The following is a 144,179-nucleotide window of genomic DNA, read 5'->3' on the forward strand; positions in this document are numbered from 1 at the left end:
AGGTAGTAGGATAACAAGAGCAATTACTAGAGGGGACTGTATTGTACAATACAGACAAAGCAAATTTGGGCAAGCAGTCTTCTCAGTTAGAGCCACTCAATACTGGAACAGCTTACCAATCGAGTTAAGAGCGAGCACAAATTATCAGACTGTTAAATATAAATTGAAGACATGGCTGAAAGCAAATCAAACCTGTTATCATTGATAATCACATATATTTCTATCTACTGTTTGTGATGTTATATGTATGTACGTTTATGTGTATATATGTGTGTATTTTAATAGCTTCTTCTGTGTATAATGTTTTACTTAGCTATTGACACTGCCTCCAACCCTACAACAATAACCTGCCTAGGGACTACAGATGGAAATTAGCTTTACAGCTAACTCTGGTACATTTACATTGATGTGGAAACAAAAATGTTGATTAATGTACATTGTCCCTGTTAAATAAAAATAAAAAAAAATAAAAAACACAAATTGTCTTATTGTCTTCCAGAGAGTACTATTGTTTTAATAATGTGCTAGTAGAAAGTTAAAAATGGTCATTTAATAGGTGTGCCAATACAAAATAAAACTACAGGGCTGTGCATCTACAATTTTCACACAATAATTAAGACAAATGACAAAAAATGGTCAGATAAAGCTAAAAAAGATCTTAGAATAGTCATTTTTATGTTTGCAGACAGAATGTTTGTCCGTATGATCCCAAGAACATTATGCACACAGTAAAGTATGAATGTATGACATAATTAAATAAATAAATAATTTCACATTTTTTTATTTATTTTTATTGATTTTTATTGATGTATTTTTGGCATAGCTGTACTATCTGATTTAGTTTTTTACAAAAATTTTATTTAAATTTGTATTATATAAAAATGTAAAGATAGTTCCTGACAATTCCAAAAATTAACATTAATAATTTATTTAGTGTTAGTTGTAAAAAAAACAAATATGTTATTACATTGTTTTACAATGTATTAAAGGCAATTGTTTCTTTTTTATTATTTGTTTTATTTTATTTGTTTATTTATTTATTCATTTATTTAATTTTTTTTTTTTGGGGGGAGGTGGTGTCTTTTTATGGTTAAACTGTCCGATTTTGTTTGTATTATACTCTGCTTGAATTTATCCCAATACGATGTTTCATCATGTCCCTTACAGACAGTTAATTCCCCAACCCCCCAGTACAATTTGCAGAGAAGCAACCACATAGCATGATTTTATTTTATGTTTCATTTGAATTTCTTTTCTTTTTGTCTGGTTAGAAAATAGGATGGACTATTCTAAAAATACCACTGTATTAATTCACTTCTGAGGGTTTAAAGAACAATTTCACACAAGCAAGTCCACTAAAATATTACAACAGACAGTAGTCCAACGCTGACAAAAAAAAGTTCCCTCAAAGGAGCTGAACAGAAAATCAGATGAAAAAGAAAAGAAGGCACTCTCTGAGTGATTTGGCACGAGTTAGCTGCACCAGTGCTGCTGGCACTGAGTTAATAAGCGTTGTGTGGGCCTGGGGAGAGAACCATGACTGATTCCAGCAGAAGTCCCAGTCCAACACGGCTCTCCAGATGAGTTCTGTACAGCCCGAACACCAGAGACCACTCCTCATCCTCCACTGGAGCCACCACACCTGTTGTTTTCAGGCACCTTGCAAAAATATGGAGAAAATAGGCATGGTGGGGTTCAGTGGTGGAAAATTATGTGAAAGAAGTATTGCAGACTGGTGTTATGTTGTCTAAAATGCTCAGGAATAAAGATTTCCTGAGGGAGATGATGCTCAGGATTTAATGTAGGTAAGTGGCTCAGAGCGGTATTCCTCAACTTTGATTCTCATGGGCTTCTATCTTGCACAAGTTGGTGTTTTCCCTGTATAAACACATCTGATTCAACACATCCGCTAAATTACTGTGCTCTTTCTGGGGTGCGCTGGTTGCTATAAAGTAGAAAAAAATTTAAATGTAGGGTCACTACACTTCAGGACTGCTTTTGAACTGAATATTTGTAGAGGCCCAGTGTTCTGTGTGGTCATCACTGGCAGTGATAATATTAATATAATTATTACTTGTTCTGATGATACCCAGTGCTTCCAAACCTTTGTTTATTCCATATAGTGGAAACACATGCTGCATTATTTTATTTTATTTATTTATTTATTTTTAATTAAGAAGGTTCCATTATATTATTTACCACCTGTATATTTAATTAATGGTTTTGTCACTAATTAAAATTGACTCATGTTGCACTGCTGTGAACCACAGAATGAGCACAGTGCAAAATAGTAGAGATTTAAATGCCTTGGCCATCCGCTCGACATAACCATTTCTGCTGACCAATACCTAACCAAACTGGTATGGTTCAGTGGGTGAAATGCAGTTTAATAGGGTAGGTCAGAACACACTTCTTAAAGATATCATCCTTGGCAGAAGCTAGCCAAATTACAATGTTTATATTTTCTCCCTTTTTAGTGCGTATGCTCGATTGTGTCATGCTTCCTCTCCAACAATGCCGATCCCTGCTCTGATTGAGGAGAATGAAGCTAACCCACGCCCCCTGGTTGGCTAAACTGTGCCCATAGTCACTGGGGATCCACTAATGAGATTTTCTTATATGTTTCTAGATCCTACTATCCTTTTTTCAGTCAAAAATTAAAATCTATATCAAATATAGAATATGAAAGAACCTAATTATGAAAAAGTTAAAGCATATATATTTATCTGAGACCTTTTGTTGTATTGCTTTAAAGCCATTTGGTTTATTCATGATTTTAGTTGGAAAATGCTGTAAAAAATAAAATTTATGTTCTTAATGTTTTCTCATTTTCAGGTTGAGGCTTTACCAACACAAATTGCCCTATCGTCTTTCGGAGAGAGGAGTATTAGCAAACTGTGTATTAGCAAACTGTAGCAATGACTGCTTCTTGAACACCAATGAGGGACTCATTCATCGGCTTCTCAGTGAGCCTTGCCTCATCAGCTCCTAACCACAGATGGTGCCATCACCATCAACACTAATATTACGCTCCAGCTCTGCCTGGCATGGACAGCTCACAGTTCAGAATCTGAAAGGAAAAAAATGGGTCATTTGAAATGAGGGCTGATAAACAATGGATGTGTTTGCCATAGTGCTAAAAAGTGGAGCTGTGAATGTGTAATTAGTAAACATGATGTTTAGAAAAGAAGGAAAATTTGGTCAACAACTGATTACCGAATAGCTCATAGATAATTGACTAATGAAGACAGTTCTTCACAGACATAGTAAATAATCCAAAACATAAGCAAATGTATAAAATGATTTCACTGCTGTCTTAGTGTCCTAATGCGGGCTTTAAAAAAAACAGATGGAATAAAGATTACAACTAAATTACAAACTACTAATAAGTACTCCTTAAATGTGGCCAAATGTTGTAGTGTTAAAGCATAATTGTGTAAATTTTGGCCACTAAAAGGTTTAAAACATGTTTTTTGCTATAATACTGTTATTGTAAGCAACATGGCATTTATATGTATAAGGCATCAGTTCATAGTAGCATGTGATGTTTAATTAAATAATTCAGATTTTTACTAACCTCCAAGATTTCCAAAGGAACATACATTTATTTATTTGTTTGTTTGTTTATTCATTTATTTACTTTATTTAAATGCTGCTTAGTTAACGTTGCTAAAATATGAAACTTCACACTTCTCACTCACTTTCTTAACCACTTATCCAATCAGGGTCACTTGGGGGTGGAGCCTATCCCAGACTTTCAATGGGCGCAAGGCACACAGTAACACCCCAGACAGGGTGCCAGTCCATCGCAGGGCAGACACACACACAGCCATTCACCTATAGGGCTATTCAGTCTCCAATTAACCTGACTGCATGTTTTTAGACTGTGGGAGGAAACCAGAGCTCCTGAAGGAAACCCACTCAGACAAGGGAAGAACATGCAAACTCCACACAGAAAAGACCTGGACTGCCCCGCCTGGGGATCAAACCCAGGACCTTCTTGCTGTGAGGCGACAGTGCTACCCACCGAGCCACCGTGCCGCCCTATTTTACATAACTGCTCAATAAAATTATTTGATTGATACACAATGACTTAATTTAGGTGGAGGCCCAATACTAGGTAGCAAATTAAAATATACTGAATATATTGTCATATTATAGTAAAGTACCTCATGTACTGGCAGCACATGTGTTTCTACAAGTAAACAGGTAATAAGGATCAAGTGATGCTATCGTAATTGGTCAATGATGGAAAAGGACCATTGAAAACGTTCAAAAGGTGGAAATTCCTGAGCATCCTGCTCAAAACCTGGGGCAATTAAAAGCAGCCTATGTGTCATGTTTGAAAGCATATATATATATATACATGTATGTATATGTGTGTATATATATACAGTATATATATATATATATATATATATATATATATATATATGCATGAATGTACCTATGTACGTAGATTAATATAAGATGTCCATCATTGACTTACTATTATAGCGTCACTTGTTAATTACCAGTTTACCTGTTTTAAAATTTTTATTTATTTATTTATTTAATTTATTTTTGAAATGCATTGAAGGCATTTAATAAGAAAACAAAAGCATATGATTACAAAAATCAATAACAAAATTAAATAATTAAAATATTAATTATCATTAAGAGATACCTGTACAAATGACTGCTGTATTTTATTTATTTTATTTATTTTTTTCCTTTTGCCTGCTGCACCCCCTTTTTTTTTTATTTTTTGGTTTGTAAAGAACACCTCTTCAGAGCATTCTGATCTAACGTGAGCCTTCAGATTTACGAGCTGCCTTTTTTAGTAACCCAGATCTTTGCATATTTATCAGGATGGCAGCAGTCTAATTAGATGCACAAACTTCCTGTTTTAGCCACCCTGAGAGAATCCTCTGCTGCTGTTAATTGTCTTTTAGCTCTCGGCTGAACTGAATCTGGCAGTTTTATCAATAGTGTAATCAATTAAATGAACAAATTGCTTTACTCAAAAGAGTAAAATGAGATACACACCTACATCTGTATGTGAAAATTGCTTTGATTTATTTGTCATTCGTGCATTTATGCATTCATTAAGCAACCTTTTTATCTTAATTTGGGTCACTGCAGGTCTTAAACTTATTTAGAGTGCAAGGATGACAGTCTAATACATATTATTTTACATTTACTGTGATATACATTGCTTATCATGATCAGAGTTATGATGGGTATTGCGCATATCCCAGAAGGGTTGGTGCTGTCTCTTAGGGCCAATGCAGAAAAGCCAATCCATGAAAGTCAATGTAATAACACTTTTAAAAAAAAAGTGTCGGTACACTTGGAAGGGGGTGTGGTTATTTTACTAACTGTTTATATATACAAACTTTTTGAATAATGTAGAAGGATAAATTGATAAACTACTCATGGGGGATCAAACTGGCAACATTATCCACAGCCTAATTTTGAAGCATTTAAGCCATTTCATTGTTTCACTAAGTGGGTAGCACTGCCGCCTCACAGCAAGAAGATCCTGAGTTCAATCCCCAGGTGGGGCGGTCCGGGTCCTTTCTGTGTGGAGTTTGCATGTTCTCCCAGTGTCTTTGTGGGTTTCCTTCAGGAGCTCTGGTTTCCTCCCACAGTCCAAAAACATGCAGTCAGTTTAATTGGAGACACTGAATTGCCCTACAGGTGAATGAGTGTGCGATAGACTGGTGCCCCGTCCAGGGTGTTACTGTGCCTTGTGCCCATTGAAAAGCTAAATGGTTAAGAAAGTGAGTGAGAAACTTTTACTGTTTAGAAAAGAAAATATAGACTTAATACAACAACTTTAAAAATTATTTACCTAGAATTAACTTTGGCTTTTATCTGACAGTGTTGTTATTGCAGCCAGCGTTGTGTACAGCAGGTCCAACTAGATAATGCAATAGAATTCAGGCACACATTAATTAGCTAAGCGTGACCCAAGAGAGCTCGGCTAGATTTGCTATTACTCTGAAAAACACAGGAACATTGAACCACAAATTATACAATGCGTGATAAATGAACTAATGCCTTCCTGATTAAATGTCTAAAATGCAATCTACTTTTCTTTCTTACCAAATTACCAATTTGTCAGACCAATTGAATCCCATAAATGTCCTATTTTATTTTTTGCTGAATATAAGTTTACATCCACTTTCATCTGACAATGATATTCACTTTCCTGTAGAGACCTGCTAATTCGACTTTAAAGATTTGAATTGATTAATTAAATTTATCTAGGCCAGGGTCACCGTGGATTAGATAATTTTATTTATTTATTAGGTTTTTAGCGTCATGTTTTACACACTTTGGTTACATTCATGGCAGGAACGGTAGTTACTCAATACACAAGATTCATCAGTTCACAAGTTTAATGTCAAACACAGTTATGGACAATTCTGTATCTCCAATTCACCTCACTTGCACGTCTTTGTACTGTGGGAGGAATCCGGAACTACCGGAGAAAACCCACACAGACACGGGGAGAACATGCAAACTCCACACAGAAAGGACTTAGACCTCTCCACTTGGAAATCGAACCCAGGACCTTCTTGCTGTGACACAACAGTGCTACCCACTGAGCAACTGTGCCACCCCTTAGATCATGGAAGATGATGGAAATCCAAGGGTACCACCAAAAAGTCTCTATCTTGAAGATGGTCAAGTAAGGGGTCACCACAGTGGATCATTCATGTTTATTTTGTCCTTTCCTGAACATCCCCTTCAGTTACCCCAACCACCTGCATGTCCTCCCTTACCGCATCTGTTAAACTAGTCTTTGGCCTTACTCTCCTCCTAATGCCTAATGGTTCAGTCCTCAGCACCCCTCTCCCTATAGAACTATCATCCCTCCTCTGCACATGTCTAACCATTAAAAAAATAAACAATACTTAAATAAAATAAAAATGAAAGTACATTTTTAAATAAAAAATGATAAAAAAAAAAAAAAGAGGAATATTAACTATGCAACATTAATGGTAGCAAAAGTGTTTATTTTAATATGTATTATAGATTAAATACACCGACCAGGCATAACTGACCACTGACAGGTGAAGTGAATAACACTGATTATCTCTTCATCATGGCACCTGTTAGTGGGTGGGCTATATTAGACAGCAAGTGAACATTTCATCCTCAAAGTTGATGTGTTAGAAGCAGGAAAAATAGGCAAGTGTAGGGATTTGAGTGAGTTTGACAAGGGCCAAATTGTGATGGCTAGATGACTGGGTCAGAGCATCTCCAAACTACAGCTCCTGTGGGGTGTTCCCGGTCTGCAGTGGTCAGTATCTATAAAAAGTGGTCCAAGGAAGGAACAGTGGTAAACCGGCGACAGGGTCATGAGTGGCCCAGGCTCATTGATGCACGTGGGGAGCGAAGGCTGGCCCGTGTGGTCCGATCCAACAGATGAGCTACTGTAGCTCAAATTGCTGAAGAAGTTATTGCTGGTTCTGATAGAAAGGTGTCAGAATACACAGCATTGCGGTTTGTTGCATATGGGGCAGCAAAGGGGGGAGCAACACAATATTAGGATGTTATTATGTTATTATATTATGTTATGCCTGATCGGTGTATTTTATAGTGTATGAAATCAACATTTTCTGGGCTTTATGATTGTGATCCTGTCTGACAGAAAATAATATTGTCACTGAGCAAGCATTAAGCTCAGTTACCTCTAACATTTGCATTTATTGAGTTGTTGATCTAATTAGCAGCTTATTGAATAATGTTTATTCATCAGAGTTGTTGTAATGAGATAAATCTCTATCAGTGCATGTGCATTAATCAGACACTTTTTAATGACTTACAAATAAAACAAATACATCTCATTAAGTGCTTGCTGCGCTAGGCTCAAGTGTTATTTTAAACTACAGTTTAAATCAGATTATGTTTAAAATGCTACACTGTTGGGTTAATGTAAAACACTGGGTGCAAAGACATGTACACACCCTGAACAGGGAAACTATCCATTTCTGATGCAAATGTGACCTCGGCTAACTGGTCAAGGTGTCCACATAAGGGATGAATGGTGATCTGGAGCTGTGCTGCACTGGTACCTGACAGATCTGCCTCACCACTGAGCCACTTTGGGCTTTTCTTTAAAAATAATTATTTTCATATAGCGTTTACAGACCTGATACATATAATATAATATTATATACATTATATACATATAATGTAATATAATTCGGTATAAAAGGAGCATCTTATAAATACTAGTTTATAGAATAGAAAATGCTTTTATTTGTCATATATACAGTGTATCACAAAAGTGAGTACACCCCTCACATTTCTGCAAATATTTTATTATATCTTTTCATGAGACAACACTATAGACATGAAACTTGGATATAAGTTAGAGTAGTCAGTGTACAACTTGTATAGCAGTGTAGATTTACTGTCTTCTGAAAATAACTCAACACACAGCCATTAATGTCTAAATGGCTGGCAACATAAGTGAGTACACCCCACAGTGAACATGTCCAAATTGTGCCCAAAGTGTCAATATTTTATGTGACCACCATTATTATCCAGCACTGCCTTAACCCTCCTGGGCATGGAATTCACCAGAGCTGCACAGGTTGCTACTGGAATCCTCTTCCACTCCTCCATGATGACATCACGGAGCTGGTGGATGTTAGACACCTTGAACTCCTCCACCTTCCACTTGAGGATGCGCCACAGGTGCTCAATTGGGTTTAGTCCATCACCTTTACCTTCAGCTTCCTTAGCAAGGCAGTTGTCATCTTGGAGGTTGTGTTTGGGGTCGTTATCCTTTTGGAAAACTGCCATGAGGCCCAGTTTTCGAAGGGAGGGGATCATGCTCTGTTTCAGAATGTCACAGTACATGTTGGAATTCATGTTTCCCTCAATGAACTGCAGCTCCCCAGTGCCTGCAGCACTCATGCAGCCCAAGACCATGATGCTACCACCACCATGCTTGACTGTAGGCAAGATACAGTTGTCTTGGTACTTCTCACCAGGGCGCCGCCACACATGCTGGACACCATCTGAGCCAAACAAGTTTATCTTGGTCTCGTCAGACCACAGGGCATTCCAGTAATCCATGTTCTTGGACTGCTTGTCTTCAGTAAACTGATTGCTGGCTTTCTTGTGCGTCAGCTTCCTTCTGGGATGACGACCATGCAGACCGAGTTGATGCAGTGTGCGGCGTATGGTCTGAGCACTGACAGGCTGACCTCCCACGTCTTCAACCTCTGCAGCAATGCTGGCAGCACTCATGTGTCTATTTTTTAAAGCCAACCTCTGGATATGACGCCGAACACGTGGACTCAACTTCTTCGTTCGACCCTGGAGAAGCCTGTTCCGAGTGGAACCTGTCCTGGAAAACCGCTGTATGACCTTGGCCACCATGCTGTAGCTCAGTTTTAGGGTGTTAGCAATCTTCTTATAGCCTAGGCCATCTTTGTGGAGAGCAACAATTCTATTTCTCACATCCTCAGAGAGTTCTTTGCCATCAGGTGCCATGTTGAATATCCAGTGGCCAGTATGAGAGAATTGTACCCAAAACACCAAATTTAACAGCCCTGCTCCCCATTTACACCTGGGACCTTGACACATGACACCAGGGAGGGACAACGACACATTTGGGCACAATTTGGACATGTTCACTGTAGGGTGTACTCACTTATGTTGCCAGCTATTTAGACATTAATGGCTGTGTGTTGAGTTATTTTAAGAAGACAGTAAATCTACACTGCTATACAAGCTGTACACTGAATACTCTAAGTTATATCCAAGTTTCATGTCTATAGTGTTGTCCCATGAAAAGATATAATGAAATATTTGCAGAAATGTGAGGGGTGTACTCACTTTTGTGATACACTGTACATATACAAGTGTACAGCACAACTAAGCACACAGCACAACTAAGCACCCCTGCAGCAGAGAGGGTTAAGGCCTAACAGTGGCTGCATGGCAGAGCTTGGATTCAAACTCTTAACCTTTAAGTTGATAGCCCAAAGCCCTGCCCACTAGGCTGCCACTGTCCCTGTCCCTAGTCTTTCATTATTAAGGATAGATCAAGCCAAGCCACATCAAAACAGCACAAATGAATAATCCAAAAGTTAAAGAACAACATTCATCAATGTGTAATTACAATGCTTTCTGTGTTTTACCCTCTACAGTTCATAATATCAATACAATATTTAAAAACTCAGGTAAAAAAAAAACACTGAATGACAATGGAATTATGAAAATAATAGACATGTTTTTCTACATCTTGGTCAAAAAATAAATAGTTCAAAGTTCAAAAGCTAGGGACTGTCATGATATGAAGGTGTATCAGTGTCCTTAATAAACATAACTTGCACATCTGTGAGGTTACTGTCTACCGTCTGCATGTAAGAAACTGTATAACCAGAGGGCGGCACGGTGGCTCAGTGGGTAGCACTGGCGCCTCACAGCATGAAGGTCCTGGGTGTTACTGTGTGCCTTGCGCCCATTGAAAAGCTGGGATAGGCTCCAGCATTCTCCTGCGACCCTAATTGGATAAGCGGTTAAGAAAGTGAGTGAGAGTTTGTAAGTGAGTGTATAACCAGAAAGTGCAGGTGCAAGTCTGGTATGACTGCAGTCCAGTCAAGATATGACAACTAAGGCCTGAGTACTGAAGACGTTCATCATTAAAGAATTCATTTTATTAAATTTTTTTTAACTAAATACATTTCTTTCTTTAAAAAAAAAAAAACTCTAAAATACTCCTTAAATACTGTACATGTGAATCAGAATTTACAAATCTTTGCAATTCCCATTTAAATGATCTAGAATTGAGGTTTGTACAAAATAACTTTCACTCTTTAAATTTTATTTAAAGGTTTATCAAAGGTTGGCACGACATCTGTTTAAATCCAGCTGAATGAGATGTGTCTTTACATATCAGGGTGTGAAACTTTTTATAACTCACTTTTATTTTCCTTTACACTTTTTTTTACCATTCTTTTCCACCAAAACCCCCCTTAGTACAAAGTAAGCCAGCTTGCCGAAGCAGCAGCCAACGATTATAGCGATGTGTTTATGTGTGTGTGTGTGTGTGTGTGTGTGTGTGTGTGTGTGTTTGCAATCACAGCCTCTCATATGTGTGGCTTCACACTGTGCCAGTTGCACGTTAGAGATGTGAAAATTTACTGCAAATTAGACAACAGCAGTAAATTCATTTTTATTCGGATTAGTGTCAGCATGCATTACAGTTCCACCTGTAAACATTTTGCCCAAGACGGCGTTGACAGGCTGTGATTATTATTTGGCAGATTGCACTATTAAGTCATTAACATGTCACCCCATGTTAGAGATAATACATGGGGTTTGCTGCTGCATGATCATCAGCTCAAACCTGGTTTAGAGCATCCAGAAAGCTGAGAAATACTTAAGGAATTAAGCTGCGAGATATATTATTATTGTTATTATTATTATTATTATTATTATTATTAATTATTATTATTATTATTATTACAATTATTGTATTATTATTATTATTATTATTATCATTGTTTTTATTATTATTATTATAATAATTATTATTATTATCATCATTGTTTTTATTATTATTAATAATTAATATTATTATTATTTTTTTTTTTTTTTACATATTGTGGGGAAACAATTAATTATGTATTCATGTTATTGGTATTTATTAGGGCTGTCAAACGATTAAATTTTTTTATCGCGATTAATCTCAGAATTGCATATAGTTAATCGCGATTAATCGCATTTAAAAAAAAAAGAAGAAAACAAGGATTTTTAAGTGAAATGTTACAATTAAAATGGTGAACACATTTTATGCTAAATGTACTTATGTTAAAAACTGCTGGGACAAGAGAAAACTGTAAGGTTGTTTTATTCACTCACATACTAGGCAGTAATACTATCCAGCAGAGACCCTTGACTTCGTATAAATGTCAGATTGTAGGTTAGAATTTCTCCATCAGCAAACATTGTAGATCAGCGGTGCTTTAGGTGGGATAAGGCGTAGTTATTGTAACAGACTTTTCTGTGGTTGTATTGTGACAATGGTTTGATGGACGTTTCTACACGGAGTGTGTTTTGACCCTTTGGGGCTTCCATAGTTCATGGAATAGCATGCTTGGCTAGCGTGCTTGACTCTAGCTGTCCGCTATTTGGTACCGTAACAGAAGGAGTTAATAAAGTGTTAAATGCTCCCGACAATTTGTGAATATACAGTGTATTTATTTCTTTATTAAGCAAGTGCATCACTACGACGCTCGGTTACATTATGTTAACAAACCGCAAATGAAAAACGGTGGCAAGCCTCAACATGAACTACGGATGACTCGCAGGGCCAAATAGAATTTGCGTTAACGGCACTATTTCTTTAAATCGCGTTAAATTGAGATTGCGTTAATGCATTATTATCGCGTTAACTTCGACAGCCCTAGTATTTATATATGTTTATGTTAATTTCTTATGCTGCATATAATAAAAAAAGATTGTGTGTAGGTGTTAGTGTCTCAGGTATTTCAGGTTTGAACTCAAACGCTATTATTTTTATTTATTTATTTACTTGTTTATTTATTATTATTATTATTATTATTATTATTATTATTTATAGGTTTGAACTCGCTGTAATTTTTATTTATTTATTTTTATTTTATTATTATTATTATTATTATTATTATTTATCTATTTATTTATTTTATTTTATTTTTTGCATGGCTGACATTATTTTCAATATCTTCATGAGTTTTCTCTAGGTTGTCTATTTTTTCTAAATATATTCCAGTAGAACTGGTGACTACAAGTTATCCCTAGTGGTGAAAGAATGAATAAATAAGTTTCAACCCCCAAAATTTCTTTAGGCAGTCATGAGACTTCTAAGGCAACTCTCCAAAGGGTCACCAGTAAGTTTAACTTGATAAAAATCTTTCAATTTTACCAACAGCTTACATGAGAAATGTGCCACAGAGGTGCAACAGTTGGTGTGGGTTCTGTAAAGCTCCAGCATTCTGGAAACGTGGGTTTAAGCCTCACCTTATTACTGCTTGTTTAGTTTGAAGATCAGTAGGTCATCAATGCACCTGCACTGTGCCTCTTCTTATTGTTGCTGCCTTTGTTTTGTTGTGTAAATGTTTTTATATATTCTGATGGGTCTAGTGCAAGCAATCGACCACATTAACAACACTAACTACCAGGTACTGGTTTCTGGCATGGAGGCTGGCACTGCCCGCAGTCAGTCAGATTCTCCACAATCCTTTGGAAATGTGTTTGGCAGACCAGTTTGGGGTTGAGTCCACATTGGTCTTTTTTGTTCACCAGCTTCCTTAAATTAATCCGGTTTGTGGTGTCTTAATAAGCACTCTGAACACCTATAAACCTGCCAAGCCCTCTCATAGCTCCTTAAGTAGTCTTGGACCAAACCTAGACATGTGGAGACACATTTTCTTCTTCTGCACTAGTCCTTTGATGCTGTTTAATTTAAATGGCACAGTTCTAGCTTTTTTCTTCTACAGAGTAGGGGTACAGAGGACTAATGTGTCCATCCCTAATCCTGATCAGACGTGCTTGACTCAGACTCCAGAGCCGTGCCCACTGGTACTGTATGGGATTGCTGATAAAGGCTAATTCCAGCTTGGCACGGGTAGGGCACATGGAGTGCTCTTGTACTCATCCTGATTGGGACCTAATGTAGATGCTTTCAATGCTGAAGAGCATGCCAGCAACAACAGAGAATAGCCTTAAATCAGTAAGCTTACACACACACACACACACACACACACACCGACACAGTCCATTGCTTTCATACCAATATGCATGTGCAGAGGCTTCCAGTGCGCCTCTTGAGAGATTGAAGAAAACAATATTGTTTTAGTCAGGATTTGAGGCTAATCCCATTTATGCCGTATCAACACCCACAGTATTATCTTTTAAAATGTATTAAATTCAAATTGGCTGCAATAAAGACAACAAAGTGTGCTTTTAAATCATATTATTTAAATCGTGCTATTTCCATGTTGTTAAATGTTTCTTTTTTCCATCCGTCATAAGCTGGTTCTCAACTAATGGTGCATAAGCAGTATATATATATATATATATATATACCAATCAGGCATAACATTATGACCACCATCCTAATATTGTGTTGGTCCCCCTTTTGCGGTCAAAACAGCCCTGCAGCTGCAATGCACTGTGTATTCTGATACCTTTGTATTAGAACCAGCTTTAAGCTCGTCTGTTGGATCAGACCACACGGGCCAATCTTCGCTCCCCACGTGCATCAATGAACCTGTTACCACTGTTCCTTCCTTGGACCACTTTTGATAAATACTGACCACTGCAGACCGGGAACACCCCACATGAGCTGCAGTTTTGGAGATGCTTTGACCCAGTCGTCTAGCCATCACAATCTGGCCCTTGTCAAAACTCACTCAAATCCTCACACTTGCCCATTTTTCCTGCTTCTGACACAACAACTCTGAGGATAAAATGTTCACTTGCTGCCGAATATATCCCATCCACTAACAGGTGCCGTGATGAAGAGATAATCAGTGTTTTTCACTTCACCTGTCACTGGTCATAATATGCCTGGTCAGTGTATATTTTATGGCAGTGGTGGCTCAGTGGTTAAGGTACTGGTCCCTTGGGCAAGATTCTTAACCCTTAATTGCTCAGAATTGTAAGTAGCTTTGGATAAAAGTGTCTGCCTAATGCCATAAATGAATGAATAATGTCATTGTGGTGCAGTACCTACTGTTGGTGCCAAACTAATTCAATTTCTAGAGAGCCACCCGAAAGGTAGCACTGTTGCCTCAAAGGTTTGATTTCTTTGAGTGTGGAGTTTGCATATTCTCCCTGTGCCTTTGTGGGTTTTCTTCGGGCACGCTGATTTCCTCCCACAGTCCAAAGACATGCAGTCAGGTTAACTGGAGATACTAAACTCCCCATAGGTGTGAATCTCTGTGTGTGTGTGTGTGTGTGTGTGTGTGTGTTTTGCCCTGGCAAACTGTCTGGGATGTTACCTGTCTTTCGCCCAGTGAATTGGACGCACCAAGACCCAGAATAGGATGGAGCAGTGGTAACAGACAATGAATGAATGAATGACTGAATGAATGATTCACTTTCTACTACATGGGCAGAGCTTTCTAGATAGTTCTACAGTAAAGTTTGTAACTCTGTGACAAATGGAATTCTAGAACTTTTAGCACCAACACATTCAAAATAGAAGTGGATTTACATATGTTTTAAATACACTTTGTACCAGAGATGGGGACTGGAGTCACACACAGCGACTTCAGACTCGACTCAGACTCGTTTTAAACGACTCGGACTCGACTCGTGACTGCGAAAAATGACTTGTAGACAACAAAAGTCAGCATGTGTTAACATTAGTTACGTGTGACAATTTTATATATATATATATATATATATATATATATATATATATATATATATATACTGTATATATATAGTATATATATATATATACATATATATATATATACAGTATATACGTATATATATATATGATCCGACATCATTCTGATCATGTCATTTTCTGCTTTCTAATAACGCTTCAGCCGTCTTAACCCGCAACGCATTCAATGGGTAAATGTTACAGCCAGCTTCCGGCATAGTGATGAAGCGTAGCTTCCTACTCCCTCCTTTGGAATGGAATCTCTCTTAAAATAGTGGAATACCCTACGTAGAGCACAGGAACAGCTGGTGTAAATGGAACGCTCCTACAGAATTGGCGCTAATGGTGGAAAGACCACTTTCTGATCCAATCAGACCTTCTGATTAAAATTTTTAGTAAGAAATGCTGTTATTTGCATTTGTTCAGTTTGCAGCGTCACACAGATGATGTGTCAGTGAAACGCTTGATTGTCTTTCTAACAAGTTTGTGTTTTACTTCACAACCGGAAAAGTTTGGAGGTTTTTAATTATAAGCACATATTTACAAAATAACAGATTATATTCCTAATGGGACAATACACGGTTATAAATGTAATAGCATCTGTAAGATCAAAAGCTAAGGTAAGCAGTGGTTATGATTTTTTTGCTGTGTTTTGGATTTTGGCTGCTGTGCTGTGATTTATCGTGCGCTTTAGTTTTGCAATAAAAACAAAACGTATCAGTTTAAGCTTTTAAAGCTTTTTATTATTATTATTGTTTATTTCTATGCTACATTTCCAATATATGTTTTGTGTATATTATATTGACTCGTGACTTGACTCGGACTCTAGCCTAAAGACTCGTGACTTGACTCAGACTCGTATTTTGTGACTTGTGAACATCTCTGCTTTGTACTATTTACACAGTATAACTATTGAATACAAAAATCTGATACATTTTAGTCATTGTATCTGTATACTTTTATATTTCTCAGCTGAAAGCTGAACCACTTTATCTGTTCGAAACATAAAGAATCTTGAGAGGGGAACACTTGAGTAACCTTGAGTGTAGATGTGTCACCATAAACATCTATTTATCATACAAATTCAGGATGAACTCGAGCCTTGACACCTTACATATGTTAAGTAGACACATTGATGTGACCTGGTATCGCAAAGCAACATCAGATTTCAGAAGCTTCCCGCTGTGTGTGCGCTTTAGTTCATTCTGGTGTATGGTGCAGTTCCCCTTTGAGGCAGAAGACTCAGTGACAGGTGAAGGCAGTCAAACACAGCATGTCACTGTGTTCCCCAGACTCCCCATACCTGTCATGGTGAGTTTTACACTAGGCTTCTGAAAGCTGAAGCCTTTTGTTCAACTTCCCATCTTTTGTCTTCTCCTCCCCATTTTTCTTTCTTTATTTTTCTTTTGTCAAAAAGTAAATACAGAGAAGATTTACAGTGAGCCTAAACAATGTGATCCTGGAGCAGAAGTTGTACAGAGTTTGGGACAGATCAGTGAAGCATCCTTTGAGGGTTTGACTTTTAGATCCCTGCTGTGTTAGGGGACCTATTGGACTAGCTTTTTCAGGCTCCGTGTGGTTCCTCCATGCTGGGTAGCGCCATTCAGCTCACTAGTGCAACTCCTCTCATCTGTTTGGTGCTAATTAACTGGCCGTTGCTACTGTGATCTCGCCTGATCACACACCGACAGGAACTCACCACACAAATAACAAACATTTGTTAATTTGTTTTATAATAAAATAATAAAAACAAATAGCAGGCATTTGTTAGAGAACTTCAAATAATGTAAATAAAATAGTTATATAATTAAACCTAGCCACCCAAAAGTTATTATTATTACTTTTTATTATTTATATGTAATTATGACACAGTTAAGCAAAATGATGTTGCATAAAAAAGTCATTCAAAAGAGATGAATAAATTGAAATTATGTGTAATTTTCTAAGCATGAATTTAAAGGTACAAATAAAAATACAAAAATGCTGGGACCACAGAAAGTAAAACAGAAAATTATCTAGACTATTTAATTCTTTTAATACTGTTATAAACTGTAGATGGTGACATCCCTGTAATTGTGCATTGAGAAACAGTTTTCTTAAACTGTTGTACTATTAACAAATTAATTTATTATCCAAAATGTATTTATTTATTAGGGATAAATCCTCATTCATTGTGAATGAGTAAGCCTTCTATACACCGATGAGGCATAACATTATGACCACTGACAGGTGTATTGGTAAAATTTTATATTTCATTAACTTTCATGAACTTAAATTCTTAAAAACAAAAATAAAAAAAAACCTTATCTCTTTATCACAGCACCTGTTAGTAGGTGGGATATATTAGACAACAAGTGAACATTTTATCCTCAAAGTTGATGTGTTAGAAGCAGGAAAAATAAACAAGCGTAAGGATTTGAGTGAGTTTGACAAGGGCCAAATTGTGATGGCTAGATGACTGGGTCAGAGCATCTCCAAAACTGCAGCTCTTGTGGGGTGTTCCCAGTCTGCAGTGGTCAGTATCTATCAAAAGTGGTCCAAGAAAGGAACAGTGTTAAACTGGCGACAGGGTCATGGGCGGCCAAGGCTCATTAATGCACGTCGGGAGCGAAGGCTGGCCCGCGTGGTCTGATCCAACAGACGAGCTACTGTAGCTCAAATTGCTGAAGAAGTTAATGCTGGTTCTGATAGAAAGGTGTCAGAGTACACAGTGCATCATAGTTGCAGGGCTGTTTAGGCAGCAAAAGGGGACCAACACAATATTAATAATGGTCATAATGTTATGCCTGATCGGTGTATTTTAAAACTAGACATATGAAAAGCACCAATTTGTTCAATTCACAAACTTCCCAGTTTAATATACCCATGTCCCATTTTTGTTAGAATTACTTAAAACAATGTATATTAAAAAAAAAAAATACTTATTTATACCAGGGTAAATTCAGAGCAGTCTATCTACACTGAAATAAAAAATAATAATAAAATAAAAAAATAAATAAATAAACATAGTAAGCAGACAGTAACCAGAGGTAATGTTCAGAGGAAGGGCCCCAGGATCCATGTTGCTCTATAACCACTTATGAATAAACATTTATATTCATTCAAAGGCTATATTTTTATTATAAGCAAATGCACTTACAGCATAATTAGTAACAGACTGACAGCCAGTCCACCTTCTTTAAAAAAGAACATAATACTAGCTGTATCACCATCTAGTCCCCTACTAAGGGAAATGCATAAATGCATTCTAGGTCATGTAGGATTTTCACATTTCCTGTTAGTTTGGATCTAGTGCCATGCCTGGGTATTGTGGCAGTGTATGAGTGTATAAGTGTATAATGGAGGGGCATGGATGTAGGTTGCTTAATGTTTTTGACAGTGCATAGCCCCATTCTAACTTTTTTCAGATAAAACTATTAATTTACAAAGGTATTTTTTTTCCCTGAGTTACCAAGGTCATACCTTCTGACCGCTGACCTCAGCTGTCAGTGCTGAACTGTGTTGTGATCTGTCAGACACTTCAAACACATCTACTACTGCAGCATCTTCCTTACTTACCCTGCTGCTGTAAAAACACACACACACACACACACACAAACAGAGAGAGAGAGAGAGAGAGAGAGAGAGAGAGAGAGAGAGAGAGAGAGAGAGAGAGAGAGAGAGAAGAAAAGTAAAGGCATTGACCTTCCTGATCTGTGACAGTGGTGCAATCCCAGGAGTAGTTCAAGCATCTTCTGATATTTGAAAAAGTGACGTTTTATATATTTATTTATTTGTTTATTTATTATTAGTTCTTTTGTTTAGTTTTTACCCTTTTATATAATTTTTCTCTTTGTATTTCTCTTAATGCAAGATGGTGTTATCAGAAAAAGTTGGGACAGCATGGAAAATGTAAATAATAAAAAAAAAAAAAACACAGTTTCTTACATTTACTTTTACTGACTTTTATTTGATTGCAGACAGGATGAACCTGAGATATTTCTTAATTTATTTGCTAAACACCCATTCCTGCATTTTAGGCCTGCAACACATTCCAAAAAAGTTGGGACAGTAAAGCATTTACCACTTTGTAATGTTGCCATTCCTTTTCATCACACTTAAAATACGTTTTGGCACCGAGGATACCAAATGATTTAGTGTTTCAGTTTTTATTTTGTCCTGTTTTTTCCAAAAAAGACCTGGAATGCTGATTCATCTGACCACACATTTCCACTGTGTGATGGTCCATCCTAGATGTCTCCAAGCCCAGAGAAGTCGACGCTGCTTCTGGACATGGTTAACATAAGGCTTCTTTTTTGCACAGTAAAGTTTTAAGTGGCATTCGTGCATGTAACTCTGTATTGTAGTGCTTGACAAAAGTTTGCCAAAGTAATCCCTCACCCATGTGGTTATATCAGCTATTGTTGAGTGGCGGTTCTCGATGCAGTGCCGTCTGAGGGATCAAAGATCACAGGCGTTCAGCTTAAGCTTGCGCCCTTGGCCTTTACGCGCTAAAATTCCTCCTGATTCCTTGAATGGTTTAATGATATTATGTACTGTAGAGGGAGAAATATGCAAATCCCTTCCAATCTTTCTTTGAGTTACATTGTTTTTAAACATTTCAATAATTTTCATATAATAATTTCATTTGTTGACAAACTGGAGATCCTCTGATTATCTTTGCTCATCAAAGACTCAGCCTTTCCTGGATGCTGCTTTTGTACCAAACCATGATTACAATCACCTGTTTGGAATCACATCATTATTTAATTTTTTCACCTCATTACTAGCCCTAAATTGCCCCCGTCCCAACTTTTTGTGGAATGTGTTGCAGATCTGAAATGCAGGAATGGAGGTTTATTAATAAACGAAATGAAGTTGAGCAGATAAAACATGAAATATCTTGGGTTCAAACTGTCTGCAATCAAATAAAAGTCAAAGTAAATGTAAGAAACTCTGCATTTTTTTTTTTTTATTATTTTCATTTTCCATACTGTCCCAACTTTTTCTCTTTTGGGGTTGTAAATTTCTATAAGTCTATAATCACTGAGCTACCACATAACAGTAACTAAAGGAAACAAAGATTAATTCACTTTGTGTTTAACTTTAAACAGTTCAAGATGTATGAATAGAAAACCCAGCGTTTTTATTTTCCTTTCTCCTTTTACTGCACTCACCGCTCTGGCAGAGAAAGGTGTCAACTCAGAGAAATAGTGGCATTATTGTACTGTTTCTCTTCAAGTGCCAGTTTTACCACCCGTTTCTCTTCCAGCTTGTTTCTGATGCATTTACAAGCTTTGAGCTTACGCAGGTGGAGTGCTGCTCACTGAAGCGTTCAGCTGTCCTTTTGTTTCCTACCCAAGTAAACACAGGCTGGTGGAGGGCATGCCAAGCCCCCATCTCCCTCTCCTTCTCTCTTTGCTGTCGTCTCATTATCTACTTAACTTCTTATCAATCAATCCATACAATGATTTAATGTCAGTAACCAGTACTTTATGCAAGTTGACCCTTTTTATAAACATGTAATTTCAGTCAGATTTAGGTTATTATTTATTTTGACTAACTCATTAATCCTGGCATGGGTGTGGTGGGTTCGGTGCCACCGGAAAACTAAGGAACAGGACAGAAACACATCTTGGATGGGGCACAAATCTCACAGGACTCCATATCCTCATCAGAATCAGAATCTTTATCAGAATCTTTATTTTCGTATTTCGTAAGTATTACTTTTGGTGCAGGTGTCAACATATATACATCTAATTAAAAACATCTAATTAAATAATAGAAAGTTGTACTATATATAAACATTGAATAAAAAAAATATAGCAGCAACAACAACAGTATAGCATTCGATTAAGTGTGTAATACAGATGTACGTGCATGTATCAGCTCATTGTTGAATAATTTTAGTGAAGCCAATTCACCTTCTGCATGTTTTTGAGCAATATGAGATGTATCAAGAGGCAGCCCACACAAAGATGGGTGGAACATGATAAACATTTTTACAGTTGCTGGTGTCTTTTTTGTACTTATGAGGAAAAACTAAACTGTCACCTTACGCTGAAGAGAAACTTTTTGAATGGTCAGATATAATGCAAGAGTGATCAAAAATAAATAAGCACATGGGGCAATTGAATCCCAAAAACGGGGGTTTTAATTCTCAGCATAAGGTGACAGTTTTGGGTTTCATTCATTTGTTACCCTTGTTTCATGTAGTTTTTAATAGGTGCAGTCAAATTTACTCACTCACTTTCTTAACCACTTATCCAATTAGGGTTGCAGGGTCCCAGCTTTTCAATGGGTGCAAGGCACACAGTAACACCCTGGACGGGGCGCCAGTCCATCACAGGGCAAACACACATACACACACACATTCACCCTAACATAACCCTAACCCAATTAACCTGACTGCATGTATTTGGACTGCGGGAGGAAACCAGAGCTACCGGAGGAAACCCACGCAGACACAGGGAGAACATGCAAATTCCGCACAGCAAGGACCCGGACTGCACCGCCTGGGGATCGAACCCAGGATCTTCTTGCTGTAACGTGGCAGTGCTACCCACCGAGCCACCATGCCGCCCTTCTATTAATACATTTAAAACTAATATTAAAGTGAAGTAAAATGTATTGTATTTTTAACCATAAGAACTAAGTGAGAATATAAGCTTGTCTGTGTGAGCTAAATGTAAGACATTTTTAGATGTACACCTTTGATCTTGCTTTACTTTCATCTCAAAAATCTCTGAATCAATTTAAATATTTCAGTTAAGAAACTCGTTGTCAGTCATTCTGTCACTTCCTCTGAACTCTTTTTAGTTATCACACGTCAAGTACTGTCCCATCTCATGCAGAAATCATACTCTGCTCTCTCACCGCAGACTTCTGCCAGTTTAAAAAGAAGAAAAATGTTTCGCGGTAAGGTTTGACAACTGCTAATTCTCTCCTTAGCTGCTATTCAGCAATCAAAGTTCAGATTAAACGACGCATCTTCTGCACTTTTTTTTTTCCATGACAGTCAGTGTAGGAGAATGAAACATTACAGGAGGGGATGAAAGAGTGAGAGAGAATAAAGAAAGGGTTGGAGGGAGGAAGTGTCGCATACAGACTGCATTTCTTCTTTAATTATAAGATACACAAAACTTCACATGTAAAAAATCTGAAGCAGAAGTCAGAGGCTTCGCACACCATGCATCTTTGGTGACCGTGTTTTTACTACACTGCATTATCCTAAATTAAAAAATAATAATACTAATAATAAGGATGCTTGAATCCAGAAGGACATTGGCATAAAGTGTGCCAGTTCAGGTATTCACTCTGGTAACCTCCTAGTACGGGAGAAGCTGGAAAAACGTTTACTAGTACATTTATGTTAGTAATTATTGAATTACGTACAACAGTAAAATTAGTACAAACCTATTTTCATTTATTGTTTTGCCAATTGTATCTAAGCTACAACCCCACTAAATATGAATGTGAGACACCAAAGCTTGAAGCAGAGTATTTAGTTAAAATAATTTGACTCACTAAAATATGATTAAAATATAATAAAACTTGCATTTATACATGTTCTCTTAGCCCATAAATATTTATAAAAGAAAACATGTATGCGGTAAACAACTGTAATTTTAAATAAGTACATTGTCTCAAATGATAATATTACAAGCTTAAGGAAAACTGCTTCTAACACAAATAATTATTGTAAATATTTACATTTTTAAGATTTAGCAGATGCTTTTTATCCAAAGCTACTTACAATACTGGGACAGGACACAGTCATTGAATTGAGGGTTAAGGGCCTTGCTCAAGGGCCCAACAGCAGCAACCTGGCTGTGGTAAGGCTTGAACCAGCGACATTCTGATTACAAGTCCAGTACCTCAACCACTAGGCTACACAGTCCCTGTCCCTAAACAATAACTATTTAGAGTATGTAACATATGATTGTATTACCTGCATAATAAAATACAAAATATTGTATTTTACAAAACATGACTGCATATTTAAGCTACTTAATTTCTTGCACAGATTTAATATACATTGAACTGACTTTTATTTTTACAAAATCACACTGTCATATTTGCTTTTTATAATTCAGTTATTATGAGCATAATTCACCTGCATTAAAAAAAAGTCAACATATTACAGCATTCTTTCAATAAAAACATAGTAAGATACTGAACTGTCTACAGTTATTGCCTCACATTCGCTCGAGTGTTTGTGTAAGGAGCTAAGAACTGTTGAGACTAGGGGTGGAGTTTGAATTTGTATTTTTTTGAAATACAAATTCAACCATTTTTCATGGCTTGAACAAATACAAGCCAATTTGTCGGAATGTTAGATAGGTTCCAGAGAGTATTGAATATATTACAAGAAAAAAAAGAAAGAAAGAAAGAAAGAAAGCCAGTTTTCAATATGTTACATTAATAAATAATAAATAAGGGTATATTATTATTATTATTATTATTTCATTATTATTGTTGTGATTTATTTTATTTATGTGTTTTTAGCTTTGTGATAATCTGTGATAATTTACACATAATGTATTACAATGGTTATTTGTTTATTTATTTATTTATTTATTTATGTGTTTTTAGCTTTGTGATAATCTGTGATAATTCACACAATGTTTTACAATGGTTATTTGTTTATTTATTTATTTATGCGTTGTTAACTGTGTGATAATCTGTGATAATTCACACATAATGTATTACAACAGTTATTTATTTATTTATTCATTTATTTATTTAATCTTTCATTTATTTATTTTTATTTTTAGAGTGAATCTATAAAAAATCTATTTTCTCATCTTTAGTAACCACTTTATCCTGTGCAGTCTTATCAATTTAGAAAAATAAATAGATAAATAAAAAGTAATAATAATAATTACAATTGCAAATTAACAGAACTAAGAACACTACACAAGACTCTTATTAGAAAAATAGATGCTAGTGATCATTATATATCTTTCAGCAAAAAGATAATCATCACCACATACATTTTAATAACATTACATTTTATTTTCACACTGCAAATCTAGTTTTGTAATAAATACGAAGACTTAAAAGAGTAATATTCTCCTCTGGAAGCTGGTTTACTGTGATATACAGTGCAATATGTATGTAGTTTCTATCTAGTTTTACTTTTTTTTTTTTTTCCAGCATGCTGATAAACTGCATGCTGATTGCATCTCTGGCCTTACAGTGCCACCACCTGGTAATTTGTTGTAATTTATTATTTAGCTGACCTTTTCTTTCTTACCGAAGGTTATGCACAGATTATTGACTCTATTTACTTTGCAAAAGAAGCAATGTGTTCAAACCACTGACTGCTACTTGGCAGAATATGGATGGAGGGAAGAAAGAGACGGATGGAGGACTGAGAAAAACAATAGGCACCACTTTTCCCTTCGTCACCTCTCATTTAAAACACTCAGGGTTTGGATGCCACGGTATCCATCATAATGCAAGTTTAATAATGCAGGGTCCTGGCGAATGTAATCCCACCGTGTTGCTGGAGGCTAAAAGGCCCAAATGAGTATGAGGAGCGGCCTGGGAAGGGGCGCTGAGTGCCCGGTGTTGGCCAAGTGTAAGTGCTAAGCGTGCCAATCGATCGCTGCGGTAGGTTGATGGGCACATGTCGTTTTGATGGATATGACTGTACTGGATGGAAAGGAGGGGTGCGAGTCCAGATTGGTCGACGGTGGACCTGAGAGTATGTCAGCTAAAAAAGCAGAGAGAACGTGAGAGTGGCAGCTGGGGCCAAAACCGTGCAGGGGCGACCGCCGCTGCCGCCGTGATTTATTGTTCCATCTGCTCGCTCAGTTAGGACACACGTACCGACCGCCCCAATCCCCATCCCACACACACACACACACATTTGGGTAAAATGAAAAGGACCTCTGAGATATGTACTGCAGTATTTTTTTTTTTTTATTCCCTCATATCATATATGATGTGGTGAACTATGCTGAATTAATCTAACATATATGTAACAGCAGAAACTATTATTATTATTATTATTATTATTATTATTAATAATAATAACATTTTGCCTCGATTATGGGTCATACATTGGAAAAGCAATAAAAATAAACAAATAAATAAATAAATTATTAATAATAACAATATATGTTTTTTTATTTTAGAAACTATGATTATATTGTACATTTTATACACATGCAACTATATTATAGTTTTTTAACAATTGTGTTTAACTATTGTTATTATTATAACAAATCTTTTTGTTATAAATATTAAATATTATTATACATTTGTTTTTGTAGTATTACTATAGTTATTTTTTATAAGTTTTAATTTTTTATAATATATTACTGTAATTTTATAACCCAGTATTTCATACTAGTAGCTTAAATAAATGTGACTTTTCTATGTTTACAGTATTGTATTTTTAGCCTTCACTTTTTTATGTAAATATCTATTACGAACAAATGGATGGGCACACAGGTAGATAAAAATATACTTTTATAATATAAAAATTCTATATGACATCTAGCAAGAAAAATATATATAATCTATAACATAATATAGAAGTAATTTTAGATCAAATTTTATGTTGTAACATTTTATTGCTTTTTCCTAAAACGGTAAAAAGAAAATATGACTTTCCATAAAAAAAAATAATAATAAGTAAAAATATTGAGACATAAAACCATGAAGTTTATGGCTATTTCCCATAGAATGTGATGAAGTCTGGGAACTGAATTCCCTCTCTCGCTTTAACTCTCTGGTCTGCCACCCCGTTGACCCCTAGCCCTGACCTCTGATTTCAACCCCTTACAAACACTTCCTGTAGTGGGACTAGGCCAGGAGAATGTTCCTGTCTCCTCCTCTATTCTCCCCTCTGATCGTCTTCATACCCCCTGCTTCCCCGGAAAAAAAAAGAAAAAAATGTTGCCTTTGCCCAGCGTATTTCCTAAACTTGGAAAATCCCTTTTCTGCTTATGTTCAATAATGTTTGCTTTAAAACATTATTATTATTATTATTATTATTGTTTTTATCGTTGTTGTTTTTATTAATTTTATTTCATCATCATCATCATCATCATCATCATCATCATCATCATCATCATCATCATTATTATTATTATTACAGAAAAAATCTTTCTGCCTTTACCTGTGATTCATCTTTATTTAAAAAAAGGGAAAAAAAGGTGTGTTTGAACTATGCAGGGGCATAGCAGTTCTTCCACTCTGCATAATTTACAATGTTTTAGAAATAAAAAAGCCTGAGGATCTGAATGACATAGCATAGCAGTATCCATCTTTCAAAAAAAGCCCACATCAATCAAAATGTATGCAACCAAAGATCCATACGGATGCCATCTCCCTCTCCACTCCACCTAATCTAATGATGGAAACATGTTGTGAACTTGTCCGCGGCCTCCGTTTCCGTCCTGCATTAACCCGAGAGGTGGTATTCTTCCGCACGGCCACCCTAACAGAGTAACAAAGCACATTGATTAAGGCTTGGCACTCGCTGGCGAGCCCGATGATCGTCTAATGAGGAGTGATAAGCGTGCCGACGCACAGGCTGCCTGCTGAAGTTGGCAGAGTCGGTTTTAATAAGCCTGCACCTAAAGTGCAGCAGGGGCCTCCTGTGTGTGTGTGGGTGGGTGAGTGTGTGTGTGGGTGTATGATGATTAAGTATGTGTATGTGCACATGTGTAATGATTGAGTGTGTGGATGTGCGTGTGTGAGGGTGAGGCGCTCTGGAGTTGCCCTCCGCCGCTCGGCGCAGAAGGAAGATTCGACGGAGAAGTGCGATCTCCTGTGAGGCAGACGCAATAAAGAGATAGCTGTTTGCGTTTTGGCTAGAGACGCCGACTTGCTACAAATCCTCCGAGTCTTCGGACACGACAGTGAGATTCTCCTCACTCCGCTGGAAGTGTAAGCTCTTATGTAATAGACTATTTGTGCCTAGAATATTGATAAATCAAACATTGAGATATTGCGACTGCAGCACATCAGAAGTGTATTCTGCAAATAATGCAAAGTGAGAACAAAATAAAACAGCACAGATCTGATAAACATTTATTACTGAATATAACTATGGTTATTATTTTTACATTCCCGAGATTACATATTTAAATTGAAATAGTTCTCTACACACTTTGAGGTTAAATCAAAGTGTTGAGAAATGAGTTCAGTAAGAAAATAAACATGACTTGTGTTTAACAGACATACGCTCCTAAAGCTGGGATTTGTCTTGGAGCAGCTCCAGTCCCCATTCACAAAAACAGTGCAGTTTTGGGTGCACTCACTTAATATTCACACAAGCCCAAGGCCTGACTGACAAATGCTCTATGCTACCTGAACCCAGGGTCAAAGGTCACGGTAAAAACACAGAGGAAAAGGCAAAGAAAGAGGAAAATTACATGAAAAATGTTTAAGAATAATATATATATACTGTACATATATATATATATATATATATATATATATATATATATATGTAATGTATATTTTACGCACAACTCTTTTTGCAGGTACTTCACAGTTCACAAATCACAATTGCTCTGATAAGTTCTGAGCAAAAAAAGTCACAACCTCACAACCTTCTGATTATATTACATCACCTTATAGGTACAGCTACTGATTTATTACCCCACATTCCAAACATAATTCACACCCCTTCATATTAAAAATTTGTACTTGTGATTTAAATTGGTATCTAGATTTTATCATAGCGTCGTATATGTATCATATTATCAATGATTAGTATCACATATTTTAACTTCTATTTAATATTATCCCCAGGTGGGGAGGTCCGGGTCCTTTCTGTGTGGAGTTTGCATGTTCTCACCGTGTCTGCAGGGGGTTTCCTCCAGGTGCTCCGGTTTCCCTTCACAGTCCAAAGACATGCAAGTGAGGTAAATTGGAGATACTAAATTGTCCATGACTGTGTTCAATATAACCTTGTGAACTGATGAATCTTGTGTAATGAGTAACTACTGTTCCTGTTATGAATGTAACCAAAGTGTAAAAACATGACGTTAAAATCCTAATAAATAAATAAATCTATTTAATATTACTTATTACTTATATTCTAATTTGTATTATGTATTACATTTTTCTACTTTAAAGAATAAAGAATATTCTAACATTCCAAATTTGATCCCATATTCCATAATTTATTTAATATTTTATATTTAATTAAACAGTTCATATGCTGCATCTTAATGTATATTTTACATTTTATTTTATATTCTATATGTCATTATGTTCAGTGTATAGCAGTCTGTTTAATTCTCCGTTCAGTTCATATCAGTATTTTCATTTCAGAATTCTCTTTAATACCCCACATTTAATATTTAGTTTAATATTTCATATTCCAAACCCCATTCAATATTTAACATAAAAAATCTTGAATTCAATACTATTGAATAGTCCAACAGCCATACTGTTTAATTATTATTGTTATTATTAATATTAATATATTTGTTATATTATTATCATTATTATTATTAATATTATTGTTATTATTATTGTAATTATTATTAACATTATTGTATTATTATTATTAACATTATTGTTATTATTATTATTATTATTTTTATTGTTATTATTATTCTCAGTATTTAGAATTACATGCATACTACTAAACACTATTCTGTTAATAATCCTAATAATAATATAAATTTTAAAGTTCTTATTTTATATTTCAAATCTGTTCATAATGTCGTTAATGCATTTAGTGATATTTTAAGGCCCCAAAATAATACAATAATAATTATTTAAGAACAAAATAAATAAATAAATCAGGGTATTTCTGTACTCTCTCTGATGCAGTGAACAGACAAAACTGTGTTTTGTGTTCGGAATCAGGCCGACGGCTTCAGTAAGAGAGAGTGTGTCCTAAGAGAGCAGGGCAAACGTGTGTGGCGGGATTCAGGCTTTTTGGCAAAGAGATCCCCCTCACTTGATTACGTGTATTCTACAGAGAGACCACTCTCTCTATCTGACTTTTGTTATTCTCCTTCTCTCTTGTTCGCTCACTTGCTTTCTTTATTCTTTTTATTATTATTATTTCTTTTTACTAAGTTAAAAATGCATATTATACTTTTAATATGCCATTTGATTTGCTATAATTAGTTTTTTGTTTTTTTATATATTACTATTATTATTATTATTTTTAACTTTTTCATTTAACTTTTTTTAATCAAACACCCAGATTTGTCACTTCCCAGATGTTGGGTTTGCATTTTTTAAATTAATTTCACATCAGCTCAATCCTTGATGAGAGAAGCCTTCTCTCCACATGTCGGCACACTGGCTTAAACCTGTGGACCTGTATTCCCCAGCTCCTCTTTCTCTCCGTGTCGGAATATAAAAATAGGAGGCCTGTCGTGTCACATTCATTAAGTGTGAAACTCAGAAATTAATAATGTAAAAATGTGCTTTTTAATTAGTCCTGCATCCAGCCCAGAGTGCAAAAATGGAACTTGTCCCTCCCTGTAGACTATTTCTTAATAAAGTATTAGCCGCTGATGTGCTGACTTTGACAGTTATGATGAAATGGGAGGACAGTGTTCATGAACACTTCAACAAATAAATCCAACGTATTCTTTACAGAAGACACCCCGGACATATCGCCAGTCCATTACAGGGCACACACACACATTCACATTTAGGGCACTGTAGGAGCTCCAGTTGGCCTGAATGCATGTCTTTAAAAACTGGAGAACCTGGAGGAAACCCACGTGAACACAGGAAGAACATGCACATAATAATAATAATAATACATTTTATTTATATAGCGCTTTTCAAGATACTCAAAGACGCTTTACATAAGACAAATAATCAAAACAAATACGTACATACACCATACAAATCATAGTAATCCACACAGAAAAGACCAGTAAAGACCAGAAAAGTAGCGTCAGCGCTACCTATTGCATCACGTGCCACCTACGTATAATACATATCTAATACATATAATATATTTATATGTACACCATATTATGATTATAATTAATAATAAAATAATAATTATAATTATAACAATCATTATAATTAGGAAGAAAAAAAAGAATTTATAATATTTATAGTACTTTATTTTAAATAAAATTCATCATTAAACTGGAAACTAAATTACACCATTTAACTCATTTATAAAAGATATTAAAATAAATATCACAAAATTGAACAGGTAAGTGTATTAAATGCATATTTTGTTCATGAATTTTTTGAGACACTTCATCCTGCATCAGGGTTGTCACTGGTCTGGCACCACCTACAATTCCTGGCACGAGGCAGGAACATACCTTGGACAGGGTGCCTTTTAATGCAGCCGACACGTGAGTGCATTTTTAATTACTTGTTAGCACTTACAACTAATCTAAAGCCAAATATATTCTATGTTTGCATGTTTTTGAGAGGTTGGGGAAAATAAAAGACATAGGAAATACACCGATCAGGCATAACATTATGACCACCTCCTTGTTTCTATACACTCACTGTCTATTTTATTAGCTCCACTTACCATATAGAAGCACTTTGTAGTTCTACAACTGTAGCCCATCTGTTTCTCTACATCTCTACATACTTTTTTAGCCTGCTTTCACTCTGTTCTTCAATGGTCAGGACTGTCCCAGGACCACCACAGAGCAGGTATTATTTAGGTGGTGGATGATTCTTAGCACTGCAGTGACCTGGTGGTGGTGTGTTAGTGTGTTGTGCTGGTATGAGTGGATCAGACACAGCAGCGCTGCTGGAGTTTTTAAACACCTCACTGTACCTGCTGGACTAAGAATAGTCCACCAACCAAAAATATCCAGCCAACAGCTCCCTGTGGGCAGCATCCTGTGACCACTGATGAAGGTCTAGAAGAAGACCAACTCAAACAGCAGCAATAGATGAGTGATCGTCTCTGACTTTACATCTACAAGGTGGACCAACTAGGTCGGAGTGTCTAATAGAGTGGACAGTGAGTGGACACGGTATTTAAAAACTCCAGCAGTGCTGCTGTGTCTGATCCACTCATACCAGCACAACACACACTAACACACCACCACCATGTCAGTGTCACTGCAGTGCTGAGAATGATCCACCACCCAAATAACACCTGCTCTGTGGTGGTCCTGGGACAGTCCTGACCATTGAAGAACAGGGTAAAAAGAAATAGATGGTCAGTAATTATAGAACTACAAAGTGCTCCTATATGGTAAGTGGAGCTGATAAAATGAACAGTGGGTAGAAACAAGGAGGTGGTTTTAATGTTATGGTTGATCAGTGTACATGCAAAAATCCAAGGATTGAACCTAGGTCCACAGGACTCACATTGCTGTGAGGCATCCACACAATCAGTTGCATCATTTAAATGTGTGCAGTTAAGAATTTTCACTTTCATGTAGATTAAACTGGCATCCTGTAAGGCTGTATTCTTGAGTTGCACCTAGTTTCAGAGTGGCACTGGAGTTACTGTGACTCTGACAAAGAAGCATTAGTAAAAAAATGAATGTCAAATTCATAATGTCACATCAGCATTGATATTTTTAAGGTTATTAAAGAAGTGCAGAAAGGATTTACAGCTACCCTTAGAAAGGATGTTGTAGTAGGAGTGTGTGTGTGTGTGTTTTCAGTGCACTCAGGGGAGCTGGTTTGGATATGGCTGTGGAAACAGAATGTAGTGTTGGTGTGTGTTGAGGTCCATGCCGAGTTCAGGACCCCCTTGTGTACATCAACTCTCCAACAACTTCTGTACTGAGAACCTGCTACACTGAGGCAGTGCTCAAAAACCTCAAACCTTAAATATTCCAAAACCTTGTCCAAATACCCCTCACCCCACCAAGAGCCTGTAGAACTTATCTGCTAAGAATAAGACTGCAGCTCTGCCATAGCAATCAGCAGTGCCTATCAGGCTACTGAAACCATGGCTGTGAATAAATGATCTGCCTTTTACCCCAAACACTTCATTCTTGACAAAAATCATTTTGAACAGTACTGCAATCCTGTCTTTTTGCCTCACATCTGCTCTTATTTTGGCCTCCTAGCATAAAGCGAAGTGGGTCGTTAGGGCCAAATCACGCGGCACTTCCTAATTTGGAATAATTAAATCTTTCCTCCTGCCCTCAGAATCCCCTTGAAATATTTATGCACAGGTTAGAGTTGGCGGGGTGAACGCGAGGCTATCACACACACTGACATTTCCTGCGCCACAGCTTACAGATGCAGCGGCGCTCACGAGCAGATTAAAACTGACACTAATTATAATCTGACTAGTGTTATATAACTTAGATGCTCAGGTGAATCCCTGGTCTGTTTGCCTGCGTTGACAGATCCTGTCACTTTTGTTTAGAGGCCGAATTGCTGGGAGAAGAAAGGCTATGCCATGCTGCATTCAAGGCCTGCTGCCAAATTGGCTCCAGATTCAGACGTGGCTCCGTCCCTTTTTTATTTAATTGAAGTGCTAATGAGTGGTGGGTATGCGAGTGCCACTCACTCTCTTGCAAAAAAAAAAAAAAAAAAAGACAACAGTAAGAGCTTTGAATATGATCTAAGCCTGAGTTTAAGAAGATAGCAGGTTAACCGCACGAGCTTTGCTCCTTATCCATAATCTCTATTAAAATAAACAACACACAACACTCCCCACCTCCCACTTGCTCACTACAGCAGATTTGCATCTATTTTATTTTTCTCCTCCTGCCACCGAACCACTGGGAACAGTCTGACAAACTGCACTAATGTCCAAAATCTGGAGCCGAATCTGCTGCCCATTAAGGCCTGAAAGTACATGATATTAACCTGGTCAATCTGCCTGCATGACCACACATGCACTCCTGGGGCCAGACTGACTCACATATATAAACCAACAAACAGCAAGATAGATAAATCAGCCACTGTCAAATTCAAAACAAAACCCAGCAAATGATGAAATTTTGTGAATTGTAAATGACTGTAATATACTGTAGCTGCTGGATAAAAACCTTATACATAATTTTAGCACTGGCTCGATACCACTTTTTTATGTCTGATACCGATACTGCAAATTGAGGATCTGCCGATAACAATCCGATACCGTCATTTCTCCTCTCAAACAACTAAGCAGTAATAATACATGTCTCAATGCACCATGGTTAAACTAGCTATCTAAATAACAATGCTCAGACTGTGAAACTAATATTTTAAAGGAATAAATACAGAACCTACAACATCACACTTATGCAAAACTGCTGTTTTTATTTTAACTTTTACACACAGATCATTTAGCAGCATTTTTGGTTTCACTAATGTTTGAGCAATCAGACCAGTAAGAATTGATGCAGAGTTGAGATTTTCAGTTAAAGTTCTGTCACGTTTTTAGATCATTAAACCCTGCTGGATTTTGAAGAGGACATCTGTGGCTAAACGGGAAACGGTGTAGTTTGTTTTATTTCATAACACTAATGAATTAATCGTTGAGGATGTGAGAGATCTCCAAGCCGGGACAAGATAGGCAATTCATCATTTATAAATGCGATTTTTATTGTGTTTTAACAGTGTTTTTGGATGTGGCAGTAGTAGATGATTTTTTAAAAGGCTAAAAATTTAAGTAGATTAGTGTGTTTTAATTTCTGAATGGCTGTTACAGATGAGTTGTAGATCAGTGGCACATGTTAATGATGTCATCAAGATAAAAAAAAGCTGGTAATAAGCGGCACACTGTTGGAACATATTTGCTTTACACACAAACAATGGCCTTATTTACATTAAGTGTTATTTACATTAAGCAACAGTATCTGATCGGATTACACGTTTTTTTTCCTTTCCAATATCCGATCCAGTGATTTGAGCCAATATTAGACAGATACCAGCCCTATATAATTTTGTACACCTCTGATCAAATGCTATAGTGATTTTCTAAGTGTGTTGCATGTTTGCATGTTTTTGAGAGTTTGGGGAAACCTGGAATACACAAATGAATCTCTTAAGAACAAAGGAAGTGAATGTAAACAGTCTTAGAGGCAACCAAGGATTGAACCTAGGTTCCCATGACTCCCAGTTGCACCATTTAAATGTGTTCAGTTAAGAAGTTTGACTTTCATGTAGATTTCAGGCTGGTTCTACACTGGCATCCTGTAAGGCTGTATTATTGTGTTTGCGCCTAGTGTCACCTGACTTACTGTGACTGACAATGATGAAGCATTAGTAAAAAAGAAATAAATAAAGGTGCCCAGGTGGTGCAGCGGGATATTCCGCTAGTACACCAGCGCCGAGTTCTGAAGTCCTCGGTTCAAAACTCTGCGTTGCCACCGGTTGGCTGGGCGCCAGCTAGCGGGCTATTATGGCAGATTTGCATCTATTTTATTTTTCTCCTCCTGCCACCGAACCACTGGGAACAGTCTGACAAACTGCACTAATGTCCAAAATCTGGAGCCGAATCTGCTGCCCATTAAGGCCTGAAAGTACATGATATTAACCTGGTCAATCTGCCTGCATGACCACACATGCACTCCTGGGGCCAGACTGACTCACATATATAAACCAACAAACAGCAAGATAGATAAATCAGCCACTGTCAAATTCAAAACAAAACCCAGCAAATGATGAAATTTTGTGAATTGTAAATGACTGTAATATACTGTAGCTGCTGGATAAAAACCTTATACATAATTTTAGCACTGGCTCGATACCACTTTTTTATGTCTGATACCGATACTGCAAATTGAGGATCTGCCGATAACAATCCGATACCGTCATTTCTCCTCTCAAACAACTAAGCAGTAATAATACATGTCTCAATGCACCATGGTTAAACTAGCTATCTAAATAACAATGCTCAGACTGTGAAACTAATATTTTAAAGGAATAAATACAGAACCTACAACATCACACTTATGCAAAACTGCTGTTTTTATTTTAACTTTTACACACAGATCATTTAGCAGCATTTTTGGTTTCACTAATGTTTGAGCAATCAGACCAGTAAGAATTGATGCAGAGTTGAGATTTTCAGTTAAAGTTCTGTCACGTTTTTAGATCATTAAACCCTGCTGGATTTTGAAGAGGACATCTGTGGCTAAACGGGAAACGGTGTAGTTTGTTTTATTTCATAACACTAATGAATTAATCGTTGAGGATGTGAGAGATCTCCAAGCCGGGACAAGATAGGCAATTCATCATTTATAAATGCGATTTTTATTGTGTTTTAACAGTGTTTTTGGATGTGGCAGTAGTAGATGATTTTTTAAAAGGCTAAAAATTTAAGTAGATTAGTGTGTTTTAATTTCTGAATGGCTGTTACAGATGAGTTGTAGATCAGTGGCACATGTTAATGATGTCATCAAGATAAAAAAAAGCTGGTAATAAGCGGCACACTGTTGGAACATATTTGCTTTACACACAAACAATGGCCTTATTTACATTAAGTGTTATTTACATTAAGCAACAGTATCTGATCGGATTACACGTTTTTTTTCCTTTCCAATATCCGATCCAGTGATTTGAGCCAATATTAGACAGATACCAGCCCTATATAATTTTGTACACCTCTGATCAAATGCTATAGTGATTTTCTAAGTGTGTTGCATGTTTGCATGTTTTTGAGAGTTTGGGGAAACCTGGAATACACAAATGAATCTCTTAAGAACAAAGGAAGTGAATGTAAACAGTCTTAGAGGCAACCAAGGATTGAACCTAGGTTCCCATGACTCCCAGTTGCACCATTTAAATGTGTTCAGTTAAGAAGTTTGACTTTCATGTAGATTTCAGGCTGGTTCTACACTGGCATCCTGTAAGGCTGTATTATTGTGTTTGCGCCTAGTGTCACCTGACTTACTGTGACTGACAATGATGAAGCATTAGTAAAAAAGAAATAAATAAAGGTGCCCAGGTGGTGCAGCGGGATATTCCGCTAGTACACCAGCGCCGAGTTCTGAAGTCCTCGGTTCAAAACTCTGCGTTGCCACCGGTTGGCTGGGCGCCAGCTAGCGGGCTATTATGGCAGTGCCTGCAGGGGGGATGACCGGATTATGTGGGTGGGGTCCTCAAACGCTGTGTAAGTACCCTGATTGGAAGATAGAGAGCCACCTGTGCAGAATGCATGGGTACAAAAGCAGCAATACACCCACCTCAACTGTAATCAGGGATCCCACAGCAGTGGAAGATAAATTGACTACGCTAAATTGGAAGAAAATAAGAGAAAATGCATAAATAAAATAGAAAAATAAATAAATAAATACATGCGGAATTTAAAATGTTACAACATCATTGATATATTTAAGGTTATTAAAAAAGTGCAGAAAGGATTTACAATTACCATTACAAAGGTTGATGTAGTAGGCTCTATGAGTAAGTCTCCAAGTGTGTGTGTGTGTGTGTGTGTGTGTGTGTGTGTCAAATATATTACTGTATATTGTACAAATAAACACCTCTCGTCAAATGCTATGTTGATTTTCTAAGTAGCATACATTACCACTTTATCTACAGGGAACTTTTGTAATGGTACTGGTATTCACCAAATATAGCAAGTTATATAAAATATCATACAACATTTAGTCATATGGTCTGTCTGTGGGTGGAACTGAGAGATACTTACTATAATTACCTGTTGCTGGACAGGTCGCCAGTACATCACAGGGCATCGTGGGCTATTAAAACTTCATATACAGATTGACATGGATCTTTTTTGTTTGTTCTTTGTATGAATCTGAAGTTGCATTCTCTGATTTGGTGTAGCTTAGAAGGTTAAGTGTTTAAAACTATGTTTTGTATATTTCATTTTATTATATAGACTAGAGGGCTCAGATTACACAGTGGTAAATCACGCTAGCCCACACTAGATGAGATCTGGTGTTCTATTCTCAGTTGTGCTATCGGCTGGTTGAGCATCTACACAGGCATGACTGGGTATGTCTGAAACGGTGGCTGAGCAACCCTAACCACTAAGAGGTGCACTCTGGAGTGTAACCTTTGTTTTGCCCAATAAATTGGACCCTCCGTGCAACTGACCAGGATAAAGTGTAGGTAAAAGAGACAATGAATGATATTTTAGATTATATAGTGCAGTGGGTAGCACTGTTGCCTCACAGCTAAAAAAAAGGGCCTGGATTTGATTCCTCAGCCAGGCAGACATGGTCCTTTCTGTGTGAAGTTTGCATATTCTCCCTGTGGGTGCAGTTAGGCCAACTGGAGCTAATAGACATTGCCCTAAGTGTGAGTGTGTGTGAACATGTGTGTTTGCCCTGTAAAGAACTGGTGTTTCCTACCTTTTGTTTGATGTATTGGACCCACTGCGACCCTGATCAGAATAAAGCAGAAATTGAACAAATTAATATTCCTCTAAAGTGTTCTATATACTATCTTTCTTTATGGTTGTCTTGTAAGCCATGGTTATCTTGTAGGTCATGCTTGAGTCATGGACAGTAATTATTAATGGCATCATGTGGCTTTTCTGTCATGTCATATGCTTGGATTTAGCCTGCTTTAGCCCATATTAACCCAGGTCAAAATGCATATGTGAAATTTTGCTACAGTGTGTTGTTTTTTTATAGCAGTTAATGGCAAAATAATGAACATTTCATTTACAGTATGAACATCAACAAAAGTCCAAAGAATACGTGGTGCAAATAAAGTAGTAGTTATAAAGAATAGAAGACTTAAGCCAAAAACACTTAAGGATGGAGATCTATGCACTTTCATTACATTTTAAAATGAGATAATGTGCTTTAGCTTTTGATTTTAAAGGGGAAGCTCTGCTAATAAAGGGTGCAGCAATTAGAGGGAAATTGAGTGCATAAAACAAACACCTCCCTCGATATCAAGGACTTTAATTGCAGTACAATTACTGTGTGTCAAACAAACAACACTGAGGCATACAGAGGCAACTAAAGTAGTGATTATGGTGATGCTCTTAATGCAGATAGTGTAACAGCTTAGCTTATTTGAAAGCAGTAGGGTTGATATGATGGTTGATATAAATCTAGTGAAGCTGTTTTCTGTAATATATTACTTCTGTTGTTTATACTCTCACTGTATAACAGCTTATTTGTAGTTTCATGGATCTTACAATCTTCAAATTTTCTTAGTTTTAATAGAAAAGCCTTTATTATCAAGTAAATTGTTTATAAAATAGGTTTCATTATGTGATTTCATAATTTAGTGTATCTAAAAATATTTATTTATTTATTAGAATTTTAAGGTCATATTTTACACTTGTGTTACATTATTGACAGGGCAGGTAGTTATTGGTTACACATGATTCATGAATTTACACTCACAGGTAATTCTGCATCTCCAATTCACCTAACGTACATGTTTTTGGACTATAGGAGGAATCACACAGAGACACAGGGAGAACACGCAAACTCCAGAGCGGCACGGTGGCTAAGTGGGTTGCACTGTCACCTCACAGCAAGAAGGTCCTGGGTTCGATCCCCAGATGGTGCAGTCCGGGTCCTTTCTGTGTGGGGTTTGCATATGTTATTCCCGTGTCTGCATGGGTTTACTCCGGGTGCTCCGGTTTCCTCCCACAGTCCCAAGACATGCAAGTGAGGTGAATTGGAGATACAAAATTGTCCATGATTGTGTTCGATAAAACCTTGTGAACTGATGAATCTTGTTTAATGAGTAACTATCATTTCTGTCATGAATGTAACCAAAGTGTAAAACATGACGTTAAAATCCTAAAACTCCAGACAGAAAAGTCCTTGGACAGCTCTACCTAGGAATCAAACCCAGGACGTTCTTGCTCTGAGGCAAGTGCTACCCACCGAGCCATTGTGCTGCCCAACATGCAAATCAATTCTTTAAGTATAAGTTTTACAGTACGTAAATGAAGCTGACTCTCAAATAAAGCTTAGCTTAAATTAAATGTTTAGTGGTACAGAAATTACACATTGTATTAAAGTCAGCGGATAAGGTTCTAGGCTTGTACTTGGATGGTCATTGGCTCACACTACAACACTGCCAGGTTGCCAGTGTTGGGCCACTGAACATGGCTCTTAATTCATATTGCTTATTATTCAGTCAGAAATCGTGCTTTAATGCTATAGATCATGTGACTACATTTAGTCTCTTTTAATCCATATTGACTAACATCTTTTTTTGAATTCTTAGATTTTTTTTTTTTTTTTAGTTTTATTACTTTGATAAGGATCATACCACCATTTTGTAATTATTTAAGGGTTTAATTACTTTTTCGTATGATGAGTAGAGCAACTTAAAAAAAATAATAAAATAATAGCAAATTAAATCTTACTGTATAGTTTGGTTTATTCTATCAATGTATGCAAGAAGGGTTAGGTTAGGGTTAAGGGTTAGGGTTAGTAAAATTAGTAAAAATGCAAAATACTTTTAGCAACAAAACACTGTTTACAATAAAATAGAATAAAACTAACTAAATAAATAATAATAAAAAAACTTCAAGCAGTGTTGTCACTGGTAGATTGCGAACTTGAGCCCAGTTGTGTCACAATGTCAAGCAGTGTCTGAAGGTCCTACAAAGCATTATTCATAACTATTCTCTTAAGTGAGCATGGTAACTTTCCTGTGGTGGCAGTCAACCATCTTCTTTATGTTTGTCACCCAATGATCTTGCTACAATATCAAGAAAACATACACTAAAACCTGCAAAAAATAGTGCAACGACATGGACAGTTCATTCAACAGTTAGTCATTATACAGTGGACAGGACTTTGTTAAACCGCTAAGTGGAGCTGATTTTGTGATCTGGTTTTGCATATAATCAAGGCAAAGGGGAACCAGTCTGTAATGATTGGTGGTGGTGAGCGCACACTGTAACGGATGAGAAAAATGGTGGGTTTGTTTGTAACCCATTCCAGTGAGTCTCTAATTGTTGTCCCCAAGAATCTAAAAGACTCAAAGTTGACACAGTGAACTTGTTGAGTTTCAGGGTTATCTTTTATCTTAAAATGTGATCATATTGAAACTCTTGTTCATCAATACACTCACTCACATTTTTAACCGCTTATCCAGTCAGGGTGGCGGGGGGTGCTGGAGCCTATGCCAGCTTTTCAATGACTGCAAGGCACAAAGTAACACCCTGGCGCCAGTCCATCATACGGTAGACACATATACACTCACACACACACATACACACACCCATTCACCTATAGGGCAATTCAGTGTCTCCAATTAACCTGAGTGCATGTTCTTAGACTGTGAGTGGAAACCGGAGCTCCTGGAGGAAACCCTCGCAGACACGGGGACCTGGACCGCCCCGCCTGGGGATTAAACCCAGGATCTTCTTGCTGTGAGGTGACAGTACTACTCACCAAGCCACCGTGCCGCCCTTTATCAATACACTGTTTTAATATTTAGAATTTGTAATGTAGGTGCATTTATTTGAATGAAACAGCCTAATGAAACAGCCTAAACACTGCCACATCACCCCACTGCTGAATTCTCTTCACTGTCTCCCTGTAGATGCCCACATTTAGTTTAAACACTGACCAGCCCCAAGCTACCGTCAAGGTCTAATAAAACCCTGCTCTGTACCACGCAACCTCCGAGCCACTAGTCTTGCCCAACTTGATCCTCCACCCAGAACTCAAGGAAGACAAGCATCAAGGCTCTTCTCTGTACTTGCACCCAAGTGGTGGAGTGAACCTCCTCTGTCTGAACATCAGACATGAGTCTCTCAACGTCTTCAATTAAAAACCCACCTCTTTACTAAGCACTTAAGCTGACGTACTTACTAATGCTCTTATTTACTTATTGCATAAAAAAATACAATACAAACTGTCTTTAATAAATCATTTCTGTCAATCAATTCTGTGTACCTACTGTTAGGCCTTCACTGAGTAATCAGCTGTTATCATCTTCATCTTTTTTTACTTCATCACAGGGCGTAATCCTGCCGTACAATGACAGGGTGAGAGGTCAAGTCAGTGTCCATGTCCACGGTGTTCAAAGGGCAGTGCTGAGTTTTTGTGTGTATTTGTGATGGGTGAGGAGGAGGATTTCAGCTGTTTGTGCTGCACTCTCTTCTCAAACACTCCTGGGACTGCGTGGTGAGCTCATGCAATCAGGCCACTCGAGACCAGCACAGCTGTCAGATAAAAATCAATTGAATTTTAAAGCGCTTTAAAGTAAATATTTAATTCTTGCCTTGGGAACCAATTAAGTGAAGTATGTGAACTTGGAAGCTCTGGTTGAACTGGAGATACACTGGAACCAGCTGGTGAGCCACAGGGATCAAATGAGGGGGGAGCTTACAGAAAAAAAGATGCAAATCTTTGGTGCGAAGGCTCGGTCTCAATTATGTATTGATGTTTTAAAGATGTGCTAAAGTTGGAGTGGCAGTGAGAAATTGGAGCTCAGCCAGTAAGGTGTATAGCACAGCGAGCTGCCTGCTAGCTTCTCAGTGCTGTGTGTTTGTTACTATTTGTTTTGTTGCTGATGTAATTTCCCCAGCCTAGAGAAGGCATGCTGGAGCATGCTCATGGAACATGGTGTGTGTGTGTGTGGGTGTGTGTGTGTGTGTGTGTGTGTGAGTGTGAGAGAGAGATAGAAAGAGAGAGACTCAGGTTATTAATATGCATTCATTATCTGCTGGACCACCGCTTAATCCTGGTCAGGATCACGGTGGGTCCAATTCATTAGGCGACACAGGTTGGATGAACCTGTTGGTGTGTGTGTAAGAGAGAAAGAGAGAGACTCAGGTTATTAATATGCATTCATTATCTGCTTGACCACCGCTTTATCCTGGTCAGGATCACGGTGGGTCCAATTCATTAGGCGACACAGGTTGGATGAACCTGTTGGTGTGTCTGTGTGTCTGTGTCTGTGTGTGTGTGTGTGTGTAAGAGAGAGAGAGACTCAAGTTATCAATATGCATTCATTATCTCCTTTATCATCGCTTAATCCTGGTCAGAATTGCAGTGGGTCCAATTCATTAGGCGAAAGGCAGGAAACACAGGTTGGATGAACCTGTTGGTGTGTGTGTGTGTGTGTGTGTGTGTGTGTGTGTGTGTGTGTGTGTGCGTGTGTGTGTGTGTGTGTGTGAAAAAGAGATAGAGATACTCAAGTTATGAATGTGCATTCATTATCTGCGTGACCACTTCTTAATCCTGATCAGGACTGCAGTGGGTCCAATTCATTAGGCAAAAGGCAAGAAACACAGGTTGGAAGATCCTGTTGGTGTGTGTGTGTGTGTAAGAGAGAGAGAGAGATAGAAAGAGACTCAGGTTATTAATATGCATTCATTATCTGCTTTACCATTGCTTAATCCTGGTCAGGATTGCGGTGGGTCCGATTCATTAGGCGAAAGACAGGAAACATACGTTGGATGAACCTGTTGGTGTGTGTGTGTGTGAAAAAGAGATAGAGATACTCAGGTTATGAATATTTATTCATTGTCTCCTTTACCACCTCTTAAACCTGGTCAGGATCGCAGTGGGTCTGATTCAACACAGGTTGAATTGACAGGTTGCCAGTCCACACAAAAACACACACACACGCTCACATTTAGGAACATTTTAGTAGCTTTATTTGGACTGACAGCATATCTTTGGACTTGTGGACGGAAACCGAAGCACCCGAAGGAAAACTACGTGGACACAAAGGGAACATTAGGGGACCCTGGCCGCCCGCCTGGGGAATCAAACCCAGATCCTTCTTTCTGCAACAGAGCTACCCACTGTGCCACCATGCCACCGAGGAAATGACTATACAAACCCCATTTCCAGACTTTATTAAACTGACTTGTAAATATAAAATAATATTAAATTGTAATACCTGCAACACATAAAAGTTGAGACGAAGGCATGTTTACCACTGTGTTACAGTGTTAATAAAGTACTGTACAGTGGCACCTTGTAACTCGACATCTCCTAAACTCAAAATCTTTGAAACTCAACGCCCTTCATTGAGAAATTTGTACCTTTAAACTCAACATTCCCCTTAAACTCAACGTGTTCAGTTAGGTTTTTTTAAATTAATTTAAAATTAACAATAAACAGCTGCTTTGTTCAGCGCTCGGCTTGAGCGGTGCAGTAAAACGTCATCAAAGTGCGCATATGAGTCAAATCTGCATTTGTGTGGAACAACCATCAGATTCACTCTGAAAGGTCCACATGTATCTGTGTTCAGCTGAATTTTCCTCGTTTCACTTTTAAACTTGTGTTACAGCTCGGGTTCTGAGAAATTATAAGAATCAGCTTATTTTATTGTTTTTACATTATGTGTTATTTTTAGTGTATAAGTGTCACAAACGACCCCATTATTTTACATTAGCCTAAGGGCCTGGGTTTGATCCCCAGGTGGGGTGGTCTGGGTCCTTTCTGTGTGGAATTTGCATGTTCTTCCCATATCTGTGTGGGTTTCCTATGGGAGCTTTGGTTTCCTCCCACAGTCCAAAGACATGCAAGTGAGGTGAATTGGAGATACAAAATTGTCCATGACTGTGTTTGACATTAAACTTGTGAACTGATGAATCTTCTGTAACAAGTAACTACGTGTTCTGTCATGAATGTAACCAAAGTGGGTAAAACATGATGTTAAAATCCTAATAAAAACAAACAAACATTAGCCTAAAATATAAGCAAGTCCACTGGACCATGGCATTAACAGGTTTCCGATACATTCTTATGGGGAAAAAGTACCTTGAAACTCGATGCCTTTTAAACTCCACGCCACTACCAAAACCAACTGACGTTCAGTTTCAAGGTACCACTGTATTCATAAATATAAATACACTAAAAGAGGTTTTTGCTAAATTGTGTTTTCTCTGTAATGATTACAGGGTGAACTTTTTCGTGCGTGAATTAAAAAAAAAAACCTGCATAGGTGTGTGTGTGTGTATGTGTGTGTGTGTGTGTGTGCACACGCACCTGTGGCTGTAAGACATTGCTGCAGGATGTCCAACAGACAAAAGCAGCTTCTGACCAGCTTTTCTTCCTCCTCATACATTTCCTGTGCTCATACCCTGCCCGCTGATACCTGTTTAACATGAGCAGGAAGAGGAAATGATTTCACTGCTACCTGACAGTTCTCTTCCTCAATGGACGGACCAGATGCTTTAGTAAGCATAAACTGCAAATCGGGACTTTCTGTTTGGGTAAAAATATGTGGGCAACTCATTATCACTGTGTGATATCTAGGGCCCTACTAAATTCAAGGGGAAATGTGCTTAATTTTACAGACCTCGTTTTTCAAAAATCACAGATTTCACAGATGTTTTAAGAAAAGTGCCACATTTCATGGCAGTCATTAAAAAACACTTATAAATTAAATGATAGAATCAATGGAAGCTACAATACACAGCACAGCCTACCTTAATAACTTCCTTTCAAAGATGAATATTCTCTTCCATGTTTTGACACAACTTTCACCATCCCTACAGAATCAGTTGGGAGTTTTCCAAACTCAGTTACACAAGTCGTGTTTTTAGCTGCTTTAGACTTCAACATTTTGAACATTTTGTCTAACCGATTGCTAATGTAACTGAGCATCTTTAGAGTTTGTTGAGTTTATAAAAAAAGAAATAAACGGTACACAAACTATCACAGCACAGAGATGATCACATGTGTAGAGAAGCACACTTTTTCTTTGACTATGGAATCCCCAAAGAAACAAAATGTGCTCAATATGTAAACACATACACATCAAACATTGTCTGCACACTACACCATAGAAAAGTCTGTTACACTAACTTAATTACTGTATGATTGCTAGGACCGCTTTATATTGCATATTGCGCCTTGTATTTCATACGCTACGTGAATGAAAAATATTAAATCGCTTAACACAAACCTTAAATTTAGAATTTTACAGCAAATTGCATATTTCACTGGCTGTTTTTCATGGCCGTGAATTAGGTAGGGCCTTATCCTATTCCAAAAACCAATAGCTATGAAATAACACTAATTATTTTTATTTTTTTTAATTTAATTTTTGTTATTGTTACAAATAAAGAATAGTTTCTATTTTATTTATGCATTTTCACCCATTTTCTCCCAATTTAGCATAGTCAATTCGTCTTCTGCTGCTGGGGGATCCCTGATTTGTAGTCCAGGTGGGTATATTGCTGCTCACACCTCCTCCGACCCACGCACAGCCCTTAGCGGAACCCTTTTTCACCTATGCATTCTGCACAGGCGGCTCTCTATCTGCCAATCAGGGTCCTTACACAGCATTTTGAAGACCCCACCCACATAGTCCGGTCATCCCGCCCTAGCAGAACCGTGTCTGCTTCAGGCCCTGCCAATTTTGCCTGCTAGACGGCTCCCAGCCGATCGGTGGCAACACAGATTTTCGAACCGAGTAGTTCAGAATCTCAGGTATATCCCGCTGACCACCTGGGTGCCCAACTGTATGTACATTCTTACCTCAACTGCACATGGCAATTTATCTTAAACAGACTTTTTGTGAGTGAAAATCTAGTAGATCCAGCTAATTTGTTTTAAAGCTAGAGAACATGGCATGAGATACAAGAAAAGAACAGATCTACCATACTTACACAGGATCTTCAAAAAGTTTCCACACTTTTGTATTTTCGTTGGAAATGGTGAGGGCAGGAGGAGTAGTAACTGGTCGTGTCTGAGAGAGACATCTAATTTTCACCTTTTTGGACACTCAGAAAAGCTTTAAGGGTAAGAAGATTTACATGTGATGATGATGTGAAAGCAGCGGTGCATCGGTGGCTATGCACTCAACCAAAAACCTTTTTTTTGCTGATGGCATTAAAAAGTTGGCATGACGCTGGGAAAAATGCATAGGAAGGCGACTATGTAGAAACGTGATGTCATTTGTTTTTGAAATTTTTAATAAAAAGTGTTTAAAAAAGTGCTGAAACGCTTTGAAGAACCCTCACACAATTACTTAACAACAGCATCAGTATGTCTGAGAATGCCTCTTCCTGCTTAAACTGCTTCTTGATCAGCACTTACAGCTGCTGCCAGGACCATTTCCACCTGAGAGGAAAGAAATGTCAGAATTTTAAATCACTTTCTTAAACGACTGTGCCTCTCTTCCTTTCTTCATGTGGTTGTCAGGCCAAACTTTGCATCAGCCACTTTCTGTCTGTTCATAAAAGAGTGAGAGTGAAAGATGGAGCGAGAGAGGGAACAAGGTCTGTGCATAGAGTAGTTTAATGTCAGTGTGAGGAGATGGAGGAGTGTAAGAGGAGATCTCAAAGACATGAAAGCACCTCAGACACCAACTAGACTCTTAACTTACTAAAAGTATATGCATGTACGTGTAGACGCAGCTCTATAAAGAATAATAGAGATAGAGAAGAATCGCTTTGTGGAATCCGGTGTAACTGTCACTGAAACTGCATAAAGGGATCTGATAAATAAAACAGATGAAAAGATGAAGAACTCAACCAAAAAATACAAGAGAGAGAAATATCAAACTGGAAAATGTACATCTGAACTACAATGTCAGGAATATCCACATAGACACAGAAGGTTCTGGAGATCCAAAAGGAAAAACAAAGCATGTAACAGATTTTCCCTGAGCATCATGCATTACTGTTATGAGAAAATCTTAGATCTACTTCACAGTTTACTCCTGCTAACTTATGATTTAGTCAAAAATCTGGTGAGTGAGTCGGTCATGGAAGGCACTTGACATTATTTTGGTGTTAATGAATTAGAATGGCTTTATTTGTAATTTATGCATATACAGACGTACAGTACAACTAAATTATTTCCTCACATAAGCCGGAGTCAGAGCGCAAGGTCAGCTATTGTATGGCGTTCCTGGAACAGAGAGGGTTAAGGGCCTTGCTCAAGGGCCCAACAGTGGCTGCATGGAAGAGACTGGATTCAAACTCTCAACCTTTCAGTTGATAGCCCAAAGCTACCCACTAGGCTACCACTGTCCCATACTAAAATTACTAAATGAACTAAATGAATCAACAGTATGTAACATAAGATGATATGTTAAATTTTTATCATTATTATTATTATTTTGTTTAAAAAATATTAAATTAACTTTTTTTAATTATCTTTTTTTAATTTTGTAACATGAGATGTTATGTTAAACTTTTTATTTATTTTTATTATTTTTTGTTGTAAAAAATAAATCTTTTTTAAATCGTTTTAAAATTTTGTATCATGAGATGTTTTATGTTAAACTTTTTATTTATTTATATTATTTTCTGTTTTCAAAAAATGCTAAATAATTTTTTTAATTATCTTTGTAAAATTTTGTAACAATGACATGTTTTATGTTAAACTTTATTTATTTTCATTTTTTTCTGTTTAAAAATGATTAAATTATCTTTTTTGGTTGTCTTTTTTAGGTTTGTAACATGAGATGTTTTATGTTAAACCTTATTTATTTATTTTTATTATTTTCAGTTTTAGATAATAATGGAAGTCGGGAGAAAAAGCGAGAAAATGCATAAACAAAAATATAAAAAATTGATCCAGACTTTATATCTATAAGAAACTACAAAAAAGACCATAGCTTGGACAGTTCTGATCTTTGTTTGGAGTCTGTTGCAGTTAATAACTGACGCAAGCAGGCAAATCTGTCCACCACTTCTACATCTACTTCTACTTCTGTGTATAAAATATTGCAAATGTCCAACCACCTCGCACATTTACTAGGACTCTGCTCTGTAAGTCCTAAAAGCTATGTATTCATGATATTCAATATCACTTTCATTATATTTTATTATATTATTAAGACTTGTTTAGTTCTTGGATAGCTTAATTATTCAGACTAAGGCAGAAGAAAACTGAAAATTTTGCTGCTAAAGAGAATAAAGTCTGGTCTGTTGGGTAGTGCCTGTGGGTCAGAAGCTTGACAAAGGCAGCACTTTTGCTAGCATTTTAGCTTTAATATTAATTTTGTACTTATTCTAAAAAGCTTTTCCTATTAGAAAAAAAAAAACATTGGAACCAGAGTTGTTAGAGTTACTAACAATTATGTATCGATGTGCTGAGCGATATAATGGGTGATATAATGGGCGATATAATGGGTGATATAATGCTAAAAATGCTGTTTATTTACTGTCACAAATAGAGTGTTACAGCACATGATGGGGAATTTTATTAATTTGACAATCCATTTATTATTTTTATTACACCTTGTAGACAGTGTGAGATCTGTTGAATAGAAAATTAGCATTATCAGGATGTCATTTGGATGAAGAATTTGTAATTTAGCTTGAGGCTAATGATCTTTATCTCTATAAGTGACGCTTTGTTAACAAGATCAACACTCATTATCGTTTCTGGCTTTCGGGAAGAATAACACATGTGAAAACACATCTTGTTGATTATTGCTGTGAGAGTGGATATGTTTATTAATTATGCTTGCACTTTCATTCAATTAAAACTTCTGCCTTGCTGTCAGGCTGAAACTTCCTGATGTTAGAAGGTGTAGTGTTATATTGTTGAAACTATTTAACACCGGTTCACACTGACATATACTAGCTAAACCTTAATGTAAAACTTAAACTAAACAAAGGTCTTCAAAAACTATAACCTCTGTACTCTGTACAATTACTGACTGTTTATTTATTTTTTATTAATTTTAACCACTTTATCATGATCATCATGAAGTCATAATGGGTTCAGAGGCTACACAGACACACTAGGTACAAGTAAGCAATTCACCTTAAACAGAGCAGCTGCCCAATCACTCATCAGCTTACTTATCTAGTTACATCCAAGGGTAAAAGTGCTTGCTTGGCCAAGCCAATCCATATACAGTGGTACCTTAAACCCCACGGCAATTGGTTCTGGGAGTGGTGTCGAGTTTTAAAGGCATAAGGATGTATGGAAAACCTGTTAATGTGTGCCATGGTCCCGTGGAACTGCATATACAGTGTATCACAAAAGTGAGTACACCCCTCACATTTCTGCAGATATTTAAGTATATCTTTTCATGGGACAACACTGACAAAATGACACTTTGACACAATGAAAAGTAGTCTGTGTGCAGCTTATATAACAGTGTAAATTTATTCTTCCCTCAAAATAACTCAATATACAGCCATTAATGTCTAAACCACCGGCAACAAAAGTGAGTACACCCCTAAGAGACTACACCCCTAAATGTCCAAATTGAGCACTGCTTGTCATTTTCCCTCCAAAATGTCATGTGATTTGTTAGTGTTACTAGGTCTCAGGTGTGCATAGGGAGCAGCTGTGTTCAATTTAGTAGTACAGCTCTCACACTCTCTCATACTGGTAACTGAAAGTTCCAACATGGCACCTCATTGCAAATAACTCTCTGAGGATCTTAAAAGACGAATTGTTGCGCTACATGAAGATGGCCAAGACTACAAGAAGATTGCCAACACCCTGACACTGAGCTGCAGCACAGTGGCCAAGATCATCCAGCGTTTTAAAAGAGCAGGATCCACTCAGAACAGACCTCGCGTTGGTTGTCCAAAGAAGCTGAGTGCACATGCTCAGCGTCACATCCAACTGCTGTCTTTGAAAGATAGGCGCAGGAGTGCTGTCAGCATTGCTGCAGAGATTGAAAAGGTGGGGGGTCAGCCTGTCAGTGCTCAGACCATACGCCGCACACTACATCAAATTGGTCTGCATGGCTGTCACCCCAGAAGGAAGCCTCTTCTGAAGTCTCTACACAAGAAAGCCCGCAAACAGTTTGCTGAAGACATGTCAACAAAGGACATGGATTACTGGAACCATGTCCTATGGTCTGATGAGACCAAGATTAATTTGTTTGGTTCAGATGGTCTCAAGCATGTGTGGCGGCAATCAGGTGAGGAGTACAAAGATAAGTGTGTCATGCCTACAGTCAAGCATGGTGGTGGGAATGCCATGGTCTGGGGCTGCATGAGTGCAGCAGGTGTTGGGGAGTTACATTTCATTGAGGGACACATGAACTTCAATATGTACTGTGAAATACTGAAGCAGAGCATGATCCCCTCCCTCCGGAAACTGGGTCGCAGGGCAGTGTTCCAGCATGATAATGACCCCAAACACACCTCTAAGACGACCACTGCTTTATTGAAGAGGCTGAGGGTAAAGGTGATGGACTGGCCAAGCATATCTCCAGACCTAAACCCAATAGAACATCTTTGGGGCATCCTCAAGCGGAAGGTGGAGGAGCGCAAAGTCTCGAATATCCGCCAGCTCCGTGATGTCGTCATGGAGGAGTGGAAAAGCATTCCAGTGGCAACCTGTGAAGCTCTGGTAAACTCCATGCCCAGGAGAGTTAAGGCAGTTCTGGGAAATAATGGTGGCCACACAAAATATTGACACTTCAGGAACTTTCAATAAGGGGTGTACTCACTTTTGTTACCAGTGGTTTAGACATTAATGGCTGTATATTGAGTTATTTTGAGGGAAGAATAAATTTACACTGTTATATAAGCTGCACACAGACTACTTTTCATTGTGTCAAAGTGTCATTTTGTCAGTGTTGTCCCATGAAAAGATATACTTAAATATCTGCAGAAATGTGAGGGGTGTACTCACTTCTGTGATACACTGTATTTTAGACTAATGAAAAATAATGGGCTTGTTTGACACATACACTAAAAATAACACATTATTATAATACAGTGGAATACAATTGAAAAACAGAAACAAAATCAATATAGAATAAAATAAAACTTTTACTTCTTCATTGTTTCCTTACACTTCTTAATTGTGGAGATGCTTAATCTTCAGTAAAGGTGCGTTCACATGAGAAGTGACAAAATAGCTTTGGCACTTTTTTTCCACGTTGAGTTTTGTGGCGTGCACAAAGCTTAACATGACTTACTGTACTAAAACAACAAATGAGGAATTTCCTTAGTGGAGAGAACCTATGAGCAGTAATAATTAGAGAAGTTTAGTGCTCCTGTGCCGTCCTTTTAATACATTAAACCACATAAAGCTTTATTTTTTATTTATTTTATGATAAGTGTTTTAGACTCTTAGAAAAGCTGATTCTCACAATTTCTCAGAACCCTGAGCTATAACACAAGTTTAAAAGTGAAACAGAATGCAAATCCAGCTAAACACAGATACATACTGTATAGACGCTTTCAGAGTGAATTTGATGGTTATTCCACACAAATGCAGATTTGAACATTGAAATTAAGATAAACATTAAGTTTAAGGGTACAAATTTCTCCATGAAGTGCGCCGAGTTTCAAAGATTTGAAGTTTAGGGAACGTCGAGTTACAAGGTAACACTATATATACAAAGGATTTTAGAGAGACTATCAAAACTATGGGTAATAAAAGTCAATTTGTTTATACATTTTTGTTTGTATTATTAAGTATTAATGGTTTTATTTACATACACAAAGTTAAATAAATCGTTTAAACATTTATTCTTTTTTTGTGGAGCTCAGCTGGCACAGTGGTACATTATACTAGCCTGCTGCCGCTGGGATTCAGGGTTCCAAACCCCAGCAGTGCTATCAGCAAGTCGGGAGTCTGCATACAGACATAATTGGCTATGTCTAAGGGGGTGATAGCCAAGGGCCCATAATGGATGGTGTATTCCTGCACTCCACCTAGTAATTCTTGGGAAACAAGACCCATTGCTACCCTGACCAGGATAAAGTGGTTGTAAAATATAAATGAATAAAAGACCTGTTCTTTATTTTTGGCTATTAAACATTATAAAAATATAATTTTATTTTATTATTTTTGTTATAATAATTTACATTGCGATGCGTTCTATTCAAAATCATGACAATTTGCTTTTATGATAAATAGGCTCTTGTGCATGGCAGGCCTAGTTAACTTATATCAGATGGCTGGTTAGAGCCTTATGACAAATTCATTAAACTCCTCCACAGCTCGGCAATAGCAGCCGAGACATCTGATAAATATTCCAGAGCCGTGTATTTTTCCTGCATCCGTAATTATCGACCCACGCTATTTCGCACTGAATCAATTATCACGTTTTGAGGAGCATTTTTTATCCAAAACATTTATTGACATGATCTCCGCAAACTGTGAAACAAACACAACATATCTCTCATCGGAGGATCTGTCAGGCGCTTTGCTTGGGTTTGAAGTCGCACATTAGCGAGCACCCACACACACAAACACACACACACACACACACACACATCATTTGGTCGTGTTGCATCGCATTCTCGCCACAACAGATGTTGGCTCCCACAAGCTCTCATAATTTCTTCCCCTGATGCAGACAGATTGGATGCCTGCTTCTTTTGTTTTCAGCCACCTCATCTGGCTCCAGGCTGTTATCAAAACGAGTCCCTCACCATTTAAGATGATAAAGCCGACACTAACTCCAGTGACATATGGAGCCCTAAACGTCTAAATATTTTCATCTAAATAAACTTAAACTGTCTGGTTGACCAAAATCGTGTGGAATAAACTATAGATTAAACACATGTATGCTTACTGACAAACAAAGCAAATCATGCATGTAAAGACAGAATGCAAATTGCTGTTAAGCCTGTCATCATCAAGCCAGAATTGTTTAGCAACAGAAGCTTGCAGAATGTTAGCTTGTATTAGACAATACTTTGACAAGAACTCACAGACATTCAGTGCTGGATAGTAATAATTGAAGCTTATCACTTTCTTAGTTGCAGATAAACTCAATGAAAAATGTTGGGCCTTAAATGATTGGTTGTTTAAATAGTATAGAACCTTTTTATGTAGATTATTTTATTTACATTGACCCATAAACAATACATTCTGGCACAGTTTTGATGAACATCTGGTAGGTAAGGTTTTAAACAGTGTAAAAAAAATAATCAGTAACCTATTATATGGTATTTGCTTCAATTGCTTTTTTTTTATCTGCCCAATGAGCTACTAACCTAAATTACATGATGCATATGCACAGCATCAGGGCTAAATTCTTGTCAGTTGTAGCTTGGTTATGGTACTAGACTAGTAATCCAAAGGTCACTGGTTCAAGCCCTATCATTGCCAGGTTGTCACTGTTGGGCCCCTGAGCAAGGCCCACAATTGCTTAAACAATACACTGTCTCAGTTCTGTAAGTCACATTAAATAAAATCATCTACTAAATGCAAAAATGTAAATGTAATTAATAAAAAAATGTATTAATAATAAATTGTATTTAACAAAGATTAAATAATTAATCTACATATTTTACATTGTAAACAAGGCAGCTAGTATTTACTGATAATAATGGGTAGTAGGTAACAGTATTGTTAATAGGATATTTGGCACAGTGCTACTGAGATGCAGCATTTTGTAAAAAAACAATTGCTGAAGTATTATTTTAAAGACAGTTTACTGGATTTACATTCAATCATTCACCATCTGTATTACCATTGCTTTATTCTTAACCACACACACACACACACACACACACACACACACACACACACACACCTAGGCACATTTGTTGTATGTCTTTAAACTTGTGGAAGGGAAGGAAACCAAACCACCCATTTGGACACAGGGGGAACATGCAAACTCCACAGAGAAAGGATCAAACCCATAGCTATATATATATAGTTTTTTTTTTTTATTAAACAGGTGATTGTTAAATGCCCTAAACAATAAACAAGTATACATTTAGATTTTCACTTTTCACAAAAGAGCTGTGAACGATCCATCAAAACTGGATTTGGTTCTTTAAAACGAGTAGTTGTATTAACTGAATTTAAGAATTCAGTAATTATTTATCACAGTAGGTCCAGCACTACCTGAAAAAACTGGGCAAAAGGCAATAAAACCCTGCACACCCAAAACAAGCAAAGCACCTCAAACATAGCAAAAATCAATTCCAAGTTACCATGCTACTGTGTGGCATTTTTGCTTTAAAGAACCACTTCTATACTTCCAGTGGACTTCTATTGGTACCTTGAAACTCTACATCAACTGGTCCTGGAACTGGCATCGAGTTTCAAGGTTTTTTTTTTTTTTTCTTTCCATAATGATGTATGGGAGAGCTTTTCTGCTTTTTTGCATTAAGTTTTGGGCACCGCTTGTAAATGCACCTTTACTAAATGGAATTCGGTATTCCAAGATCAAGCATCTTTACTTCTTTATTGTGTCCCTATGCTTCTTAATCGTAAAGGTAAAGTGCAGGTATTATTGTATTTTTACATTGATTTTTAACTGTTTTTCAATTGTATTTCAGCGTTTTTATATAGATTTATTGTACAGTGAGTGAGGAACTTTAGAGCAGTAATATTTAAGAGAAGTTTAGTGTTCCTTTGTCGTTTTTTTAGTACATCAATCCACGTTAAGCTTTATTTTTGTTTTGTTTTTTTTACGATTAGCATTTTATTCTCGGAAAAGGTGATGAGCGCTGAACAAAGCAGCTGTTCACTGTTAATATAAAATTAAATAAATACATTAAAAAAATAGCTGAATGATGTCGAATTTAAGGGAAACGTCGGGTTTAAGAGTACAAATTTCTTCCCGAAGGACATCAAGTTTCAAAGTGTTAACATAATCTCTGTTGTACAAAAACAAATCAACTTGAAGAAATATCAGCTCATGTGAAGAATTTCTGTGTGTGAAAAAAGCTAAATCTGAAGCTAAATATAGACAATGTATCGAATAATCATAATGATAAAGGCACATGGTGCTTCTAACTCTCCAAATATTTTGTTCTGAATGAACAATGAAAAACCGTATTACTTTTAGTCTAGCGGTATTGTAATGTAGTGTTAATTTGTGTTACTTTTCCAGTATCACATGCCAACTGCTGAAACTTGTTCTGTTTACATCTCCACTGGCATATCCAAAAGAGATATGAATAAATAATTAGCCCAGATATGTAAGTATGAAAATTTTTTTTTGCCTTAGAACACCCTGAGGTCTCAAACTTTTGGTATGCAAAGATTTCAGCACACCTTGAGTAAACACTGAGTAACGTGCATAAGAAATGCATTTCTGTCTTGGTACACCCCAAGGCCTCAATTGTACTTGTTATATGCAAATTAAATTCTTTTTTTTTTTTTTTTTTTGTTAAAGCAACATTTCAACATGCATTTTATCCATCCTGACCTTCAACTGAATCCAAACTTAAGAAGCGTGTTGTGTTTCTCCGTCATTCGCCCTCCTGCCCGCCTCTAACGGTGGGTTATCTGGCAGTGGTGGTGTTTGGTTTACTGGGAGCTGGCCTCGGTGTCGACAGACTGTTACCTGTGTGGGGGGTCTCCATTGTGGCTACATTAGCCCATATGGCCTGAGTTAGTTTCCATTGAAGCCGTGGCCTAATTACGAGGCAGCGAGAGAATGTTCGGCAATGACGAGCAGCCCCGCCGCTGTGTTTGCGCCTCATCCAACCCCTACGGTGAGTCGCACCTGTTCCTGCTCTTTAAAAGCCCTTTTTCAGTTTAGCTCTTGGCTACAGCCACCAAATGACCTATCCAGGGGGCAATAACGTCTTTGCTGTTTAGTCCCGTTGTCAAGCTACAGAGTCAGCAGGCGCACCCTGATGCTAGATTGGGCGAGAGAATACAGCTGCTCGGCTTTATAGCTTTTAGCACATGCAAAGGAATTAGTAACCGTAGATCTGGAAAAATTAAATATTACATGAGCTTTGCACAGGAAATAAAGCTTGATCTATACCCAAAAGCATAATTCCTCACCAGTAAAATATAATGTGGAGCAGGGCAGGAGTAAAATGTTTTTATTTTTGTTCTTTTAGCTTTGTTCTTTTAAAGGAATACTTGTTAGCAGTTAACTTCATCTGTACTACAACAGCAATTACATTTCTGTTTATGTGATGCGAGTTCAAATCTGTCACTGTCTGGAAGAAGTTTGGCTTATTTTTCTCTTAACTCTGGATGTGTTTGGAGCATTTAAATAGGTTATCCTGTAAAAACTAAAATTATATATATATATATATATGTGAATAATTGAATTGCACTTACACCGACAAGGCATAACATTATGACAGGTGAAATGAATAACACTGATTATCTCTTCATCACGGCACCTGTTAGTGGCAAGTGAACATTTGATGTGTTAGAAGCAGGAAAAATGAATTTGAGCGAGTTTGACAAGGGCCAAATTGTGATGGCTAGACGACTGGGTTAGAGCATCTCCAAAACTGCAGCATTTGTGGGGTGTTCCCGGTCTGCAGTGGTCAATATCTGTCAAAAGTAGTCCAAGAAAGGAAGTGTTAAACCGGCAACAGGGTCATGGGAGGCCAAGGCTCATTAATGCACGTCGGGAGCGAAGGCTGGCCAGTGTGGTCTTATCCAACAGACGAGCTACTGTAGCTCAAATTGCTGAAGAAGTTAATGCTGGTTCTGATAGAAAGGTGTCAGCCCTGCAACTGCGACGCACTGTGTATTCTGTTTTGGTAGCAAAAGGGGGACCAACACAATATTAGGAAGGTGGTTATAATGTTATGTTTGATCGGTGTATGCTGCATACACCAAGGTCTGTTATATAACAGTGGTGTGCAAGTCAGAGATATGATAAATGTTGGGTTGATGTTAATTACCCATTAGTATACATCAACATAAAGACCTGAGTGACACTGATGAGAGCCTGATTGTTACGGCCAGCCGGCTACGCTTAAATATCTTTAATAAAGCAAGGAAATCTCACTGGCAGCTGTGGTGAGTATCCACCAGCAGTGGTCCAAAGAGGGACAAGCCACAAACCTCCGACAGGGTATGAATAGTCAAGACTCGATACCAGAGGACATAATAGCATCTGATCCAGACCACCAGAATTACTGGGGCTCAAATTGCAGATTATAGCAGTCATAGACAATTTTGTATATCTGCATGTCTTTGGACTGTGGGAGGAAACTGGAGCTTCCTGAGGAAACCCACATAGACACATAGTACATCCAAACTCTGCAGAGTAAGGATCCAGACCGCTCCACCTGGAAATTGAACCCAGGACCTTCTTGCTCTAAGGCCGCCCCAGGCTTTGGAACTGTAAATCAGAACAGTGGGTGAAAGTTGACTAGTCCAAATTTTTTAGAACCATGTGGATAGCCAGGTACATGTGCATTGTTTACCCCCTAAAGAGATGGCACTAGGATGAACTGTAGGATTATCCACACTGCAACATACAGAAATTAAAGGACCAGTTGGTAAGTCCTGATACCAGATACCTAATACTTTGGCTAATTGGTGTAATTATATAAAAACAGCTGCCCTACATAAACAAAGGAACACAACAGGCTTTCTGTTTTTTTCCACTTTGCCAGTAACTCCACCAAAGAATTAATGTCACTGCCTATCTGTAGAATCTGTAGTTTGTGCACTGCCATGACTTAAACCAAGGTTTCTGCAGTGAGTGACCAATGATGTAGACTACTGTCCACCTTAGCATCCACTAATACACATCTGGGCATTGTACGGCCCGTGGGCCACATCCGGCCATTTGACTGTCCCCAACCGGCCCGCATGAGGTCAGTGACAATTAAAAAATAGATGTAAATAAATGTAAATCACACATGCAATACAACAGGATTGTTTTTATTTTGATGGGACTGCTATTTCTTTACATTTACGTGTGTGTGAGTGTATCCAGCTTCACTGTAATGTGTGATTACAGTGCGACTGATTCACTGAAGTCAGATGCAAAGTTGTTTAAAGATCAAAATTAAATTTTAGGTTATTTACACCATTACGGTACTAAACACACCGATAAATATAAGAACTTGGGTGATGCAGATTGCATACATCTAAAGCTTTGCTCCCAAAACTCCAAAAGCAACAAGGACTTTTTATTACGTTTTACACATCCATGACTGGAGCAGTCAAGACAAGCTTTGTAATATCCAAAAATAATATCCAACAATAACAAAGGACTGAAAAACAGCAAATGAGGTAATTAGATTCCAAACAAAATAGCAATAACACTTAATTTAATTTAAAAATCTGCACATTTTGTACACACCTGTTTTCGTGAAAGTTGAATAAATAGTGAAATAATATTGATGTTTTTACTCTGCCTGCTTCTCATTTTCATTGCCTGATTATAAAAAGCAGTAAATTCTACAGTTCTGATAATCTGTTACTGTTAAAAGTAGTTACAAAGAGATACAACTAATACTAATACTGAGCATAATTAAGATCACCCTATTGGTCTGGTCCTCCACTACAGTCCCAGTTTCTTATGTGGACCCTTGGAAAATTTAATTGTTATATATTATTGCACCCCTGCAATAATATATGGATTTTGTCTTGCAAATTTGCACCATTTTACTAAACTTTTAATTATTTATAGAAAATGCAAACTACAAAATAATAAATTAGGCCAGATTAACAGACATGGATTAACCCCAGTACTGGACTACTTGTCCAGTATTGGTGAGTTATCACCTTAGTGTAATAGTTATGGAGTTATAAAGGCGGCACAGTGTCTCAATGGGTAGCAGTTGCCTTACAGCAAGAAGGTCCTGGGTTCAATTCCCAGGTGGGGCGGTCCGGGTCCTTTCTTTGTGGAGTTTGCATGTTCTCCCCATGTCAAGGTGGGTTTCACCTGTATTTTATTAAACTTTTAATTATTTATAGAAAATGCAAACTACAAAGTAATAAATTAGGCTAGATTAACGAACATAGACTAACCCTAGTAATGGACTACTTGTCCAATAATGGTGAGTTATCACCTTAGTGTAATAGTTATGGAGTCGAATTTGTGTTATAAGGGTGGCTTGTAGTTTGGTGGGTAGCTCTGTTGCCTCACAGCAAGAAGGTCCTGGATTCAATTCCCAGGTGGGGCGGTCTGGGTCCTTTCTTTGTGGAGTTTGCATGTTCTCCCCATGTCAAGGTGGGTTTCACCTGTGTTTTATTAAACTTTTAGTTATTTATAGGGAGTGCAAACTACAAAGTAATAAATTAGGCTAGATTAACATACATGGATTAACCCCAGTACTGGACTACTTGTCCAATAATGGTCAGTTATCACCTTAGTGTAATAGTTATGGAGTTGAATTCATGTTATAAGGGCGGCTCAGTGGTTCAGTGGGTAGCTCTGTTGCCTCACCGCAAGAAGGTCCTGGGTTTGATCCCCAGGTGGGGCGGTCTGGGTCATTTCTGTGTGGAGTTCGCATGTTCTCCCAGTGTGTTTGTGGGTTTCCTCCCAAAGTCCGAACACATGCAATTGAAGTAAACTGGAGATACAACATTGTTCGCGACTGTGTTTAACATTAAACTTGTGAACTGATGAATCTTTTGTGCTGAGTAACTACCGTTTGTCATGAATGTAACCAAAGGGTGTAAAACATGATGTTAAAATCTTAATAAATAAATAAATAAATGAATTCATGTTCTAGAGAAATGTAATAACGAACCTTAGGCTTCCATTACATTACGTCAATGAGTTTTAAGAAAATTAATGTAGATAATATTGCTTATGTTAATCATTTATTCATTTAATGTGTTGTAAATGGAAATGACGGCCTTCAACAGTGCTTAATTTTTTTATATGTTGCTCTGTGGTGCTACATTTTCTCAGATTCCGTTGTGTTCAGCGGAAAAACTAGATGCAAACGAGAGCAGATCGCTTTATGCCTCAACACTATTTCACTCCGCTTTGGATGTTGTTGTTCCTTGTTACGATGAGAAAGGGGTGGCATTAGCTTCCGACCACGGCTAACATGTTCATCAAAGGCTTGTTGGCTCTCTCTTTTTGGTGTCAGCACTTGTGAGGCAGATAGAAATGGAAATCTCGCTCAGCTGCGTGGAAAGCTGTCAGAAAACAAACACGTCAGCGGTGAGGTGGTAATTCGAGCGGGCTGCTGTCTTCCTTGCTCTCTGGTCCCCTCCTCATTATGCGAGGAGCGAGAGTGATGGCGGAGTTGTGCGTTTTATCTGTCAGCTCCCCTCCATGCCGCATGTTCATAGCTCGCGTGCCGGTTGCTAACATCAAAGCTTGAGCATTTGAGGTTGCTCCTGTGCAGTGAAAATAGACTTTGTTTGATTGATTTTGCTCATGGGTAGATGCACTTTAAAAGAATGAAGTGTGGCAATTACATTACATTCTAAACACTTCCAAAAAATAAATACAGTGTATCACAAAAGTGAGTACACCCCTCACATTTCTGCAGATATTTAAGTATATCTTTTCATGGGACAACACTGACAAAATGACACTTTGACATAATGAAAAGTAGTCTGTGTGCAGCTTATATAACAGTGTAAATTTATTCTTTCCTCAAAATAACTCAATATACAGCCATTAATGTCTAAACCACCGGCAACAAAAGTGAGTACACCCCTAAGAGACTACACCCCTAAATGTCCAAATTGAGCACTGCTTGTCATTTTCCCTCCAAAATGTCATGTGATTTGTTAGTGTTACTAGGTCTCAGGTGTGCATAGGGAGCAGGTGTGTTCAATTTAGTAGTACAGCTCTCTCTCATACTGGTCACTGAAAGTTCCAACATGGCACCTCATGGCAAAGAACTCTCTGAGGATCTTAAAAGACGAATTGTTGCGCTACATGAAGATGGCCAAGGCTACAAGAAGATTGCCAACACCCTGAAACTGAGCTGCAGCACAGTGGCCAAGATCATCCAGCGTTTTAAAAGAGCAGGGTCCACTCAGAACAGACCTTGCGTTGGTCGTCCAAAGAAGCTGAGTGAACGTGCTCAGCGTCACATCCAACTGCTGTCTTTGAAAGAAAGGCACAGGAGTGCTGTCAGCATTGCTGCAGAGATTGAAAAGGTGGGGGTCAGCCTGTCAGTGCTCAGACCATACGCCGCACACTACATCAAATTGGTCTGCATGGCTGTCACCCCAGAAGGAAGCCTCTTCTGAAGTCTCTACACAAGAAAGCCCGCAAACAGTTTGCTGAAGACATGTCAACAAAGGACATGGATTACTGGAACCATGTCCTATGGTCTGATGAGACCAAGATTAATTTGTTTGGTTCAGATGGTCTCAAGCATGTGTGGCGGCAATCAGGTGAGGAGTACAAAGATAAGTGTGTCATGCCTACAGTCAAGCATGGTGGTGGGAATGCCATGGTCTGGGGCTGCACGAGTGCAGCAGGTGTTGGGGAGTTACATTTCATTGAGGGACACATGAACTCCAATATGTACTGTGAAATACTGAAGCAGAGCATGATCCCCTCCCTCCGGAAACTGGGTCGCAGGGCAGTGTTCCAGCATGATAATGACCCCAAACACACCTCTAAGATGACCACTGCTTTATTGAAGAGGCTGAGGGTAAAGGTGATGGACTGGCCAAGCATGTCTCCAGACCTAAACCCAATAGAACATCTTTGGGGCATCCTCAAGCGGAAGGTGGAGGAGCGCAAAGTCTCGAATATCCGCCAGCTCCGTGATGTCGTCATGGAGGAGTGGAAAAGCATTCCAGTGGCAACCTGTGAAGCTCTGGTAAACTCCATGCCCAGGAGAGTTAAGGCAGTTCTGGGAAATAATGGTGGCCACACAAAATATTGACACTTCAGGAACTTTCACTAAGGGGTGTACTCACTTTTGTTGCCGGTGGTTTAGACATTAATGGCTGTATATTGAGTTATTTTGAGGGAAGAATAAATTTACACTGTTATATAAGCTGCACACAGACTACTTTTCATTATGTCAAAGTGTCATTTTGTCAGTGTTGTCCCATGAAAAGATATACTTAAATATCTGCAGAAATGTGAGGGGTGTACTCAGTTTTGTGATACACTGTAAATAACTAAATAAATAAATGACAGTAGCAGAGGATGTACTGTAGAGCTTGTATTTTCATTAAACAAGGTCTGTTATTGTTAAAAAATTTATACTTTATCATTGCTTTAAAAAAAAGATTACCTCAAACATTTGTTAGACTTCATAAACAAAGTTATAAACCAAATAAAGAAGTTTGCATGGATTATACAGTTCTACTTAGCTCCATAATAAAAACAAATAATAATAATAATAATAATTCATTTCATTTATTAATAAACATTCATTCCTGCATTTCAGGCCTGCAACACATTCCAAAAAAAAAAAAGTTGGGACAGTAAAGCATTTACCACTTTGTAATGTTGCCATTCCTTTTCACCACACTTAAAAGATGTTTTGGCACCGAGGAGACCAAGTGATTTAGTGTTTCAGCTTTTATTTTGTCCCATTCTTCCTGCAAACACGTCTTAAGATGTGCAACAGTACGGGGTCGTCATTGTCGCATTTTTAATTTCAAAATTATCCACACATTCTCTATTGGGGACAGGTCAGGACTGCAGGCAGGCCAGTCCAGTACCCGTACCCTCTTCTTCCACAGCCATGCCTTTGTAATGTGTGCAGCATGTGGTTTTGCATTGTCTTGCATGGACGTCCCTGGAAAAGTTGATGTCTTGAAGGCAGCATATGTTACTCTAAGATCTCAATGTACTTCCGTGCTTTAATGCTGCCCTCACAGAAGTGTAAATGACCTTTGCCAAGGGCACTGACAGTCCCATACCATGACAGACCCTGGCTTTTGGACCTGTTGCTGATAACAGTCTGGATGGTCCTTTTTGTCTTTGGTCCAGAGCACACAGCATCCATTTTTTCCAAACAAGACCTGGAATGCTGATTCATCTGACCACAATACAAGTTTCCACTGTGTGATGGTCCATCCTAGGTGCCTCTGAGCCCAGAGAAGTTGACGCCGCTTCTGGACATGTCGAAGATCGAAGATCACAGGCCTTCAGCTTAAGCTTGCGCTCTTGGTCTGAAATTCCTCCCGATTCCTTGAATGGTTTATTGATATTATGCACTGTAGAGGGAGAAATATGCAAATCCCTTCCCATCTTTCTTTGAGGTACATTGTTTTCAAACATTTCAATCATTTTCTCACGCATTTGTTGACAAACTGGAGATCCTCTGGCCATCTTTACTCATCAAAGACTCAGCCTTTCCTGGATGCTGCTATTGTACCAAACCATGATTACAATCACCTGTTGACATCATTTGTTTGGAATTACATCATTATTTAGTTTTTTCACCTCATTACTAGCCCTAAATTGCCCCGTCCCAACTTTTTTTGGAATGTGTTGCAGGCCTGAAGTACAGGAATTAAGGTTTATTAATAAATGAAATGAAGTTGAGCAGACAAAACATAAAATATCTTGGATTCAAACTGTCTGCAATCACATAAAAGTTAAAGTAAATGTAAGGAACACTGCATTTTTATTTATCTGCATTTTCCATACTGTCCCAACTTTTTTCTGATTTGGGGTTGTAAATATTTCATTTATAAAAGAGTGTGCATTGTGTAAAATTAAAAAAAGTAACATAATTATGTATAAATTTGTAATACTACTAAACTATAAACCCACACTGGGTGCTGAACCTCTGTTTGAACATTAAAGTCCATCATTACCAACTTGCTCAACATCACTATAGATGACTTTAGTTAAAGTGACTTGTGGGTATACGAAGTTGCATGGGTGCACTAACCAAACATTTCCGCTGCCAAGCTCCTGCACACAGTGCATTCTGGGAGCACAACAAAAGCTATTGATTGGCTGGGAGGAAGATGTCCTTACAAAAGAGCCTCCTGTCGAGCACAACTAGTAAAATAGTGCCAAAAATACACTGCCATTTAGAGAGGATCTTAAAGACTCCCAAGCAAGAACACTCAGTCCTCTGATTAGGCCAAAAAAAGCCAGCGCCAGCTATTTATGTGGCACAGGGACAAACAAACATTAACGACAAAATGTCCTACAAAGCCCAGATGATCAAAACAATAGGTAATGTGTTTGTAATTCATTATTATACATACATTATTTGAACTGGTAAATAAAAACATTTAAAAATCAATCAAAAACTGAAACGTTGACAACTAAAGTATTACTTTGTTGTAGTACATTAGGGGCTATCACAATCATTATGTTAAAATGCAATTTTTGCTTGTTAATTATGACAAATGTAGTCAACTTTTCCCAACTTCTGCCAAGTTACTTGAAAAACAGAAGTGTACAGCATGTGTTAAATTCTGATGTCTGATTTGTTATATACTATGTTTATTTTATATACATTATTTACAATTGTGTTTAGTACAGTGTAATCACCTGAAGGTAAACAGCCTTGCTCGGGAGCCCAACGGTAACTTTCTGGTCAATAGTCGAGTACTTTAACCACTTAATTACCACTGTACAATTTGTAAAGATAAACTATTTTAGTGAGACTTTCCTCTGTGCTTCTGTCCTACTATCTTACCAGGGATTTTATCCACGATTTTGTGCTGTGCACCATTAACTCTTTAATTAATGCCATTAAGATGGCAAGTCCATAATAGCACAAACATAAATGTTACAGTTTAAGTAGTTCTATTTGATTTGCCTTATTAGATTGTATGTATTTCTGACATCAATGAATAAATGAAGAAATCAGCCATAACATTAAAACCACCTCCTTGTTTCTACACTCACTGTCCATTTTATCAGCTCCACTTACCATATAGAAGCACTTTGTAGTTCTACAACTACTGACTGTAGTCCATCTGGTTCTCTGCATACTTTTTTGACCTGCTTTTACTCTGTTCTTGAATGGTCAGGACCACCACAGAGCAGGTATTATTTAGGTGGTGGGTCATTCTTAGCACTGCAGTGTGTTGTGCTGGTATGAGTGGATCAGACTCATCAGCGCTGCTGGAGTTTTTAAATACCATGTCCACTCACTGTCCACTCTATTAGACACTCCTACCTAGTTGGTCCACCTATTGCTGTTTGAGTTGGTCATCTTCTAGACCTTCATCAGTGGTCACAGGACGCTGCCCATGGGGCGCTGTTGGCTGGATATATTTTTGGTTGGTGGACTATTCTAAGTCCAGCAGTGACAGTGAGGTGTTTAAAAACTCCAGCAGCATTGCTGTGTCTGATCCACTCATACAGCACAACACACACTAACACACCACCACCATGTCAGTGTCACTGCAGTGCTGAGAATGATCCACCACCCAAATAATACCCACTCTGTGGTGGTCCTGTGGAGACCTGACCATTAAAGGACAGCATAAAAGGGGGCTAACAAAGCATGTAGAAAAACAGATGGACTACAGTCAGTAATTGTAGAACTACAAAGTGCTTCTATATGGTAAGTGGAGCTGATAAAATGGACAGTGAGTGTAGAAACAAGGAGGTGGTTTTAATGTTATGGCTAATCTGTGTATTGGTTTTCCTAACCATTTTGACCTTACTTGAAAAAACGTAAGGCAATGCAAAGCTAAGGTGATAAATAATTCTACAGCCATGTATCAGATGTTTCATCCACCCATTGCAAATGGTGTAAACTCAATTATTAAACATACATGTTATGCTATGAATTCTATGGAAACAATTAGGAAAAGGCCTCTTTTATAATCCAGTTATGATAAATTGAAACATTGATTGGCAGCCAAGTCTTCATATCCAACATAAAGACCTGCTCTTTTAATTGAATGGGCTAACATCTCCTCAGCCACACTCCAAAATAATGCTCATGGTTTTGGAACAGGATGTCCAATAAACTTGTGGTCAGGTGTCCACATACTTTTGGACATAGTGTATATGCTGAAGAACTAATGTAGTGTAGTGTATATAATGGACTTTTCTCATTTACAGGGCATTGTCCCACACTGGTACAAAAACACAAATTGCTTTGGGCTAAGACCCATCTGTGTGAGGGCACTGGCCTCTTTACATTTGCAGAGGCCTTGAGAAGGTGAGGGCCGAGAGAGCAGCAGCAAATTAAGGCTCACTGTGGGAAGCTTGCGCCCCTGGCACTCTTCTTATGCAACAGCTGCACCTACAACAACCATCATTTCACATCCTGACATATACGGCCAGCCGTGAGCACACGGGCCAATGCCAGTGAAGACAGAGGGTGCCCGGCGTGCCAGCCTTAAGCAAAACAGGTGTATGACATCCTGTTGCTGGTCTACAGGGGGAGCAGGGGTGTGAGGCCGGCTCGAGCCCAGGAATCCTACTGAGGCTGCTGCTGAAAATAACAAAAGGAGGTTAGGGCTGTGTTTGACAAGCTCATTGATAATGTTTTAGATGAAGCAAGGCTGCACGTTGACTGCAAATTGCTTCTAATGTCTGATGGCACGGGCTGCGAGCCACAGCCGAGAACAAAACGGAGCCATTATTTATTATTTCTCAGGGTGGGTGAAGACACTGGCCCTTGTTACAGAGACTCAAGCCAACATGGCACACATGGCACCATCACCTCTGAATGTGTTCCCAGTCTGGCAGATCCATGGGACAGTCTTGTGTTTTCTTTTTTATTTAAACTACAGTTGTTCAAATGTTCTATTTAGGTTGAAATTGAGTTGAATAATACTATATTATTAAGGTTAAATTATTATCTATATTTTCACCCTGGAAATATAAGTAATATGTAATAAAGGGACGTGGTCGCTCAGCAGTTAAGGCACTGGAATGTTGATTGAATGATTGCTGATTTAAACCCCACCACAGCCAGGTTGCCAGTGTTAGTCCCCTAAGCAAGGCCCTTAACCCTCAATTGAATACAGTTGCATTGTTATAAGTCACAATTTTAAGCATACAACTATACATACAGTGTATCACAAAAGTGAGTACACCCCTCACATTTCTGCAGATATTTAAGTATATCTTTTCATGGGACAACACTGACAAAATGACACTTTGACATAATGAAAAGTAGTCTGTGTGCAGCTTATATAACAGTGTAAATTTATTCTTCCCTCAAAATAACTCAATATACAGCCATTAATGTCTAAACCACCGGCAACAAAAGTGAGTACACCCCTTAGTGAAAGTTCCTGAAGTGTCAATATTTTGTGTGGCCACCATTATTTCCCAGAACTGCCTTAACTCTCCTGGGCATGGAGTTTACCAGAGCTTCACAGGTTGCCACTGGAATGCTTTTCCACTCCTCCATGACGACATCACGGAGCTGGCGGATATTCGAGACTTCGCGCTCCTCCACCTTCCGCTTGAGGATGCCCCAAAGATGTTCTATTGGGTTTAGGTCTGGAGACAGGCTTGGCCAGTCCATCACCTTTACCCTCAGCCTCTTCAATAAAGCAGTGGTCGTCTTAGAGGTGTGTTTGGGGTCATTATCATGCTGGAACACTGCCCTGTGACCCAGTTTCCGGAGGGAGGGGATCATGCTCTGCTTCAGTATTTCACAGTACATATTGGAGTTCATGTGTCCCTCAATGAAATGTAACTCCCCAACACCTGCTGCACTCGTGCAGCCCCAGACCATGGCATTCCCACCACCATGCTTGACTGTAGGCATGACACACTTATCTTTGTACTCCTCACCTGATTGCCGCCACACATGCTTGAGACCATCTGAACCAAACAAATTAATCTTGGTCTCATCAGACCATAGGACATGGTTCCAGTAATCCATGTCCTTTGTTGACATGTCTTCAGCAAACTGTTTGCAGGCTTTCTTGTGTAGAGACTTCAGAAGAGGCTTCCTTCTGGGGTGACAGCCATGCAGACCAATTTGATGTAGTGTGCGGCGTATGGTCTGAGCACTGACAGGCTGACCCCCCACCTTTTCAATCTCTGCAGCAATGCTGACAGCACTCCTGCGCCTATCTTTCAAAGACAGCAGTTGGATGTGACGCTGAGCATGTGCACTCAGCTTCTTTGGACGACCAACGCGAGGTCTGTTCTGAGTGGACCCTGCTCTTTTAAAACGCTGGATGATCTTGGCCACTGTGCTGCAGCTCAGTTTCAGGGTGTTGGCAATCTTCTTGTAGCCTTGGCCATCTTCATGTAGCGCAACAATTCGTCTTTTAAGATCCTCAGAGAGTTCTTTGCCATGAGGTGCCATATTGGAACTTTCAGTGACCAGTATGAGAGAGTGTGAGAGCTGTACTACTAAATTGAACACACCTGCTCCCTATGCACACCTGAGACCTAGTAACACTAACAAATCACATGACATTTTGGAGGGAAAATGACAAGCAGTGCTCAATTTGGACATTTAGGGGTGTAGTCTCTTAGGGGTGTACTCACTTTTGTTGCCGGTGGTTTAGACATTAATGGCTGTATATTGAGTTATTTTGAGGGAAGAATAAATTTACACTGTTATATAAGCTGCACACAGACTACTTTTCATTGTGTCAAAGTGTCATTTTGTCAGTGTTGTCCCATGAAAAGATATACTTAAATATCTGAAGAAATGTGAGGGATGTACTCACTTTTGTGATACACTGTATATACACAATGATGAGGCATAACATTATGACCACCTTAATATTGTGTTTATTTGTCAGTTTGTGACCTAAAGATTTGTATAAGTGCAGTTGGGCTTTAATTAAGGTTTTTTTTCCAATAAGTTTCTGTCACCCTCCAATGCATTTTTCGTACTAACGTTTTAATGCCATCAGCAACTTTTTTTTTTTGGTTAAATGCATAGCCATTGATGCACCACTGCTTTCAGATCATAATCACATGAAAATATTCTTCCCCTTAAAGCTGCTTTGAGTGGTCCAAAAAGGTGGAAATCAGATAGAGCTAAATCATAATAAGCTCTTTCTCAGTCTCTCAGACACGACCAGTTACTACTCCTCCCGCCCTCACTGTTTCCAACAAATATATAAAAGTGCAGAAACTTTTTGAAGATCCCTCGTAATTGGTCAAGATCCTGACTTGATTCCCATCAAAATGCTGTGGCAAGACCAGGAGCAGTTCATGCTTAAAAATCCTCCAATTCTGCAAAGAAGACTCATCGTAAGTCATCACAAATGTTTGATTGCAGTCGTTAATGCCAACGGTGGCACAGCCAGTTAGGCAGCAATTACTTTACTTTTGGAATAAATATTGATCTTTAAATAATAAAGAGATAATTTTAAAGTTGCATGTTGTGCTTACTCGTGTTGCCTTTATTTTATAGTAAAATTAGTTGGAAGATCGGAAACATTAAATGAGACAAATCAGGTGAGGTGCTAATACAGCACTGTATAAAATGAAATCTGTCATTCAGAGTAACAGGGCTAATTATAATGTACTCACTTACTCACTCCTGGGGGAAATTAAGAGCAGTCAGTTCACCTTTTAAGTGTTTTTGAGATGTGGGAAGAAACTAGAGTGCCAGAGAAACACTGACATGGGATAAACATTTAAAACTCCTACATACAGTGACAGGAGGTGATGACTGAATATAGGTCTTTAGCACTCATGTTATTAAGTACTGGGAATAAGAAATGTATTTTACTTGTATATAGTTCAGTTCCACTTGGTTTCTTGATAAATTATAAGAATGGTACTATTATTAATAATTATGGTATTATTTAGAATGGAAAAATGTAGTTATGACACATTTGTGAATAATGTTTACTTATTTCTTTATTTTTTTGTGTATTTTCCTTTTATTTTCATCAACTGATTTATTCTGCTCACAGTGGGTTCGGTTGCACAAGGAAACACTGGACGCAAGACAGGAATACCCCCAATTTCTGTCAGGTTTTGGCCAACCTCCTCTCTCCCTCAGTAAATGCCCGGCTGACTGATAGGACTGCTGAGTCTCAGTGGCCAGCTTAACAGACGTCTGTGGTGCCACCCAAGCACCCATATATTTGAAAAAGAAATATTTAAATGTGAACACACACACACACACAAGGCTGATATTACTTTTTGTACAGGGGCACAGGCTGGAGCAGAAATAAGCCTTCCCTAAACCTTTGTTCCAAATGTGGATATTCTTTATATAATTGCTTCATTACACCTGTTGGCGAATGTGGTGGCTGAAACACATGTATTAAAAAAAATTAGAAGTCCCAATACTTCAGTTCATACAGTGTACTATTTGTAGTCTTTTACCCTAAATGACACAGTTTATTGTTAGAAACTGTTATACATGTGCGGAATAAAGAATAGTGGTGGGATGGCACAGCTGGCACTGTTGCTGTCCAGTGTTCTCGTTCTTAGGTTTCCTTTCACCTGTTAAAAAACGAATAATAATAATAATAATAATAATAATAATATTTTGTTAAGAGGACACTCTAAACTGCACCTGGTGAGAGTGGGTGAGTGTGCAAAGCTCTATAATGGAATAACACCCTATCCAAATGTATATGGTTTGAGCTTGGTGTGGTGGAACTCTAACATCAGTGTTTGACCTCAATATGTGTTTCTAACTGAATGGGTGCTGTGTACTGTAAAATATTGCTAATGCCCTTGGGTTTTGGAATGGGATGTTTTACAAAGCCATGGTCAGGTGTCTACATACAGTACAACTGGCCTTATATAGTAGTTACCATGCCTTTTGAACTGTTAAAATATAGTAGGGCGTCCTGGTAAAACATACCCTACGTTCTTTACATATTGGAGGAACTTCTCTCAGACATGTGATAGTGTTCGACTAGGCAGGGTTCATAGTTTGTGACTATTCAGACACTGGGGTGGTGTGAGAGTGTTAGTCTGTAATTTCGGTGTGTGACAGTAGGGATGGTAAGAGGGTGCACCGTTGACGAGGGAGTAAGCTGATGATAATTTAGGTGGCAGACGCCAGTTTTTCATCATTAGGCAGCACAGTCCTGCTGCTCAGGTTACGACACGTCCAGAACACATGCTGGCTGTGTCAAATGAGGCAGTTCAAGCCCACCTGATGCACACATATCCTCTCTCTCTCTCCCTCTCTCTCGTTCTCTCTCTCTCACACACACACACACACACACACAGCATCCCTAAGGCCACAGTACCACACACATGCACACCTGGTCCTATTTTAGCACCTAAATTTCGCTTATTAGATTAATAACAAAGTGGAAGTCATGGCAGTTTAAGGCTGCACTGTAGGCACTCGTACTGGTGCCAGATTCGCCTGGGTACTGACAGCATGTTATAGATGAGAGCTGAAGTGCATTTTAAACTGCTACTAATTTACCACTTAACCTTCAGCAGAAGCCGGTTTGAGATCAATTAAGTGAAAAAGTACATTGCAGCATCACTTGCATCATACATCATACAGATTTAATCCTCAATTTATTTTATGTGGAGATTTAATGTGTCTTCATGTGAATGTATTCCACATTAACTGAATGCTTTTAACTGCTTTCAAATTTTAATTCTAAATTAAGCATAGCCCTAATATATAAAAGCTGAAGGGCTTCTACATACAGTGTTACTGCATTGCATCCAGTGATTCTGGGAAATTTGGACCCACTGCAACCCTGTGTGTGATTGATTAAGACGCTGATGGAGACACTGACATACTGTTAAAAAGGTAAAATGCTGGCCGCTGAGGTGGCGCAGCGGTAAAACACACCAAAGCGGACATTTCAAACTCGTTGGTTCGAAACTCAGCTCTGCCATTCGGCTGGGCTGGGCAGCTACACGAACAACAATTGGCCTGTTATTCATACAGAGCGGGAAGCCGGATAGGGACTTCAAAACTGATGCAATATGACCTCTGCTGGCTAGTTGATGGCATCTGCACAGAAACGAGAAATAATGTGATCAGGGTGTCTCTCCATACACAAAGCTGATCCATGGCTACTGCACAGAAACGAGAAATAGTGTGATCAGGGTGTCTCTCCATACACAAAGCTGATCCATGGCTACTACACAGAAACGAGAAATAGTGTGATCAGGGTGTCTCTCCATACACAAAGCTGATCCATGGCTACTACACAGAAACGAGAAATAGTGTGATCAGGGTGTCTCTCCATACACAAAGCTGATCCATGGCTACTACACAGAAACGAGAAATAGTGTGATCAGGGTGTCTCTCCATACACAAAGCTGATCCATGGCTACTGCACAGAAACGAGAAATAGTGTGATCAGGGTGTCTCTCCATACACGAAGCTGATCCATGGCTACTGCACAGAAACGAGAAATAGTGTGATCAGGGTGTCTCTCCATACTCGAAGCTGATCCATGGCTACTACACAGAAACGAGAAATAGTGTGATCAGGGTGTCTCTCCATACACGAAGCTGATCCATGGCTACTGCACAGAAACGAGAAATAGTGGGATCAGGGTGTCTCTCCATATACAAAGCTGATCCATGGCTACTGCACAGAAACGAGAAATAGTGTGATCAGGGTGTCTCTCCATACTCGAAGCTGATCCATGGCTACTACACAGAAACGAGAAATAGTGTGATCAGGGTGTCTCTCCATACACAAAGCTGATCCATGGCTACTACACAGAAACGAGAAATAGTGTGATCAGGGTGTCTCTCCATACACGAAGCTGATCCATGGCTACTACACAGAAACGAGAAATAGTGTGATCAGGGTGTCTCTCCATACACAAAGCTGATCCATGGCTACTACACAGAAACGAGAAATAGTGTGATCAGGGTGTCTCTCCATACACAAAGCTGATCCATGGCTACTACACAGAAACGAGAAATAGTGTGATCAGGGTGTCTCTCCATACACGAAGCTGATCCATGGCTACTGCACAGAAACGAGAAATAGTGTGATCAGGGTGTCTCTCCATACACAAAGCTGATCCATGGCTACTACACAGAAACGAGAAATAGTGTGATCAGGGTGTCTCTCCATACACAAAGCTGATCCATGGCTACTGCACAGAAACGAGAAATAGTGTGATCAGGGTGTCTCTCCATACACAAAGCTGATCCATGGCTACTGCACAGAAACGAGAAATAGTGTGATCAGGGTGTCTCTCTATACACGAAGCTGATCCATGGCTACTGCACAGAAACGAGAAATAGTGTGATCAGGGTGTCTCTCCATACACGAAGCTGATCCATGGCTACTGCACAGAAACGAGAAATAGTGTGATCAGGGTGTCTCTCCATACACAAAGCTGATCCATGGCTACTACACAGAAACGAGAAATAGTGTGATCAGGGTGTCTCTCCATACACGAAGCTGATCCATGGCTACTGCACAGAAACGAGAAATAGTGTGATCAGGGTGTCTCTCCATACACGAAGCTGATCCATGGCTACTGCACAGAAACGAGAAATAGTGTGATCAGGGTGTCTCTCCATACACGAAGCTGATCCATGGCTACTACACAGAAACGAGAAATAGTGTGATCAGGGTGTCTCTCCATACACAAAGCTGATCCATGGCTACTGCACAGAAACGAGAAATAGTGTGATCAGGGTGTCTCTCCATACACGAAGCTGATCCATGGCTACTACACAGAAACGAGAAATAGTGTGATCAGGGTGTCTCTCCATACACAAAGCTGATCCATGGCTACTGCACAGAAACGAGAAATAGTGTGATCAGGGTGTCTCTCCATACACGAAGCTGATCCATGGCTACTGCACAGAAACGAGAAATAGTGTGATCAGGGTGTCTCTCCATACACGAAGCTGATCCATGGCTACTGCACAGAAACGAGAAATAGTGTGATCAGGGTGTCTCTCCATACACGAAGCTGATCCATGGCTACTGCACAGAAACGAGAAATAGTGTGATCAGGGTGTCTCTCCATACACAAAGCTGATCCATGGCTACTGCACAGAAACGAGAAATAGTGTGATCAGGGTGTCTCTCTATACACGAAGCTGATCCATGGCTACTGCACAGAAACGAGAAATAGTGTGATCAGGGTGTCTCTCTATACACGAAGCTGATCCATGGCTACTGCACAGAAACGAGAAATAGTGTGATCAGGGTGTCTCTCTATACACGAAGCTGATCCATGGCTACTGCACATGTATCTGAGGGGGCGTCTCACTCTCCTCAAATCAGCAGTGGGGATCAGCATCAGTAGTGAGGAAGCGTAATGCAATCGGGTAATTGGATACAACTAGATTGGGAGGAAAATTGAAAAAAATTGTAAAAAAATAAATAAGCTAAGATGCTTAACACATTACTTAATATAACTAATTTACTTATTTCAATGACTAAAACTTTCCAAGAAAAGAGTTAATAATAAAAAGAAAACATAAATATATTCATTTATTTGATTAAGGTAATCAGCAATATAAAAAATTGTTGTATGTTTAAGTGTGCATAAAAAAAATGAACATGAACATTTTAAATTATTTTGCAAACATGATTTGCTATCAGGGGTGTTGCACCAAGTTTGCACTAAGTGATTCTGGGGAACCTGGACTTACTGCCACTTTGATTAGGATAAAGCAGTGGAATAAAATGAAATAATAATAATAATAATAATAAACCTTAAGTTACTGATATGATTGCAAAATCAAATGATTAAATGTAGCGTATAGTTCTACGTACACACCAATCAATCATAACATTATGACCACTTGCCTAATATCGTGTTGGTCCCCATTTTGCTGCCCTGACCAGTCAAGGGATGGAGTCTGACACCTTTCTATCAGAACCAGCATTAACTTCTTTAACAATTTGAGCTACAGTAGCTCGTCTGTTGGATCGGACCACACAGACCAGCCTTCGCTCTCCACGTGCATCAATGAGCCTTGGCCGCCCATGACCCTGTCGCCGGTTTACCACTGTTCCTTCCTTGGACCACTTTTGATTAGATACTGACCACTGCAGACCACACCACACACCACAAGAGCTGCAGTTTTGGAGATGCTCTGACCCAGTTGTCTAGCCATCACAATTTGGCCTTTGTCAAACTCACTCAAATTCTTACGCTTGCCCATTTTTCCTGCTTCTATCACATCGACTTGGAGGATAAAATGTTCACTTGCTGCACGATATAGCTCACTAACAGGTGCCGTGATGGAGATAATCAGTGTTATTCACTTCACCCGTCAGTGGTCATAATGTTATGCCTGGTCAGTGTATGTTGTTCTAAGCAAAAATATGATTGCTTTTGGACAAGCCAGCAGCTTGAGGGGGTTGCTGCTGTGTCCTTATTTAAGTAAGTAAGACAAAAATATGCAATTAAATATATAATTAGTATTTTATTCAAATGTTAGGAAAAAAATTTTGCTTTGTAGTGGATTCACTCTCTACCTAAATGAAAAATCTTTATTTGCTGTGATTACTGTAATAAGCTGTGATTTTACGTTCACAAGCATGATGCAAAGTAGGTCACATGATAAATCACAAATCTGAACAGTGGACTGGGACCTGGTATCCGTTACTCACATCTGATGTCGGTCATATCATGAATTTCAGATTTGTTTGACATTTTTGCCTGATTTAATGCATAACTACAATCCAAAATGAAAAATAATTACATCCTGCTTTTGAAACAGAACAGACAGTAATATCTGTTTTCAGCCAGATGCTTTTGCAACTCCCACACAGACAGAATGAAAGGATTTAATAAAGTTAGGGGGTTTCGCATAAAAACATTCCCTTTTTCTTTAGCATAAGCGAGTAAAATGAGAACGTGAAGATAATGGTATCAGGTATGTCCTAGCTGAGCTTATGCAGATGAGCTTATTACAACAATATCCGGGAAAGGCTTAGTGCATTAGCACTTAGGGGACGCTGAAGCAGCGGGGTGTAGCGTGGAAGTGTTTCATTTAAGAGGGCACAAGGTAACTTTAACTTTATGATGTTGTTTTGCATGGATAAGAGGAAATAGCAGCCATTTTAATTCACTGTCCACCTTCTAAAACCGCATGTTTCTGCCGGATATTTCTCCCTTTAGTCCCCATCTGCCCCATCTCGACAAATTAACAGATCCAGCAGAACCACACAGCCTGCTCTGGATGGCTCACTGATGATCCATCTACTCAATACTACCTTGGCTTTGGTCAACGACATGTACTAAATGCCAATGTGCTATTCATCTAGGGCCGATAGGACTGCTGAGTTTACACAGAGATTGGCAAAAAAGTGTCATCTCTGGTGGCAAAACCAATTCTGCAAAAATGCCCACGAATGGAAAAAGTTACCCAACGTGAAAACCCAAACTGCCCATTCCAAGACAACAGGCTTGCTGCTGTTTATGCTCCATCACCTACAGAGAACTGGACATCTACCCAGATACTGTCTCTATCTCCCTTTTGTCATTTATTGCAGGGCAGAGGAACACAGTAAAGCAAGCAGATGCCAAAAGTTAGCATTAACACTCTCAGTTTGTCCAAGTTATCCATGAATGATTACAGATTAGAGACACTGGCAGAGGCTGACGAAATCCCTGATATACTGCAGGTCTATTGCCACACACAGGCTGGACAGAGATAGTTAGGACCCACACTATTTAGGCCTAAACTCATTAAAACTCATCTTTAAATATTAATTTAATTACAAATGAATGGGAACAGTTGGCCAAAGCCCACTGCACATAGCACCGTGAGATATATAGTCATCCTAAAGTGTGAACTTCAACAATTACTCATGTAAGTTTACAAATAATTTATAAAACATTCACATCATTCACACAAAAAGTATTACTAATTATTACAGGATGGGGGGGTGGCTCCTGGTTTATTTGCTTTAGGTTAAACAGTGAATGTAAATTAATATAACAAAGGAAACAACATGTAAGGTGTGAAGATGCACAGACAGCGTTTGTGTTCTTGTGAGTGCTTGAGACCGGATTCAAACCGGCAACCCTCTAAACCAAGGAGCATTGCTTTAGTTGTAATAAAAAAATTAATAAAAAAAGCAGGAACGGCAAACAAAGGAGATGCTGAAAATGGTGAACTCAAACAAAGGGAGACGCTAGTAATCAGATAAAGTCTAACACAAATCTATCCTCAGTCTTGGGGCTGAAAACACTCCAACTAAAATATGTGTTCTCTTACTAAACTTGAAGACAAAGACCGTGAACTAAACCCTTTAAGTTCAGCTCACACCTTTCACCCTGATTTTCCTTTGATATTATTATTACTATTGTTATAATTTTTTCCCTCTGTTTTAGCTTTCCATACTTTTCTCTCTTTTATTTTACTTGTTTGTTGTAGTTTTCGTCTCTCTTTTTTTTTTCCTTTTCTTTTCAGCTTTTTGCCAGTTACCATACCGTCTGCCCCTCTACAAAGGTTCATCACTGAGCCATGGTTTGGGTGAGCTTTTTATGCAGAGCACAGCAGGTGTGTCTGATCAGCCATGATCAGCAGTAATCAGTGCTGAGGCTTCTGGGAAATGGCGTTCTGAGAGCTGCTCCCAGCTGGTCTCTTACTGCGCCACCCAGGCCCCCCTGCTGGTGACCGGCGGCGTGGACCCCTTACAAGTAATTATTAGTAAAAAAAAAAAGTTAGAGTGGCCTAGAATTATTTGTGGTTTCTTTATTTCCTATTTGTGGGGGTCTTCACATATATCAATGCCCCTAGATTGATCAATATTAAATAAATCAATATCATATTGATCAATATTAAATTTACCTTATTACCTTAATTGATTATTATTATTATATTATTATTATTATTATTATTATTATTATTATTATTATTATTACTATTATTATTATTATTATTATTATTATTATTATTAATTATTTTGTTATTGTATGCCAAGTTGTTGGTGTTTCCTGGTATCCTGTAATTGTCATATTTTTATGGTAAAATAAATTATTTTTTATTTTCCTGGACTGGTCAGATAGAATTGAATCTGGAAGGTGCTAGTGGTGGGCTAGTATAATAGACTGCTGCATCACCTGACAGTATTTCACAGTAAAGATTAGGGCTGTTACACGATTAAAATGTTTAATCAAGATTAATCACAATTAAAGACTCAAATTAATTGTGATTAATTTACTGCAAAAATAACTAAACACAATTTGAACAATTATGCATTTTTATTGCAAGAAAATGTTTACCAGTAAAAAAATAATAAAATTATGATAAAATGATTAAATCTAAATTATTTTTAGAAAGCCAGTCAATGCCTATATAGAGTTGTTAACAGGCACTCAGGTGACTAATATGAATAATTTCTAGATGCAACACGTATAATGTCATGTAGACCCACATCGTTAACTATGTTAAAGCATCTACAGTCCATAGCGATCCATTTAACACCAGTGTTTGTAATGTTCCCACGACATGTACAGTCCATGGGCTTTCCATCCACATTCCTCTGAAATAAAGTTAGACTGAGTCTGAGCTCATTTTGCCTGTAACGCCTATCCGTGCACACAGATGCCCGACGAGACAAATGCGTGCTTTGACCAAAGATGATATTAAAGCGTCCATTAATAACTGTAATTTTGTCTAATGATGATTTTTCACGCTTTTTGAAAAGAAAAATTATTATTTAAAATACCCTATATTTCGCAATATGTAGCAGCAGCAGCTCGAGTAATTTGTAACTCACGACCGCAAACTGGAAAAAGACTTGTGTTATCACTATACAGTATAAACACAATGTTGCTGTGTTAAAGCAGCGCAAATGACCACAGTGACAAATGTTTAAAGTGGCACAAACATAGCCCAGTAAAAATCGTTCAATTAAAAATTTTATTCTCGATTAATTTTAGTAATTTGTAATAATATTACATTAGATGGGATACATTGGCATTCTGGCCAGGATGTGTTCTCATGTCTATAGTTTTTTCTAAAACCCATCCCAACACTGTAAATGTTAAATCAACAAGCATAATATCTCAAATTGCAAATCTCAATTGCACCACGTCCCTCCTAATTCTCCTAATTTTCTACAGCAAGATCTGCTGTAAGTTCTTACATCACAAATCATAATAACTGTTTCAAATTACTTGAGATTTATGAGTTCTGCAGAATGTGTTGTAACACTGATTCTACTTTGCATTCCATATACATTTACATTCACGCATTTAGCAGATTTAGGGCCCAACAATGGCAACCTGCCGATGGTTGAAATGTGAACCTGTAACCTTCTGATATAATAGTCCAGCACATTAAATATCGCTGAGCAACCACTGCCACAAAGTTAGTGTGATTAATGAATGACTGTATGATCCAGGGGGTATTTCTGCCTTGCGTAAACTGGATAGGCTTCAGACCCACCATGACCCTGATCACAATTAAACAATTACTGAGAATAAATAAGTGAAAAAATTATTTGTCTTTTATGTACACATTTTACAGTGCATATTCTCTCTCTCTCTCTCTCTCTCTCTCTCTCTCTCTCTCTCTCTCTCTCTCTCTCTCTCTCTCTCTCTCACACACACACACACACACACACAGAAGCACGTGTGTGACAGGTTGTGGTGCTGTACAGAACAGTGGGTGCATGAACAGGGAACAAAGAACAGGCTGGGATAAATTATCACCTTCTGAGTTCGTCAGTAAACAAGTAAATTGCCATGGAACAGGTGTTGGTGAGGGAGCGGGCCCTTGACAATAATCACCTTTTAGGAAGGCATCTGCCTCTTTTTTAGAGCACTAAAGTACTGCATCACAAAATAAAAGATTAAAGTAATCAAATAAAACTCACGAAAGAGATATTTCTTAAAACAGAATGACACACCACCACCCACAGGTGAGCTCTTAGGAGACACAGACGAGATAACGGTCAAATAAAAGAAAGATATGACACCATTAAAAGCTGGAAATTATGAAGCCAAAATGCAGATGAAGACGGGGATGGTGGGAGGCTTATTACAGGCTGTGCTGTAGATTAGCTCCTTGTGAATTTCCTCTGCAGGTCCAATCACTGCATAAACGACTGTATAATTGCATACACAGTGTTTTATGTTTACAACTTTCTCTATATTCACATTATTTACTTGGTATTAAGCTATAAATCTGAAGTCATTTCTGAGGCAAAGTTATTGGTCAAATCTTAATTTATAATAACAGTATTCATTATTCTTTTAAATCTAGTTTTAGGTTTACAGCATTATCAGATGTTTTTATCCAAAGCGACTTACAGTACTGTGACGGTATATTATCTAAGCAATTGAGGGTTAAGGGCCTTGCTCAAGGGCCCAACAGTGGCAACCTGGCTGTGGTGGGGCTTGAACCAGCGACCTTCTGATTACTAGTTCAGTACCTTAACCACTAGGCTACAACTGCCCATCTACTCATTCATTCATTATTATTTAATACAAACTCAGTTCTTACCAAAATGCTTATTAACCTGCTGCTTCTCTCAGACTGTGTTTGTATAAGAGCAGCATTTGACACTGGAATGGCATTGTGGTGCAGTGGGTAGCGCTGTAGCACCACAGCAGGAAGGGCCTGGGTTTGGAGTCCTTTCTGTGTGGAGTTTGCATGTTCTCCTTGTGTCTGCATTGGTTTCCACTGGATGCTCTGGTTTTCTACCAGTTCAAAGACATGCAGTCAGGTCAACTAGAGGTACCAAAAAGTTACCCTAAGTGTGTGTGGGTGTGTCTGCCCTGTGATGGACTTGTACCTTTCAACTAGGATAAAAAGCTGGTAAAACAGTTAATGTGGCTCCCAGGTGGTGCAGCGGGATAATCCACTAGCACACCAGCGCCGAGATTCTGAACACCCTGAGTTGAATCTCGGCTCTGCTACCGATCGGCTGGGCGCCATCTAGCAGGCACAATTGGCAGTGCCTGCAGCAGACACAAATTGGCCACCGTGTCTGCTGGGCGGGAAAATGACCGGACTAAGTGGGTGGGGTTTTTAAATGCTGTGCAAGGACCCTGGTTAGCAGATGGAGGCGCCTGTGCAGAAGCTAGGACTGCACACGCGTCGGAGTGCACTTGAGCCGCAAATATACCCTCCTCAAATGCAATCAGGGATCCACAGCAGCGGAGGACAAATTGACTACGCTAAATCAGGAAAAAAGGGACAAAATGCATGAATAAATAGAAAAAAAACAGTTAATGAATGAATGAATTTGGCTTCAATGGTCAATACATTTTATTAAAAAACTTAAAACACTAAGAGATTTTTCAAAAACATAAAACAATGTGTACATCAGTTAAAAAATGTCAATTAAATACATTTAAAATTAAAATCCATAGCCTCGCACTACATACAAAAACTCCAGCAAAGCCAATCGTGCCTGTACGTTCATGCTGATATAAATGGCTATGTCCAAGGAAGGGGGATGGCCGTAGCCCTGCGCATGCTGTCCAGAGTATTCCTAGTTATATCTACAGTTGTAACAAAAGACTTGATAGTTTCTGATTATTCAGTTAAAGGTGTGGGTGTTGGTGGATAAAGAATGTGTAGCAAAATGTATCTGCACTGAAGTTACCTAGCTGAGAATACTGGAGTCCATGAGAGCCACCTCTTTGTCGTTTTCCGTGGTTAGACAGGACGCCCCAGGTGTTCGCTGTCCCTCATGTCCAAAAGGGTACAATGGGTCTGTTAATGCACAGGTGTGCTCCTCTCTCACTCCTATCCCCATGTGCACTCATTATTTCCATTAACATATGTGCACAGAAGTGTGTGTCCAGGTGAGAACGTGTGTGTGTGTGTGTGTCCTTTGGCCCATTCATATGGTTATATGGTTATCCGGGGCCAGTCCAGGTGCAGAATGCTGTTTGGGTGGGAGGTGTACAGAGGGGTGTTTTTGAGTTGCTGTTCCTAAGCCTAAATGTAGCCTTTTTTCAGAATTATTATTATCATTATTATTATTATCATTATTATTATTATTATTATTTAAATTGTATTATTATGATTATGATTATGATTATTATTATTATTATTATTTAAATTGTATTATTATTATTATTATTTAAATTGTATTATTATTTTTTTCCCCCTTTTTCTCCCCCTTTAGCGCATCCAATTGTTCAATTTGCATCGTGCTTCCTCTCTGTCTATGCCGAACCCTGCCCTGACCGAGGAGATCGAAGCTAACCCACATCCCCTCCGAAACATGGGCAGCAGCCAGATGCATTTTTGCCACCCACACATTGATGAGTGTGGCGCCACCTAGCGTTGCATGCAGAGAGACACACCCTAAGGGCACTCTTCCTCATCTCTGTGCAGGCGCCTCTAATCAGCTGGCAGAGGTCGTAATCGCATTCTGACAGAGAGAGACCCACATCCGGTTCTTTGTCCCACCCCCCAACTGAGCAACCGGCCAATCGTTGCTCATACAGCCACTCAGCTTCGAACCGGTGAAGCAGAGCCATTATTATTATTATTTAACATAAGAATTGCAATGTTCCACTGCCCAACTATATTGTATTTTGTAAATATAAGCAAAATATAAATGTAATTCCCGCAACACATTTAAAAAAAGGTTGGGACAGAGTTGTTTACCATTCTTGCTTAATAGAAAACTTCAGCTGCTCAATCTGTAGTTGCTGTTGTCTGATTCTTCTCTTCATGATGTGCCACTTATTTTTAATAACTGATTTTCTGCATAGAAATAATCTATGTCCTCCTGTTTTGTAACAAAGGCAGATGTATTGCACTGCCTTAATTGACAACGGTTTTCCAAAGTACCCCCAAGCCCATTTAAGCTCTATTTATTACAATAGCATGACGGCTGCACATGCTTTATTAGACTTTGAAGCTCATGCACATTCAACAATGGATTCCGGCCTTGCCTTAAACCAGGGGTGTCAAACTCATTTTCACCGAGGGCCACATCTGCATTATGGTGGCCCTCAAAGGGCCGATTGTAACGTATCCTGCTGTGATTGCAGTCTGCCTTTTAAGTCTTGGACAATTTGTTGTTTTTCATGGAGGCTAAATTCTGTGTTTGGAGTCAAAATGCTAAATATATACTGTATATTTATAATGTATATCTTTATTTATATTGTAATCCTTTACCACAGACACAGCCTTATAACACGAGACGTACCGGTTTCTCTTCTTAAAGCACAAACTTGTATTCACTTTCCCATCTTTCGTTAAATTCCCTTCCTTCTGCTTTAATTTTCTCTTCTTGTACATTTTGGGATTATTTGTAAATATTTCCTAACATCACTTGTTGGAAAACCGCCTCAGTTAAACGCTGATGTGGAAACGCCATCTAGTGGCGGAATGCGGTCACTTTGAGGGTCACAAAATTGGCATGCATTGTGGGAGATGCGGTTTATGTATGATTTAACAGTGTATTCTAAGACAATCCGCAGGCCAAATTCACCATATTTTCTAAATCTTTTTATAATGTTATGTATAGTAGATGGCAAAAGACCTACATTATTTGCAATTTTGTGGTAAGAAATTGTTTTTGTTATGAATTTTGGTACTAAATGAACTACAAAACCCAGGTGCTGTAGCAATAATAACCACTAATAATTTTCGGGGTCCTTAAGGAAGCCACGAGGTCAGTGCAAGAGATCAAAGTAATTATCCAAACTCAGTTGATAAGGTAGTTGGCTGGTGTGCATGTTTGCTGCTTTTTTTCAAAAAGATCTTTTCACACAATTTTCTGCACCTTCTTAACAGGGGTTCTTGATTCCGCATTACTGGAAACCATCTTGATTTGATTAATTTACTGTATCAGTTCGCTGAACCAACTCCTCTTTGTTTTCTTCTATTACCTTGGGAGAGAAGCACTAGAGCTTTGATTGTGCATTAGTTGGCTGGTGGACTGAGTAGCTGGTTGGTTTGATTTGATCACGATTCCACTTAGTGCTCTTTCCCATCAGATGCAGTTAAATAGACAAGAGAATCATAACAGGGTTGAGTTCAACTCATGACAAGAGTTGACTCCTGGACTCCTTGTCTCCACTAAGTTACCACTGATTTATTTTCCTATTTTCTATTGTGTCTTTTTATTTTATTTTATTTTAATTCATTTATTTATTTATTTATTTATTTATTTATTTATTTATTTATTTATTTATTTATTTATTTATTTATTTATTTATTTATTTATTTATTTTTATCATTTTATTTTAATTTTTCTTACTTTTAAGTAAAAAGTATTATATTTTATCTTTGCATTTTATTTAGTGAAATTTACACAATTGCTTTAAAAAGTGCATTATTATAATTATTATTATTAAATATTATTATTATTATTACTATTAGTATTAGTATTATTCCTCCTCTTGTAACAATATATAAAATCACATGCATTTTATTAAGAAATTGAACATTTACTCTGCCTTCACCCTCAGGAGTATCAAAATCTCTTGTGTTATGTTCTTGTCATTCTATTTTCCTTTACCATGTTAACCCACATGGAACTTCATTTAGAATACTTACAAATCGTCTTTTAAACAATACCAACATCCCCATATAAACCCCTGTCCCTCTGTCTCTGTGGTTTTGATACATCCTGTCATTCAGAAAAGTCTGAGTCTGAGTTAGAGGTAGCTTTTTAAAGCCCCGGCAGAATTTCCTCGAAATCTGATGCTTCAGATAGAGCTGTTAGCCTTTTTCACCTCTGTCTGCCCTAAGAGTCACATGTCAGTGGAACTAGTTGCCCTAGACCAAGGGCAGGAAGACAAGTGTCTGGTAGCCCTGGAAGTCAAAGGCAGTCCAGAAAAGGTCACAGGGTCAACCCAGACTATTTTCCTAAGGGAAAGAATATGTATTTTGAGTGTATGAATGCTGACAGCAGGGTTGAGACAGGAAACGGAGGAAATATGTAAGTAAAGCCTGACTTACAGCTATTTGTTTTAATTTTATCTGAAATCTTAATCTAGGCTATTCAGTGTAATTTATTTTATAGTAAAAAGACAATGGATGAAAAATGTACAAATAAAGATGTTATTTATTGTTTTAAAAGAAAAAAGGTAAATGCTGAACACTGAATTTTGTATATTGTATTTGAAAAAAAAGAAAATAAAAGATTAGACAGTGGAAAGGAAGCAGACGGGGAGTGAGAAAGAGAACGTGTAGTTCATGTTTGGAAGCAAGATGCCTCAGATGTTGGTATTGATGTTGTTTCTTCAGATTTAAAGTAAGGTACTCCCTGGAGTCCCCCTCAGGGTAAGAAATAGCTTTTTTGCCAACTCTTCAACTCCACTCTTCATTTTAGCCAGTTTTTACTGAAATATAGCTTGGATGTGGATGGGTGTAACCCAAATGATTGGTTCAGCTTCAGCACAGCAAGAAAAAATTGTAGAAGTATATAGCATATCACTTTTTTTTTTACTCAGAGTTTTCATAAATTTTGTACATTATCGTAAAAAATTAAGTTAAAATCCTAATAAATTAATAAATAAAATGTACACCATCATTACTTACACAAATTATTCATCCCCAAACTTTTAATTTTTTTTATGAATTTTCTCCCTTTTTCTCCCGATTTCTATCGCATCCAATTTTTACCCAATTGCGTTATGATTCCTCTCTACTGGTGCTGACCCCCATCCCTGATTGAGGAGAGTGAACTGACACACGTCCCGTCCGATACGTGAGCAGAAGCTGACCTGCACCAGCCGAGTTCATTTGCGAATCAGCCCTGTGCACAGAGAGCCACACCCTGAACAGCATTATTCCTCAACATCAACCAGCCAGTAGAGGTGGTAATTGCATCAGTTATGAGGTCCCTATCCGGCTCCCTAACCCTGTATGAACAACAGCCAAATGTTGCTCATATAGTCGCCCAGCCCAGCCGGATGGCAGAGCTAAGATTCGATACGATGTATTCAAAATCCCAGCTCTGGTGTGCTAGTGTACTTTACTGCTGCGCCACCTGAGCGGCAACCTGGATTTTTTAAAGAATTTTACTACGAACTTATTAAATCTTTAAATCAGACTATATTTTTTAGACAAAAAAAACACACTACCTCTATAAAATTTACAAATTTTAGATTCACTGATTTACACTTGCTTTCAAAATTGTGGTACTACAATGCTTTGGTATTTTTATGTTTTTTAATTTAAAAGGATGCAAAGGTTTTATAGGTCAACAAACAAAACTACAACTCAAACTTGCTTTTAGTTAGACAACAAAACATGCGTAGTTTTAAAGAAAAATACAACCCCAAATCAGAAAAAGTTGAGACAGTGTGGAAAATGCATATGAAATAAAAATACTGTATTCCTTAATTTTACTTTGACTTTTATTTGATTGCAGACAGTTTGCTGATATAACCACATGGGTGAGGGATTACATGCACAAATGACACTTAAACTTTACTGTGTAAAAAGAAAGCCCTATGTTAACCATGTACAGAAGTGGCGTTGACTTCTCTGGGCTCGGAGGCATCTAGGATGGACCATCACATAGTGGAAACATGTATTGTGGTCAGATGAATCAGCATTCCAGGTCTTTTTTTGAAAAAAATGGACACTGTGTGCTCCAGACCAAGGATGAAAAGGACCATCCAGACTGTTATCAGCAACAGGTCCAAAAGTCAGGGTCTGTCATGGTATAGGGCTGTATCAGTGCCCTTGGCAAAGGTCATTTACACTTCTGTGATGGCAGCATTAATGCAGAAAAGTACATTGAGATCTTAGAGCAACATATGCTGCCTTCAAGACATCATCTTTTCCTGGGACGGCCATGGAGTTTTTCAACAAGACAATGCGAAAACCTTGTGGAAGAAGAGGGTACAGGTACTGGACTGCCTTGCCTGCAGTCCTGATCTGTCCCCAATAGAGAATGTGTGGAGAATTTTAAAACGAAAAATGCGACAACAATGACAACCCCGTACTGTTGCACATCTTAAGACGTGTTTACAGGAAAAATGGGACAAAATAAAAGCTGAAACACATTTAATCACTTGGTATCCTCGGTGCCAAAACATATTTTAAGTGTGGTGAAAAGGAATGGCAACATTACAAAGTGGTAAATGCTTTACTGTCACAACTTTTTTTGGAATGTGTTGCAGGTCTGAAATGCAGGAATGAATGTTTATTAATAAATAAAATGAAGTTGAGCAGATAAACATGAAATATCTCAGGTTCATCCTGTCTGCAATCAAATAAAAGTCAAAGTAATTTTTTATTTTTTATTTGCATTTTCCATGCTGTCCCGACTTTTTCTGATTTAGGGTTGTACTTTTCTTAGGCACCTTCCTAAATTACATGTGGCAAAACTAAAACATTTGGTTGCAAAAGGTGTAAAAGATTATTGGCTGGTACTACGGTTTGGGAAAATGACTCATTTGAGCTTTGAAAGGCGGCCGACCATAATGAGCAGGAAATATCTATCAAACATCAGTGGAGACTGAGCTGTGAGGAGGAAGCAGGGTAGAGAGCTTAGCCTGTACCATTCTGTCAGCTTCGTTCAGGATCAGCTGCATGAACTCTGTATGATGTGGGTTAAAGCAACTGTGCTACACTAATACAAACCCACTGGCCTCCTGGAGAGACTTACAGGACTTCCTTTGGAATGCAAAATTTTGGCTCTTAATCAGAAATAAGAGGTTTAGGTTTCACTGAACTTTGAGATTAAAATAATAACACTTAAGATTACATGCAGATGGCAGTTCTACTTGTAAGCAGAACTTTGAGACAGGTAGACCTTTTCAGGCTGCTGTAATTAGATAGTGTATATTACTGGGAATCCCATGGCTGTCACCGAGCAGACCTGAGACCTGGCTGTAATTCTTGCTGCATAGAGTTTTGCAAGTTCTCCCTGTACCTGGGTTTACTGTGGGTACTCCACTTTCTTCCCACTTCAGACAGTGATACGGAAAGTTGATTGGATCTTTAATATACCCTTGTGTTTAGGAGTGAGTGTTACTGTGTAATGGATTAACATACTGTAGAAGGTACTAAAAAGAGCAATCGTAACTCAGTGATTAAGGTACTGGAGTAGTGATTTAAAAGTAGCTGGTTTAGGCCCCACCACCACCAAGTTTCCATTGTTGGGCCACTGATTAAGGCCCCTAACCCTTAATTGCTTTTGTTGTGTTAGGTCACAATAGTAAGTAGCTTTGGCTAAAAAAATGGAACCCAAGACACCAGTTAAGAACACTGGTACCGGTATTTATTTTAAAAGTACAAAGTACACAAATCATTAATTTACATTTTCGGCGTTTAGCAAATGCTCTTATCTAGAATGACTTAAAGAAGTGCTTTCATAGTGAACATTACCTGCTCTAGTTTAAGTAGACAACAGTCCAAGAATACAAATCTGCTGAAAACCTTGTTAGAACCATTTTTTTTAATGCAAGAAATAAATAAGAGCTTTAGTAAGTACATGTCATCTTAAATGTTTAGTAAAGAGGTGGGTTTTAAATTGTCTTTTGAAGACAGCAAGAGACTCAGATGTTCGGACAGACAGAGGAAGTTTGTTCCACCACTTGGGTGCAAGTACAGAGAAGAGCCTTGATGCTTGTCTTCCTTGAGTTCTAGGTGTAGGATCAAGTCGAGCAAGACTAGTGGCTCGGAGGTTGCGTGCTACAGAGCGGGGTTTTAAACCATATGTGTGCAGCTACGGGAAGCCAGTGAAGAGAACGCAGCGGTGGGGTGATGTGGCAATGTTTAGGTTGGTTAAAAACCAGCTGAGCAGCTGCATAGACATAGAAGCACCTGCCAGGAGGGAGTGGCAGTAGTGAAGGCATGCTAATACTGAGAGCATATTTGCAGTTGTGCTAAATGCTTATCACTAACATGATAACTGCTAAGTGCTAATGTACACGCAACTACAAAGATTATCTTATAATAAATACTAAGTAGTAGATAATAAATCAAAAGCCGTTTACTAGAAAATACAAACCAGATACTACTAATATTATACAAGCAGGCTGTTAACACTAGAAAAGGTGAAACAAATGCATCATGTGTTAATCCTCAGGTGATGTTGAGCACTGCAGTGGCCTAGTGGGGGCCCAAAAATGGAAGAAGACTGCTGAGAAAACGTGGAATGTGGAAACAGTATGGAAGCACTGGCAAAAATCTCTGTGTTTATCAATTCAATTCATTAATTGAGGTGAAAGGAAACTAAAAACTGGAGTACCCTGTGGACATAATAAATATGTGCCCACCAGTGCTGGGATTTTGAGCTTGCGAGTTCAAATCTCAGGTCTGCTATCATCCAGCTGGGTGCCTACATGCGACATGATTGGCTAATGTCTGTCACAGATATGATTGGCTAAAGTCTGCCAGGTGGGAGGGCTGAAAAGATTCCTTTGCACTAATTCACTATTACACTAATCACACCAGCACAACAATAATGTATATATTGTATATTATCTGCTATACTTATATACTCTATTTATTTTCATTAATTTAGCCACTGTAGTCACCTTTCATAACTTTGTACTTATATACTAGTCTGTACACTGGACAATCATTGTCTGTTTGCTGTTCTTAATATATGTCTCTTCATTTCTACTTATCTGGTCACTACTGCACTTCTGGTTAGATGCTACTGCATTTCATTGGCTCTGTAGTTGTACTCTGCAAAATGACAATAAAGTTTAATCTAATCTCATCTAATCTTATCTGCTACAGTTACGGCCTCTGCTGGCTGGTTGATGTTTCCTGCACAAAGACGGGGGATAATGGAGATCAGTGCATGGCTCTCCGTATATGATACTAATCCTTGTATAGACTTGTCTTATGCAGGTAAAAAATAAGTGGTTGGCCACTGCATATGTGACTGAGGAGGCCTATTTTAGGTATGGCTCTCCTCGATCAGGGTAGGGGTCTGAAGCAGTGGAGGAGAGATACAACTGGGTAAGTGGATATGACTAGATTGGGAGAAAAAAAAGAAAAAAATGCATAAATAAATTTTTTTTTTAAGTCTTGTTGAATTTTGCATAACCTTTCTAAATCAGCACAAAGCCTTAACCTTTTTTGCTATTTCAGTCTGTATCTACATCTGTATCTATTCTATTATGTTCTATCAAAACTGCTATCTGTTCTCTTTGTGGTTTATTATTCTTCAGCAGGGTTTAGATTTTCCTTCACGGGACACGTTCAGATACGCTTTTCTTATTTTCTCGGCATGACGAGGGACTCGCGTGGAAGACGTAGTGTGTAGGAGAGATGAGATGCACAGTCATGACCCCAACATCTCTCAAAGGTACCATATTGTTTTGTTTTTTTTACCTTTTTCTTCTCTCTCTCTCAGTCTTTGTGCTATAAACGTCTGTGTGAATATCACATGCTTTCTTCATGTGCTTACGCACTGTTGGTATCCTGAGGGTGAACTGCAGCTCTTCCAGCCACTGCTGGTGTATTGTGGTTGGGTTTTCCTGCTGTATATCCTCCAGCCAGTTTTAACATGCCTTCCATCCCAGGACTCATAAAGAGCATCACATTCACTGTTTCATCTGGACTGATGGCTAGCACATGCAGCCTGATGAGAGACAGAACCCCAGGCCACTGCCATGCTAACAGAGGACACAGACACTGGTCTCAGATCAAGAGTGGCACACAAAGACAACAAAGCATGTCCTGTAGCTGGATGGTCAAATACTGACCTATAGTAATTATAAATGATCCTTTGGAGATGGTAGATCACAATTAAATCCAATGAATTATTATTATTATTATTATTATTATTATTGAAATTATTTTATTTTTTATATATATAAAATTGATATGGATCTAGTATTTTCTAATCAATAATATAAATTATTTGAATTTTACCATGGATTTATGTGTCAGTTTGTCTTATAAAAATGTTGTTTATTTATTTTATAACGATTTTTGTCTAATTTAATTTAATTTAATTTAAATTTTCACTTTATTAGTAAGCTACTATAATTATTACTACTACTATTATGATATATTTATATGTATAAATATCTTTATTTTTTTATAAATATCTTTATTTAATTTTTAATTTTAATTTTATTTTTTATAGATCTAGTATTTTATAATGATTTATATGAATTATTCTAATTTTATCATGGTTTTATGTGTCAGTTTGTCTTATAAAGATTTGGTTTATTTATTTTATAATGATTTTTGTCTAGGTTAATTTGAGTCATTTTCAAAATTGCACTTTATAAGTAAACTACTATAATTATTACTACTACTATAATAATATATTAATTTTTAAAGAAATATCTTTATTTTAAATTTTATATATTTTATTTTTATTGATCTAGTTTTATATTTTAGAATTGTATAATTATGTATTTATTATTATAAATTATACATTATTTATTATTTATAATGATTTATATACATTATTATTAAATAAATAATTTTATTTTATATATTTTAATTCTTTTATTTATTTGATATAGTTACTATAATTTAGTTATAGTACACGTGATACATGTACTTACTATATTTATTCATGTACTTCATGTACCTATTTAGTTGCATATTTTAAAGCCTCTGCTGCACAAAACAATTGATTTAATACAGCAACATTCATTCATTTATTTATTGCCTGTTTTACCACAGTTTTATCCTATCCAGGATGCAGTGGATACAATTCACCAGACATAAGGTAGGAAACACAGGTCGCCAGTCCATCACAGAGCAAACACGCATACACACATTTACACAAACAAACACACACACAAACATACCTAATGCAATTTAGCAGCTCCAGTTAACCTGACTGTATATCTTCGAACTGTGGGAAAAACCAGAGCTCCCATGCAGGAACCCATGTGGACATGGGGGGAACATGCAAACTTCATACAGAAAGGATCCAGGTCGCTTCACCTGGGATTCGGACCCAGGACCTTCTTGCTGTAAGGCAACAGTGCCACCCTACTGTATTATTATTATTATTATTATTATTATTATTATTACTATATTATTATTATTATTATTATATTATTATATTATTATTATTATTATTATTATTATTATTATTATTATTATTATTATTATTATTATTTAATAACTTGGCAGTTAAAGAACAGATTGTTCATTGCAGTACTATGTTTGGAAATGTACTTACACCAGTGTGTTTAAATGCATGTAAAGGTTGAGTGAATTCTTAAGGTCTTTGAGTGCCACTTCAAAATGTTGTTTCTTTGTTCTACATGTCCCCAAAGCCCAGCATGATTGGCAGCACTTTGAGTTTTGGAAACAATGCAGATTTAGGAAGAAATCTTCAATAAAACAGCAAAACTAACATGCGGCACATTTGGGCTTGTGATAAGGAAGCAAGAGCAGATCTGTGCTTTAAACAGCACTCCCCAAACACCATGCTGCCAGAGGCATTTTTGGCCAGGACATACCCTTGCTACATGCCAAACGCAGTCCGGACCAAGAAAAATAAACAGAGCGTCAGCAATAATCCCCCCTTATTCAAACTCATTCCTGTAAAATCTGGAGAAGAATACAAACTGCTTAGCAAAGCCCCAAAGCTTTCCAGCAGCCTAAAAAACGTCCCGCCATTTCCCTGGCCATTTTTGTGGAACTGGACATCTTATGGTACACGAAGATACTGGAAGATGGACAGCTTGTCGTGCAGAAGCTTCTCTTGCTTGTTCTCTAGTTTTATGAGGTTTTGGAGCCAGCTGGCTTGCTCCGAAAGGAGAAGGATGTAAGCTCCTTATTGCCGAGTTGTGGTATTTGCTTTTCACTAGGGTTGATTGTACTCATTATGCAATGTTCGTAAGGCTTCCAGTGCTAATTGGTCTTCCACAGAACACGGAGAAGATTCTTGAAAAATATGACTGCAGGCGATATAACATAATTAGGATGTTTGCCACCATAAGCAGCCCAAATCTGGTCCTGCCACTAGCATGAGCTGATAAAAAGGGCTGCACTATGAAGAAGGTTTTGGTGCATGAGTGTAAATTATATACTGTATGTTCATAAAAATGTAAAAATGTAATAGCAAATGTAAGTTTACAAATAATGCAAATGTGTGTCTCTTTAGTCCCCTAATACCATTTTCTGTTCTGGTTATTAAATTTATGGAAATTAAAAAGTAAAATAGATACCATATAGAAGCACTTTGTAGTTCTACAATTACTGACTGTAGTCTATCTGTTTCTCTGCATGCTTTGTTAGTCCCCTTTCATGCTGTTCCTCAATGGTCAGGACCCCACAGGACCACCACAGAGCAGGTATTATTTATGTGGTGGATCATTCTCAGCACTGCAGTGACAATGACATGGTGGTGGTGTGTTAGTGTGTGTTGTGCTGGTATGAGTGGATCAGACACAGCAGTGCTGCTGGAGATTGTAAATACCGTGTCCTTTAACTGTCCACTCTATTAGACACTCCTACCTAGTTGGTCCACCTTGTAGATGTAAAGTCAGAGACGATCGCTCATCTATTGCTGCTGTTTGAGTTGGTCATCTTCTAGACCTTCATCAGTGGTCACAGGACGCTGCCCATGGGGCGCTGTTGGCTGGATGTTTTTGGTTGGTGGACTATTCTCAGTCCAGCAGTGACAGTGAGGTGTTTAAAAACTCCATCAGCGCCGCTGTGTCTGATCCATTCATACCAGCACAACACACACTAACACACCACCACCATGTCATTGTCACTGCAGTGCTGAGAATGATCCACCACCTAAATAATACTCTGCTCTGTGGTGGTCCTGACCATTGAAGAACAGAGTGAAAGCAGGTTAAAAGGTATGTAGAGCAACAGATGGACCACAATCAGTAATTGTAGAACTACAAAGTGGTTCTATAGGGCAAGTGGAGCTGACAAAATGGACAACGAACTATTAGGATGGCATGGTGGCATGGGTCAAATGGGTTTGATTCCCAAGGTGGACGTCCAGGCTCCTGTCTGTATGCTGTTCTCCCTTTGTCCACATGGGTTTCCCCCGGGCGCCCCGGTTTCTTCCCCCAAGTTCAAAAACATGCAATAATGTCGGTTGGAGCTAATAAAAACTGGTCTGTGTGTGTGCAAATTAAAAGTACATTTTATGGCTAAAAGTATGTGGACACCCCTCTTAAATACTGAGTTCAGATGTAACAGTGACACCCACAGTATACAGTATGCTTTGTGTGCTTTAAAGCAACCAGTCCACATAGAGATGTGTTTTGGAAGGCATATCACAAAGATGTGTTGAGAATACAAAGCACACACTCTAGCAGCTGTTCTACCATGCCTTGTAGGAGCACTGGAGCACTGGGACAGTGGTAGCCTAGTGGGTAGAGCTTTGGGCTATCAATTGGAAGATTGTCGGTGTAAATCCAGGCTCAGCCATGCAGCTACTGTTGGGCCCTTGAGCAAGGCCCTTAGCCCTTTCTGTACGAGGGGTGCTGTACGATGGCTTGCCCTGCTTCCAAACAAGCTTGGATATGCGAAAAAAGTTTCATTGTACTGTACACCTTTATATGACAAATAAAGGCATTCTTCTTTTTTTTAAGTTTTCCAAATCATATATATATACCGATCAACCATAACATTAAAACCACCTCCTTGTTTCTACACTCACTGTCCATTTTATCAGCTCCATTTACCATATAGAAGCACTTTGTAGTCCATCTCTTTCTCTGCATGCTTTTTAGCCCCATTTCATGCTGTTCTTCAATGTTCAGGACCCCCACAGGACCACTACAGAGCAGGTATTATTTGGGTGGTGGATCATTCTCAGCACTGCAGTGACACTGACATGGTGGTGGTGTGTTAGTGTGTGTTGTGCTGGTATGAGTGGATCAGACACAGCAGCGCTGATGAAGTTTTTAAACACCTCACTGTCACTGCTGGACTGAGAATAGTCCACCAACCAAAAATATCCAGCCAACTGTGCCCCGTGGGCAGCGTCCTGTGACCACTGATGAAGGTCTAGAAGATGACCAACTTAAACCATGTCAGTGTCATTGCAGTGCTGAGAATGATCCACCACCTAAATAATACCTGCTCTGCGGTGGTCCTGTGGGGGTCCTGACCATTGAAGAACGGAGTAAAAGGAGGGTAAAAAAGTATGTAGAAAAACAGATGGACTACAATCAGTAATTGTAGAACTACAAAGTGCTTCTATATGGTAAGTGGAGCTAATAAAGTGGACAGTGAGTGTAGAAACAAGGAGGTGGTTTTAATCTTATGGCTGATCAGTGTATATACTGTTTCTTATGCAGTCATATTGCAATATGGCACCCACAGATATAAAATTGCATCCTTCCCTTCTTTCTTGTATAATTGACATGTTTATTTGTGTCCTGTACCTGTCCTCCTTGGTCAAAATTTCAGATTAATCCGTCAGTGTAGTGGACGTCTAGCACCATTTAACAACACCAAAGCTCACTATTTCAATGATTTGAATGTTTTGTGTCTGAACCATGCGTCTCTGATGGAAATCATGTGGGGGTCTCATTTGTAATGCAGGTAAGCAGTGGTTGGGTCTGATGCACTAGAGGATATCATGGCAAGAGTGACATCGAACAGGCAGTGGCTTTTCCTCCACGCTTGTCTGGAGTTTCCCGAGGTCCACGCCACTCTGCGTCCTTCTCCGGCTGGCCACAAAGGCCAGACTGAGGCCTGGATGACCTCCAGAGGCAGTCTGGAAAGAGCAGACCAGGGATGAGTGTGTGTTCGTGTGTGTGTAAGATTGTGCTAGATAGGGACAGGTCTGGGCATCTGCCCAGCGGAGCCAGGGGCTTTTCTGGCAGCGACCGCAGGCTGCGGCACATTCTGACAGAACAAGTGTTGCATGAGATGCGCCACTGGGTCTCAGAGATCCAAGAGCAGGTGTTGTTCATCGGCAGCTGCGCTGAAGCGTAGACCCCTAAGCACCCCAAACGCCAGGCCAGGACACTGTGCCACACACACAAGCCCATACACACTCGTGCGTGCGTACCTGCATACAAAGACACACTAATGATAATGGATTCAAGACGATTAGGCAACCAGACACTAATGGATCAGAACACATGAGCAGTGAGGGAATCACTGAGCTGCTGGCTAAAAAATCTAAATAAAGGGGGGAAAGGGCTTTGTGTTCATAAATACAACAATGTGTTCAAGCTTTTAGGATATTTGCTTTGTAACGCAACTGATTTTAACAGGAAATAAAATAGAGCACTGTACAATGTATTTGCATGATTTTTCATTCTTAAAGGTCTATTGGTAACATTAATTTGATTTTACAGTCATCAGTGATCTGAATCTCTGTTACAATATATATATATATATATACAGGGGTTGGACAAAATAACTGAAACACCTGTCATTTTAGTGTGGGAGGTTTCATGGCTAAATTGGACCAGTCTGGTGGCCAATCTTCATTAATTGCACATTGCACCAGTAAGAGCAGAGTGTGAAGGTTCAATTAGCAGGGTAAGAGCACAGTTTTGCTCAAAATATTGCAATGCACACAACATTATGGGTGACATACCAGAGTTCAAAAGAGGACAAATTGTTGGTGCACGTCTTGCTGGCGCATCTGTGACCAAGACAGCAAGTCTTTGTGATGTATCAAGAGCCACGGTATCCAGGGTAATGTCAGCATACCACCAAGAAGGACAAACCACATCCAACAGGATTAACTGTGGACGCAAGAGGAAGCTGTCTGAAAGGGATGTTCGGGTGCTAACCCGGATTGTATCCAAAAAACATAAAACCACGGCTGCCCAAATCACGGCAGAATTAAATGTGCACCTCGACTCTCCTGTTTCCACCAGAACTGTCCGTCGGGAGCTCCACAGGGTCAATATACACGGCCGGGCTGCTATAGCCAAACCTTTGGTCACTCGTGCCAATGCCAAACGTCGGTTTCAATGGTGCAAGGAGCGCAAATCTTGGGCTGTGGACAATGTGAAACATGTATTGTTCTCTGATGAGTCCACCTTTACTGTTTTCCCCACATCCGGGAGAGTTACGGTGTGGAGAAGCCCCAAAGAAGCGTACCACCCAGACTGTTGCATGCCCAGAGTGAAGCATGGGGGTGGATCAGTGATGGTTTGGGCTGCCATATCATGGCATTCCCTTGGCCCAATACTTGTGCTAGATGGGCGCGTCACTGCCAAGGACTACCGAACCATTCTGGAGGACCATGTGCATCCAATGGCGGTGCCGTGTATCAGGATGACAATGCACCAATACACACAGCAAGACTGGTGAAAGATTGGTTTGATGAACATGAAAGTGAAGTTGAACATCTCCCATGGCCTGCACAGTCACCAGATCTAAATATTATTGAGCCACTTTGGGGTGTTTTGGAGAAGCGAGTCAGGAAACGTTTTCCTCCACCAGCATCACGTAGTGACCTGGCCACTATCCTGCAAGAAGAATTGCTTAAAATCCCTCTGACCACTGTGCAGGACTTATATATGTCATTTCCAAGACGAATTGACGCTGTATTGGCCGCAAAAGGAGGCCCTACACCATACTAATAAATTATTGTGGTCTAAAACCAGGTGTTTCAGTTATTTTGTCCAACCCCTGTATATATATATATATATATATATATGTATATATATATATATATATACTGTATATATATACTGTATATATGTCTGTGTATATATATATAAGTTATAGCACAGCAGCACAGCTAATATGGGTTCTTGCAATTATTAATTCCTCACCTGAAATATGAAGTACAAAACACAATTAAGTTGGTCTGGCCAAAAAAAACAACAACTTTTAGTTATTCATTTATTTTATTTATTTATTGTTAAATAAAGGGTTAGAATATTTTACAAATTACTTATTCTTGGTTTTATTGCATTCGAAATTGGGTTTATATCTGTAGAAATATTATACCCAGAAATATTATGGACAAAACATTGCTTATAAATACAGTTTTAGAAAATCAGAATTAAACAAAATTAATCAAAATCACTTTAGATTAGAAAACATTAGGAAAATGTCAATGGTATGAACTATTTTTTTTATTTAATCTGATCTGACATTTAATAACAGTGAAGACATCTTAAAATCACTGATCAGCCATAACATTACAACCACCTCCTTGTTTCTACACTCACTGTCCATTTTATCAGCTCCACTTACCATATAGAAGCACTTTGTAGTTCTACAATTACAGACTGTAGTCCATCTGTTTCTCTACATACCTTTTTAGCCTGCTTTTATCCTGTTCTTCAATGGTCAGGACCCCCACAGGACCACCACAGAGCAGGTATTATTTAGGTGGTGGATCAGTGACAATGACATGGTGGTAGTGTGTTAGTGTGTGTTGTGCTGGTATGAGTGGATCAGACACAGCAGCACTGCTGGAGTTTTATTTAAATACCGTGTCCATTCACTGTCCACTCTATTAGACGCTCGTACCTAGTTGGTCCACCTTGTGGATGTAAAGTCAGAGACGATCGCAGATCGATTGCTGCTGTTTGAGTTGGTCATCTTCTAGACCTTTATCACGGGTCAAAGGACGCTGCCCACGGGGTGCTGTTGGCTGACTATTGGACAGTGAGTGGGCACAGTATTTAAAAACTCCATCAGCGCTGCTGTGTCATATCCACTTATACCAGCACAACACACACTAACACACCACAATCACAATTTGTACCAGCTGCTTCATCATGTGCAGGGTCATAGTGAGTCCTGTGCAACCTGGAACACTAGGCACAAGGCAGAAACACACTCTGGACATGGCATTAGTTCACTTACACCTTTCATTCACCTTCTGCATTTTTAAAAGTGTACAGACAAACCTACACGGTGAACATGCAATAATACACAATACCTAAAAGTAAGGGTCAAACCCAGGACCTTAGGGACCAACAGGCTATGCGTCACCCATTCTACCAGCTGCCCCGCCATGCACATAAGGTAATGGTACAATACTTACCATTACTTAAGTTCATACTTAAAGCATGACATAGGGTTGACATTTATTTAACAGACAAAATTAAAAGTCAGGACTGTTAGTGTGCAGTAGTAAAATCCACCGTAAGTCGGTCATGTCACCGGGTTCAGCTCATAGAAGCATGTCAGCATTTCACAGACCTGTCAATGTCCAGAGAAACCCAAATTTGAGCTGGTGCCAGTGAACCTGTAAATGGACAAAATCTTGTTCAGTGGTTACATTTGTAATAGCGTACTATGTTAAGCTTAAGCTAACTTTCTGGTCAGCTCTCATTAGTGTGTGGGTTATTGGCAGTCTCGTTATATTTTATAGTAGTGCTCTGTAAAAACGATCAGGACCATAGTTGGGCTGTATGTCAGAGTAATGGCCAGAAAACAAGGTCTCCTTTTCTCCTTCCACCTCGCAGTCTGTCTCTCCTGAGTTTCAGCCTCACCTTCCGGCCCATTACAGCTCATTGTAGGATGCGGGTAAAGAATAATTGCATGGCTGGGTGACAGGCCATCTATCCATGTAGACCCATGCCGTTTTCTTTAGGAGCGCTGCCCAGTAATAGCAACATGCCCTGGAACACACGCTGGAAAATGTTCCTCATACCTGCCTGGATGTTTTAGGCCATTAAGAATATCCAACCATCAATATAATCCTGGAGACTAAGGGGTCTGTAAGCTGTACTGTAAGTGGTTAACATTTTGATAGATCCATGACTTGTCCTGTTCTTTTTTATTCCTATTTTTCATCTCCTTCTCTATCACTTTTTTCCCTTTCTGTATTTTCTGGCAAGGAGAAAGTGGAGGACATTTCTTTTTTTCAATTGTTAGTGGACATGTAGGGAGGAAAAGAACAGTTACCTTTAATGAAATAACTGTAACTTTTAAATGAATAACAAAATGTACTATAAATGTACTATATTTTATTTAGTTTCTCTTTTCACTACCATCCAGTTCAAAATACACAATAGATCATTTATTTACTTATTCATACATTTGTTTACACTAGCTGGCTTATTCAGGGCAGGATCACTAAAGCTCCTGCACCACCATCCTCATCCATAAATACTGGAACTGCAAGCCAGGAATACAACATGGAAAGGCTACAGAGAAACACACACTTAAATATGCAACTTAAGCTGCCAATCCAACTTCTACATGTTAATGAGAGTACCGATGTACCAATCCACACCTATGAACCACTTTATTTAAAATAGTATGCTTTTAGAACAGCCTCAGTTCTTTGTGACCTGGATTCCTGGATTGCTGGAAACATGCTTTTGAGATTTTGGTAGATCTTTACATAATAGCATAACTGCTGTAGATTTGTTAGACATGTTATTATATTATTACATGCTGTAAATTTAAATACAAATTTTAGCTGTTTATGCCAAATTTTGACCCAATCATCCACATGTTGTGGTCGAAAGAAGAGAAAGAAAATGTTGCTTCTGTGACAGTAGTTTTGGTTAATCTGCACCCTCTGTACCCTCAGATTCCTGTTCTTGGCTGACGAACCTTAAGATTTTTATATAATTCATTTTTATATAAACCATTTAAATTACACATATATAAAAATGTTTTTTTAACACTGATACAATTCCAGCAGTGTTATAAAGAGTAGTTATTTTATTAACCATAGCAATCCTTAGCTTAATAGCTTGAACTGGTCCTGCTATTCAGCTTAGGCCACACATTTACAAGATACACTGCCTGGCCAAAGAAAAAGGTCACCACCTGGATTTAACTAAGCAAATAGGTAAGAGCCTCCCATTGGATAATTACTGCATGGGTGATTATGTTTCAGCTAGCAACAAGTTATTTAACCCTAACTGATGCAGTGAGTAGCTTCTCATTTGTTAAACAACCATGTGGAAAGACACATCCTGTGGTTGTGGAAAAGATGTTAATCTGTTTCAGAAGGGCCAAATGATTGGCATGCATCAAGCAGAGAAAACATCTAAGGAGATTGCTGAAACTACTAAAATCGGGTTAATACGCATTATTAAAAAGTGGAAGGACAGTGGGGAAACATCATCTTCGAGGAAGGAATGTGGTTGGAAAAAAATCTTGAATGATCATGATGGGCGATCACTTAAACGTTTGGTGAAATCCAATGGTAGAAAAACTACAGTAGAACTCAGGGAAATGTTTAATAGTGAAAGTAAGAGCATTTCCACACGCACAGTGCGAAGGGAACTCAAGGGATTGAGACTAAACAGCTGTGTAGCCTTAAGAAAACCACTTGTCAGTGAGGCTAACCGGCAAAAATGGCTTCAATTTGCTAAGGAGCATAAAGATTGGACTCTGGAGCAATGAAAGAAGGTCACATGGTCTGATGAGTCCATATTTACCCTGTTCCAGAGTGATGGGCGGATCAGGGTAAGAAGAGAGGCAGCTGAAGTGATGCACCCATCATGCCTAGTGCCTACCGTACAAGCCTGTGGGGGCAGTGCTATGATCTTGGGTTGCTGCAGTTGGTCAGGTCTAGGTTCAGCAACGTTATGTGCCCAAAGAATGAGGTCAGCTGACTACCTGAATATACTAAACGCCCAGGTTATTCCATCAATGGATTTTTTCTTCCCTGATGGCACGGGCATATTCCAAGATGACAATGCCAGGATTCATCGGGCTCAAATTGTGAAAGAGTGCTTCAGGGAGCATGAGACATCATTTTCACACATGGATTGGCCACCACAGAGTCCAGACCTGAACCCCATTGAGAATCTTTGGGATGTGCTGGAAAAGACTTTGTGCCGTGGTCCAAATCTCCCATCATCAATACAAGGTCTTGGGGAAAAATTAATGCAACTAGAAGCTTGTGGAAACTATGCCACAGCGAATGTGTGCCGTAATCAAAGCTAAAGGCGGTCCAACGAAATATTAGAGTGTGTGACCTTTTTTTTGGCCAGGCAGTGTATTTCCACCTATTGAACTGCCACTGGCTCCCGGGTGGCACCGTGGTCTATTACTCTAATCCACCACCTCTAAGATCCTAGTTCGAATCTTAGCTGATTCTATCAGCTAAACTGGTGCCTACACAGATACACAGGTTGGGTGTTTTGGTGGATGGCTAAGCAATAGATTAGGGTGTTTAGGATATGTTTTTGCTTTCCTCTTAGTGTTTCTGGTGGAACTGGACCTATTACTACCCTAACCAGGATAACTGAATGGCAAAATAATTTTTTTGTTTGTTTTCTTTTCAGCATTTTGTCTTTTTTTACTCTACGTTCATCATTTATGCACTCAACAATAATTTAGAGTGGCCACCCCACTTATCGCATTAATTTAAAGTAGTTGGCGCAAGAAGCCACACTCTACACAGACAGTAAAACCTGGGTTAAGGTGTGGCACCAAGACTGCCTGTTGCATCCAGTGTATGTATGTATGTTTTTCCAGTGTATGTAGTGGTTACTTCAGGGTTCCTCCCACCTCTTATACCTGTGTAAAAAAGTGGATTGACTTCTCTAAAGTACTCATGGATGTAAATTAGTAAATGTGTTGTGGGATGCATTTAATCTAGTGTTTCAGGTTGGCAATAGACCTACAGAGAACCTGACCAGAATTAAGCAATTATTGAAAATGTGCTATTGTTGTGCTATTGTGATATTATTATTAATAAGATGAATCTTAGGGTGTGTCTCTCCGTACACAAGGCTGATTCGCATATATGAACTCACCTAGTGTGGGTGACAAAATGCATACAGCTGCTGCCCACGTGTTGGAGGGGGCGTGGGTTAGCTTTGTTCTCCTCAAATCAGAGTGGGGGTCGGCATTAGTGGAGAGGAAGTGTGACGCAATCGGGCAATTGGATGCGCTAAAAAGTCGTGAGATAAAGGGGAGAAAATGCATAAACAAAGAAAAAAAAAAAGAAAGTCGAATCTCCATGTTTTTATACTGAAATTGATCAACCATGGGCCAAAAACCTAAAAAATACCCTTAAAGGTCATCAAAAGTGTGTTAAATTTAAAGTTAAATATTGGTATACATATAAGAACTGCAATGAGAGTCTATGACCTGTTTTATATATATATATATATATATATATATATATATATATATATATATATATATATATATATATATATATATATATATATATATATACAGTATATAAAGACAAAAAAAAAGAAAGAAAAAAAAGCAGATGTGCATGTCGGTCTTTCTACCTGAGAAAGCTTTCTGCTCCTGAGGTGGTCTGGGATGAAGATGAGGAGAGGAAATAATAACGCAGCCGCCGCAGGTAAAGAGAGCATGAATCTCATGGGAATCTCCACCGTGACAACCAATGTACCCGCAACGAGGAGGCTTGCTGGAAGTTTCCCTCTAATAGACACAAATGGGCTCACTTTCCTCCTCTTTTATGAGACATTTTGTCTTGAGAGTGGCTGCTTGAATCCTCTGTGACAGTCTCTATTGGAATCTGCAGGAGTGATATAGATATAAGTTTCTGCATTGCACAGCCAATCCTACAGACGGCTGATGCATACATTTTTCCAATGATATTCTCAGAAGTAGACATGTTGGAGCTCGCTGTCCATGTTTGAATGTCTGATTATATGATCAAATATATAAAAAGAAGTTAAACAAGGCGAATGAAAGGGAGAAAAAAATAAACAAAGGAACAGAGGTATAAATTAGATTTATAGTGAAAATGCAGTGCCAAAGCAGACCTGGTTCATCAAAATACAACTAGGGTCAGAGTTATTCTTGCTTTTTACTGCATAAACAAATCCAGGCTTCAAGTAGCTGTCATACTGCATTTCTAGCATGTAAACTAAAAAATTTTACTGTTAGCCTACTGTGTCTACTGTATGTAGACACCTGCCTATAAGTTAACTGTACTGTTTGTCCTTTTTAAAAGAAAAAAGCATTACTATGGACAAAACAAGCTAAAAAAACAGTTTTGTTCTTTGAGGGTAGTGTTTTTAGAAATATTTTTGTTGTTTATGTTTTACCACTGCTTTATCCTGGTCAGGTCCAGCTTTTCCAGAATCACTGTATGCAATGCAATTATACCCAGTCTATTACAGGTCCAGTTCATGTATGCATGTACCCTACCTTTATTTGAGCACATCAAACCATATAGAATTGCAGGTTGTTTTGTGGGATTCAAGCATAACTTCCAAGCATTTTACTGTGTCTTCATGAATGTATAAAAATGTGATAGGGTACAACCCCAAATCAAAAAAAGTTGTGACAGAGACTTTTCTGGGCTCCGAGACATCTAGGATGGACCATCGCACAGTGGAAACGTGTATTGTTGTCAGATGAATCATATTTTTTTGGAAAAAATAGACACTGTGTGCTCCGAACCAAAGACAAAAAGGACCATCCAGACTGTTAACAGCAACAAGTCCAAAAGCCAGGGTCTGTCATTGTATGGGGCTGCGTCAGTGCCCTTGGCAAAGGTCATTTACACTGCTGCGATGGCAGCATTAATGCAGAAAAGTACATTGAGATCTTAGAGTAACATATGCTGCCTTCAAGACGTCATCTTTTCCATGGACGTCCAGCATTTTTCAACAAGACAATGCAAAACCACATGCTGCACACATTACAAAGGCATGGCTGCGGAAGAAGAGGGTACGGGTACTGAACTGGCCTGCCTGCAGTCCTGATCTGTCCCCAATAGAGAATGTGTGGAGGATTTTGAAATGAAAAATACAACAATGACGACCCCGTACTGTTACACATCTTAAGACGTGTTTGCAGGAAGAATGAGACAAAATAAAAGCTGAAACACTAAATCACTTGGTATCCTCAGTGCCAAAACATCTTTTAAGTGTGGTGAAAAGGAATGGCAACATTTTAAAGTGGTTAAATGCTTTACTGTCCCAACCTTTTTTTTGGAATGTGTTGCAGACCTGAAATTGCAACCTGGAATTAATTTTTTTTTTAATAAATGAAATTTTCCATGTTGTCCCAAGTTTTCCTGATTTAGGGCTGTACATGAATTTCAACATACTAGCATTATTTACAGCTTTGGCTAATGATTTTAAGGATGTTAGTAAACCAAAAATTTTTGTAAACCCTACACATTAAACTATAAACATATGCTTTTAAAATACATAAATAAATAGGTAAATAAATAAAGTCATAAATGTCATGTTTTACACTTTGGTTACATTCATGACAGGACAGGTAGTTACAAGTTCAATGTCAAACACTATTACAGTATCTTCAATTATCATCTATCACCTAACTTACATGTTTTTGGTGACATGGGAGGAGCATGCAAACTCCACACTGAAAGGACCCAGATCACAGGACCGTTTTGCTGTGAGGTGACAGTACTACTTACTGAGCAATTTTACAGATGAATGTGGTGTTTTATCAGTTTGTATTTCCCATCACCCTGTGTGGTCAGAAACAAGTGGTTGTGAGAAAACAAGCTACGGTAATTGGTGAAACTCGTGCACCACGAGCACCACTAAGGAAAAACATTGTAACCTTAATGTTATGCAATTTGACCAAAGTAAATGTCTAAGGTCATAAAACTGCTAATGACAGGACTTTATTGTAGTCATATGGTGTCTCCATGCCACTTTGGACAGATGAGTGTCCATTCCACAATAGTGTGACGTAGATGCTGAATCCATATCACATCCAAATTCGGCTATCAAAATGCTAATGACATTACTGCTAGAGTACTAATCTGACTTACTTTTCTGTAAGCTAGTATGAGGTGTGGAAGACATTTCTCCTGCCAGCAGAAATGCTCCGTCTCTTACCTGCCCTCTAGTGGATTTTACTTTTAAGTCTCCAGATGTGCAAAGGGTATTCATGGTGAATAGTGCTCCTCTGCATGTGTACATCAACCCACAGCCATGAGGCCAGTCACACCCAGCTTTAACAAAAACAAGATTCAGGTTCTCTTAAGCAGGCTAAAGATCCTGCTGATGACAGGCATCTGAAAAACTTGTGTCTTGTTTCCTGACGTGAGTCCCAGGAGAGGCTTTGATGTCACACCTGGTTCAGTACATAGACTTGAGAATGTCAATGAGGATACATTAATTAAAGCCTTTCCCAGGTTTCTTTATTGTATTTGAGAAGTGTAATGTAACAGAGAGGTGTCCAACATGTTACAAAGTAAGACTAATGTTTACATGTCTTCAATGCAAAATAGAATAATACTTAATGTTCTTTACATCTGCCTGGTCTTTTTTTGTTTGCATGGTCATACTCTCTGGCATGCTTTTTGCTTTATTGTCCCTTGTGACTTGGTCGATTCAGCTTGTCAGGAAAAATTCTTAATAAAAAAAAAGGGAAAGCATCCAGACAGGGTGGGGTAGGGGGTGGGGGCACTGTGGCTGAACTGACATCGGCCTTCTGCAGTAGGGAAGGCCAGATGGCTGCCAAGCAAGAGTAGTAAACAGCCGAGCCCTACCAAGTGGAAAACGAGGAGAGCAGAGTAAGTGTATGAGCAGGAATGGGGCTGTTATTGGATTTTATGGCCTTGTACCCTTTGCTTTCATGAGGGCAGAGCAATTTGAACCTGCCCACAATCTGACCATCTATTTTAATTGACCCTTCACAAGTGTTTAAATGACTTACCAAGCCATAGTGAAGTTCAAAGGTTTGTGGAAAAACAAAAGCAGCATTATTAAATCATTGCTACTTCAAAATCTTGGTTGCTTTTGTTTTATATAATATATTTTAAACAAAAAAACCCAATTCAATTCAATGAAGTAATGTAATTTATACAAAACATTTAAAATAATATATTAAAATCAACATAACATTGTTAAACATCAACATTTACAATCTTTTATTACCTGTCAGGGAAGCATGATGGTGCAGCAGTGTGTGGTTTCTCAGGGTACTTTAATTACCTACCACCATCCAAGCACACGCATGGTAAAAAAGTACTGTAAATTGTCATGTGTGATTGTGTTATTAATGGTCTGTGATGGGCTACCACCTGAGTAGCATTTAATCCTATTTGACACCATTATGCTTTAATTTTTTTATGGACTGCAAGCTCAGTGTGACACTAATATTAGTCAAGCATGGCTGACATTGCCACTGGTTTAAGGTTGCCTTGCCCTGACAAAATATAAGCCACACTATCTATCTATCTATCTATCTATCTATCTATCTATCTATCTATCTATCTATCTATCTATCTATCTAATCTATCTAATCTATCTAATCTATCTAATCTATCTATCTATCTATCTATCTATCTATCTATCTATCTATCTATAGTATTGCTTGTACAGTATACACTGATCAGCCATAACATAAAAACCACCACCTTGTTTATACACACACTGTCCATTTTATCAGCTCCACTTACCATATAGAAGCACTTTGTAGTTCTACAATTACTGACTGTACTTCATCTGTTTCTCTACATACTTCTTAGCTGGCTTTCACCCTGTTCTTTAATGATCAGGACCCCACAGGACCACCACAGAGTAGGTATTATTTAGATGGTGGATCATTCTCAGCACTGCAGTGACAATGACATGGTGGTGGTGTGTTAGTGTGTGTTGTGCAGGTATGAGTGGATCAGACACAGCAGCACTGCTGGAGTTTTTAAATACAGTGTCCACTCACTGTCCACTCTATTAGACACTCCTACCTAGTTGGTCCACCTTGATCACTCATCTATTGCTGCTGTTTGAGTTGGTCAGGCCGCTGCCCATGGGGCACTGTTGGCTGGATATTTTTGATTGGTGGACTATTCTCAGTCCAGCAGTGACAGTGATGTGTTTAAAAACTCCATCAGCGCTGCTGTGTCTTATCCACTCATACCAGCACAACACACACTAACACACCACCACCATGTCATTGTCACTGCAGTCCTGAGAATGACCCACCATCTAAATAATACCTACTCTGTGGTGGTCCAGGGAGAGTCCTGACCATTGAAGAACAGCATGCAGAGAAACAGATGGACTACAGTCAGTAATTGTAGAACTACAAAGTGCTTTTATATGGTAAGTGGAGCTGATAAAATGGACAGTAAGTGTAGAAACAAGGAGGTGGTTTTAATGTTATGGCTGATCGGTGTTTATATGACAAATAAAAGCATTCTATCTATTCTTCTATTCTATGTAGACAGCCTTGTTAGACATACAATTTTTTTAAATGTATGTACAGTTTTGACTTTAGCTGTCTAGCAGCCTAATATGTTTAATGTTTTAATTATTACAGAAGAATTTCTGTATCATGCTTTACAAGTACAGAGCAAATACAGATACGTCCCAAAATGCACCAATCTGAACAGTTCATTTTAATGTTATCTTTAAGTGTCACTTTGCTGAGTATTTTCTTTCAAGCTTTTGATTTTGTTTACACATAAGCATACACAGAATGAACTCAGCAAATGTACTAGGTCTTGAGCAGGTAAACTTTTTCTGTCATTTTACTCAGCATTTTAACCCTGGAGTGCTTAAACACATAATTTCTACCCTGGTTAATACCCAGATAAATGCATGTGTGTTAAAGTGTGACATGTGACTGTAAGATCTAGCCCCATTAAGTACGACTTGAGAGGCATGCAGATAAGTGAGGATGTTAGTTTATTGAGCTAATAGTGTGATGAGTTTACACTGCAGGGGCTGAGAGGATCAAGTGCAGTCTGGTGTAAAGAGCTGCTCAGACTGACAGCATATATTGTTGGAGTCTGAGGTCAAGGCTCTCAGTGTTTGACTGGCAAAGCCTTGACAAAAAACTTCACCATCAGGAAGAAGAGAAAGAAAGAGAGAGACGAGGGCAGACGAGTAGGCGGTTAGGCCTGAAGTCGATCAGTCAGACAGCCAGTCATGCACTTCCTCAATCAGTTCCTATTTACCAGGCCAGCCCAAGGCTGCTCTCCTCCTGCCCATCACCAGACACTGACACCACAGCTGCCATTTATCCCGCTGTAACCGACCACATACACCACACACACACACACAACAGCCACACAAAGTTGCTCGATCTTAGTTACACAGTGGTATATAAACACACAAATTTTCACTTCACAAATCAGGGTTACAATAAGTCCCGTGCCACCCAAAAACTTTGGTTGTGGGGCAGGAATGCACCATCCTTGGTCAGGGCACTATTAAACCACCTATTTAGTCACTCTTTCACACCAATTTAAAGTAGCCTGTCCACTTACTGGCATGTTTTGTGAGGTAAAAGCATACTAGTATCCCAAGATAGAACCCACATGGACACAGAAAGAACAAAAAAACTCCCCACAGACAGTAATCATAGCCAAGTTCAAACCCAGGTCCTCAGGACCCACGTTGTTGTGCTGCACCCCTACCACCAGCCGTAAAACCAAAGAATAATAGCAAGTATAGAGAAATTTCATCAGTGAAGGGGAATGACCAGTGCAAGTGAAAGCTAATTAATTAACACTACAGAATATTTGCTAAATGGTCCAAAAATACAGAAAAACACATAACTGAATGAGCACATTCATAAGCCAGGCTGTTAAGCATGAACCTTACAAAGTGGAAATTCATAGTTCTTAAATTAGAATGTATTCATGTTTTGGGAAAGCCAAAGGATGCCTTTAACCCAACAATAAATATTTAGAATGGTAAGAAGAGCAGCTAGTAAAATCATTACGTCCAGAGTATTCTTTGCATTGGGTCAGTTTATGTAGCCAGGATAACTTGTAATGGGTGGGTCAAGCCTCACCATAGAGGCACCCAGTATAGCCGTGTGTCTCTGAGAATCAGAGAATGAACCCAATATGCAGGAGGCTTAACCAAGGTAGAACAACTGTGTCTAAAGAACCACAACCAAAAAGAGAATAGGTTAAATTAAAGGGTTGGTAAAAATGAAAACTAAGTGGCAAATGCACAATAAACTTAAAGTAGGAAAGGATGCAGCTATAAAACAGCAGGGCACACAATCCACTGAACTGAGCACAGAAAATGTGATTAAATGCTCAATAAGGTGAAAATGACTGCCGGTTAAGAGAAACTGGTACGTCAATCATCTGCACCTTAATGCCCCCTCTGCCGGCCATTAGTGGCAAGACAGGTGGGCTTGACACTGTAAATGCACCTCTCCTGCTGGTTAGACTTTCACATAATTCTGTGGTATAATCAAATTTTTTTCTGATGTTTTTCTTTCCCATTTTATTAAGATGAAAATGCACTCATAAATGTTAACTTTTTTTAAGAAATTGAACAACAATATTAACTATATTAAATAATATAATATTTATATTTATATTATAAATAATATTTATATTAAATATTAAATAATTTAACCAGATTTAAACTATTATTAAACATTTTGAAGAACAAACTGTATTTATGTATTATTTTTTTATTTTATTTATATTCAAATTTTTTTTTTTTGAACAGTTTTCTGAAATCTTAAAATATTACCCAAAGCAATCAGCTCATTCACACGTTGGGGTAATTTACTGCATCCAATTTACATCCTGCATGGGAAGTAGAAAAAATTGTATACCTAGAGAAAATTCACATAGACATGAACAATATGTAAAGGTCCGCACAGTGGCCAGAAGTGCAAATTAAACCCAGGTCCCCAAGTCCCCAGGACCAATGTTAGTGTATGAAGCATAGCTGTGTCACTGTGCCACAACCAATTTCTGTAACTATATGAGAAATGTACTAGTGTGTGATGCCCAAAAATATCTCATAATTCAAGCTCTGAACTCCTGTTCATGAATAGAGCCTGACCTACCTTGACACTAATCAGGATGAAGCAGGTCAGGAAAATCAGTAAATAAACAAATGATTAAATTATGCAACTTTACATTTGCTCACTGTTCGGTTAATTTGCTGATAGAATTAAGTTTGCTACTTCAGATTTACTGTTAGAAAGTTTGTCATGTGCTCCCCTTTATTAAAACCTTCATGAACTACATTTCTAGACAAGACAATAGAAACACTTTGAAGTTCATCAGGGGTGTTTACCTATACCACATTTCATCCTAAAAATGTCTTGTAAAAATTCCCTCACAACACTAAACCACAATAGGCAGCCATTATATCATCTGTCCTACTCTCCTGTCAATAAACTTCTTTTCCTACTTTGAAAACTAGCTTCAAAGTTAAAATGACAAAGGGGCCATAAACATGCAGATACCTGAGATCCAGGCGAGACAAAGAATTTTGGGATTTCTTTCTCAGCAAGGGTAGTAAAAAGAAGAAGCAACACTCACATCAAATATTCATTCTAAGGGCATAGAACATGGTAAATTATACATATCTCGCCTGTGTATTTAAAAATGTGGCATAATCTGATTAGCATAGGTATTTGAGTGTGATGATGAGCAGGTCTCCTGCACGCTGAGGTGGCGTCTGAAGGAAAGAGACCTGAGCGCACGTTCTCTCTTTCTGTTCGCCCTCCAGCGCTCTGTCATCACCACATCTCATTAAAGTTTAAACGCAGCCCTTTTTTAATTGTCACTCTTCTGACAGGTTGATAGGAATGAGGTGGAAATTAAGCTTCCTCTGCCATGCATAATGCAATTTGGGAGTCCATTGTTAGTGCACTGGGAAGACTGGGGCGACGCCGGGTGTCATCTCACCAGATATTATTGCATTTTTATTTTTAGGCTTTCCCAAAAGTTGGCGTGTTGGGGGCTTGAAAGACAGGTAGGCAGCACACGTCAACACTGTTTTAGTAGGTCACTCCCAAGTTATTTTAGACTTCTTTTACTTCTTTTACTGTCAACTACCTCAATTATTACTGCAACTCCCTCCTGGCAGGTGCTCCCATGTCCACTATTAAACCCTTGCAGCTCATTCAAAATGCAGCTGCCCGTCTGGTTTTTAACCAGCCCAAACACTGCCACATCACCCCACTGCTGCGTTCTCTTCACTGGCTTCCTGTAGCTGCACGCATTCAGTTTAAAACACTGACGCTCGCCTACAAAGCCAAAAATGGACCAGCCCCAAGCTACCTTCGCGGTCTAATCAAACCCCGCTCTGTACCACGCAACCTCCGAGCCACTAGTCTCGCTCGACTTGAGCCTCCACCCAGGACTAAAGGAAGACAAGCATCAAGGCTCTTCTCTGTTCTAGCTCCCAAGTGGTGGAATGAACTTCCTCTGTCTGTCCGAACATCTGAGTCTCTTGCTGTCTTTAAAAAACGATTAAAAACCCACCTTTTTATTAAGCACTTAAGCTGACTTGTACATATTTACTAAGATTTTTTTCCATTTCCAAAAAAAACTAAACAAAAAAACACTTTGGTTCTAACAGGTTTCAGCAGATTTGTGTTCTTCGACTGTTGTTTACTAAAACTTGAGAAATGAAATGTTTACTATGGAAGCACTTCTGTAAGTCGCTCTGGATAAGAGCGTCTGCTAAATGCAGAAAATGTAAATAAAAATGTAAATGTTATTATCATTGATTTTTTTCTTCATCATATTCCGCAGCAAATTGTGTTTTTGTTTTAAGCAATTTTGACTTGTGTCTGTTAGGGTTACATTTTGGAGCATCATGGGGTGGTAGTTTTACAGAAATCCTTTCTATAAGATAGTAAAGTAGTTCTTGTAAATGTACTTAAGTAACTAAAAGCAGTTCCCATATTTCTTACATTTTTAAAAGTACATTTTTGTTAATAATTATTAGTAATCAGATACCTCAATATCAATACTGGAAATTTTGGAGTTGACTTCAATGCCTGAAATCTGATAATCGATGATGCTCCCTATAATTCTCACATTATTATTATTATTATGTGATATTATTATTATTATTGTTATTATTATTATTATTATTATTATTATTACTCCACTAAGAATCCACTGGAATTTTAATTAAATTAATACAAATTGTGCAATAGTGACAATGTCGCAGCTTTTTCTCCTGGTCAGTGTTAAACCTCCCCGAGCTTTCCACCGAACACATGACTTCAATATTATTAATATTATTGTTATTATTATTATCATCATTATTATTATTATTATTTGTATTATTATTATTTTTATTAATATTATTGTTATTATTATTGTTATTATTATTATTGTTGTTGTTGTTGTTATTGTTGTTATTATTATTATTATTATCATTATTATTATTGTTATAATTATTATTATTATTATTTTTATTATTGTTGTTGTTGTTGTTGTTGTTGTTGTTGTTATTATTATTGTTGTTGTTGTTATTATTATTATTATTATTAACTCAATATTTTTTGCTTAAGAACAAAATAAATAAAATATTTATATGCTTAATAATATTTTAGATAAGCTATTTTGTAAATTACATTTTAATGGAAAAAATGGCTTGTCTAGATTTAAACATAATTGACTTGTTTACAGTATATTATAATTTTACATAATACAAATTAAATCTTTAAAATGCAAACATGGTAGAACTCACAGGATTTCTACAGGTCCATAAAATCTGAATTTAGGACATTAATTTGTATTACATTTAAAATATAGGCTACAAATATGTTATATTGTATGTAATTTGATTTTTTTTTCTTTACTGAAATAATCATCTTCAAAAATAGAGACACTAATAAAAGGCGGGTATGTTATCCTGATTTTTCACTGCAAAATGTCCCATGGTAAAGTATGTTTAAAATCCGTGATTCCACATTGTTTCCATTGTCAATGGCACATCCTCTACCAAAGTACCTATGCTAACTTTGTTTACCCTTCTCGATCAAGGACCATGAGTAACCAAAATGACTATAAAAGCAAAGTAAGGAGCAGTTCAGACCAATGACAGGTCAAATGCAGAATATCTACTAGACAATTCAGAAAGAAGCTGCATGTTTAAAACCCGACTGTAATCAATTGTATTCACTTGACTCCTGTGACAGAGCTTTTAAGTGTTAAAGTGTTATATAGAAGAAAAATGGAAAACTTCAAAAACTGCTTCAGCAACTGATGATGTGCAGGTACACATCAGAGTGATCGAAAAAGATGCAACAACACCTTGAGTCTAGCATTCAAAATAAAAACATAGAGTATACAATACATGAGGTACCAGAGGTAAGCAAAGCAGTGTCATTACTTCAACAGATCTACAGAAAAAGTAAAGTCCACAACAACTGCTGATGGGCAAACTGCTACTTTTATTGCTGTTGTTGTTTAAATTTACCATAGTATATTTGCTCTCAGCATGTGAACACATCCTCACCTACAACTAACTTCCCCGAGCATCCTGGCATAAGAAACAGACCAGACCACATGGATTATGGTAAATAGCTGGTGTATCACAGATATTCTTGCTTGCTATAACCTGTCTGTAAATACTATATATTATATAGTATAATATATTATTTTAGGGCGGCACGGTTGCTCGGTGGGTAGCACTGTCGCCTCACAGCAAGAAGGTCCTGGGTTCGATCCCCATGCAGGGCAGTCCGGGTCCTTTCTGTTCGGAGTTTGCATGTTCTCCCCGTGTCTGCTTGGGTTTCCTTTGGGGGCTCCGGTTTCCTCCCACAGTCTAAAAACATGCAGGCAGGTTAATTGGAGACACTGAATAGCCCTGTAGGTGAATGGCTGTGTGTGTGTGTGTCTGCCCTGCGATAGACTGGCGCCCCGTCCAGGGTGTTACTATGTGCCTTGCGCCCATTGAAACGCTGGGATAGGCTTCAGCACCCCCCCCCCCAATTGGCTAAGCGGTTAAGAAAGTGAGAGTGAGGGAGATATATAATTTTAAACTGTGTCATAATAAAGATTATCTTGTTAACGTGCAGGCATTTGAAATCTGGTTATTTAAACACTGTAGAATTATTTTGGTCTCAAATTTCATTTGATGTGGTATTAAATAGGTCTTAAAAGGAATTAAATTTAACTTGCTCACACCCTGGCTTATCATGTTATTGTTAAAATGTTGAAGCTCTTTATAATTTATACCAGAGAGAACATTTTTCATAGGGTTAGGGTAAGATGCATCATTGTGCTCTTACTGCAAATTTCACTAAAAACATGACATAGACAAAGAGAAGCAAAATCTATACAAGCTTGGGGGATTAAAATGTAAATTATTTTAAATAAATGAATGTGATATTTTATAGGTCACATATAGTAGGTATAGTATAGTTTGTTTGTTTATTAGGATTTTGACATCATGTTATACACTTTTGGTTACATTCATGACAGGAGATGGTAGTTACTCGATACACAAATGTACATCAATTCACAAGGTTATATCAAACACAGTCATGTGCAATTTAGTGTCTCCAATTCACCTCACTTGCATGTCTTTGGACTGTGGTAGGAAACTGGAGCACCCGGAGGAAACCCAGACGGACACGGGGAGAACATGCAAACTCCACACAGAAGGGACCCGGACTGCCCCACCTGGGGATCGAACCCAGGACCTTCTTGCTGTGAGGCGACAGTGCTACCCACTTAGCCACCGTGCCGCCCGTATAGTATAGTAGGATTTGAAAGACAATTGTGAGAATGTGTGCAGCCTGCAATATACAGTACAGTCTGAAACTACATTGTCTGATTAAATGCAAAGCTGGGATATTACCAGTAAAAGTAACACAGTATTGTTTGAGTCTTAAGTTTGACAGGGACTTTCAAAGAATTCCCTGGAATCCTATGAAATTTTAATTAAATTAATAAAAATTCTACAATAGTGACAATGTCGCAGCTTTTTCTCCTGGTCAGAGTTAAACCTCCCCGAGCTTTCCACCGAACACATAACTTCAGTGTTTCGTGGTGTGAGGCCAAAGCAGCTCGCCCCACTATTTAAAAGTGCTCAATCCTTAGAGTCTGTCTCTCTCTTCATCACTTTCTCTCTCTCTCTCTCTCTGATGACTTGCCCTTTGCCGTGTTCACTTTGGCTTCAAAGATCTACCCCACATGCATGCCTGGGGCTGGCTCCGTCTCGCCCGCCCCGCTCTGATGCCTTCTGACTTCTCTGCATTCTCCTGTTTATGAATCTTTAATAGATGACAGATATGTTTTATAAGCACACCGAAGGTCGGGCCTCCTCCGTGTCACTTTTGACATCGATGCTACAGGGAGAAGCAGCACTCAAGCTACTGTAACCTGACTGTTTTAAATCAATCTGAGATTTGAACTTAGACCTTCAGTTAAAAATGTAGTACATTTAATATATTTATAACGTTTTGGTTTTTGACAAGTATATTGCCTTGTTAACACATGATTATGCATTAAAATAACATTTCTATGAATATTTGTTTGTTTTATTAGGATTTTAACATCCCTTCGGCTACAGCCACAACAGAAACGGCAGTTCCTCATTACACAAGACTCATCAGTTCACAAGGTTATATCGAACACAGTCATGGACAATTTAGTATCTCCAAATCACCTCACTTGCATGTGTTTGGACTGTGGGAGGAAACCGGAGCATCCGGAGTAAACCCACGCAGACATGCAAACTCCACACAGAAAGGACCTGGACCGCCCCACCTGGGGATCGAACCCAGGACCTTCATGTTGTGAGGCAACAGTGCTACCCACTTAGCCACCGTGCTGCTCCATTTTTATAAATTATTGCATTTCAAAGTATAATAAAGTCAAGTGGCACAAAGGTCCAAACATACAGTGCCTTGCAAAAGTATTCAGCCCCCTTGAACTTTTCAACCTTTTGCCACATTTCAGGCTTCAAACATAACGATATGAAATTGTAATTTTTTGTGAAGAATCAACAACAAGCGGGACACAATCGTGAAGTGAACGACATTTATTGGATATTTTAAACTTTTTTTAGAAATAAAAAACTGAAAAGTGGGGCGTGCAATATTATTCAGCCCCCTTGCGTTAATACTTTGTAGCGCCACCTTTTGCTGCGATTACAGCTGCAAGTCGCTTGGGGTATGTCTCTATCAGTTTTGCACATCGAGAGACAGAAATTTTTGCCCACTCTTCCTTGCAAAACAGCTCGAGCTCAGTGAGGTTGGATGGAGAGCGTTTGTGAACAGCAGTTTTCAGCTCTTTCCACAGATTCTCGATGGGATTCAGGTCTGGACTTTGACTTGGCCATTCTAACACCTGGATACGTTTATTTGTGAACCATTCCATTGTAGATTTTGCTTTATGTTTTGGATCATTGTCTTGTTGGAAGATAAATCTCCGTCCCAGTCTCAGGTCTTTTGCAGACTGCAACAGGTTTTCTTCCAGAATGGTCCTGTATTTGGCTCCATCCATCTTCCCATCAATTTTAACCATCTTCCCTGTCCCTGCTGAAGAAAAGCAGGCCCAAACCATGATGCTGCCACCACCATGTTTGACAGTGGGGATGGTGTGTTCAGGGTGATGAACTGTGTTGCTTTTACGCCAAACATAACGTTTTGCATTGTGGCCAAAAAGTTCGATTTTGGTTTCATCTGACCAGAGCACCTTCTTCCACATGTTTGGTGTGTCTCCCAGGTGACTTTTTATGGATATCTTTGAGAAATGGCTTTCTTTTTGCCACTCTTCCATAAAGGCCAGATTTGTGCAGTGTACGACTGATTGTGTCCTATGGACAGAGTCTCCCACCTCAGCTGTAGATCTCTGCAGTTCATTCAGAGTGATCATGGGCCTCTTGGCTGCATCTCTGATCAGTCTTCTCCTTGTTTGAGCTGAAAGTTTAGAGGGACGGCCGGGTCTTGGTAGATTTGCAGTGGTCTGATACTCCTTCCATTTCAATATGATCGCTTGCACAGTGCTCCTTGAGATGTTTAAAGCTTGGGAAATCTTTTTGTATCCAAATCCGGCTTTAAACTTCTCCACAACAGTATCTCGGACCTGCCTGGTGTGTTCCTTGGTCTTCATGATGCTCTCTGCGCTTTAAACAGAACTCTGAGACTATCACAGAGCAGGTGCATTTATACGGAGACTTGATTACACACAGGTGGATTCTATTTATCACCATCAGTCATTTAGGTCAACATTGGATCATTCAGAGATCCTCACTGAACTTCTGGAGTGAGTTTGCTGCACTGAAAGTAAAGGGGCTGAATAATATTGCACGCCCCACTTTTTAGTTTTTTATTTCTAAAAAAAGTTTAAAATATCCAATAAATTTCGTTCCACTTCACGATTGTGTCCCACTTGTTGTTGATTCTTCACAAAAAATTACAATTTCATATAGTTATGTTTGAAGCCTGAAATGTGGCAAAAGGTTGAAAAGTTCAAGGGGGCTGAATACTTTTGCAAGGCACTGTATGTGCAGATAAAATCATTTTAAAAATATGGAAATATAATCATAGACTATTTAAATTTAAGTTGTTGGACTTCCTTAAATACCATGCAGGACAAGTTTGTATTTTGTAATGCTTTAAGGTAAAGAGTGGACAAGGTGTTGTTATGAAAATGACCTAATGTGACCTTTATTATGATTCGCCTTATCTGGTGTTTCTGTATGCTAAACTGCCATTCACTAGATATTTTTTGTTTGTTTGTTAGCTTTTGCACCATTCTGTGTAAATTCTAGACACTTTCCCTCCCATTCAGTTTTTTGATATGAACATTACCTGAAGCACTTGACCTGTGTCTGTATAATGACTGGATAATTGTATAATTAAATTAATTAGCACTTATACAGGTGTTCCTAATAAAGTGACTGGTAAATGTAAACCTGATCCAACTTGTCATGTCACCAATTAAACTAACCTTGCTCTACTGGTCATTTATATGCCTTTGGTTGATGTAACTAACCAACTAGTGGTGTAAATAAATGACTTCTTGCTGCTTCATAAGTGTTAATGGACACAGACTAAGATTAACACTTGTACATGCAAATTACCTAGACATACGTTATCAGACACTTCAAATTCTATAGCAATTAGACCACATATAGACGAACCTTAATAATATGATGACCATGCACTAATGGTTTGTTAAACCCTTGTGCCAGTTCACCTTTCAACTTAAGTCTCTTACAAGAGTCCGCAAGTTCAAGCGAAGCAAGTGGCACACGTCTCCTTAATGCTCTTAATCACTTTATGGTGAGATGAAGTGAACTTGACGGACCAGGATACTGGAACACTGCCTCTGTAAGTTGCAGTCAGGTTGATGCCCACATGGGACTAAGCCAGGTTACTGACAGCTAATTGTTAATTGTTGGAGGGGCATCGTGGCGAAACGTTGACGTGAGAACTCCTAGCCCTGTAGTTGTACCTATGCTCTCTCGCTATCTGTCTTCCTGGGTTGTTCCACTTCTTTTACACTCATAGTTAGTATAAGTTATAATAAGGCTACATTTCTCAGATATGTTTGTGTCATTTGTCTTTTCAAGTGTTATTAAAACATGAGCCCAGCACTCCTGATGTATTTTTAACGGTGTTAATGCATCTCTAGCTTGTCACCCATTGACAGCGCCGCCATACTTGGTAGTCAGCCACCAGGGAAATTTACATGCATTTGAATTTGCACTGGCAAGGCCTGCCATCACCCCCTGACAGCCCATTTAACGGGTGATGAGTTAATCTGAGTGCACCTCTGAGACTGCTCATCTCCCGCCTCACACTGCCGCGCTGTGTATCAGGCCTTGACTTGAACTTCCAGGAACTGACTACTCATGTTTATGATATTTTGTAAAGGATATGCTGATGTTCATCTCTGAATAAAACATGTTAAGTTACTGACGTGTGTTACTGATTGTTTATTCTGTATAATAAAAGTGCAATAAGGTCAAACCATGGCTAAAATTATTTGACATATTCAACCACTCGGTAAACTACATGACCAGAAATATGTAGACACCCCTATTTTTTCAGCTTTGCCGTTTCAGCCACTGTTTTTTTGCTAAAGGTTTAAATATCAGTTATCTAAAATAAATGATATACTTCCAACTTCATGGCAACAGTTTAAAGAAAGACCCTAAAGCTATTCCAGCATGACTGACTCTGTGCACTAAGCAAGGTCCAAGACATGGATTGACGAGTTTGGTGTAAAAAAAAAAACTAGAGCCCTGCAGAGCCCTGAGCTCAACATTATTAAACACCCTCAGGATGAATTTTGGTATGTTGGGAGAGAGTCAGGTCTTTTCATCCATCATCAGTGCCTGTCCTTGTAAATGCACTTTTGATTGATATGGCACAAATACTCAATAATACAATACAATACAACATATTGTGGAAAGCCTTCTTAGAAGAGTGGTGTATTATGGGTTGGTCAAATCAATACACATTATCGTTACCGCCTTCAAAAAACAGCTTAAGACTCACCTTATTTTTACTGCTTTTCTTGACAAGTAATTTTATTTTGCTCATGTTTTGTTTTATTGAATTTGTTTTATTAAATTGATTGTTGTTTGTTATTTTTTATTTATTTATGTATTTATGTTAATTAATTTCCATGCTGTTTAGGCCTGTAGTGTCCTTGGGTTTCCTGAAAGGTGCTTGTAAATAAAATTGTATTATTATTATTAGATTAGAATGAGAAGTCAAATTTAATGGATGGCTGTCCACATACCTTTTGTCATATAGTGTTATAATAATTAATCACTAGAATGTCTTAAAATGTCTTAAAATTAATTAATAACTGTAACAGTCATAACTGTAACATTTGTAACAAGTTAGCTCACTTGCTATACTTTACAGCAAAAAGGTACAGAGTTCAATTTCCAGGTGGTCTTGGAGCGGAATTGTACGCACCGTGACCCTGAATAGGATATAACGGTGGTAAAACAGACAATGAATGAATGAATGAATGATTGTGATCACTACAGACAATTAAACCAAAATGCCACTTAATAAACCTAAAAATTATTTGTGGTAGTATAATTGCTTGTTGTTGGAAAACCTGCTATTTGCTTGTAATGGCAGTGTAAGTATGCTGCTGTTAGAGATTCAGGACTCTCAGAAACCAAAGTACAGAAATGTAAGTTTGCTTGTTGTTGAGGATGTACCCTAAAAGGTACATCTTTTTTACCTTCATATTTTCAGCTTTGTTATGAGAAACTACAAAGTAGGAAGTTTAAGGTATACTACAAATACACTTATCTTTTTCATTTAAAATACACAAGCTTAAGGTACAAAAGTGGTACAAAAAGTACCTTCCAGCACCAAACAAAGCTACATTTCAGTACTTTTATTACTGAGACTAAGTCTCAAAATAAACAAGGCCAGCTATCTTCTCTAACAAGATTCAACATCTGGAAAAAATGATTGAAATAGACCCAATATTTTAACTGAAAATTATTACAACTATACGCAGTTTTTATATTATTATTATTATTATTAATAATATTATAATTAATATTATTATAATTATTATCTTTATTTTTTTTATTATTATTATCTTTATTATTATTAATATTATAATTAATATTATTATAATTATTATCTTTATTATTATTTTTTTTATTATTATCTTTATTATTATTAATATTAATTAATTAATTTATTTATTTATTCCTTTTTTTTATCTGCCCCATTTAATAATGCACTGGTTCAGTCCAAAACATATGCAAAGCAACGTCTCCAACTTTGTTAAAAAAATAAATAAATGATTAAAAAATTAAAAAGCTAAATCAGTTATATAAGTGTCTTCTAATAGACATTTTATTGGATTCAGTTTTGGTGAACTGCATGCTTTCTTATGGGTGGCTAATTCAGTATCTAGTTTTACCAACTATACCAGGATTTCTTATGCTACAACTCAGTCTATCCTAACTGAACACTCTATGATTTACATCAGTATAATATTACTATAATAATATTAATAATAATAATAATAATTTTTATACCACATTGTTCTCCTTACTAGCAATGTCACTTTGGTAAACCATTGTCACTTAACACAGTCGGTTAAAAAATGCAACTTAAAACTCTATTAAGGAAATAGTTATAGCAAATTATTTTAATATTAATTATTTGGGAACTAAGGACACTAATTATAGGACCTTGTGCCCATTAGCATGATAGTGTGTATTAGTAAAGTTATCCCCACATATCCAAGCTGTACAGAGGTTAATTCCCATATTTAAAATCAGTTCACTGAGTGGCTGATGTGGCTACGCATGTGGTAAAACTCTGCAGATCAGATTTGTGTCAACATCTGTGTCACATGTGATACACTGATTGCTGGAGTTTGATGGGTTAAACCAGATTGAGAGTGACATGCCTTAACACATTATCCATTCTCAGGCCCCTGCAAGGTCCTATGAGGCCAAATAAATGAATTGGGTTTCCTAAAGATCAACAAGAGCAACAACCAGGAGTCATTAATGGTGGACAGAGGAGATGGTGAAGCTAATTTGTACAGTTAGAGTCTCCTGTTCTCTAGTGGCATGTGTAGAAGCCACTATTATTTCATTTATTTTAGTTTATAAATAAGTTCAGGGCTATATTTTAGTGTTATATAACTAATAACTTCATTCGAGGTAATTGTCTAATTTTTCCATATTATATTACAGTATATACAAACTCTGATCTGCAGTTACAAATGTTTGTATTTATTAATTTTCCCACAAAATAAAACGAACACTTTAATATTAGGAAACTAGGCATGAGTTTTGGTTAGGTCATGTTTGTTAAACAAGTTTGTTAAAGGTGTAAAAATACCCTTCTCACTAAAACAAATTACTCACTGTCTTAACCACTTATCCAATTAGGGTCGCGGGGGGATACTGGAGCCTATCCCAGCTTTTCAATGGGAGCAAGGCACATTGCAGGGCAGGCACACATACACACACATACACACACCCATTCACCTATAAGGCAATTCAGAGTCTCCAATCAACCTGACTGCATGTTTTTGGACTGTGGGAGGAAACCAGAGCTTTTGGAGAAAACCCACGCAGACACAGGACATTCAAACTTCACACAGAAAGGCCCAGACTGCCCCGCCTGGGGATCGAACCCAGGACCTTCTTGCTGTGAGGCAACAGTGCTACCCACCGAGCCACCATGCAGCCCTAAAACAAATCATTTAAAAAATATTTATTATTAGAGTGGTAAAATATTTTTTTTAGAAAGATTATCTTCCCAATTTCACCTAGTGATGTTTCGACACCAGCAATTTAATTATTGATTTATTTAATTAGTTAGTTTAATTAAAGATTAAGGACAAATCCAAAATAGGAAAAATTTAAACCTACAAACCAATGTCTCACTTATACTTACTTAAACTCTACGTTTACCTGTTTTTCATGAAGCATTATTTAGTCACAGATTTGGCAAAATAATAATGTAGGGCTACTATATGTACTCTTTTTTGAAACAAAAAAAAAATGTGTCCAGTCGAGATTTCTAAATCACCAAAAATGTACGGGATTCAACTTTTGTAATCTGCGTGCGCTATTCTTGGCGTGTTTTTGCACTGATTTTACCTTTTTCTATAGGTCCCATGTTCTCGCACTTAAAAATGCTCAAGCCAACTAAAAAAATTGGAATTACAGAAAAAAAGAAAGTTTTTGTCTCAGTGTGGATCCTTGGGATGCAATATGCATGACCTGCAAAGTGTCAAATAAAGATGCCAGTTCAGCAAAACACAAAACTGCAGCTAAAGGAAAAAGTTCATCAGGTAAATTTACTATTTTGTGCGACCAGGTAACATAGAAGATGTTGTTACTGCTGCAGAGAGAGTTTTTGCATTTTACACCACAAAGCATCACAACAGGTACAGATCAATGGACTGCACGTCTGCCTTGTTAAAAGGTTTTCTTTGATTCTAAAACAGAGCAAACATTTCCAAATGCACGTACTAAGATAGAGGTTATTGTCAACACCATGACAGCGCCACATTCTGTCGAAATAGCTATACTGATAAACTATTTTATTTGTTATTTGTTTAAGTTCAATAACATAGTTGCGTGGTTATTAATGCATTTGTCAAATATTTAAACCCTACTATACACATTGCCATGGTTCCATCAATTACCTTCCCTTTAGTGCAGGTGTCCGCCTGGCCCATGCTGCCATCCTGCCAAGTGTCCTTTTTTTTTTGAAAACCAAAATATGGTCACTTTAAATTATAACATTATTTTTATTTACTAAAAACTACAACAAAACTAAAATGTCTAGTTGGCTTACAGTGAAACAGTAAAGTTTGTAAATGGCGCAGACTTGAAGCTAGTTTGGCTGTGTCTGAGGAGGGGGACTGCTGAAGCCTTGCGATGGATTAACCCCCTGGCCAGGGTTTTCCTGCCTTGGACCAAATGTTTCCCGGTGAAACTAAGCTAGCTGTGACCTTGACCAGGATACATTTTAAATGAAAATGAAATAAAAATTAAATGAAAATCAAAAATAAATAAATAAATAATGCATTTTGTACCATAGTACAATACTAGGTTTAGGACCTTTATCTTTTCACAAGGTTAAGCCTACAATTTCTGCAAGCAATTATTTTTCCATATTTAAATATTATTTATTTATTTATTTATTTATGTATTTATTTATTTATTTATTTATTTATTTACATAATCATTTGTTAGATTTCAGAATTAGATCTGATGGGTTTTTATGCTGGTTGTTTTAAATTTGTTTGAATTTTGCATAACTCTAAAATGCTGGCTGAATGCTGGTCTTGTCAAACTTCATGATGGCGATTATGAACCTCAGTTTCCTGCTGTATTCTTTGTTGTGGCTGAGACAGACAGGAAAGTTAGAATAGCGGTGATGTAGACAGACATAAAACAGGAAAACTGGGTGGATAATGAGAACGGTAAGAGGAAGGTGATGAGTGGTGTCGGAGTCGTCTGGCCCATGTCCTGTAGCATCTGGCTTCCAGCAGCAGAGGTGTTGGGGTGACTGCTTCCAGAGGGACTCAGTGACCCCACAAATAGTTTGGGGTCAAAGGTAAGCGATGTGAAATGTCACCCTTGAAGGTGTGGAGGTCACAGACTTTCCTGACAAAGCAAATAAGAAACAGATTCAGTTTAGGAAAGCTGTAGATTTTTGCTCTGTAGCCCAAAAACGACTGAGGTAAATCTCATTGTGCTTAACATCACTGATTTAAAAGGCAAACATGCATTTATTCTTAATAAGCACTTAAACATGGTCAGGCTCTGAGGGATCCAGTGCCACTTGGAAACACTGCCCACACTGTGAAACCACACCCCTGACAGGGTGCCAATCAATTGTAGGGCATCATAAGTAATTTACTCACTTACTCTTGACTAAGGGAGAATTGGAGTACCTTTTTTTTAAACTTCTCACAGACAGACCACTGACCCACATAATGAGCATTACACAATTTAATCAATCTTGTATTTATTTATTTAATGTTTTTTTTCCTCCAATTTCCCCCCCAATTTTCTACCCTAATCTAGTCGTATCTAATTACCCTGACCTCTACCGATACAACCCTCCACTGCTGACTGAGGAGCTTTGCAACTGAAACATGCCCCCTCCGACACGTGCGCAAGTACCGACTGCATCTTTTCACCTGCACGAGGTGAGTTCATGTGTGGATCAGCTTTGTGTATGGAGAGCCACACCCTGATCAGCATTATTCCTCCTCAACGATTCCTCATAAATCGTTGTTCATGTAGCCACCCAGCCCAGCAGGATGGCAGAGCTGAGATTTAAAATGATGTATTCAAAATCCCAGCTCTGGTGTGCTAGCATGTTTTACCGCTGCACCACCTGAACAGCTTATTTAATATTTTTAATAAAAGCATGCAAGCAATTACTAATTTCTGGTTAATATGATATGAATATGAAGTGTCATTGTTTTAAATTTGGAGCAGAATGCTTATTGGTTTTAAATAAGTGCATTAATGTCTGATGTAAGTAAAAAAAATCAATGATGATAACATGCTTTTAGTAAAAAGCATGAAATATTATTATTATTATTATTATTATTTCTTAATCTGTTTCATTCCTGAATATTATTCCTATGAAAGCTTCTGGAACTCAAAACTTTTATAGCTTAAAAGGTCCTAAAATGTATTAGTTTCATCTACTCTTCTTCAATACACCAAATAGTTATGTAACAATTTAATCCATTCAAGTTTTTATAAAACATCAGTTCCTTTAATTTAAATTCATCAACAAATTTCTGCTTAGAGGTGCTCAGGTTGTGCAGCGATAAATTACACTAGCTCACTACTATCCAGACTATGTATGTGTATGTATAAATATGGCTATGTCTGGGGGGTGGCCAAGGGCTCCGCTATGGATTGGAGTTCTGTCCATGTGTGTCACTGCATCGTGGCCACTGATACTGACTTAAGAACTTAAGAAACTTAATTTATTATTAATAATTCATTTAAAATTTTATTTACTTAATTTGTCTGGAACTGGGACCTTTTATTTACCCAACAGGTTTTGGAACTTTTAATTTTCTAAAATGAATTAAATAATTCAGAAACGGTTCTCTGACTTTTTTTCCTTATAAGCTTCTAAAACTTTGGTAAAAACACAAGAAAAAGCAAGAAGAAGAAAAAGAAAATGCAGTTGAAAGTCAGGCGGTCAGTGTTTTGCTTCTTCACTAAGATACATCTCTTTCTGTACTCAATATAACATACAGTGAGACACACAAGAGCAGCTTTTGTGAGGTTACCCAAACACAGACTCACTGTGGCGTTTTTCAGAGCTTGTCAGCATGCAGTGGGCAGAAATGTTGCCGAGCTCTTCTTCGATAAATGTCGGTGAGATGCTGGCTGGATAAAAAACCTCATGAGAGACAGCATTTCATCTTTCTGGAGTTAAAGTACAATTTGGTTCGCCTGCCTGCACACTGTGTATGTGTGTGTGTGTAAGGCAGAAGCGTTTAACACACCAGTGCCCTGGTGAGAAAGACAGCAGCATGAAAAGAAATCAATTAGGAGTAACAAGAAGCAACTAAAAAAGCTTGATGCTCACAGGCCAGTGGAGAAGAAAAGCAGGAGGAAGAGATGGACGTGGCTTTATACTTCATTCCCCAGACTGATGCTTTTCCCTGCCCGGACACTTAAAATCTGCTTTTTAATTTTATTATTTCTCTGTTTTCTACTCATCATGTTTTCAGCTTTTACTTAAATACTTGCCAGTTGTGCAATTTTAGTAAAAAAAAATACTAAAATATATAATGTTACTTCATCCTCAGCAAGTGGTTTCACTAAGCGTCAGTTATTGATGTGTTTTTTGGAGAAATCTTAGATAACTAGGCAAATGAAATCAATGCCCTTTCAAGACCTGTGGTTCACCAAGACTATCTGTTGCTCAACAGTGCTTACCTTCATAATTGGTTCATAAACACCTTATTTTTATTGTTTTATAAACAAAATTACTTTTATAAGTGATAATTTTTGGCTATATAGTGTATTCATCCTGCTATATAAAGCATAAATCAACCAGTTGTGGTCTCAGCAGGACTACACACCCAAGGAACAATGGCTTTCATCAGTGCTAACATGCGGCACCTGTTTTCTGGTCTATATAAGAGAGGCCCGGACACCAGTGCAACACTGAGTCATTTGACTTAAGCCAGTAAAGGTCAACAGTCAGCGTGTGCATTATTCCCTTTTAAGAAAAATCTCTTCAATCAGCTCTTTCAGGCCCACAAAAAAAAAAATCTATTTTAGCTTGAGCTTCATTTTGAGCTGAGTTACCCTGATTCATCCCTTTTTCCTAGGCAGTGCTGAGAGAGAAGCATTGCCACTGTGACTGTGTCACAAATAAAATGAACTGTGGGCACAAATACAGCTTACAAAAGAAAACAAAATGAACATGACTGGCATTTAAAGTTGCTCTGGAACAACTAGATATTCATTGTTACAAGCAGTTGTTCTTGTTAAAGTAGTCCTAATCAGTTTTGGTTTTTACTCTGAGATGATTCCTACAACTGAGAAAGGTTCAGTTAAAAAAAACTCTATTATTTAGAAGCTTTCGGCTTCAGTCACAATTATCTGAGCTAAATTTAATAATTGTATTATATGCAGTTAAACCACTAATTTATGCTCCATTGAATGACCTATCACAAAAGAATTTTTAATGCTACGAGGCTGGCTATTAACTGTAATTTGGGACTAAGACCCGTCTGTCAGTGTCAGTGTGTCGGTGGATCAAGTAGCTGGTGCACTGAACACAGTTGCACCACTATTCTGTGCTCTTTCTCTCCTTAGTTGCAGTTAGTTTTGTCATTTGAATCTGTGAACGAAGTCGATTCCTTGACTCCTTTGCAATTTGATTCTTAGCTAATATATATATATTTATTTATTTATTCATTTTGAACTATTGATCAGCTAAAAAGTCCAGGCTATAGGCTTTAACATACATTTATACATACAGTGTATCACAAAAGTGAGTACACCCCTCACATTTCTGCAGATATTTAAGTATATCTTTTCATGGGACAACACTGACAAAATGACACTTTCACACAATGAAAAGTAGTCTGTGTGCAGCTTATATAACAGTGTAAATGTATTCTTCCCTCAAAATAACTCAATATACAGCCATTAATGTCTAAACCACCGGCAACAAAAGTGAGTACACCCCTAAGAGACTACACCCCTAAATGTCCAAATTGAGCACTGCTTGTCATTTTCCCTCCAAAATGTCATGTGATTTGTTAGTGTTACTAGGTCTCAGGTGTGCATAGGGAGCAGGTGTGTTCAATTTAGTAGTACAGCTCTCACACTCTCTCATACTGGTCACTGAAAGTTCCAATATGGCACCTCATGGCAAAGAACTCTCTGAGGATCTTAAAAGACGAATTGTTGCGCTACATGAAGATGGCCAAGGCTACAAGAAGATTGCCAACACCCTGAAACTGAGCTGCAGCACAGTGGCCAAGATCATCCAGCGTTTTAAAAGAGCAGGGTCCACTCAAAACAGACCTCGCGTTGGTCGTCCAAAGAAGCTGAGTGCACGTGCTCAGTGTCACATCCAACTGCTGTCTTTGAAAGATAGGCGCAGGAGTGCTGTCAGCATTGCTGCAGAGATTGAAAAGGTGGGGGTCAGCCTGTCAGTGCTCAGACCATACGCCGCACACTACATCAAATTGGTCTGCATGGCTGTCACCCCAGAAGGAAGCCTCTTCTGAAGTCTCTACACAAGAAAGCCCGCAAACAGTTTGCTGAAGACATGTCAACAAAGGACATGGATTACTGGAACCATGTCCTATGGTCTGATGAGACCAAGATTAATTTGTTTGGTTTAGATGGTCTCAAGCATGTGTGGCGGCAATCAGGTGAGGAGTACAAAGATAAGTGTGTCATGCCTACAGTCAAGCATGGTGGTGGGAATGCCATGGTCTGGGGCTGCATGAGTGCAGCAGGGGTTGGGGAGTTACATTTCATTGAGGGACACATGAACTCCAATATGTACTGTGAAATACTGAAGCAGAGCATGATCCCCTCCCTCCGGAAACTGGGTCGCAGGGCAGTGTTAATGAGCATGATAATGACCCCAAACACACCTCTAAGACGACCACTGCTTTATTGAAGAGGCTGAGGGTAAAGGTGATGGACTGACCAAGCATGTCTCCAGACCTAAACCCAATAGAACATCTTTGGGGCATTCTCAAGCGGAAGGTGGAGGAGCGCAAAGTCTCGAATATCCGCCAGCTCCGTGATGTCGTCATGGAGGAGTGGAAAAGCATTCCAGTGGCAACCTGTGAAGCTCTGGTAAACTCCATGCCCAGGAGAGTTAAGGCAGTTCTGGGAAATAATGGTGGCCACACAAAATATTGACACTTCAGGAACTTTCACTAAGGGGTGTACTCACTTTTGTTGCCGGTGGTTTAGACATTAATGGCTGTATATTGAGTTATTTTGAGGGAAGAATACATTTACACTGTTATATACTGTAAGCTGCACACAGACTACTTTTCATTGTGTCAAAGTGTCATTTTGTCAGTGTTGTCCCATGAAAAGATATACTTAAATATCTGCAGAAATGTGAGGGGTGTACTCACTTTTGTGATACACTGTACATGCATAGCCACACATAGACACACACACACACATACATAGACCCACAAATAAACAGTTTGCTGGTGAGTCAAGACTACATATCCTCACTAGACTCTAGTAATCTCCATTCATAACTACTCTATCAATTTCAACTTATTCATTATTACTAGAGATAATTTAACAGAGAAAATATGGTGCATTACCTCTACAAGGTAAAATAATGTAAAATTTTTGTAGGTACTGGTGTATTGTTGTTCAAACGCACAGTCACAAATTATCTTTTGTCATAGGAAGTAAAAAAAATTTAGATCAGCTACAGGGAATCAGAGCCATGCTTCTTCAGTATCTTTTTTTCTCTGGTTCTGTCTCTCTCGTCTCTAGAGCTGTGCTGTGTCTCTTGGCACTTGTTGAGAAAGAGTTTGTGAACCAGCTATTCTGGCCCATGTCTTACTTGACACATCACAGCCATCGTGTAAAAGATGCTGTCTTCTCTGTAACAAGAGGGAGGAGGGTTTGAATCTGCTGCCCTAGTGTGAGGAAAGTGAGGAATGATGCTGCTGTATTTTTTACTTAGTTTAAACTGGCTGCCTGTTAAATTCAAAATTGACTACAAAGTCTTGCTTAAGACCTTTAAAGCCTTTAATAGTTCAGCTCCTTCATATATTGCTGTTCTGCTGAAAGGGTGTAGTCCAAATCGATCGTCCAGACGATGCAGGGTTTCTGTTAATTCCTAAGGATACTTGCTGCTCTAAAGATGAAATATGTTTTTCCTATACATGTCATAAACATGTCACAGATGATATTAGGAATGTAGGATAACTTTAAATCTAAATAAAAAAGTTTAGATTTTAGTAGCACTGCATCATTTGCACACATTTTAAATTGATTGTAATTTTTTCTGTCTTTATTGTAATTAATCATTCTTCATATATTTAACACACAAACATACAGTATATAAAGCACTTTAAGCTTTTGCTGTGCCATTTCAATAAAAATGATAATAATAAAAATTAAGCAGCTTTTTTACTTTTACTTTATATTTTATTTATATTTATATTTTATATACTGGTGCAGGTCATAAAATTAGAATATCATGAAAAAGTTGATTTATTTCAGTAATTCCATTCAAAAAGTGAAACTTGTATATTATATTCATTCATTACACACAGACTGATATATTTCAAATGTTTATTTCTTTTAATGTTGATGATTATAACTGACAACTAATGAAAACCCCAAATTCAGTATCTCAGAAAATTAGAATATTACTTAAGACCAATACAAAAAAAGGATTTTTAGAAATGTTGGCCAACTGAAAAGTATGAACATGAAAAGTATGAGCATGTACAGCACTCAATACTTAGTTGGGGCTCCTTTTGCCTGGATTACTGCAGCAATGCGGCGTGGCATGGAGTCCATCAGTCTGTGCTACTGCTCAGGTGTTATGAGAGCCCAGCTTGCTCTGATAGTGGCCTTCAGCTCTTCTGAATTGTTGGGTCTGGCATATCGCATTTTCCTCTTCACAATAATTCACAAGATTTTCTATGGGGTTGAGGTCAGGCGAGTTTGCTGGCCAATTAAGAACAGGGATACCATGGTCCTTAAACCAGGTACTGGTAGCTTTGGCACTGTGTGCAGGTGCCAAGTCCTGTTGGAAAATGAAATCTGCATCTCCATAAAGTTGGTCAGCAGCAGGAAGCATGAAGTGCTCTAAAACTTCCTGGTAGACGGCTGCGTTGACCTTGGACCTCAGAAAACACAGTGGACCAACACCAGCAGATGACATGGCACTCCAAACCATCACTGACTGTGGAAACTTTACACTGGACCTCAAGCAACCTGGATTCTGTGCCTCTCCTCTCTTCCTCCAGACTCTGGGACCTTGATTTCCAAAGGTAATGCAAAATTTACTTTCATCAGAGAACATAACTTTGGACCACTCAGCAGTCCTTTTTGTCTTTAGCCCAGGTGAGACGCTTCTGACGCTGTCTCTTGTTCAAGAGTGGCTTGACACAAGGAATGCGACAGCTGAAACCCATGTCTTGCATATGTCTGTGCGTGGTGGTTCTTGAAGCACTGACTCCAGCTGCAGTCCACTCTTTGTGAATCTCCCCCACATTTTTGAATGGGTTTTGTTTCACACTCCTCTCCAGGGTGCGGTTATCCCTATTGCTTGTACACTTTTTTCCACCACATCTTTTCCTTCCCTTCGCCTCTCTATTAATGTGCTTGGACACAGAGCTCTGTGAACAGCTAGCCTCTTTAGCAATGACCTTTTGTGTCTTGCCCTCCTTGTGCAAGGTGTCAATGGTCATCTTTTGCACAACTGTCAAGTCAGCAGTCTTCCCCATGATTGTGTAGCCTACAGAACTAGACTGAGAGACCATTTAAAGGCCTTTGCAGGTGTTTTGAGTTAATTAGCTGATTAGAGTGTGGCACCAGGTGTCTTCAATATTGTACCTTGTCACAATATTCTAATTTTCTGAGATACTGAATTTGGGGTTTTCATTAGTTGTCAGTTATAATCATCAACATTAAAAGAAATAAACATTTGAAATATATCAGTCTGTGTGTAATGAATGAATATAATATACAAGTTTCACTTTTTGAATGGAATTACAGAAATAAATCAACTTTTTCATGATATTCTAATTTTATGACCAGCACCAGTATATACACGTGTGTGTGTGTGTGTATATGTGTGTATATTTTTTGTCAAATATTAAAGTAAAAGTAACAAAGAAAAAAATATACAAATAATAAAAACACTTCCTTAAGTTTCATCACCTGTTTTAATAGTTAATAGTTTAATGGTTTATTATTTCCAGGTAACAGTCACAGACTGTGGCTCGGTGGGTAGCAATAGGCCTGGCTTCGATCCCTGGGGGGGTGTTCAGGGTCCTTTCTGTGCGGAGTTTGCATGTTCTCCCTGTGTGTGGGTTTCCTCCCGGAGCTCCAGTTTCCTCCCACAGTCCAAAAACATGCAGTCAGGTAAATTGGAGACACTGAATTGCCCTATAGGTGAATGGGTGTGTATGTGTGTATGTAAGTCTACCTGCGATGGACAGGCACCCCGTTCAGGGTGTTACTGTGTGCCTTGCACTAATTAAAAAGCTGGGATAGGCTCCAGCATCCCCCCCTACCCCCTGCGACCCTAATTGGATAAGCAGTAGAGATAATATAACTAAATAACTTTTTTTATTCATAATATATAATTATAAACACGGAGGGTTTCATTTTACATTGTTCTACCAGGAATTTTGTAACTAATGGTGGCACTAAGACTTTGTGCTTATTGACTGTTTTATTTGAAATACCTCACACGGTAACCTCAACTATGACCTCCTTGGGTGCCTCCACAGAAATTCTAACTTAATACTAATTATAGTAATATAATACACCAGCACAATATACAGTACACCACTAATTATAATTTACTGGTGTACTGGTGATACAGCATCATTTTCAGAAACTGCATTGCAATATTAATTAATTAATTAATTAATTAGATAATATAATTATTAAATGATCATATAATATAATACAGCATTTGTGACTCAGCAGATGTAGTTTTGTGCATAAGGTTTATTGATAAAGTGTTGGATTTTTTTACTCTCTATTTACCTAAGGGGGGGGAGGAAATGTAATTATACAGCTGTGCAGCTTTTGGTCAATGCTGGATCACAGAAAAATTCACACTCACTCTAGGAAAGAAGACAAAAGAGCAGTGGTAGATGAATGAGAGACAGAAAGAGAGAAAGAGAGAGCGAAAGGGATAACAAAGAAAACAGGAGTCAGGCAAGGCGAGAGAACGAGAGAGGTAACAAGAAAGAGAGAGAGAGAAAGAAAGCAAGTTGATTTGATGCGCAGGTGTCTGGAGAGTTGCAGTTGCCCCGAGGGCCGATGCTGGGGCAGTTTTCGTCTAAGACCCCCGGGATCAACGCTGCTCCTCTCCCTGCCATTAGCCCTTCTCCAATGGAACTCATTACAGCTGATCAATATCGGCCAGCACTGCCGTGACTAGCGCTCAACCTCCTGCCCTTGTTTAGGGCCTGAAGAAATACATGCTCTCTATCTCTCTATTCTCTGTCTATTTCTCTGTCCTCTTCTCATAGTCACTTACTAAGCGACCCTTTCAGTCTGTCTGCCCGTGTGTGTCATTTTGGTATGTGCCTCTTGGAAATACTAGGCACATGGCAGGTACACTGGACAAAGCGTCAAATTATTACAGGCTATAAATAAATAATTAAATTTATGGCTAAATTTTAAATCGTATTGGCAAGTCTGTGTTCCTGAGGATCTGGTTGCAGAGCAAAGGGGTCGTGACTGGATCATAATACAATTAAAATATAAAGTATTTTATTTATATAGTCTATAGACTTAAAGTCTTCTGGTGCATAATTTTAGAGTGGTATATTGGCCCTCTATAAGAAAAAGTCAAGAACTCACATAATGCTGTAGCCTAGAGGTTAAGGTACTGGACTAGTAACCAGAAGGTTGCTGGTTCAAGCCCCACCACTGCCAAGTTGCCACTGTTAGGTCCTTAAGCAAGACCCTTAACCCTCAATTGCTCAGATTGTATACTGTCACAGTACTGTAGGTCACTTTGCTAAATGCCGACAATGTAAATGGACTGCATCAGGGGTCTTTTTAAGCAACCCACATTTTGCCCATGACTTTTGACAGGACCCAGGCAACACAAACAATGTATCTTATTCTTGCTGTACAATCTGGTCCCACTGTGGTTTACAAGATGTAACATAAAGCCTCCTCAAGAGGTGTTCGCATACAAGTTTATTTAATTATTATTATTTTTCAATTGTTTGGCTTTAAAAAACCCTAAACTGCATTATTAGATGTCTATTTTGTCTATCTATTTTTGTATAGTATATCTTCATTATTCATTTATACGAGCGATCTTCAAAAAATTTCGGTGAGGGCTGGAGGAGTGTTAATTGGTTGTGTCTGAGAGACAGAGAGAGCTTATAGTCTGGATTTAGCACCATCCGATTTCCAACTTTTTGGACCACTCAAAGAAGCTGATGGTATTAAAAAGGTGGTACGACGCTGGGATAAATTCATCTGAAGGTGACTGTAGAAATGTGATGTCATTTGTTTTTGATTCTTAATAAGTAAAGTTTAAAAAAATGAAGAACCCTTGTAATTGGACACATTGGTATTTCAAAGCTTACCAATTTACTCACAACCACAGGCAATTTAGAGTAGCCAATTAACTATCTGCATATTTAAGAAAATACCTACATGTCCCTAAAGAAAACCCACGTGGACACAGAGAGAATGCCAAACCACTTATTGTTAGTGGTCATAAGTTTAAACATTGGTCCCCAAAACTATGCTGAGCGACATTCAAACTACCTGTTGCACCAACATGCTGCCACTTACTGCAAATGAATGAATTTTTAATTGGACATTTTCAAAATATATTTATTTATTTTGAGCAATGGCTTTATTCTACTCAGAATTTGGCATGTATGACAGAACTTCACACACCTATTCTACTCACTCACACCTAGGGGCAATTTAAATTAGACGGTCCACCCACTTAGAAACCCACACATACATGGTGCTGTGTGGAAATCCCACTGAAAAATTGAAATAGGATTCGTTTGTGTGGATTGTGCATGATAAATTCCTCATAAAGTGCTGATCGTGTAAAAAAATGAATACTCATTGACTTTAAAGGCCATCGCCCATGCAAATACGCCGCTCATACATCAAAATCTATGGAGAAAGAGGCGGCAAGTCAGAGATGCTGGTTGTATTGCATACGAAGAATGAATGGATATGGATATGTATAAAGTCATTTTGATGAATCTAAAATGACCATTTGTCACTCTGCATAATATAATCAATCTGTGAGATATTTCCTTGGCGCAGCCAGCCAAAGCGGCATTATAAGTCAGATTTAATAGATAGATATTAAGTCCACTTGCCGGTAAATAATGCAGCAGTATAGGGAATAAAAGCTCTTGTCACGTTCAATAACACAGAAGGCAATTTGATCACCAAGGCCAAGACAGATTGCGCATGGTTACATTATGCAAACATATTGTACATATGCACGATATACAAAGTCATGAAAAATACAGATCTCAAGGCGTCTCTATGAGCTCGGCTGGCAATCAAGTCTCAACACTCATGGGGTCAACTATTATGTGCATTTTTGTAAGGCTATGAGTAGTTATTTATTCATGTATTCCTATTCTGTCCGCCTTCTTTTTTTTTTCTTTAATCCAGCAGTTCAACAGAAGACGTAAGGAACGACATACAGCATGTAAAAAAAAAACAACACACATTTGTGATTTGTGCTGGACACCCACTGATATGTCATTACCCAAATCAGGGCAAATAAATTGTGTCAATCATGGCACATTAGCGAAGAAAAAATAGAATAAACACAGCCACGTTTCTTTAATTGCAGCCCTGACCTCCATTTCTGTTGGAGGTCGAGACATTCCCTTCACACGCGCAGGAAGTTACATCATTAAGATGCCGCTCATTAAGACAAAGCCAACAACCGATGATGTGGGAGGCACCAAGGTGCTGAAAAAAGACGGAGCATTTTTGGTTTGAAGAGAGCCTTTTAATCTCGGCAGAACAAAATGAACAACAGATCGTTTCCCAATTTGTGTGCTCTTAAATTGGAGCTTGGGATAAAATCACAGAGAACAAAAAAGGGAGAGGTACAGAAAGAGAGAAAGAAAGGTAGAAGTGGGGAAAATGACCTCCTGTAGCAGTAGTTTGTAGCTGGAAGGTAAGTCCTGCTTATATTGAAGCAAAGTTCTGAAAATAAGCAAAGAACAGATTTATTGATTTTTGGTAGAGTCTGGGTGTAGAAAAGAGAAAGAATAAAGAAGTGCTCTTTGCCCGATGTGTCCAAATGACATCCCGTGGGAGCTGCTTAATGGTGGGGGAGGGGAGGGAAGGGGGGGGGGCAGGTGCCGCTCTCGTCTCGTGGATAGAAGTGCCCTAAGGCTAGGGCTAATGGCATTGGCTGAGCCTGCTATAAGAAGCTCTTTTCTAATAGCCAACTTTGTGTGCGCCAGAAGACAGACAGATATTGATTGGTCCAAATGCCCTTGAGTTGGCAACATCTGAAATGAAAATCCACCAGGCAAGCACAAACTTTGGGCAAGTTATGTTTCAGGAATGCATTGTGGAAAAAATATGAAGGGGGGGGGGATTAGAACTGTGGAAAGAAAGGGAGGGCGAAAACAAAAATACAAGCTTCCTACCTTTCTTTTTTATGAGCGGTTTTATAAACATAACAAGTGTAGCTGGGTTTGTGCAGGGCACCAATTTTCCAATTTCCTTTCTCTTTTTTTGCTAATTCATTGGCATTGCGAACACATCTGTGTAATAGCTTCTTTTTTCAATACGCATGCTGGTGAGCGTAGCCAGGCGCTGTGTCTCTTTGACTTGGTGCCATGGCACGAAAACAAGGCAATCCAAAAACGAGACATCCGGCTGTTTTATGAATAAATCATTCATGCTTAACCCAAAACAGCAGAGTCGTCTTATATTCTTAGTAAATTCATCACTTATCTGTGTTTACTAACCGGGCTTACAGAGGGTCACATGTTCACCATCTCACTCACTTCTCTACACCTACACATAATTTAGAGTAGCCACTCAACCTCTGGCATATATTTAAAAGGTAGGAGGATGTTAAAGTACCCCGAGAACATGCCAAACTATTCAAAGACAGTGTCCAAATATTAAAATTAAACCCAAGTCCTAAAGACCCATGTCGTTACAATATACACCGATCAGCCATAACATTAAAACCACCTCCTTGTTTCTACACTCACTGTCTATTTTATCAGCTCCACTTACCACATAGAAGCACTTTGAAGTTCTACAATTACTGACTGTAGTCAATCTGTTTCTCTAAATACCTTTTTAGCCTGCTTTCACCCTGTTCCTCAATGGTCAGAACCCCTACAGGACCACCACACAGCAGGTATTATTTAGGCGGTGGATCATTCTCAGCACTGCCGTGACACTGACATGGTGCTGGTATGAGTGGATCAGACACAGCAGCACTGCTGGAGTTTGGTGCCAGTTTAAGGTGCTGATTTAAGTTTAAGTCAAAAATAACATTATGGCCACTCAGGTGGCGCAGCGCTAAAAACCGCTAGTGCACCAGAGCTGGGATTTTGAACACATCGTATCGAATCTCAGCTCTGACATCCAGCTGTGCTGGGTGGCCACATGAACAACGATTGGCTGTTGTTCACAGGGTGGGATAAGCCAGACCGGGTTCCTCATAACTGGTGCAATTACGACCTCTGCTGGCTGATTGATGCTGCCTGTGCAGGGTTGGGGAATAATGCTGATCAGGGTGTGGCTCTCCGTGCACAAGGCTGATCCGCATATAAACGCGCCTTGTTTACATTCATGACAGAAACTGTAGTTACTCATTACACAAGAATCATCAGTTCACAAGACTTCATTGAACACAGTCATGGACAAGGTTTTTGGACTGTGGGAGGAAACCGGAGCACCCGGAGGAAACCCACGCAGACACGGGGAGAACATGCAAACTCCGCCACACCGGGGGACCGACCTCGTGCAGGTGAAAAGAGGCAGTCAGTACTGCACACATGTCGGAGGGGGCATGTGTCATTTGCAAACCTCCTGAGTAAGCAGTGGAGGGTTGTATCGGTGAAGGTGAAGCGTAACACAATCAGGGTAATTGGATATGACTAGATTAGGGGTGAAAATTGAAAAAAAAAATAACATGAAATTACAACATTACAGATTCAATAATTAAGGTTGGATGTAACTATGTACTTAGCATTCTTAAAATAGACTTGTGCACGAGTTGTTGATAAGCAACTTGTAGCAAAAGGACCAACTGTGACACTAACCCGACTGAAACAGTTTGTTAAAATGAATGAATGATTTATGACATATTGCACTGTATGCCTGTATGAATTATTTAATCATGTTTTTCAATTATTCTTTTTATACCTTAGGACTTTGAACAAACTTTACAGCTGTTTCTATAACCAATAACATCACACACTATAAAGAACTGAAACACAGGCCCAGTATAATCACAAAATATGTCAAGATTTTCCCTAGTTTACTGAAAATAAATGAAAAGCAGTCGAAAGGATGATGAAAAGAGCGGTGTGAAAATGTGACAATATGACAAACAATAGATATTTTCTCCGAAAGCCAGACAAAGGCATTAGCCCCAGTTCAACATTAATCCAAACTCTGCTGAAAACTGAATTTCATGCCTATTACTTGGCAACAGTGAAAAGCCTTTTTTGATTCATGTAAGTCTGACACTGAAAGTTTAAAAAAAGAAAAACTACACCATAATCATACAGTGTTTTAGTGACTGTCATTGCAGTTTGTTCACTGAACTGCACATCAATTATACAGCTAATATGACTACAAACAATGATGGTCAGTGCTCCTCATAAGGTCAAAATCTAATAGACCTAAAACCTGTGAATGGTGTTAATAATAGCTGCTTGGACTAATATCTGGACTGATTGTGTAGATCAGCACTAAACAATCCATAAAGGACTCAAGCTCAGTCCATGTGGACCCATTTACGTTTTTAATTGTTTGATTAACATCTATAGATTTCTAAGCATAGTGCTTCCCGGTCTTCAGAGAACACCTTAATGAAATATTGAGTTTAAAGACTCACGGACAATACAGAGAATGTGTGTGTGTGTGTGTGTGTGTGTGTGTGTGTAAGAGGTTCAGTGGAATGGATTCAGAAAGTCAAAAGCAACACAGATCTACACTTAGAAAATCAGATTATCGGTAGTCTGATTACCCCAACACTTCACGTACAGCTGGTACAGACACAGATATCATTTACTGCAGGAGCAGGGCATACTTTAAACCAAATCAAATGCTTAAAGTCATTTGTAATAAATGTATATTTGATAGAAATGTTATTTCGTAAACATTCTAACGTAAAGCTGTTATTTAAAAAAACTAGTATGAGTGTCATTTCTGAATTAGATCTAATGCTGCTATCAGGTATTGCTTTAAGCTTTCTTCTTTTAAGTCATTTGACATAAAAAAGATGACATTATGATGCATAATAGCGGCTGCATTCAGAGATGTTAACCTACATTGATCACTTAAGTGTAAAACATGCATGTTTGAAGACATCAAAGTATGCATTCAGAGTCAAAAAGCACACCTTGCAAAGTGAGGCTGATTTAGATGATACAAACTAGCAGCATTTTTTTGGTGTTAAAAAAAACTGAAATGAAATTTGAAAACAAATCCCACATTATACAAATAAATTAATAATACAAATAAAGTATCCTCACATAAATACATTTGGCTGGAAAATTCCGAACCTGGCAACCCTGTAGTGACATCAGTGACAGCCCTCTGCTTTTTAAAGTGAATATCAATTCATTATACATGTAAACCAATCAATTTTTAACTGTCTTGTGGTGCATCGTTACATCTCTAAAATATTTACATTTTTGTCATTTAGCAGACACCTTTATCCAAAGTGGTTTACACTACTGTGACAGTATACAGTCTAAGCAATTGAGGGTTGAGGGACTTGCTCAGGGCCCAACAGCAGCAACCTGGCAGTGATGTGGCTTGAACCAGCAATCTTCTAATTACTAGTCCAGTACCTTAACCACTAGGCTACAACGTCCCAATATTTAAATATATTTAAATACTGGATTTGAAATACATTGTTTTGTTTCTTTCAGTTAAGAATTCTTTTTTGATGAATAAAAAAACAAAAAAACACTTTAACACAACTTTTTAGACCGATGGAAAAATAGGACACACAATTGTTCAATCTTTGTGTCTTGTCAAGACAAGAAAAAGAAGCAGACAGGAAAAAGGAAAAGCGAGTATTCTCCTGATAATTTTGAGTAAAAATCCTTATAATGGTAAAAGGCTGCAATACATCACTTAAATGTAGGTACGCTGAGCAGTTACCGAACTCTGATACGGTTTGCACTAAGATGTTCCAGCACAAAGCCGGGCCTCTGGGAGCCGGATTTTCCGCTCAGTCTCATTTGACAACACTGAGAGCTGGAACAGGCCTCAGCCACAGCCAGACCTCCTGATCAGATATTGGTCGTGAGAAGGTGGGAAAGAGGGGAAGGTAATTTCGCTCATGGTTACGTGGATATCTTCATGTGTCTTATGGTTATGCTCTGGCCCCTTTGTGATTTCCTTCAAAGTAGTCAACTCCAGTCAATCCTAAGCAAAATGGGGAGGGGAAATAGGTTAGCAAGGTATGTACAGTGGGGGAGAAGTTGGCTGAAGCACCCCGGGATTGTCCAGGGACTCCCAAACAGCATTTAGCACTTTACTGACCTAGAGTCAACTTTTTTTCCATGAATGTCCGGCTGGAGCGAGGATTTTTTCCAGTCATTTTCAAGTCATTTCCTCAGCCTCTGGAGGATGCAGTGCATGATTGACTAGTGACTCTCAGACCAGGTTTATGTCTGAAAAAAAGTGCAGATTTTCTTTCAGAGAGACGTGTTTAAAAGTTCCAGTCTGTCTGAGGGAAAGTAAGGGATCAAAATAAAATATTTTACAGAAAAGCAAAGATCTAAGAGCAGGCATCTCAGGAGGAGAAATGACTGGTGTATGAAAGTTGCAATGACTAAATGCTTAGACACGTTCAATATGTCCTTTTTATTTTTTATTTATTTATTTTTATAACTCATCTCAAACTCAAAGAAAGCAATAAAGCAGGTTTTATGTGTCTCATAAAGAGATTTCTGGGAGTTACAGTAAATGAAAGCAACTCCACAGAAAGAAAAAAAAAAAAAAAACATATACAACCTGAACAAATAGGTGTAAAACTGTTTAGCAAGAACAGGCAGATGATGAGGAGATGTAGTTAGTGGCATTGTGGTTTTGTGGCTTGGGGACTCATGTCCATTAAATATGAATGCACCAAGGTTTTTTCATTTAGATACGGCAAGCTCAAATGTGATAAAATTAAAGAAAAGTATGATAAAGGTTGCGGAAGTCTTACTGTACACAGCTTTTCTCAGAACTAAACGATATCTCGCTTCAGTCCGATTAGGATTAAATATGTTTTTGTGCCGGTGGAGGCAGTGGGGATTTCTCTAGTTCTGGGGTCTCTGAGCTCTCCGAGCAATAGCGGTAAATTAGTGTGCACCTGTTCTCCCGTTCTCCTGTTCTGATAATACTCCTCTCGAGGTTTGCATTCAGAGTAAAAATAAAAAAATAATAAAATAAATAAAAAGTACAGAGAATAAAGTGAATATTACAGCACTGCAATAGAAAAAGCAAAAGTTCCCGTGTGGTAGAAAAAGCATGGGTTTGTTCAACAGTCAGACTAATATCCGTACCAGACTTCACCCTACTGGGAAACCAGTGGATTTTTTATTGAGAACATAGCAACAAGTGTCTCTTTAAATACACATCTATTTTCCCCCAAAGTGCTTATTTTCTTCCCAGTTATGGATGTTAGTTTTAACTCGGGTTCACTAAACAGTGAAAATTGTTTAACACCTTAATACACTACATTGCCAAAAGTATGTGGACACCAGAACAAAAGCTTGTCAGAATTCCATTCGTAAACCATGTGGATGAACATGGAGTTAGCCCCTCTCTTTGCAGCTTTAACAGTGCAGCCTTTACTCTTCTGGTCTGTGTCTATGAAACCTTTTGCTATTTACAACAGTTTTGCAGTTAGAAACTAATCGACTGTGATGTCAGATGAACACCCTGACTCACAATGGGAGTGCTAATTCATATCAAAGGTGTTTAAATGTGATTGAGAACATCAAATCATGTATTTGAGCTTTTCTTTGAGTACAAAGCCACAGTCATGCTGAAACAAATAAGATATATGTTATTCTGTAACATTCACTAGCTGAGTTACTTTTATCAGACAGGTTATTCTGGTGTGGGTGGGTCCAGCTACAGTGGGTCCAATACTTGACACAAGACAGTACCACATCCAGGCCAGGGTATCAGTTCTTTTGCAATGCAATGTCCACTTACACATTTACTTATTTATTTACATTCATTGGAACTGTAGCATAGCCAGTCCACCTTGTACATGTTTTGGAGAGGTGGGAGGTAACTGGAGTACCCCAAACAACCCCAAAGGTCCACAGCAGGTTCGTGCAAAACCTTTCACTCAGAGTGTCATGTAACCGACAAGAAAGTTGCCATCATTTCAATGTAAAAAGTATCTGAAAGAAAAGCCAAAGATAAAAATGGCCAAAGACTGTAAGAAAAGGGCCTGTGGGTGGAGTCAGCATAGAGAACATGTGGCAGAAATCGAGTCATTATTTAAAATACAGTTTTAGATCCTAAGAGTGCCTTCATCAATTTCACACCTTACAATCATTCGTTCATTCATTGTCTGTTTTACCACCACTTTTTTCGATTTAGGATCACAGTGGGTACAATTCACCGGGCGAAAGGTAGGAAACGCCCCGGACAAGTCGCCAGTCTATCACAGGGCAAACACACTCACACACAAATTCACACACAGTGCTACTCACTGCACCCCCGATTTATGAGCTACAAAATGAATGCTGTGTCATTTTAGGTATTATAAAAAAGAGAAAGACATTATTTAAACTACGAGGCCAGTTATCAACACATTGCAATACTTCAGTCTGTCTGAAATATAATACCATGACATGCAATCCAGTGGTCAAAGGACCTAAACTGGATATTTTATTTGTATTTCACTGTTGTTTTATATCTATATGGTCAGAGTTATAGTATGTTGGTAGAAGTAGTCAGTGGCTATAGGCAAAGTCATCATTTGTAGTCAGTGCTACTGTCTATAAAAGACACTGTAAGATATGACACAAAGGTCAAGGTTTACAAACCCAGTGCACATGCCCAAAACCTTAAAAACTTACATTTTAGTGCTAGTGTGGACTTGACTCTTCTTTTTCTTTTTGTAAAGTGTTTTTTACATAATTTTTAGCAAGGTTATGTCTCGTTTTATGCATTGTTATGTTTTCTCGTTTTGACCACTAAACACAGCATTTCACATCAATATGGAGTGGTAAAACTCATAGAAAGTGGCAGGCATGAGTGTCAGGTACATGATATATACACCGATCAACCATAACATTACAACCACCTCCTTGTTTCTACACTCACTGTCCATTTTATCAGCTCCACTTACCATATAGAAGCACTTTGTAGTTCTACAATTACTGACTGTGGTTTATCTGTTTCTCTACATGCTTTGTTAGCCCCATTTCACCCAGTTCTTCAATGGTCAGGACCCCCACAGAGTAGGTATCATTTTGGTGGTAGATGATTCTCAGCACTGCAGTGACACTGACATGATGGTGGTGTGTTAGTGTGTTGTGCTGGTATGAGTGGATAAGATACAGCAGCGCTGATGGAGTTTTAAAACACCTCACTGTCACTGCTGGACTGAGAATAGTCCACCAACCAAAAACATCCAGCCAACAACGCCCCGTGGGCAGTGTCCTATGACTACTGATGAAGGTCTAGAAGATGACCAACTCAAACAGCAGCAATAGATGAACGATCGTCTCACTTTACATCTACAAGATGGACCAACTAGGTAGGAGTGTCTAATAGAGTGGACAGTGAGTGGACACGGTATTTAAAAACTCCAGCAGCATTGCTGTGCCTAACACACACTAACACACCACCACGTCATTGTCACTGCAGTGCTAAGAATGATCCACCCCCAAATAATACCTGCTTTGTGGTGGTCATGATGATTGAAGAACAGCATGAAAGGGGGCTAACAAAGCATGCAGAGAAACAGATGAACTACAGTCAGTAATTGTAGAACTACAAAGTGGAGCTGATAAAATGAACATTGAGTGTAGAAACAAGGAGGTGGTTTTTATGTTATGGCTGATTGGTGTATATATACAGTACACACACACACACACACACACACACATACACACCATACACCCTCTGGTCAGCGAGTGATGTACTAACATAAAACAAGCTATTAACACAAAAGGCACTTCATGGAAAGCGGATTAAGAGTAATAGATTTGTGCCGTTAAAGCCCTTTAGTCCATTTAGGCGGCTCAGACCTTTGTGCTATCAGCAGATAGCGAATATACATT

This window comes from Trichomycterus rosablanca, chromosome 10 (assembly GCF_030014385.1).
Source record: "Trichomycterus rosablanca isolate fTriRos1 chromosome 10, fTriRos1.hap1, whole genome shotgun sequence".
Taxonomy (NCBI): Eukaryota; Metazoa; Chordata; class Actinopteri; order Siluriformes; family Trichomycteridae; genus Trichomycterus; species Trichomycterus rosablanca.